We start from the raw sequence: 133,997 nt of genomic DNA on the forward strand, positions 1-133,997 counted from the left end.
CTCTCCCCTCTTCCCATCTTTTCTCTAATCGTTTCGTAAAATCATTTCTAATTTACCGAATCCTGTGTTCGGTCACTTCACGTCGCAAATAGCTTCGAATCGATCCGAACCATCTTTCTGATCAAGATCCAGTCTTTTATTTTGTTGTTGTTGTTGTTGCTGCTGCTGTTGTTGCTGTTGTTGTTGTTGTTGTTGCATAAATCGTTTCACGTCGCAAAAGTCCAATTAAATGGGAAGAGGAGAGAAGAGGAGAGAGAGAGAGAGAGAGTGAGAGTGAGAAAATGAAAGTGTGAAACGATACCAAAACGTGAACCAAACACATCTCTTTCCCTCTCTCTCTCTCTCTCTCTCTCTCACACACACACACACAGTTATTTCTGATTTCACGCAGTCACTACACTGCACACAGTGAGAAAAAAAAGACACGCGAGTTGAGACCTTCAGATGATGCGAAAAAGTGGTATATGTATTCATAAATAAATATGCGCTCTAAGAAGCGCTTTTGGGACGTCTCCGAAACGTCTCCAAAATAAAGGATTATTGTTGATATTAATGATATTATTATTATATACCAAAGAGTGATTGATTGATTGATTTATAGACTGTAAAACAAATCTTTATTTAACTTTACAGCTGAAATCAGACCCACCCCCCAAACCCCCCACTCCACCAAAAAAAGATTATATTTCAGTAAATAAAATCTGAATTCATATGATTCCATAGGGAAATGCTTCATTATGAAACCGACCCTAAAAAAATTTCTGTGCAGATAATCTATTTGACTTCACCAACACGTTATTGCTATAAATGATAATATTCCTCGTTTTCGCCCCGATTTGCGCCTTTCGTTTGATGCGAATATGGTCCCTCTCTCTCTCTCTCTCTCTCTCCTCTGTATTCTGCTGAATTCTGCAAAGGTTTGCGAAAGCAGAAGCTATTATGCGCACTGAACTCAAGGGTTTAGTGACATTTAGCGACGTGCATTCGCAATGGTCCCTGATTTCGAGTGAAGCGATTTAGTAGTGGTGCACTTCTTTTTTCTAAGAGGAAAAATATATCTTTTGAATTTCGGTGCATTATTGGCCAATCTTTCTGATTTTAAGGCTTTTTTTTTTTAGTTTGCAGATGTGAGATGCACTTCATTCGTAACGAGAGAGAGGGAGAGAGAGAGAGAGAGAGGGGATGGGGGGTGGGGGTGGGGGGGGCAGTGAATGAAAAGGTAGAGAGAGAGAGAGATAATGAAAAGATAGATAGAGAGAGGGATGAGAATTAGAAAGAGAAGGGGTAGAGAGAGAAAGAGAGGTGGAGGGGAAAGAATCCAAATGAAATCATCCTATAGGCAAACTTCACCTCCCAAATAATTGTACGAAAAACAAAACAGTGCTTTATTCATTATATTTTTGTACTTATTTATTAATAATAACATCAGTCAGATCACGAGGACAACTTCCAGTGTCCATGACCCTACAAAAGAGGTTTGGGGATGATTTTAATATATAACAACAACAATAATAATAATAATAATAATAATAATAATCCTTGCATTTGATATAGCGCCTTATCACATATGATGTTAAATTGGAGGGTTTTTTGTTTGCTGTTGTTGTTATTGTTGCATTTCACATCATTTTGTTATCATTTCAAAATCAGGGTTTGATAATAATAATAATAATATGTTGATTTAACTCCTGTGATGTTCGTGACAGCTGTGTTACACACCTGTACTTCCCACAGCTCTTTGGCCCCATATAATAATAAATAATAATCCTGGCATTTGATACAGCGCCTTATCACGTCTTCGAGACGTCTCAAAGCGCTTCACAGGATATACTGCAAAGTGAATTGACTGTATATTTTGTGGGCAATACAAGATCTCTACCCCCCCCACCCCACATCCCGCCCCGCCCCGCACCCCCCCCCCCCCCACAACACACACACCCCTTCAAAAATATCAATACATTCGTAACTTTCACTGATCTGTTTTCTGTAAACCCCTCTCTCCCCCTCTCTCTCTCTCTCTCTCTCTATCTCTAGTAATCAAAGAACCTTAATCCTAACATCAGTTGCACTGGATCTTTCTGTTGCGGATAAACTGCTTATTTTAGATTTGATGAGTAAATCAGCTTAGCTTTTTAGTAATTTGCTGTAGTTTAAAGAGGAGGGAGAGAGAGGAGGGGGGAGTCTTTGCTGGATTTCAATATCAAATTATCTGCTAGCGATTACGTTTGCTTGGCTGACTGCATGTATTAATATGTTAACTGCAGTCTCTCTCTTTCTCTCTCTTTCTCATCACCCCCTCCGCGCCCCCCCCACCTCCAAAATACCCTTTAAAGCTTGTATTTTATTCAGGATTTTTGATTTTTATTTATTTAAAAGAATTGATAGTCTTTTCGCCCACAAGAAACACAGTCAAACTACTTTGCAGTATATTCCGTGAAGCGCTTTGAGATGTCTCACCGACATGATGAGGCGCTATATCAAATGCAAGGATTATTATTATAATTACTACTATTATTATTATTATAATAGAGTCCCTTTTTCGGAAGATTGAGGGGTTTATGAATTGACAATTTCTCTAATTCAAAACACAGAGAAATGCAATACAAAATGAGATTTACACAGCACCTTTCACATCGGGTGGACATCCCAAGGCGTTGGACAGTCAGGGATTTGGACCCAAGCAAGGGGTTGGGATCAGGGAGGGTGGAGGTCAGGGAGGGTCGGTGTAGTAGGGGTGGCCGAAGGCCCGGCCGAAGAGGAGAGCCTTGAGACGTACCTTGAAGGATACAAGGGAGGAAGCGAGGCCAAGGGAGTGTGGGATGGAGTTTCAAAATAAACAGAAAGAGAGGAGGGGAGATAGAGACAATTTAAAAGAGAGAAAGAGAGAGAGAGAGAGAGATAAAAGGGAAGATAGAGACAATTTAAGAGAAATACAAGGAGAAACAAGAACACGTGGGGAAAGGAAGGAGTTTTGTATAATTATGTCGGATCGCAAGGATTAAACCCAATCTAGGAAATGCTCTGCTGGTTTTATATAATAACAGCAAAGCCACACTAATCAGCTATTACATTCTATTCTATTTCTCTCCTTTAAAAATTGTTACTGGATAATTGACGAAGGTCCCCAGTCTTTGGTGAATTAGTCAGATGGTTGATTAATGTGTGTGTGTGTGTGTGTGTGAGAGAGAGAGAGAGAGTGGTTGCATTTATTTGAGTAAAAAATAGCTAAAAGGGGATGTAGAGATAGCAACAGGACTGACATTGGGAAAGGAAGCAAATAACTACAACTTCAGCGCCCTTCACGTACGGAAGGTCTCGGAGCACTTAACAGTGGCAGCGCCCAACACTGAGTGCGGGGAGGGAGGAAGGAGGTGACTGTAAGCACGGTCAAAGAGGAAAGTCTTCAGGCGTGATCTAAAAGAGGGGAAGGAGGAGGAATTGAGGGAGAGAGTTCCACAGCTTCGGGGCGTAGTGGATGAAAACGTGCTTGTATGTGCTGTGTAAATTACACATTGTGGTGCGATAAGATGTTGGCAACAGTGATGATCAGAAATCCTGGCAACAAACCGCCTACATTAGGTATATAGCCTTACTGATATATAATATATATACTGATGGCCTTGTGTCATTAATAAGCGTGATTTCCTTTCACTTTCACTGTTATGCTGAAATGCTGATCAATGAGTTCTTAGCAATATTTAGAGAAGGGCAGCAAGACTGAACACCCATTTATAAGGTTAATGGAGACCCTTAAAAGAGGGTTACTAGGGTCTCAAAAAACATATCGGACCCAATGTGATCTGAACGTTTTACTGGTGAATTCAAGCACCTCGGCCCAACACTATCATAGAATCATAGAATTATACAGCACAGAAGGAGGCCATTCAGCCCATCGTGTCTGTGTTGGCTCTTGGAAAAGAGCTGTCCTAATCAATCCCACTCCTCCGCTCTCTCCCTGCAAACTTGTCCTCCCCAAATAATTATCTACTTCTCTCTTAAAAGTTGTTGTCGAATCGGCTTCCACCAGCCTTTCAGGCAATGCATTCCAGATCCGAACAACTCGCTGTGTGAAAACATTTCTCCTCACCTCCCCTCTGTTTCTTTTAACAACTATTTTAAATCGGTGTCCTCGGGTTACCGGCTCACCCGCCAGTGGAAATAATTTCTTCTTGTTCACCTATCAAATCCCCTCATAATTTTCTATTAAGTCTCCTCTTAACCTTCTCTGCTCCAAGGAGAATAATTGTAGCTTCTTTAGTCTCTCCTGGTAACTGAAGTCCCTCATTCCTGGTACCATTCTGGTCAATCTCCTTTGCAACCTCTCCAATGCCTTGACATCCTTCCTAAAGTGTGGGGCCCAGAACTGAACACAGTCTCTCGCTGAGGCCTAACCAGTGTTATATAAAGGTTGAACATAACTTTTGTATTTTATGCCCCTATTTATAAAGCCTAGTATCCCGTATGCTTTTTTAACAGCTTTATCTACCTGTCCCGCCACCTTCAAATATTTACTGATATGACCCCCCCTCCCAGGGTTCTCTGTTCCTTCACCTCTTTAAGATTGTACCATCAGCTTATATTAAATGTAAGGATTATTATTATTGTAACACAAAACTCACACACCCACATATTAAAATGACTTTGCCCTGATTTACATGCGTAAGGAGGATGTAATAATAACATAGGAGATTAAGTTAAGATTTAGTCCAGTGTTTTCTGCATGGAGTCTATCCTATTCAAGGCCAGATAGAACCATTAGAGATTAAAGAGCAAACAGCTGTTGCTTGATTTTGTTCTCTGTTCAGTGGCTTTTCAATATATATATATATTTGAGTCTCATTGCCTTCAATTCCCTCTACTCTTTAAGCCATTTCTTTATCCATTGCTAGGGAAAGTTCCGGGCTCCAAATTATTTACTGAATCAGCTAATAATAATAATAATAATCGTCATATTTGACATAGCGCCTTATCACAGCTTCGAGACGTCTCAAAGCGCTTCACATAATAAACGGTAAAGTGAATTGACTGTATATTTTGTGGGAAAATCGAGGCAGGCAATTGCACACAGCAGCGTCCCACACACAGTCATGGATTGAAGTGACCAGTTCATAATTATTATTTTTTTGAAGGAATTATTATCCCCGGAAAATGAGGCCGAGCTGAGGAAAGTGAGGTGACCGTAGGCAAGGTTGAAGAGGAAGGTCTTCAGGCGCGACCTGAAGATGGAGAAGGAAGGGCAAAGGAGGCGTGTTCCAGAGTTTCATGGCAAAAACTTACAGCAAAAACCTGTGAAGTATTTCGAGATGTCCACCCGTTGTGAAAGGCGCTGCATCAAATGTCAAGGATTGTTATCACCATAATATAATAACCAATAACCTTAATTGATAATTCATTACCTTAAGTTGATTCCCTCTATTTACTGACTTTTCTAAAACAATAAATGCTTAACAATCTTTCAAATTTACACTTTGCAATCTATTCCATGAAGCACTTTGAGACATCTCAACAATATGATAAGGCGCTGTATCAAATGCAAGGATTATTATTATTAATATTATTATTATTAACCTTTGAATCCCAGGTATAAAGAGAATAAGCATTGACTTCTGTTTGGGGATGATGGACAGTGAACAACAACTTGCATTTATATGGCGCCCTTCACACTGGAGCGCTTCACAGTGGTGGAGTCTGACAACGAGCCAGGGGGAGAGGGAGGGGGGAGGTGACTGTAAGCACGACCAAAAGGTGTTTAGGTGTTATTTGAAGGTAAGGAGGGAGGGCGAAAGGCAAAGGGATTTTGGATGAGAGCTCCAGAGTTTGGGGGCGTATTGGCTGAAGGCACTGCTACCGATGGTGGAACAGAGGGCACGAGGGATCAATAGGAGGCCGGAGCCAGCTGAGCGGAGGCAGCGGGTGGCAGGTTGGGGGTGGGTAAGCAGGTGGGAGAGGTAGGGAGGTGCGAGGGCACGAAGGGATTTGAAATCGAGTGAGACGATCTGGAGTGAGTGAAGTGCTGGAGTGAAACGCTTTACAGAAGGCACATTGGGTTGGGTACCAGCAATGGTCAATGGTCCGACAAGACCAAGAGTGAACCAGTTGGAGATTTAAAAGCGAGAGGTCAATGCTTCGCAAGTCCCGCTGAAAGTCTTGTCAGAGCTAACGAAATGTGGAGGAAGAGAGATATTCAGAAGGGACTTGGATATCAGATTCAACAGCTGAAGAATTCCAATATAAGGCGACTGCCACAAGGAATTGGTGGCGCAGTGGTTTAGCTGGACTGAAAATTGGCTGAATAATGTAAAGAAGGTGGTGATAAATGGATAGGAAGAGAGCGCGACTGATGGGGTTTGCAGAGATCTGTCCTCCCTCCCCTTGCTGTCAGCATTATTCATAACTAATATAAAGAGTTTTATGTGTGTGGGGGGTCGGGGGGGGGGGGGAGAGGCGTGTGTTGGTCATGGAACGTGGTATTTTAAACCTTCAGTGATTAGAGTTTCTCGAGTCGGGAGGACAAAACCAGGATCCCGTTTATATTAATAAAATTAAAAACACACACTTCACGAAATAACTCCAAAATATTTCATGGACACGAGGATATATTTTGACGACGCCCCAGAGCCTTAAGTTAAGTCGGAGTCATGATACGTAAAATGCTGGCTCTTACGGTTTTGAGCACAGGAGCGAGCCAACCCACTTGTTTGTTACGAGTCCCTTCCAAGGTGAGAACCTGCTGCCCGCTCAAACACCTAGTGTTTTATCCCCTTGTGAGCGTAATCTCACGCTCACACAACACACATTCATACAGAGGATACGTTTTTATATAAGTCAGACAACAATGTCACTTTAACAGTTCCTGCTACCGTTGGGGTGCAAAGGACTGAACCAATACCATGCAAAGAAGGAAGGCAAAGTTCCAACAGACTCCATTCTAGCAGGTTTGCAGGTTCCCTGGTCATGCCCCTAATAACATTACCCTGCAACTTTGTTTTTATTGATACCAAGCTCTGTGGCCAGGTGAACCAATGCTGGGTAGATTGACAACGCGTCCAAGGCATGCGGACACGTTATGCACTGAGGCACGGCCAAAAGGAAAAATGCGCATTGGATGCAAACCCATTGCCAAAGGTGGAAAAGGAGAACAGGGTCACTCAACTCCTGAGAAGCATCCTGTGGGCATTTCCTCCTGAACTTGTATTCATGTAGAGGGCTCTTCCCTGCACACCATCGGCGGTCGAGCCTTCAGACTTTTTGCCCCCACCCTCTGGAACGCCATCCCACAATGGGACATTGCTGTGCGCAATTGGCTGCTGCATTTCGCCCCAAAAATATACAGTCAATTGACTTTACAGTACATTCTGTGAAGCGCTTTGAGGCGTCTCAAAGACGTGATAGGGCGCTACATCAAATGCAAGGATTATTATTATTATAATCCTTCTGCCTTGCTCCCTTCCTTGCCTCCTTCAAGGCCTGTCTCAAGGCGAGCGCACTCACCGCTACACTAGGGGTCTCCAAATGATGGCACCTCGAACAATACGGCTCTCCCCTCCCAAGTAATAAATCCAAATCAAAAATCCAGCAACTTTATATAAGATATCACACAAATTGGGAAGGGGGAGTGGTAATAAATAATGGACATTATTGATAACACATTTTAAGAGGTTTGTAACTATCTTAAAATGCTGGCATTAGATTATTTTTCTGTAATGGCTCCCTGGGCACCTCAATAATAATGATAATAATAATAATAGTAATAATCCTTGCACTTGATATAGCGCCTGTCTCAAAGCGTTTTGCAGAACATACTGTAAAATGGATTGTCTGTTTGTGGGCAAAACGATATATATTCGTAACAGACTATTACATCTCATTTCACTTGGGACTTTCATTCAGTTTGGCTTTCTTTCTACCGGTTGAATTGTCTAAAACTGCCAATCCTAGCTCAATCCCTGCACACCATGTCACTGACACGTGCTGATACTAATACCTACCGTGGTGAAAATAACTCATGTAATTACTGCAGCAGATTGAGAAATCATTTACAGTCGACAACTGGGAAATTAGGAAGCTGATTTTTACCACCTGCAGAAGGTTGGATATCCAAACATGATTGCCCAGGAATAATCCCTGTGTTAAGGCCTGGGAGAGGAACATTTACAATAACCACTTGCTTCATCCTGTGACGGGATTAATTGGCTGCTGCATTTGCCTACAAAATACCCAGTTGTTACACTTTATAATAATAATAATAATAATAATCCTTGCATTTGATATAGCGCTTTTCACATCTTCGAGACGTCTCAAAGCGCTTCACAGAATATACTGTAAAGTGAATTGACTGCATTTTTGTGGGCGAAACGCAGCAGCCAATACCGCACAGCAGCGTCCCACAAACTGTCGTGGATTGAAGTGACCAGATTATTATTGTTTTTTTTTCTTGAGGGATTATTATCAAGTGTGTGGAGTAAGGAAATTTGCCCAAGGTTTCGCCCTGCCGGGAATCAAACCGAGTTCTCTCGCTTGTGAGGCGAGTGCTCTAACCACTGAGCTACAGGACTTAACCATTAAATTTTGAAAAAGAGAGAAAATGGTCTGGTGGACAAACTTAAAACTATCAACGCCAATGGAGGCGATATGTGTTAAAAACATAAATCACTATTCTACTGTGAAAAGAGGTTTAATTCTGCTCCACACACAGTGGATTCTAGCTTTAGAAAAAGCTTCGTAAGCGTCAAATATTTGGAATAGTCATCTTCAATTTAAGGTTTGTTCTCAGGTTTGTTCTCAACACTGGTCAACATAATAAGTACTAATGAAGCTCTCTGAGACATCACAACAGCATGATAAGACGTTGTATCAAATATTAGGTTTATTATGATGTTATTGCAGTTTAGATCATTCCTTGGGGGTTGTTTTTACGTGGCTTTCAGTCCTGGGTTAACCAGACCAATGCATTACGCATGATTGGATGTTAGGTAAGCAGGATGTGTCCCTCCAGGGAGAGAGAGCGCATTTCATTCCAACAATCTTATCTCTGGGATTTCCATGTGTTGGTGGGATGCCTGGAATTCTCCATTTGGTTTGGAGACTCTGAAGCGTGGTGATGGGTTTCCGCATGTGTCAGACACATGCCACGACGCTATTGGGAAAGCGAAGAGCATTTCTCCCAGTGCCCGGCCACCAAACCTCCAGGTTAGTCGTCTGTTCACCTCACGGTCGTTTGCGTGCGGGACCTTGCCACGTGCAGAAAGGCCGTCTGGTTTGCCTGCAAAAAAAAAACAGTCACTACAGTCCAACCAGCAAGAATAACTGAGAAGTGCGTTGAGACAACAATTTGGACATTACAAGTGCTGTACGGCACACAAGAAGCATTCTTCCAACAACAACAACAACAACTTGCATTTATACAGCGCCCGCTTCAGGCGGGGTAGTGTCCCGGAGCGCTTGACTGTGGCGGAGTCTGATACCACGCCAGGGGGAGTGGGGGGGGTGGGAAAGGTAACCGTAAGCACCATCAAAAAGAAAGGTCCGTAGGTGGGGTTTCTTCCTATTTCTTAAAGACGGGGTAATTGGAGTTGAGGTATAGATCAGCCGTGATCTCATAGCATAGCGGAACAGGCTCGAGGGGCTGAATGGCTTAGTCCCGGTCCTATAATCCTATGGTGCGGGTTTACAGCAGTCGCTGCTTTTTCCCCGGCCTTGTTTTGTCTCTCGAGTCTCCCGTGCTCGCTGAAGCAAAGCGATGTGTTGCTGATGGAAAGTGAGTTTGCCAACAAGTGCTTTCTCATGCGTCTTGCACAAAGGCCAGCTCCTCTGCCGCCTCTTGACATTGCTTAATTGGGCGAGGAGTTGATTAATTTGCCGTAATTGACAGCTAATTAATGCCCGAGGAGCCAGTGAATGCTTGGGACCCTGGGCTCTGGGTCCCTTTGCTCCGGAGGTCAGTCCGTGTGTTGGGGTTGACTGTTTCCGGGGCCCCTGCCGAGCCGATTCGGGGCAGGTTGCATTTTCCACCTGTTGCTCTCTCTCCCCCGAAATGACAGATTCTCCAGCAGCAAAGTCTCTGCACGTTTCTACCGTATTTCTAAAGCTGCCCTGTCAGCCCCTGTCTCGGAGCCAGGAAAAAGGGTATGGGAGGTGGGGTGAGGCTAGGAATAGGAGAGGAAGAGTTGTGAATGCAATGTACCTCCCTTCCTGGGGAGATTGTTTTGTAAATGCTTTTGTATCTGCACCAATTCTACTTTGGCTTAAACAACAACAACAACAACAACAACAGTAAATTACAATTGTGTAGCCCCTATCACATCAGGAGGACGTCCCAAGAGACTGGTAAACCTCAAGGAGATTTATTATAGTAAGTTACAATAATCTGTGTAGTAATAATAATAATAATAATATTCCTTGTATTTGATATAGCACCTTATCACGTTGTTGAGACGTCGCAAAGCGATTCACAGAATACACTGTAAAGCGTAGTGACTCCGTATTTTTGTGGGTGAAACATGGCAGCCAATTGTGCACAGTCCACAAACAGTCATGGATTGAGTGACCAAATTATTGTTATTTTCTGGGAAGGGATTTTTACCCCCAGAAAGCGATCTGGCAATCGACTAACAACCAGGTTCCTACTTATTGCAAGGTAAACAAAGGCGAGTGGAGTAAGGAAACTTGCCTAAGGTTTCGTCGATTGGCGGATCGCTTTCTGGGGATAATAATCCCTCCCCCAAAAATGTGGTCACTCAATCCACGACTCTTTGTGGGACACTGCAGTGCACAATTAACTGTCGGGGTTCGCCTACAAAATACACAGTCACTTTATAATATATTTCGTGAATGGCTTTGAGACCTCTGAAAGATGTGATAAGGCGCTATATCAAATGCAAGGATTATTATTATTAATATTATTATTAAGTGGCTGAGATGAAGACGTCTGTGTTTAAAAACAAAAGTAGCATTCTTACCTCCCACATATCTGGGTTTGAATCCAGAGTAGACTGATAAACAGGACAACCTCCTCTGTGATAAACATTAAGAATCCTAAGTCAAAGAGGTTTTGATCAGTCTCAATCCAGCTTCAATCAGAAATTCCTCCTGACATAAAGCACTTAAAATGCATGAAATTGACCCGAAGTTGACAGTTGGGTCGTTGGGGAATGATTACTGCTTCCTTTCACCTTGGGCTGTGCGGTCCATTCCATTTACGTAAATAGCTACTGATACCGAGACTTCTGCAAAGTAAAATAAAATAAAATAAAAATTGGATAAAATGTTTTAATATTTATAGCGCTCGTTCGTGTCACTACCCAAAATGTAGAAACAGACGATATGTTTCTCTCTCGTGCAGTCAGAGTGGCTCTGCGGAGTTTTTTTTGTGGTCAGCCGGGTGTCTGAAACACCCATCGCCGTGCTTAAGAGCATCCAAACCAAACCGAGATTTCCATGCATCCCACCTACACGTGGAAATCCCAGAGACAGATTGTTGGAATGGAATGCGCTCTCTCTCTCTCTCCCTGGAGGGACGCATTCCTAATTCCCTAATTTCAGAAAGTATTCAGCAAAGGTTGGCAAGAGCCAAGACTTATGGACCACAGAGTGTGCGTTGGGGTAACTGCTGGAGTCTAACCACCTAAAACCTGCATATAGTGCGCCGTTGATATTGTAAATTGTAAATAAAATTGTGACGTCAAAAAAAGAGGAGAGGGGGAACGCCATGAATGTGCTTCTGCTCCCTGTATTATCACTGTCATTAAGTCCACTTGACATCTCCCTCCCTGTGTCCCTCATGTCAGTCCTGGCGCAGTGATACTCTTGAGTCAGGAGGTTGTGGGTTAAAGCCTCATGTCAGGACTTGGAATCACACAGTCTAAGCTGACGCTCCAATGCAGTACTGGGCGTGTGCCCTGTTGTCGGAGGTGCCGTCCTTCGGATGAGACATTAATCCGTGCCGTCTGTCTATTCAGATGGACGTTAAAGATCCCGTGGCAGTATTTAAAGAGAGTTTCTCTCTCCCGGTGTCGTGGCCAACAATAAAAATTGGTCACTCAATCCACGGCTGTTTATGGGACGTCGCTGTGCGCAACTGACTGCCTCGTTTCGCCCGCAAAATACACAGTCACTGCGCTTTGCAGTACATTCTGTGAAGCCCTTTGACGACGTGATAAGGCGCTACATCAAATGCAAGGATTATTATTATTTATTATTATTAATTTGACATCTCGGTTGCTCATCCAGTTCCCGTTGGAAGGGTTCGAAACAATCTTTAAGCGAGGCTGAGGTGGCAAGGCGACCTCTCTCTCTCTCTCTCTCTCTCTCACACACACACACAGAGGACAGTCGGGAGGTCTCTTTCCGGAAAGCGTGTGAATCAGAGCAGCAATTAGGGCTTATTAGAGGGCCTGATGCGATGTGCAACTCGCGGTGGCAAGAGTTGCCAACGAGTTTCCACGACAACTCCGGCTGCAAATAGAGTCAGCCATTGTCTTGTCCAATTACCCTGAAAGGTCCCTGTGTTTGTTCTCCTTTGGCATGCTTGTCCGATCGCTTTTACCAGGCCTGCTCGCTGCATCGACACTGGAAGTGTGGTAATTAAAGGAGAAACGGCCGCAGTAATTATGTCAGCTCTTGTTAGAAGGGCAACAATGCCGAATATTATTTTTCATGCAACTTTCGTGTAAGGGCCCCGCGTTTTAAAATCTCATTAAAGAAGAAATGGCCTGTAGAGAGGGAAGCTCAGTGCATGTCATAGTTAGTTACTTACTTTGGTGATTTGAACAAGTGCGTCAAATAAAAGCAGGTTCCTGAATGGGGCTCACATGCTGTTACTATGCTAATTGCCATTCTTCATACAAACCTGCTCCACATCTATTGGTGAGCAGCTCCTTATGTCGGTCTTCTTTGGAGATATTATAATAATAATAAAAATAATAATAATAATCCTTGCATTTGATATAGCGCCTTCCCATAACTTCCAGACATCTCAAAGCGCTTGACAAAACATACTCTACAGTGAATTGACTGTATACTTTGTGGGCGAAACGCGGAGCCAATTGTCCCACTAACAGTCGTGGATTGAGTAACCAAATAATTATTCTTTTTAAATTATTTTTTTGAAGGAATTATTACCCCCGGAAAAGCGATCCGCCAATCGACTAACAATCGGGTTCCTACTTACTGTTAGATAAGCAGAGGAGTGTGGAGTAAGGAAAGATGCCTAACATTTCACCCTGTCCGGGAATCGAACCCAGGTCCTACTGCTTGCGAACTGGACCCAGGCTACACATCCTTTTGACCTATACATTGGAACGTGCCTAGGAAAGGGTTAACCTTTACAATTCGGGTTGGTAAGTCGCTAACTGCAAAAATGATTACAGCTGGCGCTTTAGAAGCCTGGATGTGATTTCCACTCCAGATTAAAGATCGGATAATTCTCAACAGACAGCGTAATCCCGATCTGGTATTTCAGGATTGGAAGGAGCGCGCAGCGCAAATGCAAGCGGGTTATCCTGGACTTTAACTAAGAGTCATTATGACATTCCTGGGCCATGTATGTTACATGCAGAACATTGTTTTAAAAAAATGTTTCGGGCAGAAATCTCAGCTTCCTCAACACAATTTACGGTATTTTTGCGATGGGGATTCCTCTTCCCCTCTTACGCTAAGTGGAGTCCCGTATCTTAGAGGTTAGCGCACTCACCTCGCAAGCAAGAGGACCCTGGTTTGATTCCCAGGTGGGGAGAAACCTTAGGCAAGTTTCCTTGCTCCAGAAGACTCTGTTTATCCAGCAGTAAGTGGGAACTCGATTGTTAGTTGATTGGCAGATCGCTTTCCGGGGTTAATAATTCCTCCCCCCGTCCAAAAAAAAATCGGCTATTCATTCCTTGACTGTTTGTGGGACACTGCTGTGCGCAATTGGCTACCACGTTTCACCCACAAAATAAAGTCAATCTACTTTACAATGTTGTCTGTGAAATGCTCAACAACGTGAAAAGGCGCTATATCAAATGCAAGTTTTCTTTTAATTATTACCCTTCCCTTCTCTCCCGAGTTCGATGTCAAACTCCGCCACTGTTAAGTGCTCCAAGTCGCTACCCGCGTAAATCCAAGTTGTTGAAGGTTCAAGCCCAGCTGTGGGACTTGTGCTCATGCTCCAGGCTCGCACTGCAGAGCAGTACTGGATGAGCCACTGTTTTGCTGGAGGTCCTATCCGCCTGATCTTCACGTGGATCCCAAGCCAATATTTGAAACACAAAGGAAGTTTTGTCTAGTGTCCTGGGCAACATTCCTCCAGAAAACTTCAGTTAGTCACCCTTCTACCTGCAAATTGGTTGCCACGTTTGGCTACAAATGCACAATCAGTACATTCAACAGAAACTCCCTTCTCTTTTCAAATGGTGTGATGGAATCTTTAACGTTCACCTCAACAGGTAGACGGGACGTTGGTTTAATGCCTCATCCAAAGGATGGCACCTCGGACAATGCAACACCCCCCCAGCACTGCACTGGAGTGTCAGTTAATGTGATTTCAAGCCCTGATATGGGGCTTGGACCCACAACCTTCTGACTCAAAGCGAGAATGCTACCACTGAGCCAGACTGACACAGTATAACCCATGTAATATGGGTTAAGGCTATGGGTAGGAGAGGAACGACCGAGGCCAGGGTGAGAGAAGCAGAGAGAAACGAGTACCCCATTGAGTTTTATGAGAGATTAATTCCATCTGAATACAGCAAAGATCAGTCGTTGATCAAGTCTTCTTGATAAATTGTCAAACCTTTCACCTTCTAATCCTTTGTATTAAGTAAGAATTACTCTCGGGAGAACACCAAATCCACAGTAAATTTATTTCCACCATAAAGACCAGCGATAGTCTCTTTAAAGTTATTGGACGACCAGTCGCTTAACCACATTGGCTGGAAAGCTCCACCTATACCGTTAAGAGTATTGAAACAAGAATTTATATTGTGTCAGGAGACATTTGTCATATTCTGCATCATTCTGCACATGTACACAGATGACACCCAACTCTCTCTCTGCCTCCACCCTCGACTCCAGAACCACTGCGGTCCTGACAGATTGTCTATCAGACATCAAGCCCTGGATGAGAGCTAACTTTCTACAGTTGAACAGACCTATTAATTGGCTCCCGACAGCGCCTCCACACCTCAGGCGCTGACAGCATCACCATCCAAGGATGCACACTCCACCTTACTGAGCCAGTCATGAATCTTGTTTGACCCTCAACAGTCCTTTCTGCTCCACATCTCTCCATCACCGCTCTGCCTTCCCCCACCTCCACAACATCACCCGGCTCCCTCACTGCCTCACTCCTCAGGCCACCGAAACCCTCATCCATGCATTTGTCACCTCAAGGCTCAACTACGCCAACTCCCTGCTTGTCGGCGTTCCCAACTCTTCCCTGTACAAGCTGCAGATCATCCAGAACTCTGCAGCTTGTGTCCTCTCCTGCACCAGGCTCCATGACCCCATCACCCACAATCTCGTCCAACTCCACTGGCTCCCTATTCCCCAGAGGATAGAGTCCAAAAATCTCGTCCTCTCCTTCTAGGTCCTCCACAGCCTTGCCTCTTCCTACCTCTGCAACCTGCTGACCCCATATCAACCTGTCCACTCCCTCCACTCAGGCCTACTCCACGTCCCCTGCCCGGCCTGCTCCACCATCGGTGGCCGGGCCGTCAGCCTTTCTGCCTCCACCCTATGGAACTCCATCCCATATTCCCTTCACCTCGTCCACTTTCTTGCCTCTTTCAAGGCACGTATCAAAACCCTCCTCTTCGACCACCCTCATACCCTCCCCAGCTCGGGTCCAAATCCCTGACTGTTCAGTGCCTTGGGACATCCTCCTGATGTGAAAAGCGCTGTACAAATGAAATTTGTATTGCATTTTGCTTTGAGCATTGATTAGCACCTCAAACTCTAGGTTTCACCCGAAAAATGCAGTCAACTCACTTTACAGTATATTCTGTGATGCTTTGAGACGTCTTAACAACGTGATGAGGCGCTGTATCAAATTTAAGGATTATTATTCAAATATATCCAGAATTTTAATGTGTGCTGTGTATTTACGAGTTCCTAATATTTATAATTAAGAAGATTGAAGTTGAATATAATTTTTTCTTTTAAAACAAACCTTTTTTTTAAAACCTTGCCCAGGTCAATGGGTGTGTGCCTGAACAACAACAACAACTTGCATCTATATATACGCCCTTCACAGAGGGTAGTTTTGGGACAGCAAACACTGGCAAAAGACATCCAACCGTGCAGGTGTCATCCTGATCAGACCCTCATCCTAGATGCGCAGACACTTTCCAACAGGGTTGACTGGATAGTGAACAAAAGGAATGGTCACAGATTTCCCCTATCCCCAGGGGAGCGTAGACTGATGCACTGCTGCCTGAGACCAGCAATGGACTGGGATTTTCTGGTCCTGGTTACAGTACAATACAAAATTACATTTGTGCAGTGCCTCTCTCATCGGGAGGACGTTCCAAGGTGCTGGAGTCGGGGATTTGAACCTGGGCAGAGAAGGTTGGGGTGAGGGAGGGTGGAGGGCAGGGAGGGTGGCCGAATGCACCATCGAAGAGGAGGGTCTTGGGACGTGCCTTGAAGGAGGCAAGGGAGCAAGCGAGCGAGCGAAGGGAATGTGGGATGGGGTTCTAAAGGGTGGGAGCAGAGAGGCTGAAGGCCTGACTGCCGACAGTGGGGCGGGCTGGGGACTTGGAGCAGGCCGGAGACTGCTGAGCGGACAGGTTGATAAGGGGTTAGCGAATCACGGAGGTAGGAAGCGGCAATGTCGTGGAGGGCTTGAAGACATACAACCACAAATTTAATAATAATAATAATAATCCTTGCATTTGATATAGCGCTTTTCACGTCGGGAGGACGTCCCAAAGCGCTTCACAGAACACACTGTAAAGTGAATTGACTGTATATTTGTGGGTGAACGCGGCAGCCAATTGCGCACAGCAATGTCCCACAAACAGTCGTGGATTGAAAATGACCAATTTATTATTGTTTTTGGTTTTGGAGGGATTATTATTAGGCTCTGTGTGGAGTAAGGAAACTTGCCCAAGGTTTCGCCCTGACCCCCCGGGGATTGATCTCAGGTCTCTCGCTTGCAAAGCGAGTGCTCTAACCACTGAGCTACAGGACTCCTGTCTAGGAACTGTATAAATTTACATTTATACAGCACTTATTTTTGATGTCAGAAGGATGGTCCAAGGCGTTGGACAGTCGAGGGTTTGCACTTTAACTGGGGGTTGGAATCCATTGGGTCGGAGGGTAGTGGGAGCGGGGGTGAGAGTGTAGCCGACAAGCACGCTCGCACATGTGAGGTATCGGATGACAAGAGAATGCTTTTAAAATAATGTGCGTTTATTCATTCAAAAATGTTACATAATAGAAAGAGCGTATTCATCTTCATACAAGTCTGTTTATGAAAGTAACTTGTTTTTTTTGTAACGCTTTAAGATTCTTTTCCCCTCCCAGTTCCATTAATTATTTCCTCAACCTCTCTCCTGAACACATTTGACGTGATGATCTTCCCCAAATAGCGGGGGTAGAATTCCACAGTGCACAATTCCACGAGTGCACCCCCAAGTGAGCATTCAGTGCATGAGCCTCGAGAGAGAGAGAGAGAGAGAGAGAGAGAGAGAGAGTGTTGTCAGGCTGCTCTACCCATAAGGGCATCACTGCTCGAGCCCCATCCTGTCCTCACCTGGCATCTAAACATCCAGCAGGTTTCCAGGATAGTGACGGTGAGAGGGAATCTCGGCTGCTTTTACCCCTCCCTAACCCAGGGGTGTTGGGGTCAAATATCGTGGCCCAAACGCTACACCAGCTGAGACCAGCTAACTTAGCAACAGCCTGTAAAATTCTGGTTTGTGTCTCCTTTGCCCACTTGACTGACAGGGAGCCAGCCATCAGCTCCCTTTTGTGCAGGGCAGCAGATATAATGGGAACAGGTTCTTAAAACTCAATTGTGGTACTTCAATTGAAGTGCTATTACAGAACCTAATTTCAGTTGCAGCCGTATCTAGTTTCACTGCAATGCACATTCTAAGGGAGTAGAGAACCGTGTATACAGTGTAGGGATTGTGGAATCCTGTAAGTCAATGTGGCTAACGTTTTGTTGAGCGCCCCAACCTCAGCACCTTTCACAAGGGCCATTCCCTGGAACGCAGGAAACCCCTGTAACACGGAGTGTTTAGTAGCTGGAAGAGCTCGACTCCGAATGGCATCCCTTCTTTTACGTGCAAAAGGAAAGAGAACTGAATGCCAGTTCGATCACCATCCCACAGCCAGGCGGGCTGTTAATGGAGCCATGAGGCACTTGCACCAGCAGCTGTACAAATGTAAAGGCCTGCAGATGACCCACACCATCTAACAATACCACTGCTCCTAAGAAATCCTGACATTCTGATATTACCAGTTGACTTGCATGGGACGTCCCAAATACTTTCACTTTTATGCCAACCAACTGTCAATTGCGGTCTCTGTTTATATAATAGCTGTTGCCTTATAGGGTGAGGAATATGTTTGCCACTACAGCCTGTTAAATGTGATGTTTTACTGCGTGGCACTGGCACTTTGAAAGGCGTGTGAAGGGTTGGCTAGCGAGGCATCTGTTGGTCCGTAACCCACAGTCGTGTTTCTGATCAACAATGGTCCAGTCTCCTTTTAAAGGCAGCAAAACTGCACGGTTACTTCTTGGGTCGCTCCAAGATGTTCAGAAACTTTCCTCTTGTCATTTCTCGTGCTGAAAAACATATGAAAAAGAGCGTAAGAATGTGGAAAGGTTTCAGCCCATCAAGCTTGCTTCTATGATGAGACCGTGTACAATATAAACTGCAGAAAACCTTCTTAAACTCAGGCCCAAGCTTTAGGGAAGTGAAGAACTATGAGTAACATTTCCAGGAGAAAATTCTGAGGGCTGAAATTCCATTGGGGTGAAAATACCTCAAAGCGCTTCATAGGTAATTGCTGTTTAGTCAGAGACTGTTTTTGTAGACAAATTTGGCAGCCAATTTATACCAGGATTGTCCTACAAACATCCATGAGGTATACGTTATACTGAATAAAGAACTTGCAGGCAGTGAGTATAGGTTTATACATAATCCTGGCACACTGGGTCAAATACATAAGCAGTTCCCTCTGTTACAACAACAAGAGCAACAAAACATTATATCTATTAGTCTATCATCGTAAGGGGCCAAATGATCCTAATTTAGAACACTCTGTGGAAAAACTGATTGCATACCCACCCTACAAGGACTTGTCATTTTCAGAACTGAGGGCATCTTCCATAAGCTGCTGAAAGCTCACGTGAAAGATGTCGAGAATGAAGAGGAATGTGATGAGAATCGTGCCTGCAGTCCTGTGTTCTGCTATGTAATCACTCACCAATTAAGGTATGTTTGGTGCATCCAAAATATTGCACTTCATGCCCAACATGCTAAGCACATACAACTGCTCTTTTAGGGACATGCTCTGTCCCTGTTACAACTGGTCACAAACTTGCAGAAGTGCCCCTGGTCATAGGTACTATGTTGGGAGTACAATTTTTATATTACTGGTTGCCATTGAACCTTTCATGTGCCTGTGAGGATTAAAATCCAACTTGCAACTACGCACACACACATTTGTGTGTGCTGCGTTCTCTTAATATATTGAGCTGTGTGCATGAAGCAATTTCTGCAGATCACTTGAATCTACCAAAAATGATAAAGCCTGAATTAATAACTGAAAATAACAATTCTAAAATTGAAGAGCCCCAGTGATCACAATAAGCAGCTTCTGATGTATTAATATATCAAATAGATTACTGGAATGTGCTGGTTACAATGCTCTCAGAATACAGATAGATAAACTCAGAACTACAGAATAACGGGGAAAATCAAACGGCTAAATTTTAATTCTACAAATGACCAAAATCAGAATTGATTTGTACGCACTGTTGCATTATTCTAGTTCTATTAAATCTGTTCTCAGACCTCAAGAGGGCATTTTCATTAACTAGTTATGGCCTCCCTCTCTTCTTAATGGGTCATGCCAGCTCCCCATCTCCATGGCAGATAGACTGAGACATGATCAGAGTCAGGGAAATGATGGCATCAGACTGTGTATTTTGTGGGAGAAACGCTCTTTTCAGTAAAGAACACCACTGAACATTTAATTATATTTTATCTTTTTTTTCTCCCCTGCCACATCTGAAGGACTTTCATTCCAATTGACTTCACTGGGGTACGGTTGCATGGAGCATCCAGTGTTTAGATGAACACATGGTTGATCAAGAGCAGGAACCTTGGCAGACTTTGCCCTTGTTAACCCAGGGACACTGAAACAATTCTGACACCCTCAGCCATGACACCCGAGAGCCTGGGATTGGTAATCTCCCTGGAACAGAGAACGTTAAAGCGGGGGAACGAATAAGGGCATTCATAATTTTGTTTCACAGGCGATATTGACAGTAAGTCTGCAACAAGAGAATTAGGCTGATAGAAATAAGGAATACTTTACAACAAATGGTGCTTGAAGGTCAAAGTCCATAACAGTATTTGAAAAGAGAATTTGCAGGGAAAATAGTAAAGTGTTACAAGGGAAAGAAGAAAGGTAAGGGACCCAGTAATAGCACAGATGGGAGGTTGAATAGCCTCCTTCTGTGCTGTAAACTATCTGATAATGTACAATGTAATAAGTCTGCACCCAAGGTTGCTGTCCAATCTTAAAGCAGTGTTATTGACGGGCAACTTTCAATTCCCCGGCACGCGGAGGGAAAGGTCAGCTTGTCTTCCAATCAGCTGTCAAGTGTTAGTCAATAATCAGAGTGCCGGTACTGGCACCTGTCAACACATGTAGGGCAGGACAGAGATGTATGTGTCAATAGCCGCCAACACCGATTGCATTGGTGAAGAGTTTATTCAGCGTACAGGACACAGGGCTCCGCGCTGGGCAGCACGTCTCTCAGCAGTTTTTGACACTTTTCAATTGAAAGCATTAAGTAAATAAGAGAACGGGAATCGCAGGCTTACATAATAAACCACAAGTGTGTAAGTAATAGACTGCAATTTGTTAGAACAATGTTTTGTATATTACTTGAAAAGAGGATAATGGCTGACAATGCATTACATAGCGAATAAAATCATCGCTGCTAGTAATCTGCATTATATTACACAGACATCAGCGACATTTTAACTTGTTAAAATGTTGAACTATTTTTCAGTACAAATTCCTTTTGACATTACATTTCGGCAACGTAAAACAGGAGGTAAGGGAACATTACACAACACTCAAATTGTGATTGAAGGGCCTCAAAAGATATTTTGGAATGTCAGCTATTAATATAAAAAACGACAGATAGTAACAAAGATTATTATAAGTTTCACTTGTTTTCTCTTCCCCCACTCCCTGCAACACGTCACTCACTTTGGGTGTTATTCTCCGCTTGGTGGGAAATGCACTGACCCTGGTGATGAGCGCAGTCTTGTTGACAAATTTATTGTACATGACAACGATGCGGTCATAAGGTCTTGTTAGTGCATCGACACTATGTGAAAAATTATACTTAAGCCAATACACTTCATTGTTGGCTGATGCACTTATTGTCTGAAGCTCCTAATTCATCACCTCAAACAGCTTCCACCACTGCCACCACCAGTGACAGCCATGTAACTACCAGCACTTAGTCGTAGTCTGACGCAGCTACAAATGCTCTCTCCACATACACATTTTGAATAGCAAAACCTACAATTGGTTTGCTAATTGTTTTCCACAATGGAGGTAAAGATAGAACAAAATGCTTCTCTCCGTATTATTGAAATCCTTAGACTAAAAAACATATTCAGTATAGTCAACTGAGTGACTACACACACTCGCGCAAACACAGTAAAGGGTAAGCAATTCGCAGCTCATTTCTCTCAATTCTTGTAAACTATCCGGGTTGTATATTTACTATATAGAGAGCTCGGAAGGCTCTGGGTTCCAGCCACATATTGGGACTTTATCTTATAATCCAGGCTGACACTCTACTGAAGGAGCGTCTATTGTTGGAGATGTTAAACCAAGGTTCCTGCTGCCTGTTCAGATGGATGTTGCCAAACCAATCCTAAACCCCTTCATGGTTGTTTGTGGAAACTTGTTGTAAGCAAATTCAGTGAGGTATTTGCCCGACAACTACGCAATATGCAATGTCTGCACTTCCTAGTAATTTCCTGTGACATCCTCCCGACATGAAAGGCGCTCTATAAATGGAATCTTGTTGTTGTTGTTGTTGTGAGGCACTTTGAGACTTTTCAACATTATAGGTGTGAAATCAAATACAAGGATGGTTAATTGTGTTGGTGGTAAGAGATTAATCAAAAAAAACCAAACAATTAGAAATAATTATCACCAAGTTTCAGTTTAATTTTGGAATATTTTTGAACACAAGTAGGTGAAGTTAATATCAAGCCACGTGAAAGAACTGAATTAACGATCAGTAAGAGCTACAGTTATTAACCCAGGGTGCAGCTGTAATTGTGGGATTTTGACTGTATCTATTAATTCAGCTTCCTTATGCTCTCAGGATCAGTAACTATTCAAAGTGAATTTTCCTCATGTTATTGTCAGCACTCGCTGATTAAAAAAAACTAAGCGATCAACAAAAACAGACAAAAAATAACAAAAGACAATCCTAATTCTTTGCAACTGTTTGAAGTAGGTACTGATGAATTCAGAGCACGATGGGAAAATATCGTTTAGCATCTTGCAGCCTTGGCTAACACTCCAGTACAACACCCAGAGAACGCTGCATTGTCTACAGAACCATCCTTCAGTTGTTAAACCACCCACGCCGTCCGCCAGTTTAGGTACACGATAAAGATCCCATGGCACTATTTGAAAGGAGAAGAGTTTCTCCTGGTGTTATGACAAACAGATGAATTGGTCATTTGCTTCATGTTGATTGTGGGACCTTGCTGAGTGCAAATTTGCTGCTGAATATGTCTGTGAAATAAATAGCACTTGATAGCAATTCCCTGTGAAGTGCTTTCAGATGTTTCAATGTTATAGGCACCATATTAAAGGCCAGGGCTATTATCATGCCTCATGGATCCACAAATACTATTTTCATCTAAGAAAAATAATCTGTACGGAAAATAAAAAGGACCTGGGAATCCTGATTGATAATAAATTGAAGCCATCCCAACAGTGCTGGGTAACAGTGAGCAAGGCAAACCAGATGTTTGGCTGTATTAAAAGGGAAATATTGAGCCTAAATAGTGGGGGAATCCTGTCACTTAATAAATCACTGGTGCTACCACACTTGGAATATACTGTGTGTAGTTCTGGTCATCGCAATATAAAACAGATATTGCAGTGATTGAGAGGATACAGAGGAGGCCAACCAACATGATTGAGGGGATGGAGGGACTGGACTACAAGGCGCAATTAGATAAATTGGGCTTGTTCACACTGGAGAAGAAAAGGATGAGGGGCGATATGATTACAGTCTTTAAGATTCTGAAGGGAATAGATAATGTAAGCTGTTTTATCTTGTACTGAACAGTCGAATCAGAGGACACAGCCAGCGATTGAAGGAGGGGTAAATCTGCAGAAACACCACTTCAGTGAGCTAGTAATAAACTTACGGAATAGGCTCTCTAGGGAGACGGCGGAAGCAGAAAATGTTATTTGTTTCAAGAACAAATTAGAAAATAATATCTGGGGATACAGTATATAGTTTGGGACACGACATGTCAAGCGACGGCCAGGATGGTGGAGGGCAAACTAGATGGACCTCGGGCTTCTTTTGTCTAGAAAATTCTTATTCTTATATCTCATTCCTGTTTTGGTGCTAACCGGTGTCCCTCCACTAATCAGGAGATAGGCTATCTTTGTATGAATATTTCAGTTGAGTCCACATTTAACTGTCCCAGTATTCAGGCTATTATATAAATCAATAAGCAAGTGCAGGAAAGCAATGAGGCTGGTCACCAGTGTGAATGAGTGAGAGCTAAGAGGAACAGGGCTCCTCAACCTTGAAAAGAGATATTTCAGACCTTAGAGCAGATGCTTAAGGAGTTGGACTATTAAAGGACAATTAAAACAGTGTAACACATCAGATAATATTAAATACCAAAGGTACTTAATAGGGGTCATCACTTTGAAATGTAATCTACTCCGGTAATCTACCGGAGACTGTGCTACACAATATTTATTAAACTTTAACCTGGTCAGAAATGGACCTTTCACTAGTTATAATCTGTCTCTAATTCAATCAATCTTCACCCCACCCTCCGCCAGAGAAAATCTTCAACTGAATGGCAGATTAAGTGCAGGTCTAGAACTTGGATTAGCTGGGCATCTGTTTGAAATGCACGATAAACCTAGTTTTGCTCAGACACGGAATGTGTCATCGCCCCGTGGATGCCCCTGAGAAGGCTGGAGGCTCAAGGAGAAAAGTTTAATTAAAAAAACGAAATGATAATTCAATCACAGGGGCTGAGGAGCAATCCAGACCCGAAAGAGGATAATGAGACTCTGCAACATAAGGCAGAACATCAACCAATCACTCTCTTAAGCATGTTCCAAGTTACTGGTTGAGCTGCCCAGGCGGAGAGCAGCTAACGCATCACAGGCTGAATTCCTTTCTAGTCTGGTGCCTTTACCCTCTGAAGTATCGGAGGAGTTTATATGGATTATTAAAAAATGTATTTTAGCTGTTATTATTGTATTGCTATTTTAATGTCATCCACAAAATACAGAGTCAATTCACTTTACAATATATTCTGTGAAACGCTTTGAAATGTCTCAGTGATGTGATAACAACAAGATTACATTTGTATAGCGCCTTTCCTTTCACGTAAGGCGGTATGTCAAATGCAAGGATTATTATTACTATTATTAGCCTCTTGAACTGTGTTTTGCATTCCAATAATTAAAAGTGCGTCAGGCTGTCCAAAAGGTCAATTGAGTAAAGGTGTGGAGTTGCACCAAGTTACGCAGACCTGATGTTCACAGGTTTAATTCCTGATCAGATCTGAATAGTAACAGCATGTTTGGAGCAGGTGTAACACTTCTGAGACGAGTGGAAATATTAGCCAGGGTTCCTCCTCTTTCTGATCGCTATCCACTGAACTCGACTGAAAAGTCGACATCAGGTGAGAGCAGGAACTGGCTTGACCCTGTCTTGAAGAGGGGAGATAAGGCGAGAAAATTGGCAAAGAAAATTACGTGTGCACATCGAAGAAACTATTTTTCTTAGTTTCAAATGATCTTCTGAGGCATATCTTTTAAGGCGGTGAGACATCAGCCGGTGAAGAGGTTAAGATAGAAGGCCTTTAATTATAAGTTAGTCGAGAGAAACTGGATTGACTAATGGCAATCTAAAAAGCTTTATGAATACTTCACCTTGGGGTGTCCATCACTGGGTTAAACATGATGCTAATTGGATGCAGGCTGATTAATAACTCTCTATCCTGTCTACTCAAATAACACTTAACAAAATAATCAGAGTAGTGGCTAGCCACCAATTTCCCTAAAAGGAACTAAGCCATCAGAATTAACTGATATGAAACAAATGAAGATGACCTGTAATTACTAAGCTGGTGAGTAATTATCATATTATGGAAAATTATGCATGATGAAAATCCTGTAAGACTGCAGTACTCTTTTTCTGAGCCTCATCAGACCAATTTTAGTCCTACCACTCCTTATACCTCTGCAAGACTTAAGCTATTTCTTTCCTTTTTGTCTGATGTGCCAGCCGAGCTATCAGGGTATTTTTTTCAGACAGACCAATCAATATAATTGCTAATTATAAGACATATTTAAAAGCTTATCCTTGGGTTTTTCATGTTTAAATAAATGATAGACGACAGAACTGCATCTTATGCTTCATTTATGTCAGAGTGATACTGACGATGTAATACAAGAGTGTAAACCCTTGTCTGGTTTACTTTTCTGTAAATCCCCTTGTCTCATTGTTATCCTGTTTACCCCTTAAGTTTGTTGAATTTAAGGCAAAATAATGGCTCAGTTCTGTTTAACATGAAGCAGACGTTTGCTGGATGCTCACGGAGTAAGATTTTTTTTCTGTTAGAATCATTGGAATGTTACAGCTAAAAATACACACCACTTGGCCAATCGAGTCTGCTTTGATGGTTTTCTCCACTGCACCCGTTTTCTATTAAAATCAAGATTTATCATGGTGTCTCCTACTCTTAATTCAATATTTCCCAGGACTTTTAAGACTCTGGAACATTTTGCTTCTCTCAGTCTTCCTCCTACAGTCTACACACCTTAAAACATGGCAATGCTGGGTTTGAATCCAAGGGGGAACAAGAGCAGTCAGTAATCTCTGTGGATAACATCTTTGTGGAGCAGGAAGAAATGTTGTCCTTTGGATCATTTTGTAAATGGGACACTTCCACCCATGAGTTGGGGGGGATTTTGAACAGGATTTGTGGAACAGGTCAGCAAAATGGCTAAAAATACTCTTTTGTCCTCCTATGCTTTCTTAACTTTTGTGTTGCGATAACATAGCTAACATTTCAGTAATATAATGTTGTGACATCCCAAACACACAATTTGGAGGGCCAATGGACTACTGATTGCAATTCTATATCTGTTCCCTCCTTCGTACAAAAGGAAGTTGGATTCCCAGGAGATACATGCACAAATAGCAAGTTTATACCAAGACATTATCTATTTGCAATTTTAATGGCATAAATCACTTCAACCTAATACTGAAGTAAAACGATCTTGGAAGGTGCAGTACAATTCAAGACTATATTTGCTGCTAATACACACCTAGCTCATGTCTTCTTTCTAAGTCCTTAAGTAACATTTCCACCTAAGGTTGCAGAGAAGCTGAAATATAGCGTGAAAAGCGCTATATCAAATGCAAGGATTATTATTATTATTATTATCATAAATACATTTACCATTAGAGCTAATATGAATTATTGGCCAGTCAAGGACACCAACAGGCATCAGAGATTGCAGATACCACCAAGTAACTTTGGTTTTTACGTCTTTATGTTAATCAAAGGGGGCACCTGACACTAGCATCCACTACTTCCTTATTTTACCCAAATCCCTGCCTTGGGACTTCCTCCGATGAAGTTTGCTACTTGGAAATAAATAAAAATTAATGGGCAAACCGGATATGTGATGTTTATGAAGCGCTCTGGGACACTTCCCAGCATGAGAGGCACAATATAAATACAAGTTATATGCGTCTTTGTGCTGTGTCCCACTGTTCAATAGAAACCAGGTCGGGAAGCCCAAAGCTCATTACACATAGGATCTTTAGAGCCATCAGACAAAGAAATTAATTCAATCAATCTGGACTGGATTAGAACTCAGGTCTTATAGGTGAAAGGACAACATGAAAGTAAACTCTGTTATTCAGTCTCCTGAATGAAACTAGAATAAACTATTACATTTTCAAGAAATTCTGGAACTTCATGGTTTCCAGTGAGAATGGTTTCAACCCCATTCAAGGGGGAAATGTTAAGAAAATCAAAGTGGAGACTTGGTATTGGGCTACACGAGGCTGAATTTCTAATGAAAATGGCAGGATTAATGAAATCCTGTAATGTCTTGTAGGTCAGTAACGAGAATTCAAGTATCATCAATTAAACATTTCAATCAACAGAAAATTAAACAGCTACTAAGCCTCTTGTCCTCAAGCCAGCTGGTATTTTACAGCCCTTATACATATATCTCATCTGGTTCTTCTAAAGAAGGCTGCTAGCATTGGCTTGATAATAAACTCTGAGCTGTACTTAATCTCTACAAGTTGGGGGCTCGATCAACAAGATCGCTGAATCGGCATTTAAGCACCAATTTAATGGTTGTTAAGTGTACCGGAATACTCAATTGTGTCCTTGAATCAATAAGGTATTCATTGACAAAAATAAATGTCATAGTACAGCCATAATAATTTTGAACACTTGACTTTTGATTCTTTGATACAACTGTCAGAAAAAATGTTTTAACACTCCGTGAACATTTTTATTGCCCACCGAATGGGTACTTAATATGAACTAGACATGGGTTAGAGCAAAACTAGAGGAAATGGTTACTTGAGCTTTGCTGTGGTTGAACAAATTGATGTTCTGATGCACAATATCAAAATATTATGACATGGTTTAGTGCCTCTCAAAATGGTGCTATGCTGTCAAAGGTGGCATCCTTCAGATGGGATGATAAACTAAGGTCCCACCTGTCTGTTCAGGCAGACATTAAAGATCTCATGTACTGCTCTGAACAAGAAGGGCATTTCTCCTGATGTCCTAAGCAACAAATCCCCCAAATTAAAAAAATGGCCATTCACTTCAAGGATGTTTGTGAGATATTGCTGTGTGCAAATTGGCTTCTGCGTTCATTGAAGCGCTTTGAGACGTCTAGAAGACGTGATAAGGCGCTATATCAAATGCAAAGATTATTATTATTATTATTTGCAAATACACAGTTCCTAATCTTTCCAGAAAACCTTTGGGAAGCATTTTTAGACATTTTGACTATATCAAGTGCCAGGATTATTTTATGAGTAATGCACTGTGTGTCATGCATTTTTAACTTGGTTTCAATACAGAAGAAAATAGAATTAGTGCATTTAAACATTATATACATAATAACAGTTATATAGAAGTGACTACAAGATGGCAATTTAATCAAGTTATTCAGATCACTCGTGTACAGTGCAAACTATATGTGGAGTCCTGTAGCTCAGTGGTTAGAGCACTCGCCTTGCAAGCGAGACACCTGTGTTCAATTCCAGGCAGAGGGCGAAACCTTGGGCAAGTTTCCTTACTCCACACAGAGCCTAATAATAATCCCTCCAAAGCAAAAAAAATTGGTCATTTTCAATCCACGACTGTTTGTGGGACACTGCTGTGCGCAATTGGCTGCCGCGTTCGTCCACAAATATACGGTCAATTCACTTTACAACATATTCTGTGAAGCGCTTTGAGACGTCTAGAAGATGTGAAAAGCGCAATATCAAATGCAAGGATAATTATTATTACTATGTAATCACTCCCACGGAACCAAGGTACTAATCTAATTGAGAACAGAGGTTCACAATAGTCTACGAGTTAATATAGAATAATGGGTATCTGGGGTTTAACTATTGAAATTCACAGAGTTTACAATTACAATGTTGGATACTTGGGTGCTGTAATAATCTAGTGATCTAATTCAAATGGTCGAATGGTGGCACAGTTTAAGCACAAAACTGCAATACTCTGCGCATTATGTTTCAGAAACAATAAAGCATCCAGACCATCAAGAACGGCACCTCTAACTGCACTTCTCCAGCACCATTTTGGAGTGCCAGCTAACATTATCAGTTCAAAGTGTTGAACCCACATTCTTCGAGGCGAGAATTGTACCAATGATCTTAGCTGTTACATAAAACCTAATTGATCAGGAACCCACTATCTCCTGGTGGCATCAAGTAAACAAGAATCTTGTTTACATCAAGCTTGGCATTGAGCTTCAACTGTTTCCCTAGGGAGCCGATTCCACAGGTTCACTATTCGCTCACTGAAATAGTGTTTGCTTAGAATCGTTCTGAATTTACCCCCCTTCAATCGATTTTACTATTCTGGACAAGTTGAAGCAGCCTATATTGTTTTGCCCCTTTAGAATCTTAAAGACTGCAATCATGCCACCTCTCAATCTTCTCTTTTCCAGTGTGAACATGGCCAATTTACTTAGTCGCACCTCATAGTCCAGTCCCTCTGTTTCCTCAATCATTCTGGCTGCCCTCCTCTGTATCTTCTCGATTTCTCCAATATCCTTTTTGTACAGCTGCGACCAGAACTATACATGTACACTAAGTGTGGACTCACCAATGATTTATATGGAGTAGTTTTCATTTTTTAAAAATTGTACGCTGTGGTAAATCTGTAAATCAACATTCGTTTTCTGTTGTGTCACAAGGTGGAGGAAACATAAAATAAAAATCACTAGCTAATAGTTGCTGCTTGACTACCAATCGACACATACATCAGCCCACCGCAGGTTAAGCAGCAATACAGCAAAAGGCAGCAACTGCACGCAGTTAAAATGCCATTTTGAGATATTACAGCGCGTAATCTTTACTTAATGGATTTAGAACCCATTCTCTCTTGGCTGCTCCCGTGGGCCTGCACAGTAGAGACGAGAAGACAGCCCAGTTCTCTCCCTCGCCACCTGATTCTGATGTTTGTGTTCAGGATTCAATTACACTGTTATTGATACCTCACAACGATATTTAAAATGCAGACGTGAAGCCTGATTTCCCTAGGGCCTGGCTCCTCTTTATTTCAATGCTCGCTTCCCTGAGCGAATTCCTAAGGCGTCCATATTAATGGGCTTTCAGTCTGGATTCATTCATTAAACACTCTGCAAGGTTTATGATACTATGATTATTAGCCAACAAGCTTGTGAATCTCAATTTCCTTATGTAAATGTGAGTCGTCTCCTTGAATTGCCTCTTAAAAAAAAGCACAACAGAATGGTCCAATAACCTCACTCCAACTGTAAGAACTACGGGGTTTCAATTCACGTTGTTTCCAAATGGCTTTAAGATAACTTTGCTATTTGCTACAATTGAATTTTTTCTCACAGGGTTACAATGTCATAAGGATTTTAAAAGAAACATTAACCCCTTCACAACTAAAGTGGCTTTTCCACACCAAAGGAGAAATGACACCAAGATAACTTTTATTGGAAAAAAAATTGTTTTATTCCCCAACAGAGCGTTCAATTTACACAAGTGAGAAGCGGGATACATGGGAGTGGTTACATGGCAGTAATTTAATCAAGGGGTTTCAATGGTTTATGTGCAGAATAATGGATACCAGGGAGTGATTACGGGCACTAACCAAGTGAAGAGGTTAATATGAGGTCATAAACTGCTATTGCACCCAGAGATGAGATTATGGACTGGAAATCACTCCAGCTGAGGACTTCATGCCACTGGTGTTATTCAGTAATTGGCATCTCTAAGGCCAGAAGTGCTTCTTCACATGCTCCATTCCACTGGTGTGTGAGGATGCCCACACTCTCTGAAGCACTGGCATAATCACAGAGATAACTAAGGGAAAATCAACAGAAGATACTATAATGCGCATTAGTTTGGAATAATATAAATGTCTGAATGATTGACTTTGGTCAAATCATTGTCTGCAGATTTCTAGTTGTGTGTAGGGTGGGCTTTGCTAAAATGGCATTGGTTAGCTAATCTACACATTCTGCTACTAGTGATTTGCCAAACAAGTTCCTTGTTTGAAATTTACACAGTTACATTTTGTTCACACTAGTTCATTATGCACTAGTGAAAATCAAAAGAAATCTGGTGTACAATTGTGCAAATGTAATGAAACTCGGACAATCTAGAAGCCAGTTTTCCTGACTTATTTGTACTGCACTGCAGACAGCTCCCTCAGTGTTTTGGGAGACCTTTATATTTAATCTGCCTCTTCAGAAATTCCTTTTGATAAAAATAATTTATATGAAAAATAATCAAAAACAGTCTCGGTTTAGTTGACTTTTGCTGAAGAAACCACATAAAAAGATGAGCCTATGCAGAGCTCTGCACAAGAAACCCCCCCCCCCAAAAAAAAAATCAAATCAGCTAACTGCAATTTCAGATGCGAAGAGATTTTCCCAGTTGGACACAAAGTAAAATTCAATGATGAGCGAGTGACCTTGGCTTATCCACGATCGTGATTAATGTAGGTCGAAGTTGTCCTTTAAATAAACTCAAAAAGTAGTGCTGATTGTAGCTGGTCTAGACTGTAGTGATCTCTCAAGACATATACATTGCTCTGCATCCTTATAGCAACACCAAGAACTTGTATTTATATAGCACCCATCATAGGATAGTGCCTCGGATCGCTTGATTACCAGACTGCGTACAGATTTTTGGACTTTGTTCTTTCCTAGCACTATTAATTGTCAAATTAGATGAGTTCAGATCCCCATAGCTCATACTCAAGCTGTGTAGTGCTCTGGTCAGGCCACACTAGAGTATACCGTGTACAGTTCTGGTCGTCACAAAATAAGAGAGCTTCTCAGACCCTCGATGAAGTGCAGAAGAGAGCCATGAGGACGATCACCAGAGTTCAAAGAGTGAGCCATGAACAACAATTAAACAAGCTTGGGCTTGAACCCCTGACTTGTTAAACTCAGTGCTTGTCCACTGTTCTTTCATGCCAAACCAATATGATGAAACGCTATTTCTCTCTGATGGCTATAATGGTTCCTAGGTAAAATAACCTAGTCTCACCCTTGTCCTCAGTGGAACACCCTACAATCTGGCACTGAATAAGCAATCCCCCTCAAAAATGTTCAGCAGATCAGTTTGGCACATGGCAAGTTAACACTACAGTACAGGATGCGCTTTCGAAGCTGAAGGTCAAAGAACACTGTGGGGACAGAGTGCAGGAAAATTTAATCTGCAGTACCACTCTTCTTCCTTGATGGTCATAAAATAAAATGTACCACTTTTGTTTAAAATCACTGAACACTCACAATTGCTTTAATTTTTGCCTAAATTAATCTCTGTGTAGACACAAACAAACAGCAATACAAATAAAAATCAGTTGGTTCCAACTGCAAATTAATTCAGCAAATTTTGCTATTATCCACACCTTCATGCACTTGTCACCAATACACTGTGTAGCATTTTGAGACATTCATCCTTCATGAAAGATGCAATACAAGTGCAGGTTGTTGCTAACAACAACAAATTACATTTGTGAAGTGCCTTTCACATCAGGAGGACGTCCCAAGGCTCTGAATTGCAAGTGCTATTAGGTACTCTTGATTTGGGTGGCATGGGTATGTTAATCAAATATTTTTTTTCAGATTGTGACCGTATTGAGATTGTTACAGTAAATAACATTTCCGACAGGAGCTAAACACAGAAAGGGTTGCAGTTTAAAAGCGATCAGCTGTGTGTTCAGGAGAATAGGTAATTCAGGCACCTCCTATGATCTGAGGCACAAAGTAAGTTCTTAGAGCAAATTATGGTATAAATCAGATGGCCTGACCAAACACCGGACTACACTAATATAACAGCACTGCAATCCCTCCAATCTCATAATGCCTAGCAGGCTGGTGGACATTCGAATGGGTGATTTATTTCTAAAGAGCTTCATTAGGAAGCCCGCAACACAAATTCACCAAACGACAACAAGGACCTAATGAACCCATTTCAGATCAAACCTCGTTCATTCCTCTGCTAATCCTCTTATCCATCAGCTTTTTTTTCCTAATCTGATTCTCTGCTGAAATATAAAAAGGATTTTTTTATATATACAGAGTAGGGCAAACTGTTAAATGCTTGTGGAGGAAAAGTTAAGCAGAGTGGATGAAAATCCACCACAGATATTTGATCCTCTTTCCCATTTCATTTGCATGCCGGGTGGTTTTAGAATCCATGAAATCTTATCATTGTCCATGATTTTAGTTTGGCATTACCTTCAAATGAAGGTCAGATGTAGAAAACTAGGGCAACGCTGAAATTGCATGAAATGTACAAACAGACCTCTGAACAAGTGTAGACTCGGACCAGGTTCACACCTTCAAGGAGGCAGGATATTTATGAATTGATATTCACTGTCTGTGGGGGTCCCAGCTGTGTGCATTTGGCTGCCGCGCTTCACCCACAAAATAGTCAATTCACTCTCCAATATTATACCCTTTGAGATGTCTCAACGATGTGATAAGGCACTATATCAAATGGAAGAATTAGTATTATATTGTAGGGAAGGGAAACATTCCACAGAACAATACTCCCCTGTATCCCCCATTTCTCATCGCTGTTTAAGTATCAGCACATTCACTTTCTGTGTGATTTACTCAGAGCCTCCTCCAGTCTTATCAACCTCCTATAGATCTGGCTGAAAATGAAAACTGGAGATTCCAAGTACAGACTTTCTCCAATCATCACATTATGCACCACATTGAAAAGCTAATCTCGGCACCAGATGATCTTAAATCAGACACAGTTTAGATGCGATGCATAATATAATATGAAAGGTACCTACATTTCACCCCAACAATGCTTTCTAATGCAACCTCAGAAACGCAATTGGCATATGCAAGAAGCCAGTGGGAGATACCACTCTCCACAAGAGGTCATTTAGTGCTAAACACCAAACAATCACAAATTCTGTCCTTGTGACAATAGGTGCCAGTGATCACAAAAGAATAAGAATAATAATCCTTGCATTTGATATAGCGCTTTTCACGTCAGGAGGATGTCCCAAAGCGCTTCACAGAACACACTGTAAAGTGAATTGACTGTATATTTCTGAGCAAACGCGGCAGCCAATTGCGCACAGCAATGTCCCACAAACAGTTGTAGATTGAAAATGACCAATTTATTATTAACAGAGAAGAAGTGTTACACCAATTATTCGGCAAATTTCACTTTGTTCGTACTTTATAAGGTAAGTCTTGTATAAAGAACACCGTTTGAAATATATGTTTCAAGGATGTCCCACTACATAAGGTTCACCTTTGTGGTTCATTATCTAATTTCATTCGTTTGTTGTATTATTAAATCTTAACGTACGCCCAGGCTATCTTCCATGAAACACACTATATCCTCATTAGCATAAGTCTAACTTGTGTGTTATCCTCCATGTAATATACTCTAGCCTGTGTTATTCTGCTAGGTAACAGCAATCTATTTAGCGCACTCCAGTCTGCCTTATCCCACACAGTTTGTAACACTGCAGCTTCTGGGTTATCCTATAATAGTATCCAGCATGTGAAGCAGTGAGGTGACATATTTTCTCTTGAGAATCTTTCTATTTGTGTCTTCCCATTTCCTAGTGTTAAATTGTTGGCACAGACAACTTTGACCTCTTCCCCAGCTCCGGCACAGTATCGACAGAGGATAATTGTTTTTGAAAGAACTTTCAATTACAAGAATAATTTGTTGGCATTTCATAATCCAGCCAATTAGCAAATTCAGCCCGTGCAAGCCATGGGTGAAGCATTCAGGCCCATTGTCAGCGCTTGTTACAGAGCTTCACGTGTACAGATGGACAGGAGTGTTGTGTAGCATCAAATCTCGACAGCTCAACATAAAGCAGACGGGTTGGAGGCTGCTCATTAGGTGCTTAGTGAGTCCTTTCATTGGCACTAATGTGTGCTTCAAGTGCTCTTATTGTGCCTGATGCAACGCTAACTACGCTTAAACTTTAGTTCTGCCTCTCCATTTGAACGGAATCCATTTCATGCAGTTTAATAATGCCTCGTTTGCCCCGAACATCTCCAGATATGACATTTTCATTTCAACCAAAAAGAGGATTTGCAGCTGTTGCTATCGTGATGCTACTTTAATCAAGCCTGCGTGGTAGACTATTTTATTAAAGTATCCTCTGATGCTTAACTATAACTTTTTTTAAAAATTCAGCATATCAGAGATTCCCAATCTTTCACATGAGGCGAGGGAAAGTATCATTTTACAACATTATTAATAATAAATGGGTGGTAACATCCATCACTAACACAGACCTTTGGATCTCAAATGAAGGCTGCAATTATGATCTAAACATTCAATCTGATCGAAAGCTTCAATTTTTAAAAAAAATTAAGTTCTCCAGATCAAAAGGATCCACAAATAACATTGCTCATCCCTTAGGCACACTTGCCAACCATGTCACTTTATTCTTACAACCACCACTCCCTGCCCCTACCCACAGACCCACAGAATGAAGCTTTAAAAAAAATCAACAAGTGTTTAACTATCAATGGACTGCCAGTCCCAGGAGGCTAATCTGAATTCAATTACTATAAATAACATTAGTTGGAAAACAAGCAGAGAGATCCTTGAGGGACCAGAAGCTGTGATGACAAGCTGCAGCCCCTTGCTGCAGAACAATTCATTAGACAGAGCGTAACAGATGTGCCACGTGTTCACTGAAACCCATCAATCCCACTGGGGATTCATGCAATTATTTGTGTTTCGAGTGGCAGAAGCCACCGGCGGCACGGCAGCTGCACTGGCGCAGGGGACACTAGTCTTTTAATCAGCGTCACTTAGATGGGCTCTCGGCACGCTTGCCGCTTGCTTAATATCCAGTCAAGTGCAAATCTGAGCTAATAACCTAAGTAACTGCCTTCGTCTTTTTTTTTTAAGTGACATCTGTAAGAATTTGGTGGCGAAATGCTCACCTCCATCTGCTTGTACGGCTCTCTGTTCATGAGGCTTTATAAAAGCCTAAATAGCTCAGCTACTTGGATGCAATGACTAACAAGAGTTCAAATCAACATTTCAGCTCAATCGGGTTGAAAAAACTTTTTAGGAAAATAAAACAACTTAATTCTCTGTAAATTCCAGTGGGTGATGCATGTTTAGTACCCAAGGTTGGAAAGTACGACTCCCTTCTGCAGGCCTATTTTACTCTCTACCCTCAGGCAAAAAGAGCTTGGAATCAACAGATGAAGAGGGAGGGTTATTTCCATTGCTTCCGTGAGCCTGGGACCACCATTTCTTCCTCAAATATAGGCTTCACTTTGTGTAAATTGCAAATTAATGCAAATACTATCAGCGGAATTAGACAAACAGTCCGATCCATTGGCTCATTTCTCCGTTTGCATTTTTCTTGGATTTATATTACAATGAGATTTTCCAAACTCCAGCCTTACAGAAGCTCCTCTCTACCATACAGCCAATGGAGGGTCCATTCATGCCATCAGCACAGAACAAAATAAACAACCTTTCATTAACTATCTCAATAAAGATCTTAAATGTATAGATAGGCACAAGTTCAACACCTCACATTTCACGAGGCAGTTACTTATGGTTAACCTTTCTGTATTTATTAATCATCAATGAGTATACCTTGGAGCAGGTGAATTAACATGGTCTGATCCTAGATATCAGTAAATGACCTACTTAAACCCACTGCTAGAAATGTGTGTGAGAATAGCCCAGTTTTCTCTCCCTGTGAACAAGTAACATTCTTCACTCAGCAACTTTCCCCAAAAGCAGGATTGAGATTTACTTTCACTCCCAGCTTTACAGTATTCAACATGTGATATTTAAAACAGATAACAGATGTGCCACGTACAGTATTTCACTATATTTAAATATGCCTTTGATGCTTGGGAATATTGATGACAAAATTATGTTTGATGGATCATAGGATCCAGTGGCACAGTTTGATAGAACATTGTTCTTTCATCTGTGGGACCTGAATTTGAGTCCAGCACTGACAAATGTCTTTTCACTCTGACGGTTTTTGAGGGTCAAAATTGAAATGAATTTGGCCAGCTTTGATCACTGGTTTCCGGAGGAGTTAATAATCAGACTCAAATTGGAAATCCCATTCAGCGAGGTTGTAAAAATGACTGGTTGGGGAAACAGAGAAGGTAGTTACTATAATGGTACCTTGTTTGGGTAATTCAAAGGGTGTGCTGATCTGACAGATGCACTTGACAGAGATTAAATTTGCCATAAAATGTGCTCAATATTGAATGTGACCACACACAAACAAGCCATTCAGTTTGTCAAGTGCTGGTGTTCACCTCCACATGAGCCATCTAATCGAACTTTATTTCACACTACGGTTTATGGCAGAGAATTCCACTCAAGCATTCATTAAGAAAATATCTCTCTACTTAGAGTTCGGTTTAATATAAACTAAAGACACATGTCCACATTGCACAGTGGTGGGTTCAAACTCACAATCAAGACTATGAACTCAGCATTGTCGGAGCTGCTGATCTTTGAATATGATCACACACAAGGTCATGTTTCTCCTGGTATCCTGGCCAACAATCCTCCAGATGAAGCAGTCATCCACTTCTTGGCTGATTGTAGGACATTACTCGTCTAAATGACTGTTGGGTTTGACTACAAAAGAAACAGTCATTACACTTGACAATAATTTCCTGTGAAGTGTCGTTTGAGACGATTCAACATGATGAGGCACTATAAAAATACAGATTATTTTCCCCCTTTCTTTCTATGTACCCAATCTGATAGGAATAGTGAATAAACCATAGAACACACTCCTGGATTCAGCAATAAAGTGACAATACAGGAGATACTTTTTCAGCGAATATGCTGATCCAACACTTTGCTGTTGTCAAAAATATCTTGGCTAACAAGAAAGAACTAACAGGAAACCCAAATTGATGTTCAGTAAGTACTGGAAGACAGTGAGCCACTGCTGAAATATTTGAGCAAATTTTGGCAACTGACGCTTATAATTGCAGCACTAATCTTCCACTCTGACAGCCCTGAGCTCGAATGACGCCCACATGTCCACCACATCATGGCCTGCTGTCATGCATTTGACTTTTACCAATGACCTATGTAAAGCACCATCTCGTGGCAGAAACGGAGTATTGCAACACAATTTCCGAGGGCTTTGCAAAATCAGTTCCAGGGACTGCTAAATTTCCGTCGATTCCCAGTCCTTGTAAAGTAACCACAGGACAAGTGGAATATGCTTTTCTACTTGTTCTAATTCTCTCTCTGTAGGTGCTTCTCTTTCACCTAACTTTCCCGGGGATGAAAAAGTTACAGGCCCCTTGCAATGCCACCCCCCTACCTTACCCCAACCCTCCCGTGCCTTGGGACATCCTCCCAAAGTGAAGGACACTATTCAAATGTAATTTTGTATTGGGTACAAGATCAATTTAAACAGCGAAGTCTCTAAAATAATCAGTTGGAAACTGGAATACAATGAGTTACCATACTCTCGTTTTCACCTCTGCAACCAAGGTATGAATCCAGTTCAAACAGACAGAAAAAAATCTTCCCTCTCTGCATCTTGTAAGGATCATAAGTGAAATTAGTTTGGGGGAAGTTCTCATCACAATTCCCCAAAGTGTCAAGAGCCCACAGCTTAAAACTGCTTATAATTCAGCACCAATTGCCAATCTCCCTCAGAAGGGTACAAGATGGTGTGGGGAAACGGGAATGTTTTAATCAGTGGTTAAGGTCTGTTGTTAGGGCAAAACACATCATTGTTCAGCATTCAAAAACGTTTCGAAATGTTTTTGATGATTCCAAGAGCTGTTATTGTTTGAAGCTGCTCTCTGACGGCTTAATGGGTAAAGGCTACCAATGTACGTCTCCAATGGACGTTCCAGAACTGTGCTATAAATTCAAGACAGTGGTGCCATCATGTGGCAAAATTATGATTCTGCAGCAGTCAACTGTTACCAAGTGATACTTCAGTTAACAAACTTTTAAAGTGCACGAAACTAAAATAGAATAGATAATAGTCACTAACTTCCTATCATCAAGTGTTCAAACTGCAAAATAATTCTCTTATTATTCAATCTATACCTTCTCTGTAATCCAAAAGAGATTTAGTTCTGCTAAAGTTGATTACATCACAAACTTAAATTGGTAATTGCGCCTTTATTATCTGCTGCACTTCACCCACAAAATATAGTCAATTCACTTTACAATATATGCTATAAAGCCCTTTGGGCCATCTAGAAGATGTGATAAGGTGCTATATCTATATCTATATCTCATATATATATATGAGATGTGATAAGGCCTAGAAGACGTGAAAAGCTCTATATCAAATGCAAGGATTATTATTATGCATCAATTACAGAAAACATAATCCTAATCAAATCTGGCAAATAGAAAATGCAGAAATATTTTCTAGACATGTTTGCTGCTTTTGTCTACAAATATATAGTCATTTTACAGAAATTTTGTGAAGTGGTCTGAACCTTTCTTGACATTATAACTGCTGTATCAAATTGAAGCAACATTATTAATAATAATTTATTATTATAATTTCATCCACAAAATATACAGTGAATTCAATGCACAGTATATTCTGTGAAGTGCTTTGAGACGTCTTGGAGACGTGATAAGGCGCTATATCAAATGCAAGGATTAATATTATTATAACATGGCTTTACAGGTTAAGACTAGCTGCATTTCGGGCTCTAAAGCTCTAACTACATAGAAAGATTTCTAAAGGGAGAAAAAAATGACACTCACATTCATCCAGTCCTAATTGGTAGGCAAGATTCTGTAAACCTCTGACCTTCTCCATTAAGTTAGCTGTAGTTAGACTTCCCAGCTCTGAAACAAACAGCAACATTTAGTCATTCAATGCACGACTGTTTGTGGGACACTGCTGTAGCGTAAATGGCTGCCGCGTTTCGGCCACATTATATACAGCCGATTCACTTTACAGCATATTCTGTGAAGCGCTTTGAGACGTCTCAAAGATGTGATAAGGCGCTATATCAAATGCAAGGATTATTATTATTACTGGAACATACAATATAGAAGATGGTCGTTGCCTATATTTTACAGTGGACACAATCTCAATAATACCTCCAACTTGATCGCGTAGCACACAACTCAGAGCAAACGTTTGTATAGGTTTGTCATGCCCTGCCAGCAAAAATCATCAAGTTACCCAAGGGTAATAGACTTCTGCTGAAGGAAAATTGAGTCATAACAGTTTCAGGAGAGGACAGCGTAGAAAAGGGAGGAAATATAAAAATGTATCTTAAAAAGACATTAAATACCTTTCAGCATGTCAATGTCATCTTTCTCTAGTTCTGCCATCCACTTTGGAGGAGAGCTGGTAATAGGCTACAAAAAGAAAATGCAAGTGAGCGTGAGTTTGCAAAATCACTTCACAGAACGTACTCATCTATTGTAAAATTAAAGCAGTTTGTTTGAGGGAGTATACTGGCACATTGCATTTCCACTTATGGAACTGGGATTCATAACCAGCACTAACCCAGACAATACAATTTTTAAGAAAGCTTAAAAACGTAACAGGGAGGGAATAGGGTTAATTTAGTGGAACATTTGATGGGATAAATATCAAACGTACTCGTGTCCACGTAAAGAATCTCACAGATTTCTTTTTAAAAGAAAGTGTATTCATTTCACGGAGACTTGCTGTGTGCAAATTAGCTGCTGTTTTCACCTACAAAAACATAGTTACCAACTTCTGTGAAGTGCTTTGAAATATGATAAGACACTATTTCTAATTCATGGTATTGCAACAACACAACAAGATTACATTTGTATAGCGCCTTTCACATCAGGAGGACGTCCCAAGGCGCTGGACATTGTACAGCATTTCAGACCCGAGCTCGAGACAGGGGGGGGAAGAAGGGAGGGTAAGGGGGATGGTCGAAGAGGAGGGTCTTGAGGTGGGACTTGACGTCATGGTCGAAGAGGAGGGTCTTGAGACGGGACTTGAAGGAGGCTAAGGAGGGGGCGAGGCAGAGTGATTGGGGGGTGGAATTCCAGAAGTTGGGGGCAGAGGGGCTGAAGGCTCTCCCGCCAATGGTGGGGCGAGTGGAGCAGGCCAGAGTCGGCTGAGCGGAAGGAGTGGGTGGGTTGGGTAGGGGGTTAGGAGGTCGCAGAGCTAGGGTGGGGCGAGGCCATGGAGGGCTTTGTAGGTGAGGACCAGGAACTGGATCCCCTGAAGGATAGGGAGCCAATGGAGTCGGGCAAGAAATGGGGAGATTAATAACAATAACTATAGTATTAATAACTATTAATATAAATAATTAGATACTTACACTTTTAAAAGATGCTGCAAATTCAGCAACACCAGGCACTGAAAGAGAAAATAAGAATAAAATATCTTTTAGCAAATATATATATTTAGTTAATATGTAGAACTGTACTTATCACAGTAAGCAATGTTAGTACTGTAGCAGGAAACTGGTTCTTTTTATGAACTGAAAGAAACTGGCTTCCAAATTAAAAGTAAGAACTTTCTACAAGAATTTACTGCATGATGTTAGATTTATAAAACAAAATGGTAAAGACTTGGTGAAAAATATGGCCGGAAGCGTTTTATTGTTTACAACTTATTGTAGTTATTTGTTGAGATTTTCAATCCAGATTTATTTTGGAAAAGAATTTGGGACCCCAAAAAGACAGTCTTTTCCACCATCAATAACATGACTTTTGTATTACAATATTTTATGATTTATACCAAAAGATAGGCACATTTCATTACGGAAGGAATAGTCCACATACCTTCCCTGCAACTCTTCAATTCTATACAGTTTCTTCCTTCAGCACTATGCCCCAAACCTCTGGAACTCCCAACATCTATCCCTCAATTTCATCTCCTCTCTATCAGTCTTCAAAGCCCACTTCAAAAACTATTTCTTCAACCTTACCTATGCTCACCTCTCCCTTACCCCTTGCCTGGCATCCAACCCCAACCATGTCAAGTACTCAGGTTCATTCCCTGGTGGGCTGAATTTGAAGCTACAAACATCCCAAAAGGATTTACATATTTCAGACTACAAAAAGAATCTTACTTTGTTCTGGCCAAAGATCTGGTGATGCTCGATCTAGCTTCTCAAAGCTCAGCAAAGACTGCTCCAAATCGGCACCTGTTGGCATGGAAATAGAAAATAAATGGAAGGATAGAATACCAGTTATATTTAAAATCCATTTTGATGACAGATATATTTCTAGCCCTTGATGTTTCTAACATGCTTTGCAAATATATTGATCGTTCAGAATAAATTCTTAACCTTGGCTCCAAAGCAAGAATAACATTGAACGACGAGTTCAAAACCCACTGTTAACTCAAAGACTGGGAAAGTACTGAATCCTATCAGAATCCCAAATCTAATTTTTAGGAATCCAATATTGGATTCATGTGAAAAAAAAGTGTTGCAATACTCTCACACTTGAGATCTTTAGAAAATCCTATAACTGTATTGAAAATGACATATCTCTACAAAATAGTCACTAGTTTACAGCATATCCTGTGAAGCACTTGGAGATGTCTTCCCAATATGAAAGGAGCTGTATCAAACGTAAGGAATCATGCAGTTGTTTTGACAGCACAACATAAACATCCCCAGGAAGGAGCCAGTAGAGCAATCGACAGATACCTCGACCTAAATCATTTACCATCCCACATCTAGGTGCAAATACACAACAACAAGATTCCATTTATTGAGCGCCTTTCACGTCGGGAGGACGTCCCAAGGTGCTGTACAGTTGGGTCAGGACCCGAGCATTGGGGGGAAATGGTCAGGGTGAGGGGAGGGAAGGGAGGGAGCGAGGAGGGGGTAGAGAGTCGAGAGGGGAGCTGAAGGCTCGGTCAAAGAGAAAGGTCTTGAGACCGGCCTTGAAGGAGGAAAGGGAGGAAGCGGCGAAGGCACTGGGGATAGAGTTCCAGAGCCTCGGGGCTGAGAGGCTGAAGGCCCGGCCACCGATAGTAGGGCGGTTGGGGCGGGGGATGTGGAGCAGACCGGAGCCAGAGGAACGGAGGGTACGGGCAGGTAGGTAGGGGGATAGTAGGTTGGAGAGGTAGGAGGGAGCAAGGCCGTGAATGGTCTTGTAGGTGAGGATGAGGATTTTGAAATCGATCCTCTGGGGGATGGGGAGCCAGTGGAGGCGAGCGAGGGCGAGGGTGGGAGTGATGTGGTCGCGGTGTCTGGTGCGGGACAGTACACGAGCTGCAGAGTTCTGAATGACCTGCAGTGTGGAGGGAGGGCCGGGAAGGCCGGCGAGGAGAGAGTTCCCATAGTCCAGCCTTGAGGTGATAAAGGCGTGGACCAGAGTTTCAGCCGCGTGAGGGGTGAGGTAGTGCCGTAGTTTGGCGACATTCCGGAGGCAACCACAGCAATACAGTGCCCTTCACACCAGGGAATGATAAAAATCCGTGCACTTGATATAGCGCTTCATCACATCATTGAGAGGCAGCTCAAAGAGCTTCACAGAACATACCATAAAGTGAACCGACTGAACTTTGTGGGCAAAACGCGGCAGCCAATTGCGCACAGCAGTGTCCCGCAAACAGCTGTGGATTGAGCGACCATTTTTTGGGGGGGAGGGAGAGAGGGGGTGGGTGGGGGGGGAGAGAGGAGGGGGGGGAGAGAGGGGGGAGGGAGAGAGAAGGGGGGAGGGGGTGGGGGGGAGAGAGGGTGTGGGGGGGGGAGAGAGAGGGGATGGGGGAGGGAGAGGGGGTGGGGGGGAGGGAGAGGGGGGGTGGGGGGAGGGAGAGAGGGGGTGGGGGGGAGGGAGAGAGGGGTGGGGGGGGAGAAGGGGGTGGGTGGGGGTAGGGAGAGAGGGGGTGGGGGGAGGGAGAGAGGGTGGGTGGGGGGGAGAAGGGGGTGGGTGGGGGGGAGGGAGAGAGGGGTGGGGGGGGGGGAGAGAGGGGTGGGGGGGGGGGGGGTGGGGGAGGGAGAGAGGGATTATTACCCCCAGAAAGCGATCCGCGTACCGACTAACAACCGGGTTCCTCCGTATTGCTCGGGTAGCGTCTCGGAGCACTCAAAAACATTGCCCGTTGCCGCTCCCTCTCTCTCTGCCCACTTTTTGTTTTGAAAGGAGAAAGAACGGGGCGAGAAAGAAGAAGACGGCTGTGAGCAGGAACTGGACGGGGCCTGAGGGCGGGTGGACGGGGCCTGAGGGCGGGCGGGCGGGAGGGAGGAGGGCGACGGTTGCTGTGGCAACCGACAGAACCAGCGACCCAGCGAGACCCGCGCGGCCGGAGCCAAAACATCGCAGCGTAAAGTCACGGGAAAGGCGGCGGCGGCGGCGGCGGAGTGACTTCTCTCCCCATTCCCTCCCTCCCTCCCTCCTCTGCCCGACACCCGGCGGTGGCAGTTGACAGAAACTTTTACCCGCAGTCGGCGACGCCATCTTGTCACCGCCGCCGCCGCCGCCTCCTCCGCCCGTCACCACCACCACCACAACAACCGCCACCGCTCGCGCTCTTTCGCTCTTTCTTTCTTTCTCTCTTTCTCTCTCTCTCCTCCTCCTCGGGAATTATATTTTTTTTATGCGTCAAATAACAAGTCGGACGTCAACCTGACGGGATGGAGAGGGCGTTTGTGTTCTGATGTAGTTCTCTCGATGGAGATGACGACGACGACAACGACGACGACGGCGGCGGCGGCGGCCCGTCAGAGGGGAGGGGGAGGGGGGTCTCGCGAGACCCGGCGCCTCAGCCCCGGATCTGGAGCCTCTCGGAGATGGAGCGGGAGAGAGAGGCGGACGCGATGGCAATGATTGACGTCCTCCCCGACCAATCCGAACGATCCGACGGAACCGCCCTCCTTCTCTCTCCCCCACTAACCTGCCAGCGGAGCCAATCAGTGCAGAGCCTGCCCAGTCATGGTTGATTGACACCCAGGCAAACCAATGGAATGCTTGGGCGTGCGTGCGACGGGTGCGTATCCGATCGGTAGGCGGGTGTTGCGCGCCAATCAGCGCGGAGAGGGTGGGAAGGAAGGCGGGGCTTGCAGGCGGGCGTGACACGTGCCCCTCTTGCGGACGGGCCAATGGGACGCGGAGAAAGTGATCGACGGGTAAACTGACCAATAAAAAAAAAATCCAGCGAGGTGATGATTGACGCCGAAAATGACCATTAGCCGAAGGGGCATCCCGCTGGACCAATGGAAAGCCTCGTCGGTGTTGCGGGATGCGCCAATCAGCGCCGCGGAGGAGGAGGGGGCGGGGATTGTGGGGAGGGTGTTGTGGTCTTGTGGCAGAGTGGGGTCTGGTCTCTGTGTGTGTGTGTGTGTGTGTGTCCTCACTGTAACATGGCAGCGCTCCTCAGAACAGCTCTCAAGTGCAAGGTAAACAGACACAGTCTAACTGACAAGTGGTAGAGATGCACAAACCCCCCAACTCATCAAATGCCAAAGTTTGGTTTGCAAATGCAAGTGGTGGTGGGGGGTGAGTGGGGGAGGGGGTGGGGGGGGAGTGGGGGGTGAGTGGGGGGAGTGGGGGGTGGGGGTGAGTTGGGGGGGTGAGTGGGGGGAGGGGGTGGTGGTGAGTTGGGGGGTGAGTGGGGGGAGGGGGTGGGGGGAGTTGGGGGGTGAGTGGGGGGAGGGGGTGGTGGTGAGTTGAGAGGTGAGTGGGGGAGGGGGTGAGGTGGGGGGGGGGGTGAGTTGGGGGGAGGGGGTGAGTTGGGGGGAGGGGGGTGAGTTGGGGGGAGGGGGTGAGTTGGGGGGAGGGGGTGGTGGTGAGTTGGGGGGGGAGGGGGTGGTGGTGAGTTGGGGGGTGAGTGGGGGAGGGGTGGTGGTGAGTTGGGGGTGAGTGGGGGGAGGGGGTGGTGGTGAGTTGGGGGGTGAGTGGGGGGAGGGATGGTGGTGAGTTGGGGGGGGAGGGGGTGGGGGGAGTGTGGGGGGGGAGTGGGATTGATGTTAATGTTCTCAGCAAACGGTACCAAGTAATAATAGTCTCTGATCCAACCGGGAAGAACCTCTCCTCTTCGCTCCCGAGTCAGAGCGGCGACAAATATCGCGTCCAAAGCGATTTATCTTTGACCTTCGCGGTACGGCGGCGACGACAACTTGCATTTGCGCAGCGGCCCCCCCCCCCCCCCCCCCTCCTGCACACCGACCGGGCAGGGTCTCGGGAGAGTTCAGCAGTGGCGGACCCCTGACTCCGAGCCGGTGGGAGGGGGGGGGCGGTTGGTGGTGGTGGGAGGGGAAGGGAGCAGCTGATCGTAAGCGCGTCAAATTTTTAAACTCAGCAATATCACGTGGGCAGCGAGGACTGAGGTTAAGGGCTCCAAGATGGCACTGTATAAATAAATGCAAGTTATTGCTGCCGAGGAGTCAAGATACAGTGTAACCGCAAGTTCCAAACCTGCTCTGGTTTCTTCAGTCGTCCCTGTTTGGACAATAGCAAAAGAAACCTTTTTAAGATGTCAACAGGTTTGCAACTCTCCTCCTTCTTCTCCTCCTCCTCCTCCCCTTTCCTCCCAAACTTTAATCGTTTGGCCGTACTGAATCTTGGTTCCTTGAGGGAGATGGGACGCTCGTTCGTTTGCAAAGCGTTGAAAGTTTTTTTTATCGGATTTAGATTGCGGGAACCTAAGAAATCTGTCCGAGAGCTGTGAAGTAATAATATTAATCCTTGCAGTTGATGTAGCGCCTCATCATGTCGTTGAGACGTCTCAAAGCGCTTCACAAAATATACTGTAAAGTGAATTGACCGTGCACTTTGTGGGCGAAATGGGGCAGCCAATTGCACGCAGAACGTCCTACAAACCGCCGTGGATTGAGTGAGCAAATGATTATTATTTATTAACGTTTAACGTCTGCAGATTCTTTTAACCCTGTGTCTTGTTCCGGGGATTGCACGTGTATATATACACACAGTCAAACCACTTTACAGTGTATCCTGTGAAGTACTTTGAGACGTCTCAATGACGTGCAAAGGCCCAGCGTCAAAAGCAAGGATTATTATCGTGTCGAGTATTGGCACAAGGAGCTTGTGCTGTCCTCCTTGTCGAGGCTGTCAAACACTGTGTAGGTCGGCTGCAGTGGGTGGTTTCCACACCTCTGTCCTCCAATTGGTTCAGACGGCAAGAATCACCCTTTTGATCTGTGCCCTCAGAATTATTTAGCGATTAGCATTTTTGTGGATCTTGCTCCCAAATGTTAAGTGTGGAGGTTATTTTTTTTTAGATTAACTGATGGGGGGAGGAGGAGTCTGTTTTTATGATGTTTGAATCCTTCGAATGATTCAGTTCCTAATTTTTTTTTGAATACACAGTGACTTCGAAGCCTGGGCAACGTCTACTGTATCAGGTTATTATTGCACAGTGTAATTTGACCTCCGCAAGAAGGAGAATTTTACTGTTAGCTGCTGGGAGTATCTTACCTAGATTTCCTCCAATTAGCAATAGGGAGCATCATTTTAAAGTTGGAGCTTGGCTATTTAGGAGTGAAATCAAGTGGCGGTTTTCCACCGAAACGCTAGTGGAACTCTCTCCCCCAAATGTCTGTGAATGCCGGATCCAATCACATCTTCAAGACTGAGGTGGATAGATATTTGTTAGGTCAGGGTATTGAGGGATACGGGGCAACGGCGAGGGATTGGAGTTGAGGTGCAGATCAGCCTTGATCTTATTGAATGGCGGAACAGGCTCAAGGGGCTGAATGGCCTCATCCTGTTTCTAAATGTTATGTTTCTAGAAGGGAAGTGTGAAAATGTTGCTTTTGTGGGACGTTTCTCAAATGGGACATCCGGCGGCACTCGGCGGCCAAAAGTTTTGAGCGCCGTGCCCATGAAGGACGCTATAACAACAGCAGCAAATTGCATTTGTATAACGCCTTTCACTTCAGGAGGTCGCCCAGGTCGCTATATAAATGCAAGTTGTCGTCGTAACCATATTCAGTTGCTTCTAATTAACCTCCTCCTGTGAAGCGTTACCAGACTTTCTTTGATGTGAAGACCGTTAAGGTATAAACGTTAAACTTGGGGAGTTTGCTGGGGGAGTTTTCAGAGAAATGGCTGTTCTGATTGGAAGAACTCGCTACACCCATTAGAACAAGAAAGTATCCAAAGATTTATCTTCGACCTTCGCCGTACTTGGTAATATATTTATTGCTTATCAGCCTATGATGTGATAGTTCAAGAAGAGGATTCACTTTTGCTCAAGAAATAAAACATTCACTTATTCCAAATTAGCCCCAGGTCAGGACTTTGAGTTCAAGTTAATTTAATTTTGAGTTCAAGTTAATTTAACTCGAAAAGAATTCTCCGGATAAATTGGTCACTCATTTCAGGGCTGGTTGTGGGACAATGCTGTGCGCTATTGACTGCTGTGTCTGACTACAAAATCGTTGATAACAATTATCTGAAGCGTTTTGAGCCATTTGATATGGCTGGACAGTCGACAGTCAAGGATCCGCACCCGAGCTGGTGGTTGGCATCTGGAGGGCGGGGAGGGTAGGGGTAGGAGGATGCCCGAAGGCACGCTCGAAGAAGATGGTCTTGAGACGGGCCTTGAGGGAGGCAAGGGAGGGGGCGAGGCGGAGGGACTGCAGGATGGAGTTCCAGAGGGTGGGGGCAGAGAGGCTGAAGGTTACTGGGAAGTGTCAGGGGTAATCTTTGACCCTTTTCTTGTTGCAGACCTTTCCTCCCGCTGGACGTCTGTGCTATTCAACATCCGTGGTAAGACTGGCCGAGCTCACCGGGCAGTTGCTGCCGTTTAGCGTCACCTCGGAGTGACGGAGAGAAAACGGGTAGAAAATTGGTGCTCAATGTTACCAAAAATGGTGCCAAACCTTTCTGTAATACAGGAGACGTGAAGACTGAAGTCACTTTCAGAGAGAGCTGGGAACACTGTAATTGTCACTCTGCTCGCCTCCTTCCAGGGGAATAGACACAGATGGCTTTTCTGTGTTTCAAAGCATTATTATTTTTATTATTAATACTCTCAGGAATTAGGAAAGCATTGTGGGTCCCTCCGGGTGGGAGTGGGGTGGTGGGGGGGAACGCATTCCGTTCCAGACAATCTCCATGTGTAAGTTGAATACATATAAGACTCTTCCTCCATCCCTCCACCTTGCCCCTTCCCCACCTTCATGTCGTGTCTGAAGACCTTCCTATTCACCTCAACCACTGTCAAGCGCTCTGGGACGCTACCCTGTGTGTGGGGGGGGGGTGTATAAATGCAAGTCCATGTTACAAACAGAGCTCTCAGTTTGGTTTGGATACCTTTAAGCACGGCGGTGTGTCTGACATCCATCCAACTGACCAAAAATAAAAGTTGCTCAATAAAAGGAATCTTAAAGGGAATGTGAGGAGCAAACAAGAGAGGAGAGTGAAACTGGGTTCCTCATAAGAAGGAAAAAAAAACACACTTGGAAGTTTTTAGCGAGTCGTTTTTGTGCTGTAACGTTCCATGGCAGAGTGGTCCCAACTGACGGCCCCCTCCCCCTACTCCCCATTTCATCTGACACAAAAGGATGATCTGATTGAGGTATTGAAAATAACGAAGGGAATTACGAAGGTAGATAGTGGGCAAATCTTCTCTCTGATCTTAAAATTTTAAGCTAGGATCTTTAGGAGTGAGATCGAAATAACCGGAGGGGGTGGTGGGGGAGAATTAAATTTTAATCCTCTAACCCAAAAGCATTTTATTCTGTTGTTTTTCGATTCACAGCCGACAACCAAATTATTTATCGATGGGAAGTTTATTGATTCAAAGACGTCTGAGTGGATTGATGTTCACAACCCTGTGAGTATCTTTTTCGGGAGTTGACTGGCAAATCGTGGAGTAATATTAGAGTAACAATAATAAATACTAATAATAACCCTTGCCCTTTATCATGTCTTTGAGACGTCTCAAAGCACTTCACAGAAGATACTGTAAAGTGGATTGACTGTATTTTGTGGACGTAAATGTGGCAGCCAATTGTGTAGTGGTCAACACGCTCGCCTCACAAGTGAGAGGATCCAGGTTCGATTCCCGGGGTGGGTGGGGGGTTGGGGCGAAACCTTAGGCAAGTTCTCTTACTCCTTACTCCACGCGCTTCAGTTTGCCGAGCAGTAAGTAGGAGCCCAGTTGTTAGTCGATTGATGGATCGCTTTCGCTCACAAAATACACAAGTCAGTTCACGTTACAGTAAATCCTGTGAAGCTCTTTTGAGAAATCTCACAGACGTGATGAGGACCTTTATCAAAGGCAAGAAATGTTATTATATGATATAAGTTGTTATTGTCTGGCTCAACCACTTTGTTCTGTGTTAATGTTTCCAGGCCACCAACGAGGTCATCACCAAAGTGCCCAAGGCCACCCATGAGGAGATGACGGCGGCTGTGAACAGCAGCCAGAGGGCATTCGCAGCTTGGTCGGACACCTCCATACTGAGTCGTCAGCAAATCTTCTTAAAGTACCAACAGCTGATCAAAGACAACATGGTGAGCCAGGCTGCTCAGGCGCAGGTTTTGCTCGGGTAGAAAGTTTCAGGGTGACCCGAGGAATGATCTGCCCTCACGCACAGGAAGAGGAGTCACCGGAACACAGACAGAGCTCGCTTGAGCACCTGGTCAGAGGCTGGGCTTGCCCTGCTAGAGAGGTCATCGATCATCAACAACAACAACAAGATTTCATTTATAGAGCGCCTTTCACGTCGGGAGGACGTCCCAAAGCGCTGGACAGTTGGGTCAGGACCCGAGCAAGGGGGAAATGGTCAGGGTGAGGGTAGGGAAGGGAGGGAGTGGCAACTAGTCGTGATGTTGTGGTTGAGGTCCGCATTGTCCCTTGACAATTTGGGCCTAGAAGAGTTTGGGAGGACGGAGATTGTCTGCGGTGTCAATCCTCTTTCCCTAGTGGAACATATTCGATCTAATAATTTGGTCACACAATCCACAAAATTCACCCAAATAATTTTTAAAAAAATAAACTTCTCCTTGTCAGAGTGGAGTCCTGTAGCTCAGTGGTTAGAGCACTCGCTTTGCAAGTGAGAGACCTGAGTTCAATTCCAGACAGGGTGAAACCTTGGGCAAGTTTCCTTACTCCACACAGAGCCTAATAATAATCCTTCCAAAAAAAAAACAATAATAAATTGGTCATTTTCAATCTACGACTGTTTGTGGGACGCTGCTGTGCGCAATTGGCTGCCGCGTTCGCCCACAAATATACAGTCAATTCACTTTACAGTATATTCTGTGAAGCACTTTAGAACGTCTAAAAGACGTGAAAAGCACTATATCAAATGCAAGGATTATTATTATTATTAATGTATCAAATGCAAAGAATAATAAATTATTATTATTAAATATTATTATTATTATTATCTCTTCTTTAAATCCACAGAAAGAAATCGCCAAAATCATTACACTGGAGCAAGGCAAGACCCTGGCAGATGCTGAGGGAGATGTTTTCAGAGGCCTGCGTGAGTCACAAGCTCATTTCTCTATAATAATTATCCTCACGTTTGATACGTTAAATGCAAATTTTAGTCCTATAGCTTTGTGGTTAGAGCACTTGCCTTGCAAGTGAGAGGACATGGGTTTGATTGTCGACAGGGCGAAACCTTAGGCAAGTTTCCTTACTCCACACGCTTCTGTTAGGTGATAGCAGTAAGTAGGAACCTGGTTGTTAGTCGATTGGTGGATCGCTTTTCTGGGGATACTAATCCCTTTTTTAAAAAAAAAAGTATTTGGTCACGACTTGTTTGTGGGATGCTGCTGTGCGCAATTGGCTGCTACTTTTTGCCCACAAAACATACAGTCAATTCACTTAACAGTATACTCTGTGAAGCGCTTTGAGACGTCTGAATGACGTGATAAGTTGCTCTATCGAAGGCAAATGCAGTTATTATTAATGTGAGTTGTTGTTGCTGGATGTCTGTGATCAGTGACTCTCTTTGCTCTTTAATGCAGAGGTTGTGGAGCATTCCTGCAGCGTAACCTCCCTGATGATGGGCGAGACGCTGCCGTCCATCACCAAGGATATGGACACCTACACGTACCGGCTGCCCCTGGGAGTCTGCGCTGGCATCACTCCCTTCAACTTCCCAGCCATGATCCCACTCTGGATGTTCCCCATGGCCATGGTGTGTGGCAACACCTACCTCCTCAAGCCTTCAGAGCGGGTGCCAGGGGCCGCTATGCTGCTGGTCAAGCTGCTGCAGGACGCAGGCATCCCGGACGGAACCATCAATGTTATCCACGGGGAGCACCAAGGTCAGTGTGCGGACCCCACCTCAAACCCCCGACCAGCTCAGTGTGTGTGTGTGTGCGCGTGCGAGTGCGCGCGCACGCGTACGTCAGCCGGGCTCAGTGTTTGTGTGCGTCAGTCCAGCTCGGTGTTTGTGTGCGTTAGTCCAGCTCAGTGTGTGTGTCAGCCCAGCCTAGTGTAACACTGTGTATGTGTGTGGGTGTGTATTTGCCCATCTACCACAAGTTGCTGCCCACCAATTTCCATTCCTAGTTCTGCCACTGAAGTGCATAAATGAAGACATGCACACACACCCACATTTGAATCTGTGTATCAGACTGGCTCAGTCGGTAGCACCTTCGCCTCTGAGTCAGAATTTGTGGGTTTAAGCCCCACGCCTGGACTTCGAATCATTAAGTCCAAGCTGATGCTCCAGTGCAGTACTGGGTGGGTGGGGGTTGTATTGTCGGAGGTGCCATCCTTCGGATGAGACGTTAAATCAAGGTCCCACGATCAGTCGTGAAGTGAATGACCAATTTTACTTGGGGGATTGTTGGCCAGAAGATTGTTGGTGAGAAAACTCCCTTCTCTTTTCGAGCGGTGCCATGGGATCATTGTTGGCACTTCCGACAATGCGGAGCTCCCCGCCAGCACTGCATTCCAGTCTCAACCTCGACCGTGTGAGTTCAAGGTCTTGACACAGCGCGCTGACTCTGAGATGAGAGTGTTGCCAGCTGAGCCAGTCTGGCAGCTAAACGAGTAACAGAGTGGGGTAGACAGCGGAGGGTGGGAGATAACGGTCAGCAGCATGTGGCCGAAGACGCAGTCAAACAGACGATTTGTTTGCACAGGTTTTGAAACTCAAAGTGCACAGCAATGTCCCAGCTTATTGCAGTTTCCTCATGCTAAACCCGGCAGTCCCATGGAATAATGTGTCATTTTCTTCACATATTGAGTTAGCTGTGAACTTCATCTGCGACCACCCTTTCATCAAGGCCATCAGCTTTGTGGGGTCCAACCAGGCGGGAGAGTATATCTACACCAGAGGCTCCCAAAATGGCAAGAGGGTGCAGTCTAACATGGTGAGTCCTTTCCAGCCATCGTCCTGAGGGAATGTTGCTCCCCTCACACATGTTTAAACGTCTCAACTGTGATCTCGTGTACAGGTGGAGATGGGAATGGAGGGATATGGCTGGGTGGAGGATAAAGTCGGCACAGGCTGGTTGGGCCGAATATCCCACCATATCCCACTATGTAAACTCCGAAAACTCTATGTAATTCTATGTAAATTATCATGGAGTCCTGTAGCGTACTGGTTAGCATGCTCGACTCGCAAGCAAAACGAGTAAGCAAGCAACCCGGGCAAAACCTTAGGCCACTTTCCTTATTCCACACACCTCTGTTTACCTAGCAGTAAGTAGGAACCCAGTTGTTAGCCGATTGGAGGATCGCTTTCCGGGGATAATGATCCCTCCCACCAAAAATAATAATAATAATTTGGTCACTCAATCCACGACTGTTTGTGGGAAGCTGCTGTGCGCAATTGACTGCTGCGTTTGTGCCTGATGCCATTCTTTGAAAGAGCTACCCAACAACAGCAGCCCTCACGCAGCACAGCGTCCCAGAGCGCGTGACAGTGGTGGAGCACGACGTCGAGGGGAGTGGGAGGTGACCGTAGGCACGGTCAAAGAGGAAGGTCTTCAGGTGCGGCCTGAAGATGGGGAAGGAATGGGGGGGGAAGGCGCAGGGATAGAGGAAGAGTGTTCCAGAGATTCGGGGCGTAGTGGCTGAAAGCGTGGCCACCGTGTCACTTGTCACTGTGTCACTCATCGCAGGGTGCAAAGAACCACGGAGTGGTGATGCCCGATGCCAACAAGGAGAACACCCTGAACCAGCTGGTGGGGGCAGCATTTGGTGCAGCCGGGCAGCGCTGCATGGCTCTCTCCACTGCTGTGCTGGTGGGAGAGGCCAAGAAATGGCTCCCACAACTAGTGGAGAGAGCAAATAAACTCAAGGTCACCGCAGGTTAGAACCTGGTCGATGTTCAACCCCCCCCCCCACTTCCCTGCTGTCTCCCCCGCCCCCCCAACAAGTGATAAGGATCAGGTTGGTGGGGGGGGTAAAGGAATTAGATAATAGAGAGGGGAGGGAGTGAGTAAGTGAGAGGTGGGTGGGTCGGAGGGAAGGGGTGGTGGGGGGAGAGAGAAGAGAGGGGGGGAGAGAGAAGAGAGGTGGGGAGAGAGAAGAGAGGAGGGGAGAGAGAGAAAAGACGGGGTGGGTGGGGAGAGAGAGGGGGGGAGAGAGAGAGAGAGGGAGAAGACGGGGGGAGAGAGAAGAGGGGGAGGGAGAGAGAGAAGAGAGGGGGAGAGAGAAGAGAGGGGGGGGGAGAGAGAAGGGAGGGAGTGGGAGAGGGGGGAGAGAGGAGGGAGGGGGGAGAGAGAAGGGAGGGAGTGGGAGAGAGGTGAGTTCGAGTGGCAAGTCTCACATGAGTGGTATCAGTTGGGACCATACATTTAATACGACATATATAATATATAGTTATGTGAAACTCATAAGTAATAGGAAATTCAACGACTTGGGCGATTATATGTACAGATCAGTCTTATTGTGAGTTTCTCTGTAATTATGTTGACTCTATTCTCTCTCTCTTTCCACCCCCCCCCCCCCACACACACACACACCCACGCGCACGCAGGTGACCAGGCTGGGTCAGATATCGGGCCCCTCATCTCCCCCAAAGCCAAGGCTCGGGTGTGCGAGCTGGTGCAGAGCGGGGTGGAGCAGGGGGCCACCCTGTTACTGGACGGGAGGAATGTCCAGGTGAAAGGCTACGAAAACGGCAACTTTGTCGGCCCCACCATCCTGTCCGGCGTCAGGGTAGGTCAGGCTAGATCTGCTGGGCCACACGCCACTGCGATGGGTGGGGAGGGGAGGGGTGGTGGGGGGAGGAGAGAAAGATAAGTTACATGATTATTCACACACACACACTCTATCTCACGCACACACACACCCACGCATTCTCACACTCTCGTGCATGCACTCACACACACTCACAAACACATGCATTCTCACAAGCTCTCGTTCACACACTCACACCCGCGCACTCTCACACACACATACACGTACATTCTCACACTCTCACATACGCACGCACTCTCGCACCCACACACGCTCACTGTTTCTCTCACACACATGCTCTCACACACACCTCTCACACACACACATTCTCTCTCACTCACATACACACTCATTCTCACACTCATACACACTCACTCGCTCTCACATCCCCTCTATATATCTCACAGACATTCTGTATTTCTCTTTCACCCACACACAATCTTTCTCACACACTGTGTGTCTCACACATTCTCACACTCATTCTTTCGCGCTCTCCCTTGCTCAAACCCCCCCCTCACACTCTCGCTCTGTTTCTCCCTCGCTCACACTCTCTCTCACACTCACTCACACACACACACTCACACTCTCTCTCGCTCACACACAGCCTGACATGAAGTGCTACACGGAGGAGATCTTTGGGCCGGTGCTGTTGGTGCTGGAAGCAGAAACACTCGACGATGCCATTGACATGATTAACAAGAACCCGTACGGGAACGGCACTGCCATCTTCACCACTAACGGTGCCACCGCCCGCAAGTACACCCACCAGGTTGACGTGGGCCAGGTCAGTGACAGCAGCTGGACAGATGTGAAGAATTTGGGTGTGGGGGGGGGTTACAAAAAAAATTGCTCGCTCACTCACTCTGTTTGTGGGGACGCTGCTGTGCACAATTGACTGCTGCGTTGCACCCACAAAAAACACAGTCAATCCACTTTACAGTATGTCCTGTGAGGCGCTTTGAGACGTCTCGACGACGAGATAAGGCAAGGATTATAATGAATATAAAGCAATCGTGAATGTATTGTTAGGGATATTTGCAAAGGCTGCAAATCCGATTCAATCCCAGTCTTTGTTGAGTTAAGGTGGTGGGAATTGCAAGCTGTGGTGCCTCATTACACTCAACTCGCATCCTGTCCCCGTTGAGTGTAAGAGAGAGAGAGAGAAGCTCTTTTGCCGACTTTGGTAATACAATAATAACAATAATAATCCTTGAATGTGACGAAGCATCTTTCAAGAGAGAGGGAGAGAGAGTCCAGAGGGTAATTACTATTTACCATTGCTCCTCAGGTTGGCGTGAATGTGCCCATTCCTGTCCCACTGCCCATGTTTTCATTCACTGGATCCAGAGGTTCCTTCAGAGGAGACACTAACTTCTATGGCAAGCAGGTACGTGTGTGTTTGTGGTAACATCTTCGCGGTAAAGTATTAATGGAACCCCAACTAATTCGTAGGTCCCCTCCTCTTCAACATGTACATGCTCCCTCTTGGTGACATCATCCGCAGACATGGGGTCAACTTCCACATGTACGCAGATAACACCCAACTCTATCTCTCCGTCTCCACCCTCAACTCCAGGACCCACTGCTGTCCTGACAGAATGTCTGTCTGGCCTTAAGCCATGGCAGCATCACCATCCATGGTTGCACACTCCACCTTTCTAAGCCAGTCCGGAACCTTGGCGTCGTGTTTGACCTTCAACTGTCCTTTCTACCCTACATCTGTGCCATGACCGCTCTGCCTTCCCCCACCTCCGCAACATTGCCCGGCTCCGACACTGTCTCACACCTCAGGCCACCGAAACCCACATCCACGCATTCATCACATCTAGTCTCGACTACGCCAACTCGCTGCTTGTTGGCCTCCCCAACTCATCCCTCCACAAGCTGCAGATCTTCCAGAACTCTGCAGCTTGTGTTCTCTCCCTCACTAGGCTCCATGACCCCATCACCCTCACACTCGCCCGGCTCCACTGGTTCCCAATGCCCCAGAGGATAGAGTTAAAAATCATCGTCCTCGCCTTCAATGCTCTCCACGGCCTTGCCCCCTCCCTATCTCTGAGACCTGCTAACTCCTTATCAACCTGTCCGCTCCATCCGCTTAGGCTCCGGCCTGCTCCACGACTCCTGCCCGGCCTCCCCTGTCCCACCATCGGTGGTCGGGCCTTCAGCCTCTCCACCCCCACCCTTTGGAACTCCATCCCACATTCCCTTCGCCTCACTCCCTCCCTCCCTCCCTTGCCTCCTTCAAGGAACATCTCAAGACCGTCCTCTTCCACCGTGCCTTCAGCCACCCTCCCTGCCCTCCACCCTCCCTTACCTCAACCCCTGCCCCCTGCTCGGGTCCAAATCCCTGACTGTCCAGGGGCTTGGGATGTCCTCCCGACGTGAAAGGAAGTGTGTAAATGTAATATTTTATTGTATTATCAAATGCACGGATTATTATAAATTGCTTTCTTCGAAAACTTGTCTCCCCTCCTCAGGGCATTTACTTCTACACTCAAGTGAAGACTGTCACATCCCAGTGGAAGGAAGAAGACTCCACTTTAACGAGTCCTGCGGTTGTCATGCCAACCATGGGACGCTAGACTCACAACCCCCACCCCCCGGTGGTGATTTGTTTTAGATTTGACCTGAGATGAAGACGGACAATGATTTAATCATGTACAAAACAATAATAGTGTTTAAAGTCCGCCCAGACCTGGTTTTGGAGGGAGCACCGTGGGCGAGAGACCTGGGCCCAGGCAAAGAACTTTGATTTGTCGCAGTTCATTGATCTGTTCGGTTCGAGATTGAGCCTTGCAATAATAATAATAATAATAATAATCCTTGAATTTGTTACAGCGCTTTATCACGTTGTTGAGGGAATATACTGCAAAGTGAATTGACTGTATTTTGTGGGCGATATTCAGCAGCCAGTTGCGCACAGCAGCGTCACACAGACAGTCGTGAATTGAGTGACCAAACTATTATTTTCTATATTAGTTTCACAGCATTGACAACTACACCTTAATAAACAGGTTTGTTCTTATAAAGTATCTTGGGACGTCCTCCCGACCTGAAAGGCACTATATAAACGCAATTTGTATAAATTGTAATTGGTAACACTATTTAATAACCCTTAAATCCCAATATATGCACTCAAATGTACGCTTTCACCTACAGAGTACACAGTCACTACACTTTTCAGTAAATCCTGGGAAGAGCTTTGAGATGTCATCATGATGTGACAGGCACTGTATCAAATTCAAGGATTATTATTACTTTCCTTATTGTTCCTCTTTTCTGGACTAAGCTAATTTCCCCAGTGAGTTTTTTCTCTTGTCTCAGACTCTGGGCTCACGTGGAGATGCTATTCAGTTTGCTCCAACTCCATCTCCTTCTGAGAGTCACGATCGGTGTCTGGGTTTGTGTATCAACAATGAAACTGGTAACAAAATGCACTACTTCACTACTTGGCGCTTCAATCCTAAACTGTGGAGTTTATTGGTATCCCCAGTCATGATGTGTGTCCAAGACACAAGACAAAAGATTTACAGACCGCTGCTATTAATAAAAAGCGCACCAAGCGAGCCTTTGTCATCACCGTGTGTGTGTGTGTGTGTGTGCGCGCGCGGTGTGTGTGTAAACATGTATATGATACAGTTGTCATGATCTGAAAGGGAATTGAGAGCACTCGTCGTCTCCACGTAACCGACATTTGACTGTTCAGCGTGACTGACTGACTGACTGAGGCACTTAAAGCTACTTTGATCTGCGGGTGATGAGCTTGTACGTAACGATGTTATAACATATTCCTTTTCCCCCAGTTTCGACTAAAACAAAATAATGTATCGCTTGGTAATACACGAAACCTATTTTGCTCTGTGTAACTCGGACACCACGGTGTACCTGTTTCAACCACGTAGAACACTGCAGCTGCAAATTAAAGCGAACAAATTAAAATTTCTTTCTAAAATGGTCTTTCCTCACTGTTTGACACGCACCGAAACACAACGAGTCGACAAAACCATCTTGTGTCTGCAAATGCTCGAGGTTAAAAGTCACCTCGAATTCAACTGTATTCAATGCAGGGAGAGAAAACAATCAGAAATCAATTGATAGTTTTGTTGAGTGGTTTGGGAAGCCCTCCCAACACTGAACTTTGTAATCAAAGACAAACCTTGGACCTCACTAGGTTTTTTCTCTTGCCGGCCTGTCTCTAGTTCGCTTTCCTACCCTTTTTAAGGGTTCACGTCCTGGATGGAATATTGAGCTTATGGTCTGGGCTGAAATTCTGTGCAATGCAACAACAACTTGCATTTATATCACATCTCTCGTACAGGGCAGCGTCCCAGAGCGCTTGACAATGGCAGAACGACGTCGAGCCAGAGGGGGAGATGACCACAGACACAGTTGAAAAGAAAGGTCTTCAGGTGCGACCCTGAAGATGGGGCAGTGTTTCTGGAAGTGTTCCAGGGTTTCAACAACAAAATTCCATTTGTAGAGCGCCTTTCACGTCGGGAGGACGTCCCAAGGCGCTGGACAGTTGGGTCAGGACCCGAGCATTGGGGGGAAATGGTTAGGGTGAGGGGAGGGAAGGGAGGGAGCGAGGAGGGGGTAGAGAGTCGAGAGGGGAGCTGAAGGCACAGTCAAAGAGAAAGGTCTTGAGACCGGCCTTGAAGGAAGAAAGGGAGGAAGCGGCGAAGGCACTGGGGGATGGAGTTCCAGAGCCTCGGGGCTGAGAGGCTGAAGGCCCGGCCACCGATGGTAGGGCGGTTGGGGCGGGGGTGTGGAGCAGACCGGAGCCAGAGGAACGGAGGGTACGGGCAGGTAAGTAGGGGGATAGTAGGTCGGAGAGGTAGGAGGGAGCAAGGCCATGAATGGCCTTGTAGGTGAGGATGAAGATCTTGAATTTCGGGGCTTAGTGGCTAAAAGCGCAGCCACCAACGGTGGAACGGATGGCGCAAGGACATGCAGGAGGCCGGAGCCAGTCGAGCGGAGGGAGGCAGCTGGTTTTGGGGTTGGGGGGGTGAGGGGAGAGGAACGGGGGTGTCAGGACATGAAGGGATTTGAAAACGAGTGCGAGGATCTTGAAATCGATCCGTACGGCGATAGGGAGCCAGTGGAGCCTGGCTAGAACCGGTGTGATGGGGGAGGGATGGGTGGGTAGTAAATTCAGGACAATAGAATTACTTTCTCTTAAATAATTTTCAGCTTTGAAACTCTTAGCACTCCAGGCATATATTAAAAAAAAAATCCCACGGAACAGTATTTTGTTCCTAAGATTGCTTTTATACTTTTTTTTTCTTTTTAAAAAAAAATATAGCACGACTTGTCATGATTTTCTCCGACGGTGCCGTTGTGGTGTGGTGCGGTGTGTCGTGCTGGTGCGTTTACGAGGCTGCCGTCTCGTCTGTCATCTGTTTTGCTGATGGAATACTCGGGAACATGCATCCATCGGTTGGTACTTCTGTGTCAGGAGCCTCTGTGATAAAGACTTTCTGAAACGAGGCATTTTCGTTTCTGTAAAGGAAAGGAAACTGTGAGCCTTTCCTTGCGGATTCTGACATGAAACAGGAAGGAGTCACGGAAAAGGCCGTCATTGAGCCACAAAACATTATAATTATAAATCCCATTATAATCTTCGCATTTGATGTAACGTCTTATCACGTCTTCTGGACATCTCAAAGCACTTCACAGCATATACTGTAACGTGAATTGACTATGTTTTGTGGGCGAAAAGCAGAAGCCAATTGCGCACAGCAGCGTCCCACAAACAGTCATGGATTAAGTGACCAAATTAACATTATTAGTAGTTTTTGAGAAGGGAGTAATACCCTCGGAAAGGCGATCTGCCAATCGACTTAACAACTGGGTTCCTACTTTACTGCTAAGTAAACAGAGACGTGGAGTAAGGAAACTTGCCCAAAGTTTTGCCCTGACTGGAATCGAACCCATGCCCTCTCGCCACTAGAGATACTGGCTCCCTCTGCTCGGTGGACTCTGGCTTGCTCCATGTCCCCTCCCTGCCCTCCACCTTCAATCTATATAATTATTATAATTATATAGATTGTAATTTATGGATCATAGCATGCAGTACTACCAATTTTCTTACAAAACCCCAGCGTTTTAGCTGGGACATCCAGAGCTCCAGCATCATTTTTGCTATGCAGAAGATACATAAATTATACGTAAATGTGTGTATGTGTGCGCGTGTGTGTGTATCAACTCATCCACAGTGTGTAGCAAATCCAGACTATGACCCTATTCCCGAGATGTAACAAAACCAGATTATGGTTCTGGCAAAACTGTTAAACTTGATGATAATAATTGCTATTGTCATGAATAAATAGGAACTCCGAGCACTCAAAATAACAAATGTGCTACAGAAACCCTGATTTCTAAATGCGTGAAATATTTTGTTGGAACTGTTTTAAAAATGACAGATCATCTCAGCAGACTGATGAGATCAATAACTTAAAGGTCTACACGCACCCAGATGCTACCCCATGCGAAAATGAAAGTTGCTCGGAGCAAATCCTTGACTGTCCAGCGCTTTGAGACATCCTCCCAACGTGAAAGGCACTATACAAATGTAATTTGTTTTGGTTGTTGGCTGGAGTTACGAAGAAAGATGTGATCAAACAGATTCAGAAATAATTCATGAAATATCTTGGAAAAATTGACGTGTCTTGTATAGATTGTACAGCATGGAAACAGGCCATTCTGCCCAATCAGTCCATGCTGGTGTTGTAACTGCACACAAGTCTCCACTCGCTCCCATATCCTTCTATTCGCTTCTCCCTCCATCCCTTGTACTGACCTTTATAACTCGCACATATTGTCAGAGGTTGAATTGCATTGTTATAAGCGCTCTGAGGCGCTATCATGAGTGAGGGGTGCTGTGTAAATACAACTTCTTGTTGTTGCTGTACTGAAAGACCATCACTTTGTATTCAGACTTACATGTTTCCTGCCAAACGATTCATCCTTGCAAACAACAGGCGTAGAACTTTCTCCTTCTGCTCCCAAGTCAGGTCACCGATATCTATTTTGTTACCCTTGATGTTAATCCTGAAACACAAGCACTCTGGGTTTGCACACCACACTCTGTTTCATGCGCTCTTATTTCTAAATCACTTTACATTTTATACTTCTGTAATATTTATATTATATATTTTATATTTATATTATTTTTACTTCAGATTACACGACTGTTTGTGGGACGCTGCTGTGTGCAATTGGCTGCCATGTTTCGCCCACAAAATATACAGTCAATCCAGTTGATATATTCTGTGAAATGCTTTGGGACTTCCCAACGATGTGAATAGCGCTCTATCAAATGCAAGGATGATCGTTGCATTTGATATAGCGCTTTTCACGTCTTCTCGACATCTCAAAGCGCTTCACAGAATATATTGTAAAGTGAATTGACCGTATATTTGTGGGCGAACGCGGCAGCCAATTGCGCACAGCAATGTCCCACAAACAGTCGTGGATTGAAAATGACCAATTTATTATTGTGTTTTGTTTTGGAGGGATTATTATCAGGCTCTGTGTGGAGTAAGGAAACTTGCCCAAGGTTTCACCCTGCCGGGAATTGAACCCAGGTGTCTCGCTTGCAAGGGGAGTGCTCTAACCACTGAGCTACAGGACTCCTCTTATTATCATTGTCCTCCGGACGTGATGTACCTGAAAGTATTGTTCTGGGATTTAGGTTCTGAATCTGACTCAGCATCTTGTATATTTCTATATAATATTAGAAATGTTCCTTTGCAAGGCTGATGAGCCTAGTTGATCTAGGCATCCAGGAAGGAACATCGGTAAACACACCTGTAATAACTCTAACTCTAACCACGAGGATACACAAAAGGACAATGAATATTCAGAGCAAATTCAACAACAACGACCTACCATTTTTCAGCTTCTTCCATATCCTGATACACGTTGTTTGTGCTGTGATGGTCTTTAGAAAAGGTCCTGATTTTGGGGTACTCCTCCTTGCCCTCGTAGGCTTTCTTCATCTTTTTGTTAAAGGCGATCTCGGCTGCTTTCTTGTAGTGAAGCCGGCTGCAGATAATTTTCTTCTTTACTTCTTCCAGAGACTCCAAGAAGAATATCTCTACGTCAGTGCGCTGGTCCAGGATGCTCCTGGCCAGCGTCTTCACCCTATTCATCTCCTTGTCCTTCATTTTGATGACTGTCTCCAGTCTGGTGATCTCCACCTGGTTGGTCTGTGTTTTGATCTGGGATTGATGCTGGACGTTCCATTTTGCTGTCTCGAATTCCCTGGCCATGTGGCCCAGGGCTTTCTCCAGGTTCTGCATGTTCTTCTGAAGCTGTTGGATCTGGTCCTTCAGTTGTTTCACTTCCAGCAGTTTTTCTTTCACCAAAACCTCACTGGTTTCCTGAAAAGAAACACACATGCTGGGGGTCTTAAGTCCGAATGATAGTAAATGCTTGTCATTTGCTGCGTTGAATTTGCACAGTAAAATGTCTTTTGCATAGTTAGAAACATAAGTTGGCCATTCAGGCCCTCAAGACTGTTCCGCCAGTCTATTAGATCATAGCTGATCTGTACCTCAAGTCCATTTACCAATCTAAATACCCTGACCTAACAAATATCCATCCACCTCAGTCTTGAAAATGTATTCGATCCAGCATCCACAGCCTTTTGGGGGAGAAAGCTCCAGATGTCCACTAGTCTTTGCGTTAAAAAGCGCTTCCTGATTTCACTCCTAAATTAAATGGCCCAGCTCTAATTTTAAGATGATGTTCTGGGATTCCTCCACCACCAGAGGAAATAGTTTCTCTGCAGCAACTCTATCGAATCCCTTTATAATTTTAAACACCTCAATCAGATCAGCCCTGAACCTTCTAAACTCAAGGGAATACAGTCCAACTAGTCTGTGTAATTTAACCCTTTAAGTCCTTGTATCATTTTGGTTGATATGGGGATACTGAGCAAAGAGGGAAGGGGTAAGGGGGGAGCAGGGAGAAGGACCATGAGCACCGTCAAAGCCTCCAACATACAACACCTTTTGACTGAAGAGCTGCATGTTTTGGTCTTTCAGATGCTGGTTAATTTTCTTCAGATATTCAGCCTCTTTGATGTAGACCTTCACTGTCCCGGTTAGCCTCACGTTTTCCTTAAAGACACAACGAGTCTTGTTCTCGAGATTCCTGCGGAATTAGGAATTGGAAAAGGTTCTTAACACTACTGAATCAACTCATAATTAGACAGCTTTGGTGTGACACCAACACTGCTTCCAAAAAAAATGTTCTCACCAAGTTTTCTTCCCTAGTATCCTATCCCATGCCCTCCTCTCCTGTAAGTGTTGCTACATCACTCTCTATATAAAGTAGTAGTATATAAAGTACTCCCTGTTCCCCCAAGTACTTGAGATCGAGTTTGTTCCCCTTTTATTGCTTGGCCTGTGTTAAACGCATTAAGTTCAGTCTATCGATGTTCTTTGAGATCTTGAGTACGAGACATGCCCTTTCTCATCTTCTCATTTTTAAAATAATAAACAGATTTGATAGGGTAGATACTGAGAAACTATTTCCTCTGGTAGGAGAATCCAGAACAAGGGGGCATCAAGGCCAATTAAGGAGTGAAATCAGGAGGCAGTTTTTGACCCAAAGGGTAGTGGAAATCTGGAACTCTCCCTCAAAAGGCTGTAGATGATGGATCCATTCACATCTTCAAGACTGAGGTGGATAGATATTTGATGACCATATTTGATGAACACTAACCCTAGTTAGATCAGGGTATTAAGGGATACGGGGAAAGGGCAGGTAACTGGACTTGAGATACAGATAACCCATGATCTTTTAGAATGGGGGAACAGGCTTGAGGGGCTGAATGGCTTATTCCTATATTACTCCTATATTTCTCATGTTCTCTCTTTCATGGGACAGAGTGCCCAAGCTCTTCAAGGCTTCTCCTCCCAAAGGCCCAAACACTTACACAATCGCTTCAGTGTGCGCTTGTTCTGTCAGCTGAACTAATTTCTGTTCTGCCTCTTTCTCCAGACGAACCTGAAAACCAATGAAGCAATACGGATGGTTACACAAACTGTTCAACTCAATCAGGTAGAACTTCTCATTAGTAATGCCTTATGAGTCCTGTAGTGTAGTGGTTCACGTGCTCGCCTCGCAAGTGAAGGGACCCGGGTTCAATTTCGGGCGAGGGTGAAACCTTAGGCAAGTTTCCTTGCTCCACGCGCCTCTGTTTACCTAGCAGTATGTGGGAACCTGGTTGTTATTCGATTAGCAGATCATCCCTTCAAAAATAAATCAATAAATAAATGAAAATAATAATAATCCCTCCAATTCATTTTACAGTATATTCTGTGAAGCGCTTTGAGACACCTCGAAGACGTGATGAGGCGCTATATCAAATGGAAGGATTATTATTATTATTTTACATCAGAATTCATTCAACACACACACACACATGCATATAAACATTTATAACTGCAATGCATTCTAGATGAACCTCATGGCTGTTTCACATACCTTCTCTTCAAAAAATCTCCCTTCCATTAATCTCAGTGTGTCGGTGTGCTCCTTGATAGTTGTGCTCATTGTATCCTTTATCTGGTGTTTAAAAAACAGGATTATTCTCATGTCTCCCCCTCTCTCTCCCCATCACCTCCCAACCCCCTCGCTTCCCCCCCACATATCCCATTGTTGCTGAAAGGCATTTCCTGAAGACATCCCATGCAATGGTGGAAGTGAAATGATCGATTTATTTAGGCTGTGTTGTTTTCAAGTCTAAATTAGTTCCAACTGATCTATTTTATGTAGGTTGTTGCTCTGATAGCTGCCATTATTCATTTATTTAGTTGCACAAACTGTCTCTCGCATACGTAGCCCTCACTCACCTGGACAAGTGGACTGGTCCAGCCTCCTGCTTGTCTCTCGTGGCCTCCGTTCCACCATTGATGGCTGGGCTTTCAGCCACTACACCCCGAAACTCTGCAACCCTCTCCCTCTATCCATCCGCCTTGCCCCCTGCTTCCCCATCTTCAGGTCACGTCTGAGGAACCTTCCGCTTTGACTGTGCCTAAGATCATCTCCCCCGGCCCCCACTCCCCCCCGGCTCGGCGTCATGCTCTGCCACTGTCAAGTGCTCTGGGACGCTACTCTGCGTGAAGGGGGCTATATAAATGCAAGTTGTTGTTGTTAACAGGAGACCCAGAGTGAACTCACTGCATCTAGTTCTTTCTTCATGTAGATCTGTTTCCTCCTGAACTCCTTGACCCTGTTCAGCTCCCCTTGAATCAGCTGGATTTCGTTCGCCTTTTTGGACACCTTTTCTTCCAGTTCATTGATTTGCCCCGTGTAGTTTTCAATCTGAGATTAAAGAGGAAAATATCTCATAAGAAAACTGAAGGGAGAAGAGGGGGCCCGAGTATCTATAGCTGCAATGCGGGGTTCTGGTGATGAATGGGTTGAAATTTTCGCTCGCAAAATACACAGTGAATTCACTTTGTCTGTGAAGCGCTTTGAGACATCTCAAAGTCATTATATCAAATGCAAGGATTATTATTAAAATTGTATTCCTAAACACATTCCATTCCTTATTTAAGGAGTGTTGTTACAATGTGTTTGGAAACATCCTACAACTTTTGAATAACAGGAACACTCTGGAGTATTTGCTGGGAGCATTTGCCCAAGAGATACGCCTGTAATTCTCAGCATTTGCCTACACACACAGTCACTACAGTTTACTGTGGATCGCTTTGAGATGTACTCCCAATTGTGAAAGGAGCTGCGTCAAATGCAACGATTATTGGTATCACAATGATCTTAGAACATAATATTTTGGGATACAGTAATGTATATGAGTAATTTGAAACGTGACATATAGTAAGGGTAGGATGCTTGAAAGAACCAGGCAAAGGTTTCCAAAGCTTTCCACTCTGTTCAACACAGAATGAATTGTTTTTAACATCTCCATTATTATCCTCAGTATTAACATGCGGCCACCACAACAACAACAACAACGAAAATTACATTTGTACAGTGCCTTTCACGTCGAGAGGACGTCTCAAAGCGCTGGGCAGTCCGTGTTTCAGATCCAACCTGGGGGTCAGGATGAGGGAGGGTGGAGGGCAGGGGGGGGAAGCAGGGTGATCGAAAGCACAGTCGAAGAGGAGGATCTTGAGATGGGTCTTGAAGGAGACAAGGGAGGGGACGAGGTGGAGGGACTGTGGAATGGAGTACCAAAAGGGACAGAGTGGCAGAAAGTCCGCCCGCAAATGGTGGGGCAAGTGAGGCAGGGGACGTGAAGCAGGCCGGAGCCCATTGAGCGGAGGGAGCGGGCAGCATTTGTAGGGGGTTAGGAGGTTGCAGAGGTAGGGGAGAGCAAGGCCATGGAGGGCTTTGAAGGTGAGGACCAGGATCTTTAACTGTATCCTCTGTTTGATGGAAAGCCAATGGGGTCGGGTGAGGATGGGGGTGATAAGGTCACAGAGCTGGAGAGGACAAGGGCAGTAGAGTTCTGGATGATCTGCAGCCTATGGAGGGAGGAGTTGGGGAGGCCAAGTTTGCATAGTCAAGCTTCGATGTTATGAATGCGTGTATGAGGGTTTCGGCGGCCTGCGGTGTGAGTCAGTGGCAGAGCCGGGTGATGTTGTAGAGGTGGGGGAAGGCAGGGCGGGTCATGGCACGGATGGTAGAAAGTGAACTAAATGGATCGTTTATCGTATAGCAATTCGTATGTTAAAAACTTCGGTAACTTACAATGTTTTGATGCTGCTCGTGCGCTTCTTTTTTCTGGTCAGATAACTGTAGCTGAAGTTTACTGATCTGCAAAGCAATAGACACCTTCAACTCCATTGATAAAACTCATCTTTCTTCTTACACCACTGACACATTTCAAATCCATCCGTTTGTTCCCTTAGCTGTAATGAAGTGCATGGCTGTCTGCACGATGGCATTCAAACTCAAGCACCTGCAAACTTATTGTACTGGTGCTGCCAATGCACCACCTCTCATTAGGTCTAGGAATTATGCAAATATAATTAAATATGCTTAGCGGGGAATAAATTAATAAGAGGGTAACCTGAATCTGAGGATATTAGCTTGGCAGTGATATAGCTGTCTCAATATGTGATACAATTCCCCCTTACCCCAGGCTCGGCACCGTGCTCCACCACTTTCAAGCACTTTGGGATGCTACCCTGCGTGAGGGGCGTTATATAAATGCAAGTTGTTGTTAATGTTGTCTAGCTCTAGGCTCATCTCTTCCCAGCTAAAACTTGACAGGTCCATTTGCAGCTCAACCAGTCCCAGTGTTCGAGTTGTCTATTAGTGTCACCCGTTGAGAAGTGCACAGAGAGAATTTGCACTGTAGGATGTCCACTTTACTGGCTTGAAGGGGCAATAAGGCAGAGCAGTGGGATTGAATAGGAACACCTTGCTCTGTGAGCTAGCGCTGACGCGATGGGCAGAATGGCCCCCTTCTACGCCATAAAAATTCCATGAGAAGCGGTAACAAAAAATTGAAGGAAAACATTGGAGGTCATTACCTGGTCGTTTTTCTGCATGTCCTGTTTCTTTAAGTAGGAGATCACCTCCACGGTATCTCTCTCTATTTGGACTCGTTGGTTTATTAAGCTCTCATTTGCTCTAGCAAGCATGCGAGCTGTTTCCCGGTATTCCATTCGGGATTTCTCCGTCACATCCAGCCTCGATTCCCATAATGTGGCATTTACCCTTGCCCTCTCAGCGTCTGATTCTCTGTTGGCTTTGGGCTCTTGCTTTTTGCCTTTCTTTCCCTTTCCCCTTGACAAACAAACAGACATCATTAATGCAGCTAAATCGACTGAGCAATGGACCAGGGCTGGATAATAAAAAATAATAACTGAATTTGATACAACGCCTCATCACGTCTTCGAGACGTCTCAAAGCGCTTCACAGAATATACTGCAAAGTGAATTGACTGCGTATTTTGTGGGCGAAACGCAGCAGCCAATGGCGCACAGCGGCGTCCACACACACACACAGTCGTGGATCGAGTGGCCAATGGATCGCACAGTAATAAACGATTATCATTCTTAATAACGATAAGAATAATAAATATTTGTTCAGAAGAATAACAATAATCCTCGCGTTTGGAAGACAACGCCTTGTAAGACGGCCGAGACGTCTCCAAGCGCTTTTTTTCGTTGGAAGGCGTCGCTTGCAGAGGCGCAGTTGGTGACCGTGTATTTTGTGGGTGAGACGCAGCAGTTTTTTTTTTGCACAAAGAAAAAGCAGATTCACCCTTTCTTCCTTCCTTTGCCCTTCTTCTTAACCATAGCGACGGGATGCGATGGATCAAAGCGATGCTCGCGGAGTGACTTGTTGTTATTTCCTCCAGGTGTGGTCTGTGCCCCTCCCTCCCTCCCTCCCTCACCCACTCCCTCCCTCACTCCCTCACCCCTCACCCACTCACTCCCTCACCCACCCACTCCCTCCCTCACCCCTCACTCCCTCACCCACTCCCTCCCTCACTCCCTCACTCCCTCACCCACTCACTCCCTCACCCACTCACTCACTCCCTCACAGTGCTGGAGGGCAGGGGAGGAGAGCGGCGTCCTCGCCGTTGCCATGGACACGGGATGACCACATACTTTCCGTGACGTAGAGCGCTAAAACGTCACCACGCCTTGTCGCGCGCGCGCGCGTGTGTGTGTGTGGGGGTGTGGGGGAAAGGCGGCGCCCAAAGTTGGGCGGATTCACGCCTAATTGGGCGGGATTTTACCGGTCATTGCGCGGGTGGGCGGGAGCTTGGGGGGGGCGGGTGGCTTAATTTTTTTAAATGCGCATCGGTCGGTTGCTATAGAAACCCGAGCTGCTCCCCCCCCCCCCCCCGGCGGCGTCTGCGCGCGGGGTGCGATCGGGCTCCGTGACGTTGACGTCGGTGGAGGTGGTGGAGGAGGAGGGCGGGGCTGTGGTGACGCACGCACGCACGCACTCACGCAGGCAGGCAGGCAGCAGGAGGCGGTTGACGTGCGTGCCGGTGCCGGTGCGTGCGTCGAGAAAAGAATTCTGTGAGTGGAGAGCGCTTCCTCGGCGCTCGCGCGGCGGCGGCGGCGGCGGTGGGCGGGGCGCGGACGGAGGCGTGTGCGCATGCGTGCCAACGGTTTTCCTTCCACCCCCCCCGCCCGCCCCTCCCCGGCAAACCCCGCCTCGCGCTCGGAAGTCTGTCAAGTCAGTCAGTCATCATGTGTGGGTCGCTATAAGGACTACAGGTAACTACATGAAGCGTTTTACTCCGCTTTATTTACCGGAGGGGGCGGGAGGAGGAGGAGGAGACGGAATCATTTATTTTTCTCCTCCTCCTCTTCCTCCTTCTTCCCACTCTCCTGTCACTGGGGGTGTGAGGGTTGTCGTCGAGCTGTGAAAGGGCGGGAAGGAGTGAGGGGCCTCGGCTGTCAGCACCGGTCGGTGTCGGAGCGGCAGGTGTGTGTGTATGTGTGTGTGTGTGTGTGTGTGAGGGGGAGAGGGGCACCGGCGGCTCACACCCTGGACTTGTCTTGATTTTCTTTTTTCTGTTTCTCTCGTCTCTCACCTCCTGCGCGTCCTCCTGCGACAAAGAATGCTCCGTTTCGAAAGCTGTGCGGCGATGATGATAATAATAATAATAATAATAATAATAATAATCCTTGTGTTTCTCAAGACCTTCCCCTTCGAGCGCTCGTCTTCAGTCTCCTGCCCTCGTCTCCCGCCCTCTCTACCCTTCCTGATCCCGACCTCCAGCTCGGGACCGAACCCCGGACTGTCCAGCGGCTTCGGACGTCCTCGCGACCCGAAAGGCGCCGCGCGAATCTAACGTGTTGTTGTTGTTTTTTGTTGTCGCGTTCGGCACAGCGCCTCAATCACACCGTTGATGCGCCGCGCCGTCAAGCCACCGCGCCCCCGAGGCTCTGGAACTGCCTTCCTCACTCCCTTCGCCTCCTCGCTCCCTCCCTCCCTCCCTTCCCACTTTCAGGGCTCTGCTGAAGACCTTTCTTTTCGACCGCATCTTTGGTCACCTTTCCCCTCCCCCCTCCCCCTCCCCCCCCCGGCTCGCTCCCGGGATCCGTTACCGTGAAGCGCTCTGAGACGCCGTCCGGCGTGGAGGGCGCTATATAGATAGATCCAAGTTGTTGTTGTTGTTGTTGAGGTCTCAAAGCACTTCACAGAATATACTGTAAATTTTGCATTGATTTGTATAGTTTATGGGTAAAACAATATATAAGAAAAGCTATTCGTTGAGAGTTTGATTCAGTATAGTTTGAGAGCTGATTTCATCACAAAATACACAGTCACTCCACTTTACAATATATCCTGTGAAGCGCTTTGAGATGTCTCGATGAATCGCCATCGATTATTATTATTATTATCTTCCCATCTCTCTTTTTCTCTCTTTGTTTCTTTTTCTCTATCACCACACTTTTTCAGTGTGATTTTATTGTCTGGGGGTGGGGGGTAGGGGAGAGGAAGAGAGGAGTAAACGTTTAGTCTTATGGAAAGTGTTTTGGATTGTTTCACAGTGTATCAATGCTTTAAGCGTTAGTTCTAGTATAAGGAAAATAATTTCTCTTCCCTGTATTTAAGTGCTTACTTTCTCCCTATCCACACTGGGGATATTTTTCACAAGGCAGTTCTCCTTCCTCTTTTTGTCTCTGATTTTTTGTGCTGCTGCTATTTCTGGTCGGAAGGGTGTTTCTCCGGGACGTTACCCCACATCAAGGGCACTATATAAATGCAAGTTGTTGGTCGTTCTACTACGCGTGGTATTTTGATCGTAAATACTATCATTGCTTTGTGTTTACAAACAGGGAAAAGCTTACGTAGTTGGCAGTGACTGTCATACAATCGAGGGGTCACAAGAATAAGGCCAGGGTTGATTAGCTGATTTTATTTTCCCCCAACATGGGATGAAGGACTTATTTCAGTTGTGGGTTTTCCTCCCTTTGCTTTAACTAGATTAGCTAACGCAACACAGACCAGGTATCACACTGAGCATATAATCAAAGTTGAGGTACAGATCAGCCAGCTGATATAATGGTGGAACAGGCTTGAGAGGCTGATTGACCTGTTCTTATGATCCTATATATGGTCTGAACCCCATTGTGAGTTTGCCAACCTTTGAGGAACGATACCTTTGATCCCTGTCTAATAATACTTCTTATATTTTCTTAACTTTTGTTAAAATCAGAACCTAGGAAAGACAGCAGGTAAGAGTGCAGTATTTCCTAGTCAATATCGCATTTAAAAAAGCTTGCTCCTTTTAAATGTCCTATTCATGGAGATGCACAGTAGTGTAAGGATTAAATAAATTCATGACCGGTAAGAACCGATACAAATTCTTCAATCAACTAATACTTATTAATACAAATTAGTTAAGTAATGCATATCAAAGCTTATATGTTTATCAAATTAATGCTTATGACAGGTTAGTAAAGTTCACTGCAATGAATTGATCAGACTAAATAAGTGGCTTTGATGAGGACTTGCCTTGTTAATCCATGTTGATTGTAGTCTATCCCTCTTTTTCTCGATATTATTCACTGGTACTCCATTTCCAAAACTCAGCTCTGCTCCTTTTCAAACTCAGCTCTGTGCCTTTCCTTCAAGCACATTGACCTTGTAAAGGCCATCAGCTCTATAAAATCATCCTTTTGTTAACTGTTTCCTCCTGTTACCAATATCCAATAATCATCAACATCTCCTCGCCTTTATCAAGATACCAGCAGTTTGTTTAAAACAAGTCTGAAAATGTCTGAGTAAGTCCATTTTGAAACCAACAACAATGTCTTATCAGCGATGATGTTAACTTTGTGTTCTGTACACATGCTTTCACGGTTCACAGCTGCATTTTTTCTGAAGAAAACAGGTTTATGAACCTTTGTGATTTTCCTCTGGTCAACACTTTGGTCAGCTCAGGCAACCTAAAATTCTAGATTGCTTATACTAGGCAATGCATTTTACAAATCTGCTGCCGCATCTTTCTCTCTGAGCAAGCTGTGGGAATTAGCTGCTATGTAAATACACTGGGGATCAACTGCTGTATCTGCTAGTGACTCCAATTTATGTTGTGTGTGTGAGAGATATTAATTTGTTTCTCTGCTCATACCTACCCCCCTCCTTTCTTCCCAATTGGGTATATTACTGCTAAGAGGCAATAGCTCTTAAAAGTGGTCGAGTCATATCAGAACACAGGCTTAGTTATGTTCTTAGTTACAAAGAAAGCTGTACAAATGTTAACCTTATTTTACTGGAGAAGTGAGAGGTTTTGTAAAAACGCAGAGGTAATATAGGTTTCAGTGTGAGCAGGGCAGAGAAGTAGAGAGTATGAGTTAAACATTAATAAAGAGTAGAGATTAGAATGAGAAAATGACTATTCAACCCATTCCTTCAATGAGCCATTTAGAAACAATTCATAATAGTTATCTCTATCCAACATTTGTATTCACCTGAAGGGAAACAAATCACCTTATCATTTGCTTCAGCATCGGATCTGAGATTAGAAGGTTCTGGTTCTGAATCTTGATGGGTGTACTTTACAATGTCAAATGATAATATTTCTAAAATTGTCGAAAAATATCTTGGGGTGTGGGGTGTAAAGTGGATCTCTGAGCAGTTGAGGTGAAGATACCTTACCTAATTATCATAGCTCGATAGGTGTGCAGTAATCCAGGGCACTGTTTACGAGTGAGGTATAGACATAGCCTCAACCCTGTAAGCCAATGTTTTAAGAGGTAGGACTTGTACAATGAACACAATGCAGAGTCCTGTAGCTCAGTGGTTAGAGCACTTGCCTTGCAAGCGAGACACCTGGGTTCAATTCCCGGTAGGGCGAAACCTTGGGCAAGTTTCCTTACTCCACACAGAGCCTAATAATAATCCCTCCAAAACAAAACACAATAATAAATTGGTCATTTTCAATCCACGACTGTTTGTGGGACACTGCTGTGTGCAATTGGCTGCCGCGTTCGCCCACACAATATACAGTCAATTCACTTGAGAAGTCTAGAAGACGTGAAAAGTACTATATCAAATGCAAGGATTATTATTATAGCGTATTGATAAATTTATGCGTATATAATAATAATCCTTGCATTTGATATAGCGCCTTATCAAGTCTTTGAGACGTCTCAAAACGCTTCACAGAATATACTATAAATTGAATTGACTATATTTCGTGGGCGAAACGTGGTAGCCAAATGTGCACAGCAGTGTCCCACAAACAATCGTGGATTGAGTGACCAAATTATTATTATTTTACTTTTTGAAGGACTTATTAGCCCTGGAAAGCGACCGCCAATCGACTAACAACCAGTAGGTAAACAGAGGCGTGTGGAGCAAAGAAACTTGCCTCACATTTCACTCTGCCAAAGTATATCAATACTTCTAAATAACCACAGGCGAAGTAATGCAAATCAAAGCGATTGTGTTGATTATAACTTTTTGTGTTTGAATCACTTCCTCGTTAAGAGTGAGGGTGAACGGTATGGAGGGTAAGAATTGACATATTGACAGAAAGGATTAAATTGTCATTGGAATGTAATCGTGCGCTGGCAGAAACAGAAATGTCGAATCTGCAGATTAATAATGATGAAATAAGTCGAGCTTTATTTTAAAAATGTTAGCGGGGTGGTATTTATTTATTTCTCATTGGGAGATTGCGCAAGTTGGACAGAGTCCATAATTGTGTACCTATGTACATGGTCTGTGCAAGGAATGGACTCAACTGTCTTTCCCGTTTGACGTGTTTTATTCTGATGATGTGATTTGGAATGTGCACAGACCATCATCTTAAGCAAGAGTTTCGAATATTGATGAATTGCAGGTGACATTACTGATTACTGCTGCTATCTTCCCCTCACAGTAACTAATATTTTTATTTCCATTATAATGTTTGATTGGCAGATTGCTTTCCAGGAGTAATAATCCCTTCCCCCCAAAATTAATAATGGTAATTTGGCCACTAAATCCCTGACTGTTTATGGGACATTGCTCTGTGCAATTGGCTGCCACGTTTCGCCCACAAAATATACAGTCAATTCACTTGATAGTAAAATCTGTGAAGCGCTTTGAGACGTTTCGACGATTTGATAGGGCGCTATATCAAATGCAAGGATTATTATTATCAATGCTTGTTCTACTTCATGGTTGGCCATGAAGCCCTTGCAACAGCCTTTGAACTTTTTAATGTTAAGTTACATCATCAACAACAACAAGTTGCATTTATATAGTGCCCCTCATGCAGGGTAGTGCCCCAGAGCGTTTGACAATGGCGGAGCACAATCCCAAGCCAGGGGGAAGTGACCGTAGATATGGTCGATTAGGAAGGACTTCAGACTTGACCTGAAGATGGGGAAGGGAACAGCAAGGCGGAGGGATAGACGAAGAGTATTCCAAAGTTTCCGTGGCTGAAAGCGCAGCCACCAATGGTGGAACGGTATTCTAAAAAACAGCTCTGGGTTCCCACTGGGAGGCAGGTTCAAAGGCAATGAGTGACTAGTTTGGTGACTGTCACAAGCAGTTTTGGGCCCAACTATTTGCACAAGTGGGGGGTGGAGGGGGGGGTTTGAGGTTGTTCACCTGTGGCCGGGTATCAACTATGATGTCACCAGAAGTGGAAAGAATGACACTTTTATCATTATTACCAGTGATAATTGTGACATTGAATGTGGCATTTATCACCCGTATATAAAAGGCGACCTATTAAATCATATGGTTATTTAGGAAACCACTTGTTGGCTATCGTATTTCAATGACGCATAGTACTTACATAGTATATACATATGAGTACTTGTAAATTTCAATTTAGTTTTCAACGGACCAAAGGCAAAACAGAATTAAAGCTAAACCGATATTCTCAGCTGTGTCTGCAAGATCTATAAGGTACAATGTGATCTCGTTATTTACATATGTGTATATATATATACAGCTTTGGTGGTAAGAGAGTTAAGAGGTCTAAGTATTAGATTAGATTTTTCCATTAAGGTGGAAAGTCAATGACACAATCCCCCGTGTTAGAGCTTGTTGGAGATTCAAAGGAGAAATGGGTACACTTGCTTAAGTTATCCATTTCTTTCTCTTCCTTCTCTGTGTTTGATGTTACTCATGTTATCTTTGCACTTGTATCCCAACAGTAGAAGCACTGTGTTACTACCAGCTGGCTGCTCAGCTGTGTAATGTGGAATAATCAATGTTATACTTGAGAGTGGCCTTGAATAACACGAGCTACCAGAACAGTTTGATTTTAAGACCCGTTTCTTATTCCTATAGTGGAACTGTGAGTACATTATGGGACAGTGGGAACTTGCTTTTATCTTAACTCATCTCTCACAGTGCTCTGTACCGGCTGCGGGAATGGTTTATGGTTGCATTAGATAAGACTTCTTGCTATGCGAGCATTCAAAACAAATTGCAACTGGATTGCAACTTCAGTTGGCATTGAAAAAGTGATATTATTCATTAGCTTATTGGTGGTAGGTGATGACAAGTTGCACAATTGATTGCTGTGTTTCGTCCACGAAATGCAGTCAATTCACTTTACAGTATATTCTGTGAAGCGTTTTGAGATGTTTCAAAGATGTGATAAGACGCTGTATCAAATGCAAGGATTATCATCATTATGTCTTTCATTCTGACTCATTCTGATGTTTAACTATCAGTGTGAATAGTTTGCCACTTAATCATGCAGTTATTTCATTTCCAACTATTTGTTTATTGAACAAGAAAGATTATTGAAAAGGGAAAGATTATTGGGAACAAAAGTTAATTTAACTATCGATGTAAAAAACAATCAAGTGAAAGTGAACACACTGCAGTGTTACTGTAATTGTACAAGTTACTGTTCTGTACTTTTGAATATATTAAAAACAGAAGGGGCAATGTCAGGTCAATGTCAATGTCAAAAATAATAGGGTCAATGCCACTGAAACTCTGGAATACTCTTCGTCTATGCCACAAATTAATCAGTATAGTACAGCAAACTGGGATCAATGTTTTTCTGGAGCATTAGTTGGTTTAAGTTAGCCTTCCAAAAAAAAATCTTGTTTCATAAATGAATGTTGCTTGCATAAACAGTACAGAAATTCATATTGGCCTTTTTAAAACATAATTTTGTACTTGATGTGGGAAGGTAAATTGACCCGTGGAAGTAATTATAATCCTTATTTGTTACCGTGCCTTTCATGTTGGGAGGACGTCTCAAGTGCTTCACAAGATATGTAATGACTGTGTATGTTGTAGACAAATTGTGGGAAATTGTACGGAAAGATTGCTTAGATGGTCTATTCCAGTTTCCCTTATTATTCCTGTGGTTAATACTGTATTGATCCATGTCTGACAATGAAATGTCGGAATCGAGCCAGCCCTCTGTGGTGGTTTTGCTAGTCTGGTTCCGGAGACAGGTGGATCCGCAGTATTCTGGGACACTGCTGATGACAGCAAGCCAGCCTGGCTTATCGGCAGGACCTGGAAGGCAGACTGGGGTCAGGGAGTCATCCCACTCAACTCCTGTTAACCCTACAAACCAAAGCCCTATGGGTAGGGTGGTCCGAGCTGGACAAACAGCGGGATTTTTTTATTCCTCGTCTGCATTGTTTAGATAATGTCCATTGGCCCCATTCAAAAGTACCATCTGATGGGCCGGACAGCAATATAGATGGCAGTCTATGCGGTTTTAGCTGGTAAGACTCCAGCAGTACCCCAAAGCACACTGTGGGGTCCCCAAGCCTTGGCTCTTGTCAACCTGCACCTAGTACTTTCCGGAATTAGGTAAGCAGGATATGTCCCTCCAGGGAGAGTGTGCATATTCCATTCCAACAATTTATGGGATTTCCATGTGGAGGTGGGATGCATGGAAATCTCAGCTTTTTTTAGTTTGAATACTGTTAAGCATGGTGATGGGTTTCTACATGTGTCAGACACCCATCTGACTAAACAAAATTGAGCTTGTGAGCATTCATTAGTACGTGGTTTACAAAAAAAAATTTGCAGCTGTTGATTGCGTGTGTGGTTCACAATGAATACACACTCAGTTCTTAAAGGAATTGTACAGCAGTTTGAACTTTGCCCTCTAAATAAGATGGAGATATTGCATAGACAGTGGGACCATTGAGGGGTTTATGTTCACTGTGTTCAGCACCAGTTTGAACCTGAGAGTTCAGTCCGCGTAGTCAGATTCTTCTCCGGTGGGCAGACTGCCAACTAGACCTTGAGCCAAACCAAGAAAAGTTTAACTCAGCTTTAACCCTTATTCAGCAGATATATTGAATAAAACTATGGAGGGAGCCTGGACTGTGGAGCGGTGGGAGGGAGAAGAGCTCCAGCACTGTGTGATGAGGGGACGGGGGACGACAACGGGGGGAAGAAAAGCTAATATTAAGCGGGTGGAGCGCAAAAGGCTGATATTGTCTGGCAGCGACAGTGGAATATCTAAGGGGAGTGGTGACCTGATGTCCTCAATCCTCAATAGGAACAGTCAAACTCCCCACTGTATGACAAACAGCTGGTGCGAATTTAAGACTGTAATTCAATAGGTAGATTATGTAGGTATTTGGAACCACACGATTTGAACTGCAGCTTGTAACTCAATACCAGCTTTCCCAAATGCAATATTAGATGGATTTACGCAAAGATTAAGTTGCACTGCACACTGAGGTCCAACTGAATCTCTGACTTCATCGGCTAACTCTACCTTTTAAGTAAAACTCACTGGAGTGAATTTACAGTTGATAGACATAAAAGTTGAACTTTTAAACTATAATGATAAACTATATATAATAATGATAAACCAATCTGGGTTTAAACATGCTGTTGATTCAGAATAACAGTTATTCATTACAATATGCATTACTTTTTTGTGAAGCCAAATTCCTCAAAACATCCTTCAGATATGTGTCTACTTTCAATGTTGTTGGCATGTTCTCTGTGAAGCGCTTTGAGACATCTAGAAGACATGCCGGTCTCCCATCCACTACCATCCATGAAATCCAAATCATTCAAAACTCTGCCGCCCGCATTCTCACCCGCACAAAACTCCGCTCCCTGATCCCCCCAGTCCTGGCCAGACTGCACTGGCTGCCTATCCCAGAGAGGATCGATTTCAAGATCCTCATCCTTGTATTCAAGTCCTTGCGCTCCTCTGCACCCCCCGACCTCTCTGACCTCCTCTCTCCTCAAAACAGTACCCGTTGCCTTCATTCCTCCGGGTCTGGCCTCCTCCTCGTCCCGAGTCCTCCACTCCACCCTCGGTAGTCGTGCCTTTAGCCACTATGCCCCGAGGCTCTGGAACTCCCTTCCTCACTCCCTTCGTCTCGCTCCCTCCCTTCCTATTTTCAGGTCTCTGCTGAAGACCTTTCTTTTCGACCGCGCCTTTGGTCACCTTCCTTCCCCCCGCCGGCTCGGTCCCGGGATCCATTACTGTAAAGCGCTCTGAGACGCCGTCCGGCGTGGAGGGCACTATATAAATCCAAGTTGTTGTATCAAATGCAAGGATTATTATACATTTGTGTGGAACCGGCTAAGATGTATTTTGCAAGTGTTACTTAACTCCTTTTGCCTCCCACGTAAATTTTGTTCTGCTTCATTTATTTGATTTTAATCTGCTTGTCTCTACCTTCAAGTTCTTGGAAATATTATGCTCATGGAAGTGCGAGACTAAGGACATGTCACCTGCAGACAGATTGTGAGCACTACTGTGTGGGAAGAAATTCCTATTTTGTTAATTGTATTATCTGAAGAGATCCAGCTTGTGTTTGGATCTTTCATTTATGTTCAAATTGATCTCAGCCACAAAAGCAGTCAGTTTGCTTAATAACGATTTAGATTTAGTTTGCGAGTTTTCTGCACGGCAAGGCTCTGCATGTAATCCACACTGTAGAATGTGAACTGAATAAACAGCTGGAACTGTAAACCTTCTGCGATCATCATCAACAAATCATATTTGCATAGTGCCTTTCACGTTGGGAGGACAGGACAAGTTGTTATTTCATTACATTCCACTGCATGAGCTGAAAATGTGAAAAAGGCAGATTTAAACTTGACTTTAACGCCTCACTGGACACGGCAAAAAATTATGATATAGCCAGAATCTTTTGTTTGGGTGCATTGGAGCGGATGTTCAAACTCGAATAATCCTTTTCATAGCACGCAATACAGTATTTTGTTTGCAGAAAATATCTATATGTTCTATCCCGTGGATGTGGTTTGTACATTTTCTAATGTTTATTCTGGCACTTTATTTTAGGATTCAAAGTAGCAATTTCATGGGTAGAGGGATCCGAAACAAGGGATCATCATGTTAAGACTAGAGCTAGGATAATTGGAAGTGAGATCAGAAAACGTTTCTTCACAAAGTCGGTTATATCATCTGCTCCAGAAGGTTTAAGAATCAGAATCGATTATTTTAATGTTACTTCCCTACTTCAGTTCAAATTTTAGCGCAGTCATTGCCATCCTGATTTCAAACATTCTTCACCTCTGGCCTAATAGCAAAGTTAGGCAAGTTTACTGATATAATCCTGTGTCAGTGAATTTCAGCATTCCATCTACCCTCATTATGTCAGTATGTATCTAGACCTGACCTTTCTCCCTTTCTTATTTACTTTTCAACCACACATTTTCCTCCATTATTGTACTTTCTTCGTTTTCTAGACTTTTATTTTACGTTGGAATTTAAACTTATAGACTTTTCAACTGACTTCACAGGCAAACAAATAACTACGTTATCTCGGCATGTTTTATATTTTGGCTGGTTGAGCCTCACAAGGACATGTATTTTGGATCTGCAATGCTTATCTTTTTGGACTGTATAAAATTGTGATCTTACCTCTCTCTCGATTTAGTAGAAATAATTATTTAATATAGTAGTAATCTTGATGGTGGACTGACTAAGATACAGGGCTAGACGCAATCTGAGATGAACAAAATATTTCATGATGATTTCAGCTGGAGTGGGGAAAGTGTTGTCCTGAAGGGAAGGAGGTTTACTTTGAATAACGGGGATAGTTTGAATCTTCTGGAGGTTTTGCTGAAGATCATGGAGTATCTGTCTCCAAAGTTGTCTTGAGTCAGTCGGTTTAACTTTACGCTAGTGTAGGTTTTGAGCTTGATGGCCGAATGGCCTTTTCTCATTGCACCCCTTTGTGGGTATGATTGTTTTCTGTATTTTTACTGCATTCTGTAACACTATTATTTAAGTGTTTGGAATGAGCCAAATGGACTGCAATGCTCTTTTCCAGCTGTACTTTCCTGATGTCACAACAAAACCATTTCCAAAACTTTTTTTCTCAGGTGCATCAAATTCCATGAGAGGCACTTGCATGCAATCATTTCCTCTTCCTTAAAAAGATGGAGTCTTTAAGGAGCCTGATCCTGGCCTCCCTGGTTTGCAGCACAGTGTCGGAAGTCGACGTTTTCAGCCCACAGTATGGAATTGGAAATGAAGAGCTCTTGCCTTCAAGATCAACATCACTAAATATATCCAATATTTTTTATGGGATTATGTTCGATGCTGGAAGCACCGGGACACGCATCCACATTTATACTTTCATGCAAAAATCTTCTGGTGAGTCTGATCTGCTTGTATTTGTGCATCAGGCCTCGTTGCTTCTTTTGTGTTGTTGTATCCTGCAGCTCAATTGCGTGTCTCTGTACCAATCACCATGTGGAATAGATATGCCGCTTGCCTTTTGTGCAGGTTGTGGAGCTGGGTCCCATTTCTTTCACATCTGTCATGTAAATGTTTAAATTAAATTAGTCATTCATTTCATAACTGTTTGTGGAACATCACTGTGTGCAAGTCTCCTGTCACATTTGCCTACAAATGCAAAGGCACTACACTAAACAGTAAAATCCTATGAAGCAACTTTGACACAATTTGACGATATGATAAGGAGCGATATCAAATGCGATTATCATTAATTATTCTTATAATGGACACTAAGAAGACTTGTGGGAAATGTCAGTGACTGGCTCCATGTCAATTGCAAATTAATTTTGCTTTCTCTTGCTTTCCCCCATTCTCTTCACTTCATACCTTTTGATACTTTAACCGGTTCGAAAGCTCTTATCAGCTTTATAAAGAACAAGTAGTATTTTTGTCACCTAATGAGGAGTTGTGATTGAGCCGGGTATCTGTTGCCATAATGATGTCTTTCCACTGCCAAAGTGGCACCCTGAGGAATTTAGCTCGGTGGTTAGATCACTCGCCTCTAAAACGAGAGACCTGGGTTCGATTCCCGGCAGGGCGGAACCTTGGGCAAAGTTTCCTTACTCTGCACGCATAATAATAATCCCTCAAGAAAAAAAAACAATAATAAATTGGTCACTTCAATCCACGACTGTTTTTGGGACACTGCTGTGTGCAATTGGCTGCCGGGTTTCGCCCACAAATATACAGCCAACTCACTTTACACTATATTCTGTGAAGCGCTTTGAGACGTCTAGAAGACGTGAAAAGCCCTCTATCAAATGCAAGGGTTATTATTATTATTAGGTTTATAAGTGTAGCTCCTATACTCATTTTCTGCAAATGCTGTCTGTCCAGCCAATGACTGCAAAATTGTTGTCAATGATGAGCTGTGAAGTGTGTGGTGTTTTCAAGTAATTAAATAACATAGTTTTAATTATTTTTAAAAACAGCAGAGCCCCCTCATTTGGACAATGAAATCTTTGAGTCTGTTAAGCCTGGTCTGTCTGCTTATGTAGATCAACCTGAGCAGGTGAGTACAACATTTCTTCTTGGGTGAATTGTATTATGCAGCGAAAGAAACTTGTCAGAGAGATTCTTACTGTTTAAAGAGAAGTGTTGCTGCTCTTTTTTTTAAAAAAAATAGGCTGTGGATTGCTGGATCCATTTAAATTTTTAAGACTGAGGTGGATAGATATTTGTTAAGTAAAGGTATGAAGGGATATGGTGGTAATTGTAGTTGAGGTACAGATCAGCTATGATCTTCTAGAATGCCAGAACAGGCTTGAGGGGCTGAATGGCCTACTCCTGTTTCCATGTTCTTAACGTGTTGTGGTACAGTGCATTAGAATATTGGTTTGCACCCAATAAAACCCACATGGTAAATTCAGTCTCTTCTGTGTAGTTTGAGGCATCACAAGGACTTAAAGTGTTTTTTGAGCTGAAGTCTGTAATTTATGCTGTAGGGTGCTGAGACTGTACGTGGACTATTGGATATGGCAAAGCAGACGATACCTTCAACTCACTGGAGTTCTACACCTGTGGTGTTAAAAGCCACCGCAGGACTGCGGCTGCTCCCTGAGCAGAAAGCACAAGCTTTGCTGTCGGAGGTACAGACTTTCAACCTCCTTAAAACACTCGAGTAGAATTGTTGCTGTGTTACTGTACTTATTAATGATTAAAGCAAACTAGATACATTCTGGATCATCCACATACAGAACTGGAGTTCAATAAGTAGATTTTTTAAATATATAAATTTAAATATATAAATTCACTTTACAGCATATTCTGTAAAGAATATTCTTTGAGACATCTCAATCCGACGTGATAAGGCGCTGTGTCAAATTAATGTATTATTATATACCCTCTTTGAGCATTTGTGAGTTAAATTACTTATCATGGAAGATTCTTTTTATAATCTCTGCACACCTCTGTCAGTTCAATGACACCTAGGACTGTTCATTCATCAGCTTCAGCTGATTTGGCATCCTGATTGATTCATTCTTTGGGTGAATATATTTGTTTTCTCAATATAGGTCCAAGAACTATTTGAGGAATCCCCTTTCCTAGTACCAGATGAATGTGTCAGTATAATGAATGGGACATATGAAGGTTAGTCCTGATATCACTTCTGTCTTTCAGGTCTTGATGAGTTTGAGAGTACTTGGTGATGGTACAAGCCATTTCGTTCTGCATTGTATGATACTTTGAATTCTGTAGCCGGCGCATATCGGTCTGATAATAACACAGGGTATTGGACAAACAGCCAGGTAATCCTTCTGAGTATCGTGGAGGACAGTAATCCAGAGACTCTAATTACACTTAGTAGAATGTATAAAATGGGAAATAATAATAATAAATTGGTCACTTCAATCCACGACTGTTTGTGGGACATTGCTGTGCGCAATTGGCTGCCGCGTTCACCCACAAATATGCAGTCAATTCACTTTACAGTGTCTTCTGTGAAGCGCTTTGGGACATCCTCCCGACGTGAAAAGCGCTATATCAAATGCAAGGATTATTATTATTATTATTATTATTATTTTGTCCTGCACTAGCCTCTCCCATCTCTGCGGAAAGGTTTATATAGGTTATAGTGACGTGAAAATAGCATTGCTGACATGTAAGGATGTCTGAGAGCTTGCCTAAAGCAGACAAAAAAAGGGCTGGTTGCTGGCAACCAAGGCACTGTGTGTGTGTGTGTGTGTGCTTTTAGGCACAGACGCTGACAGATTTTTATCTCTCAGAGACTTGGAAGTAAATAGTACACTGTGGTTATTGTGACCTTGAGATGCTGTATCTCTGGGATCACAGAAATCCTTCAGTTGTCTCAATGTCTGTTCTTTCCTGAACTCACTCCCTACCTTTCAAAGCCAAAGTATTTCCAGATTCAGAACAGCAGGTTGTCAGAAGAAGTCATAGGATTTAAATTTGTCCTTAATGAAGGGAAAGAACTTATGTTTGAAGGAGGAAGGTATGATCCAAGTGTTATTTTAGTAAGAGTAATCGGTGGGTTGAGTATAGAGAGGAGAACCAGGAAGCACAAGCTAAATGAAAGCTAGCTAATGTGGGGCCTGAAGGAAAACCTAAACAATGGGTCAAGCACGGTGGGAGAGAAGCCTCTTGTGCTAGAGCTGTATTGCACAATTTACATGAATTCAATGCTAAAGCTGTGTAACTGAAGTTTGAGATCAAGGATTGCAATGGCCACATGCCTAACAAATGAACAGTCAAGACAGTCATCCATCTTTGCTCCAATTCTTTCAAGTTGGCAGCACATTGAACTGGTACTTTTACTCTTGGGTTTCATTTAACATCTCTGTATAGTCCATTAATCCACGGTTGCATTTTGTCTGCAGGAATTTTAGCCTGGGTCACAATAAACTTCTTGACAGGTATGTGATTGTATGTGTACATATGATTCTTCATTCACCTTTATCCTGTCCCTTTACTCCTGCTTTGGCTGCTATACATGTTTAGCTATATATTTTAATTCCTTACAAAACTCAAAAGTACATTCAATTTCTATTCCCCGACCTGATTGTGTTTAGGGTAGCTTGCTGTACAGAAAGTCATGTTCCCTGAAGCTACACCAATCAATACCTCGTTTGTGTTGCTAGTTAAAACTGAAAACTTTTAATAAAACTTCAGTGATTTAGTCACACTACATGTGCAGGCAGTCGAGTATCTTATTACAAGTAAAATAGACTTGCCACTGGTTTGACATTGGTTCATAATCTATTGCTTGTTGTTCATCCAATGTCCTCAGTCAGACCCAAAAAGCAGTAATAGCGCATTGACTTCACTCCTCTCGCACTCCCAGTTCTAATTCACTTTACAGTATATTCTGTGAAGTGCTTTGAGATGTCTCGAAGATGTGATAAGGCGCTACATCAAATGCAAGGATTATTATTATAATATATTATTACTGCTATTAATTGTAGTTATTCATGGCAAACCTGAAAGATCTATTACAAAGAAGTGGAAAATTGAGCAGTGTCAGGGCACTATAGAAGGTTTACAAAATTGGGTGATTCGGATGAATTTGGCCGTTATTTCTTTATTAAGTCCATCAGACAGGAGTGGGTTCTTTGGGCTTTGTATTCAGGGGAGGTATATTGCAAGACCGATTTTTAGCAGTATGAGACCATCCATTTGACTTTTTGTTTTAATGTGATTTCCAGGTCAGTTGTATGATCAAAATCAGCGCACTGTGGGAATCCTTGACCTAGGGGGAGCTTCCACACAGATCACATTCCTTCCGCAGGCTGAGGTAAGAAAATAAATGGGATAAGAAATAATGGCAGAGAATAAGTCTGATTTTATTTCAATCTTTCTCTTCTCTCGCCATTCGATTGTGAAGGTGTTGAGTTGGCACATTGCTTCTTGAATCGTTCGCCCACCAACGACAGTATATTCTGTGAAGCGCTTTGAGGCGTCTCGAAGACGTAATAAGGCGCTATAACAAATGCTATTATTATTACTGTCTTACAGAGTACACTTAAAGCTGCATCTGAAAAATACATCAGTCCCTTTGAGATGTTCAATCGTTCTTACAAATTGTACACCCATAGGTACGTTTTACAAATGGTCGCCTTCTGATAACCATGTGGCAATTACGGTACTAACTGATATTTACCAATTAATAGTAGAAAGCTTTGCAGTTTGTTCTAGCTATTGCTGTGTAAATGAACTGTCAAAAACCCTTCTCTTTGACTGTGCCTTCGCCTCTCTGCCCTCCAACCCTCCTGATCCCCACCCCCAGCTCAGGTCCAAATCCCTGACTGTCCAGTGCCTTGGGACGTCCTCCCGACAAGAATTGTGCTGTGTAAATGTAATTTGTCATTGTATCTTGAGATCTAGATGTATAAACGGTTTCCTAAATCAACCCCTTCAACATTTTCTAAATATCCAAACGCTGGGACTATAATTTGTTCTTGTAACTGTTTTTGTCCCAGTCACAAAGCTTAGTTCATGTAGTTCCATTTACTCTTTGGAAATTGTGTAAATAAAAGCTTCTTTGACAAATGTTATCGAATGGCCAGTTACTCCCACGCCAGAAGAAAAAGGCCTATCTATTAAATAGGAAAGAAATCCCTTCAGCAGCACATACAGACTTTGATCGAAGTGAAATGTTGCCAAAGTAATAAATTTCACCTCTTCTTAACCCCAAATTGGTAGCAATCCTTGAACTCATATAATCTAGGCTGACACTCCAGATCAGTGCTGGGGTGCGCTGTATTGTTGGAAGAGCCTTCTTTGGATGAAATGTTAAACTAAGAGCCTGACTACCTGTTCAAGTGGAGTTTCTTGAACTCCGTGCCCTGGCTAACAATACCCAAAATAAAACTGGTCATTCGCTCGATACCTTTTTGTGGGACCTTGCCATGCAGTAAAATTGGCTGCTGTGTTTGCATACGGAATATAGTCATTAAACTTTACTGAAAATCCGGTGAAGCACTTTCCCGGTGTGAAAGACGCTATAACAAATGCAAATATTATTATTAATGTGATCTTGAATGGGAGCCTTACAGTCTGAGTACAGATAAATCTTTCGATGGTACAACTTGATCCTGTGGTTTCAATTGTTATTTCAGGAATTATCCAAAGGATTTTGTGTGTCTCACTTTTTTGTTTTTATTACAAGTAGAATAATCCTTGCATTTGATTCTTGTGGCAGCCAATTGCAATTATACCAATTACAATTCTATCCAGGGTTATAAACTTTATCAATGGGATATTGTGGATCTAACTCTATCCAAGCTAATCAGTGAAACAACTTGTTTTAGTTACCTAGGTTTCGGACTGAAAGCTGCACGGCTGGCTATACTTGGAGCCTTGGGAGGGAAAGGTAAAGTGATCATGTTTTTGTGTACAGCTTAGGTTTTGTCTTGAGTTGTAGTTCAAGCTGCTCCAGCTTTCAGCTCCACTAGTCTCACCTACATCATTCTTTCTGATATTTACTGCTCAATCAGTTCAGAATCCAGATAAAGTGGGCAAGTTGTGTCCCACTATTGAAAAGGCTTCAGGAAGAAGCCAGTAGTTTGTACTGATTTTAAATCGCTGAGTTTAGAAAACTTTAATACTCTATTTATACTCGGATTTTACTGTTGATGGTGTTGGCAGTGTTGGCATCGCCAGTGTAGGTGTTTTCAACTCAGCCACTACAGTGCATGCTGTACAAATGCCACTGAAAACTGAGACAGCGAAACTTGGTTTTGAATCGTTGACAAATAATTATAATAATCCTTGCAATATCAAAGCAAGTATTATTATTACTATATCACATCTTCACAGAATATACTGGTAAGTGAATTAACTGTATATTTTGTGGGCGAAACACGGCAGCCAATTGCACACAGCAGTGACCCACAACCAGTCCTGGATTGAGTGACCACACTTTTTAAAAAAAAATAATTTTAAGAATTTATTACCCCCTGAAAAGCAATCTGCCAATCGACTAACAACCGGGTTCCTACTTTCTGCTAGGTAGACAGGCGTGTGAAGTAAGGAAACTTGTTCAACTGGTGCTCAAAAGAGCAGGCAAATGAGAGATCTGAAGATGTTGACAAAAGACACCTCTTGTAATGAATTCCCCAGAGCCTTGCAACTGTGCCACATGTGAACATGGCTCTGGGCAATAGCTGGTATCGCTGACTTGCCTTAAGATTGTTTTCCCTGAGCCTGTGAAAACTACAATCACTTTTTGTTTTTTAAATGTGATCATAGAACAAAATAATTTGATCTCCGACTGCATATTTGGGTTAAAAGTCTGGTCTGTAATATAAATCTAAGATTTAGTTATTGATGAGTTTACGTCTTTTGTTGCATCCTATGTATTTTGCCCTCTTTGGTTCCAGCAGATGAAAGCAGGATGTACAGGAGCTCATGTTTACCACCATCTTTGAAGGCTGAATGGAAATTTGGTGGTATCAACTATAAGTATGGCGGAATGGCAGAAGGTAGGGAAACATTAGTATTCTGCTTGGTTGCCAGCATTGTCCACATTGTGAAAATGTGTTTCATGGCAAATAGTTCAAATGAAGCTCACTGACTGAGCAAGATCTGTGTGGCAATAATAACCAATTGTGGCTATTCATTAACTGGATTTCTTCATAGAGACCCTGAGTCACAAAGGGCAACTCCTTTTAGGTAACCAGGACTATGTCACACAGGAACGCTGATCATATATGTCTACGTCAGCTTGACTCAGTCTGCAGCATGTTTGCCTCGGGGTCAGAACATATTAAATACAGGAGCTCAAAGTCTAGGCTGACACTGCAGTGTGGTACTGAGGGAGGGCTGCAAATCCATAAGTGCCATTCATCAGATGAGACATTGAACCAAGATTGTGTTTGCGTTTTCTTTATATTGCAGTTAAAGATCCCATAGCACAATTTGAAAAGATGGAATTTTCCACTTGGTTAAGAGTATATTACACTAATCAAAGCTGCCCCCTTTCTGGTCTGTAGAACCTAGTACTAGACAAGCTAGTGCATTTACTCAATGAACTATTGGAGGAGCTCAGATTACTATCTGCTAATTCTCATTAGTGTGGCTCTATTTATATACAGTGTCTGTTGGGCTCTCAGCCACGGAACAGAGGCCAGTGTGAATCATGAGCGGTGGGGGAAAGAGAATGCAGCAATAAAATGAACTCTATCCTCTTGACAAATGCATTATAATAAATAATAATTATAATCCTTGCTTTTGATATAGTGCCTTATCATGTTGTTGACGTCTCAAAACGCTTCACAGATTATACTGTAAAGTGAATCGACTGTATATTTTGTGGGTGAAAATTATATCAATGTGCTTTGCGATCGCAGAAGTTACTGGGTTCCAGTCCTGCTATGCTGAAGTACTTAAGGTGATCAGAGAAAAGCTTGATCAACCTGCTGAAATCAGAAGCAGGACTTTCTACGCCTTTTCCTATTACTACGATCGAGCGGTCGACACAGGAATGATTGGCGAGTACAATTTAAGACACTTGGATTTTTATTTCCTGCCTTTAGTCTCGATGTTGTTGTGTTAAATAAAGCCAGAGGTTTCAATCTCTTTTGCTCTTTTAGACGGTGATCAAGGTGGCATTATACTCGTGAAAGATTTTGAAATGAAAGCCAACAAAGGTATTTTTTTAACCTAATGCTTCATGAGTTATGTATAATGTTCTACCTCTCTCCCACCAAAACTCTGATAAAACTTCACCAGCAAGCAAACTGGGCCTTTTCCTGTGCTTAACTCTGTCCTCTATCAAGAGAGTCATCTGGAGACCTGTAGCGTAGTGGTTAGAGTACACCCCTCGCGAGCGAGAGGACTCGGATTCGATTCCCGGGCAGGGCATAACCTTAAGCAAATTTCCTTATCCACACGGCCTCTGTTTACTGAGCAGTAAATAGAGGAACAAAGTTGTTAGCCAATTCAGCACAAATATAATTAAACTTGGCTGTAATAGCCCCAGAGTCTAAAAATGGCAAATGAAGCAATAAAACTTCATAATAATCCTGTAAACTAGTGACAGTGCCGTCGCTGCAAGGCTCAATACTGCCACTTTGTGCTCTCACAACAGGAGAACTATCTATGTGAAGTCCAAGCTTCTCTTCTGGATTTGAAACCTGCAGCAAAACCATACAACCTGGACACAGATATGTTTTGTTATATTCTAGTATGCAAGTCATTTTAAAGAATTTAGTTTCCAACAGCACCTGCAGTGTTTAGATTTTTTGCATTCAAATACTTTACAAAGTGGAACTATAATTCTAATTTCTGCACACAGGTCCCAGCACTTTGGAACGTCCTCCTGACGTGAAGGGCGCTATACAAATGTAATTTGTTTTTAATCATTTTAATCTGAGGAAAACAAAATTCAACTTTTTTTCTCTCTCTCTCCTAATAATGAACTCTTCAGTGTGCGAAGCCTTGACGGAGACAAACACAGGGAGTCCCTTTCTATGCATGGATCTAACCTACATCACTGCATTACTCAAGGAGGGATTTGGCTTCTACGACCACACCGAGTTACAGGTAAGGGTATGATCGCTCTGGCTTTTGTGCCAGAAGTTGCAGGGAACTACATAAACTTGCAAATAACTGTAGATCACCATTGGTCAGTCATCAGCGTCCCATTTCCTAGTTCCTTCGCCTCATACCTCCTTCAAGGCCAGTCTCAAGACCTTCCTCTTTGACCGCGCCTTCAGTCACCCTTCTACCCCCACACTCCCTGCCCTCCACCTGTCCCGACGTGGAAAGCGCTTTACAAGTGTAAGTTGTTGGTGGTGTTCACACTGCTTGTCCAGCCTGGGGCATCCGAGCAGCTCTGGTTTGGGCTTGCAGGATTAACAAGTGCTGAGTTTGAAGAATCCCGACCCACATTGACGTGTCTGATACACCCAAGATTAGAGCAGGACATGGTGCCTTGGTCCTAATAATTGGAATTGTAAAAGGCTCACATTGTGCTTGGGAGATCTTGAATTATCAGGAGAGAAAAATTGCCAATATCTTGCTAAATATAGAACCTAGCCCTTTCGGAGGGCACACTTAATACTAGAAGGCAACAGCAGCAACTTGCATTTATAGAGCACCCCTCACGCGGGCAGTGTCTGGGAGCGCTTGACAGCGGTGAAGTAATGAATTCCACTTAGAATACATTATTTCTATCTATCAATTAGCTCAGCTTTGATTTTATACAGGGTGGTTAAAAAGTGTTTTCTAAGTGAAAGCATTAACACATGCTAGGATTTACATTTTGTGGCAGTATTTCTCAATCCTCACAGTTCTCATTTGTTTCACAGCTAAAGAAGAAAGTCAATAATATAGAAACCAGTTGGACATTAGGAGCAGCATTCCACCTCATCCAGTCACTGAGGACTGCTCCAGAATGAAACCTGAACTAAAAGCCAATTACTTTAAAGGGTAACAACACTCTTGATTGTGACACAATGAAAGATGGATTAGTGCAACTCTACCTGCTGAGAGTTCCCAGCTCCAGTGCAAACAGGTTGATTGTACTCGAGGACATTAGAGAACCATTAAATGCAATAATTTGTCCAGTAGCAATCTTCCATCTTGAATCATAGAATATTACAGCATAGAAGAAGGCCATTCAGCCCATCACGCGTGTGCCGGTCTTTGAAAGAGCTATCAACTAGTGCCACTCCCCCGCTCTTTCCCCATAGCCTTGTAATTTTTCCGTTTCAAGTATCTATCCAATTCCCTTTGGAAAGTTGTTATGGACTCTGCTTTCACCACCCTTTCAAGCAGTGGGATGGAGAAATTGGGGGAAAACAATCCACTAATACTATCAATGGCTCTAATTAAGGAAACTTCTGCTGGACTTCTGAACTAACTGCTCTTTATCTTGTCACTAATAGCGTTATCTTTTGAGACATAATAGACTGCATTTCTGACTTAAAATGACCTCTATAGTCCTGAGTTGCACAGTGAGGAATATCACTCAAATAATTGCCCACATTTTTCGATTTGGCAGCAATTCATGTTTTGGACACCTGTGGAAAATAAACCACACCATGACTGCACCACACATCCCTGCTCCCTGGAGCCCCTGCTGGTGAAACACTCTGATTTGGATGTCCACCACCATGATTTAGTCCAGTCCAGCTCAAATATTGACACAACCTGGATTGATGACAATTGGCATTGTATTCCAGAAATGAAACCATTCTATGCATGGATTCCTCAATGGTGGAACCACACTTATGCACACATGCAAAAACTGGTACTCTATAAGTGTAATATTATTTTGGACATTGGCATGTCCAAAGGAACCCAGAGTTGTCATATTGATTTATCCATATCAATGCCAAAGATTGACTGGATGAATCTGGCTGCTTCCACTTCCTAGCTCATCAGGAAAATCCTCAGGATCAATTAGATCCATCAGGGAATAATCTTATTCCTGGAATTACTCAGCTAAACTAAAATTCTGATCCACGCGCCTTAGACTTTGACAGTTTATATCCGAGTATATTCGAGATGGTCACCGCCTCAACACAAAGCAGCGTGTTGGTAGCCTGAATGTTCTGATCATTGCCATTAGCACTACAATGTGATTGTGATGCTGAACCAGCAGGGATCCATTATCCTCCCACTGCTTTTCCTTTCTGATTTGCACATCAAATGATTTTAGTTGTTCAGTTTTTTTTTTACCAAAGCTGCTATACAATCAACATGATTTTTCTGTTCAGCTCATATGAGTTTTTCTTAAGCTGTGGAATAGGTGAGTGGTCTTCCAGGAGGTGTGTAGTGATATTAAATGACTTCACAAACTCCCGACTATAGCCCAGGCTTCAGCGACTTGTATTTCTGGACTCCTAAGTTGCCTGTAGACTTGAGATCAGACTGCAGATAAACAAACCATGGTGGTGTGATATATATTGTTGAACCTTGTAACTTTTTTTTTTAAAAAATGCACATTTTGAAAGCTTCATGTAAAACGAAAATTGGATGTGGTTTCAGACTTGGTGCTGACTGTTACCAGATCCAAAAAGTTTCATTTTCATTTCACATCTGAAGTGAAGATCGATCCTTGGCTGAAATACAGTGAAACTCACAGAAGCCTTATCTTTATAAATCATTTAATCACCCAAACCTTACACACACCCAAGTCCCATTCAGTTTCCTGGCAAAACCACTTAGATTTCTTTGCACTAGTCATATTTCTATAAAACAAATTATCTCCTAGTACCACTCCCCTTACCCTCCAATTACTCCTGCACTTACCGGCTGCATTGAATCACGGGCAATGTTGTCGTAACCTGTCGACGCAATACACTTACCAGCCGTCTGCATTGAACGTAGTCTTGGCCCATCACCACGTCGGTTGCATTGAACTACAGAAGTGCAGTGTAGATTATTGATTAAATCTAAATTTATACAGCTTACTGTTTGTAATTCAACCTTCATGTAAATCATATTAAATGTTATAGTCCTGACTGATTTGAAGGTTTGCGCACTGTTAAAGGCAGTGCACAAATGATCTGATGGCAGACAAATCCCACAGCAGCTGCACGGAAGCTAATTTTTCTAAACAGTACCTAGAGTCTTGTTCAGTAACTTATCTTGGGATATAGTGGAGAGCTTACTCAGGAACAACTGTCTGGCTCTTCAGAAGTCATTACAAAACAGTGCCCAACTCCAGAGTAGAGTACAACAAAGATCACATCATGCTGCTTGGGTAACAACTAATTCTATGTTGCACATCACCCACACAACAACTTGTAATTAATGATCATTTGTATAAACGTTCACTTAATATTTGGAGGATTTCAGGAAAGTGAAACACACACTTCAATGTTCCAAATGTTCTTGTATCATGCCTGTAATGTAAATTCAATTGTATATGTTTGGAGACATTTTTAAACAGATTTATATTTAATAACCTGTGAATTCTACTTATGTTAATAAAAATAGGATATATCGTCTATTCGATCTTTTTTTAACCTACATTCAACTCGTGTGATGGAAGAAGAGAATTGTTATCATTCAGACCCAATTCTAGTACTAAATGGAAACTTTGATGTAACTGATGCATTCAAATATCGAACAACCGTCAACACCCAATCTATGCAATTTTCTCTCTCGCTCTGTATTTTTTTAAAATTCCTCCGTGGGAAAGAAAGGTGATGCGGGGTCTCCTTGGAGATGAACGGACTGGCAACGGAATGTCAGAATCGAGCCAGCCCTCTGGCGGTCTCGACAGTCCGGTTCCTGAGCCAGGAGCGTTCCCAATACTCCAAGGCACTGCTGATAGCACAGCCCGGCTCATCGGCAAGACTTGGAAGGGCAGACCAGTCACTGGGGGAAGGGAATCATCCCACTCAGCTCCCGTTAAGTCTGCAAGCCTAACAGGTAGGATGGTCCCAGCGGGAAAGCTTGCCAGACAGTGACGGATGTTTTAAAATTTGTACAGATTCACAGATGTTTTAAGGAAGCGGGTAGAGCACAATGCTGGGAGCGGGAGTGCCATCACTTGATGCAACGTGATCCCCATCCAGACATCTACGCAACGTTGGAAGGTTCGTGGGTGGAAGTTTATTCCTCCCGTTTCCACTTGGTCGCTGGTTCCAGCGAAGCAGTTAAAGGGCTGGGAAACACCCTCTGCTGGAGATACGGTGAAGCTCAACAGTACAAGGAGAGCAGCAAAATGTTAAGCCTCCCTTTGTAAACACCTTAATGGACTGAGAAACTACTGAACTATGAAAGGGGAGAGTATTAAAACGACTGAAATTGATCAGTAACAAATCGTGACACGCTGTGTTATAAGCAATTTCCCCAAAAGTTAGTCACTTGTCAGCCCAGGGAATGAATCGCCTTCGACAGGTTGCAGGACATTCCTGTGTGCAAATTGGGTGCTGTGATTTGTCTACAAAATATACAGTAAATCCTGTGAAGTGCTTTGACCCATTTTAATACGTATTACAATCATCCACAATTGAAGTGTCCATATACATCTGTATAATTCAATTTTAATACATTTACCAAAATTTTATACAAATTACCAGTTTCCTTGTTCATACGAGTTTCTAGATTAAAAAAACTAGAAGGAATCAGCACTGAAACTTGCTGAATCGCCCTGAAAAATAAGGGTTTTGTTTTTGGCTAAACCAGTTCATTGCTAGGATTCAGGGGACATAACAGCTGAAGCAAACAGCGAGTGTAATCATGTACAAGAGGAAGACAGATGCAGTGTGAATTCAACATCACATCTCAGAACTGCAGCCTTGAGGCACTTTCAGTGTGGAGTTCACGATTGCTGAAGAACTCGTTTAAATGGACTCAAATATCCAGCACAACAAACAGTAGTGAGGTTACAGATCATTTAAAAACTTTACTTTTGTTTGTATTTTCTTAAATAAATTGACAAACAGTTTACCGAGCAGATCTTTCATAGAAAGCCAGACCCTACCTAACTCAGACCTTTGTGAGAGCAGACCGACTGTGTGGCACTCTTATCTGGTCGGTGGTGACGTGTGCAGTGGAATCCTAATGTACTGTCGAAGTAGTTCGATTCAATTCACTTACTTGCAAATGTCATAATTTGTTCCTGTAAAACAATGAAAAGTTCACGGTGAGGACTTTTGCAATACAACTTACGTTCATATTGCTCCTGTCACATGGGAAGGACACCTCAAAGTGCTCAACGCTGCATTTACTCAGTTCAGCTTTCATCCTCTTTGAAATAATAATTTATCGCGCATTGCCATGTGGTCAAGACGTCTCAAAGCGCTTCAAAGAATATATTGTCAAGTGGAGTGACTGTATATTTTGTGGGCGAAACCCGGCAGCCAATTGCACACAGCAGCGTCTCACAAACAGTTGTGGATTGAGTAACCACATTTTTAAAAAAAACATACATTTGCATCACTCGGGGTAAAGGTCTGACATAATGGCAAATATAATTTACCTTAATAGGTGGGAGAGCATTTGTCGCCTGTAGGCCGAGACTCCTGAGCAGCACCAACGGTGGGCTTTTGGTTGAGTACAACCTCTTCAGCAATCTATGGCAGCCATGATGGGTATGTTGTGTCTCTGACGCTCAGTTTCAAAAGCATTGAGGTATGTTGTGGAGCCTGGGTTAAACAGCAAAGGCAAGACTAGGCTGTCAAAAGCAATTCTGACAAATATAACTATAATATAACTTTCCTCTTTAAGACTTGTGCTCTCCATATAATAATAATAATCCTTACGTTTGATGTAGCACCTCATCACTTCTTCGAGGCTTCTCACAGTGCTTCGAATTGACTGTATATTTTGTGGGCGAAACGTGGCAGCCTATTGCACCCAGCAGCGTCCCCCAAACAACCGTGGATTCAGTGACCAAATTATTATTATTTTATTGATTTTGAAGGGATTATTACCCCCAGAAAAGCGACCCGCCAATCGAATAACAACCAGGTTCCTACTTACCGCCAGGTAAGCAGAGACGTGTGGAGTAAGGAAACTTGCCCATGGTTTTGCCTGCCCGGGAACCAAACCCAGGTCCTCTCGCTTGTGAGGCGAGCGCTCTTTAACCACTAAACTACACCTCTGTGCGCTTTTGCTGTGCTGCGTTTTGCCCACAGAATATAGTCGATTCATTTTACAATATATCCCGTGAAGCGCTTTGAGGCGTCTCAACGAGATGCTATTTCAGAAAGGCAGCAGCTCCCTGGACCTCATCCACGCGGCTACATTCGAAATACTAGACAACGCTTGCCCGGCCTTTCTCCCTAATTCAGCTGCACGGAGCCACGTGATGATTCTCCTACCTAGATCTTTGCCACTGAAAGCAGCCTCGCTGAGGTGCTGCGAGAGACTGGCTACGTCACCGAAACCCAGGTTCACTCCCTGCCCTGCCAGAGGGTGAACTCTGTGCGCAGCATCACTGCAGAAAGAGAAGAGGATAAGAGGGCGAAAATGAAGTTTGTGGCATGTCATCACTACCACCACTACCAACAAATGATATTTACACAGCTTTCGGTTCAGGAGGACGTCCCAAGGCGCTGGACAGTCAAGGATTTACCCGAGCTGGGGTTTGCTATCAGGAGGGGTGGAGGGCACGGAGTGTGGGGGTAGGAGGGTGACCAAAGGCACGGTCAAAGAGGAGGCTCTTGAGACTTGCTTTGAAGGAGGCAAGGGAGTGGGTGAGACGAAGGGTCGTGTGGAATGGGGTTCCACAGGGTAGGGGCAGAGAGGCTGAAGGCGGGGGGCATGGGGCAGGGCACATGGAGCAGGCCAGAGCCCGCTGAGCGGAGGGAGCAGACAGGCCCGTATGGAGTCAGCAGGTCAGGGAGGTAGGGAGGAGCAAGGCTGTGGAGGGCTTACCATTAAGGGCTTACGTAAGGTTACGTGCTTTGCCAACGATACACAGTAAAAGAAACGATGAGGTTGTGTGCAACAAAACCTGCATCAAATACCTTAATTTCATGCAGTCCACAATATCCCTCACTAGAAGTTGTGCGATGTAGGCTGGCAGCACCAGCCCATGATAACAGTAATCCTTACCCAATGAGTGCGACTCGATGCCCGACATACTTGGTGGCGTGGCCCAGCCCGAGCGGGAACATGGCTCTGCTCTGGGGGTCGATGTGAGCCACGCTCGGGGGCAGCTGTCTGACCGAGGTCCCGGTCGGGTTGAGGAAAGAGAGGGCGCTCCGGAACATGGAACTGGCAGTGTCCACCAACTCAGAGTGATTCTCATTGCTCCACTGCAACACGAGGAGAAACAGGAGATGCAAAGGGTCGGCCAGGGTTCCTGTGGGTTTGTTTTTCTACCTTGAAGCCTCCACACATCGCAATTCCATAACATGCATATAATAATAATAATCCTTGTATTTGATGTAGCGTCTTTTGCCCACAAAATACACAGAATGGTCTGTGAAGCACTCGAAGACTCTCGGAGGCGTGATAATGCAAGGATTATTATTATTATTATTATTACGTCGTTGAGACGTCTCAAGCACATCACAGGTCATACCGTAAAGTGTAGTGACTGTGCGGTTTTGCAGGGGAAACCTGGCAGCCAATTGTACACAGCAGAGTCCCACAAACAGTCGTGGAGTGAGTGACCGATTTTGTTTGGGGTCAGGACACCGGAAGAGAATGAAACTCCCTTCTCTTTTCGAATGATGCCATGCAATCTTTAATGTCAGGCGGGACCTCGGGTTAACATCTCATCGGAAGGACGGATGAGATCTCAACAGTAGGAGCCCGAAGCCACAGACCGGAGCCACGGTCACCAATCTCCGGTCTGGACCGAGGAAATGGAGCGCAGTGAAAATAGCAGTTGGGGCAAATGGCATCTTGTCCCGTGTGTAAAATTCTTCAGAACCTATCACGTGGAATGGAAGCCTTGAGGCATGATCAAAATTAACCTTCCTTCTAGTTAACAAGATGGGAGAAGTAACATAAGGAACACAGGGGGAAGGAATCCCTCCCACTCCCTTCTCCCCACTTGCAGGTTCCACTCACAAAAGCTGAATTGATGGAATCCACAAATGTCTCCTGGTCCATGCTGACCAGGTCGGAGGCGTGCTGGTGCGAGGTGGACCACACCAAGGAGCTGAGGGTATCCGAGAGCTGCCGGCAAGAGGAACACCGTCTGATTAATAATAGATTTGCAGGTCTATAATATAAACCTTGCATTTGATACATCGCTTTATCACGTCTTCGAGACGTCTCAAAGCGCTTCACAGGATATACTGTAAACTGAATTGGCTGTATATTTTGTGGGCGAAACACGGCGGGCAATTGCGCACACCAGCGTCCCACACATAGTCGTGGATTGAGTGATCAAATTATTATTTTTTTGGGGAAGGGATTATTACTTCTGGAAAAGCGATCCGCCGATCAACTAACAACCGGGTTCCCACTTACTAATGTGAATTTACATGGGGAAAGAATATTGACCAAGAAACCAGAATAAAAGTCGGTCACTAGAGTCTTAATATCTCCCCAAATCACCTGACGAGACCTTGGTTGGAGTCTTACTAGCCAGAGGCAAATTACTGCTAACTTACAAAAGGCAAGCATGCTCTTAAAGACTAGCTAAATAGCTAAAACTCAACAACAACAACAAATTACATTTGTTATAGCGCCTTTCACATCGGGAGGATGCCCCAAAGGTGCTGGACAGTCAGGGCTTTGGCCCCGAGCTGGGGGGGGTGGAGGAAATGGGTAAGCTCATAAGTAAAAATAAACTCACGAATAAACTAAACAAAAAGATAAACTGACCGGAAGCATCGCAATAGGTCCAGTCACAAGGAAGCGCTGCCAGGCTACGTTATTGTCTGTGGGCTAAGGATACAAAAGGCAATTCATTAGAGGCGAATCTCACAATCTTCCATTTGTTTTCCCTTCCCCACCTCACCCCAGCACATCAGCACTGGGCTTCGCTGAAACTCTGCACATCAGGGCACTGCTGTTGCCTCAACGCCTGTGATCAAAAACAAGAATAACCTGCATTTACACAGCGCCCCTCATGCAGGGTAGTGTCCCAGAGCGCTTGGCAGTGGTTGAGCACGACCCCGAGCCGGGTGGGGGGGTGGGGGGAGGCGGTGAATGTAGGCGCGGTCGAAGAGGAAGGTCTTCAGGCACGACCTGAAGATGAGGAAAGAGGGGGTAAGTGGAGGAGCTGAGGGAGAGTGATCCAGAGCGCAGTGGCTGAAAGTGCAGCCAACGATGGTAGAACGGAGGGCACTTGGGACAAGCAGGAGGCTGGAGAGTCACACCATCTCCTACCTCAGCGAGATGAAGGGTAGCGACCACAGCAGACTGGTCGTACTGCCACCGCACTGTCTGAATGCCGGCAGACTCTCGCACGGTAGACTTCTGCCCATCCGCCCCGATCTATTTCGAAAGGAGATTTTAGGCCCTTTAAATTGTGAGACAATTTTTTTTGCTACAGCTGCTACATTTCAAGAGTCTTGTGGACACTCACCAGCAGCTTAGTCTGCAGTGTCTTCCCATCATCCAGCGCCACTTGTACCCAGGGATTGGCCTCAGGAGACTGGTAAGCCTCTGGCCAGGTATACTTCACCACACGACTCCTGTACAATACCTCCACCCTGTCTGAGAGCAACACCAACAAGTTACCTTGTCCCAAAGTAACAGTCTATTAAAAATAAACTTTCGCCTCCCCCTTTACTTTCCCCCTAGTGGAGTCCTGTAGCATAGTGATCGGCACAAATGCCTCGCAAGCGAGAGGATCTGGGTTCGACCCCCAGGTGGGGGCGAAATCTTAGGCAAGTTTCCTTACTCAACACGCCTCTGTTTGTCTAGCAGTAAGTAGGAACCCGGTTGTTAATCGATTGACGGATCACTTTTCTGGGGGTAATAAATCCTTAATAAATAAATAATAATAATACGGTCACTTCAATCCAATTCTGTATTGACTGTACAGTCAGCCTAGAAGATGTGATAAGCCGCTATATCAAAGAAGAAGCCAAGACCTACCAGCAGCCGCCTCCAATTGTTTGGATAAAGCTGACAGAACCACATCATTCTCCACCACAAAACCCATGTCCTCCATTAGGTCGCCCTTGTCAAACGTGATCAGGGCATCTGAGCAATCATCCCAGACCTGGCGGGGGAACAGACAGGTTCAGAGACCTGGTGTTACATCACATGTGATATAAATGAAACCAAGCGTTCGATTTAGATAATCCCCATTTATCCGGGTATTTTTTTCGATCAGTCGAGTGGCTGCCTGAGACGCGCGGAAATCCATTACCGGCTTAAAGAGTATCCAAACCAAACTGAGATTTCCACACATCCCACCTCCACATGGAAATCACAAGAGATTTTTGGAATGGAATGCGCTCTCTTTCCCTGGACGGACACATCCTGCTTAACTAATACCGGAGAGTCTTAGGCACAGGTTAGCAGGAGCCAAGGCTCAGAGACCGCAGTGTGATTTGGGGTAAATGCTGGAGACTAACTGGGTATCAATAAGGAAGGCAGTGACAAAAAAATCAGCATTAAGAACAAATTGTATTGAAGGAGAAACATTATAAATTGAAAGACATATCAATACTATAACAAATTACCTGCATTCTTTTAAATGGCTTATATCTCATGCTGCTGATATGATCCCAGGCGCCAACACCTAAAGGAAAGGGAAGTGGAAGAAACATCAGGCTGAAACAATCATCGGCAAAGGGAGAGAAAGCAATTCTCCAGCTCACTCCTCTACCCCTCAGTTGTGCTCCTCCACCATTAAGATCTCTGAGACAATACCCTGTGTGAAGAGCACTATATAAATGCAAGTTGTGCTTGTTACATTCTTCATTCTTGTTACATTCTGAGTGGGGATGAGTTTGTGATATTTCTTCTTAAGCAATCAAAGCTTCACAAAGGCCACTCCGTAACAGTAACAGGGAGTGACGGTAAAAGCCCATTATAATGCTGGATTCGTTTACAAAGCTGAGGACTTATGGATGGCTTCCGTGTGCTAAAAACTGGCCAACGTTCATGTCAAAGCCGATCTGGGAATAGAAAGAGGGAATGAGGGATGGATGAAGACTGGTGTGGAGTATAAACATGGACGTAGACTGGTTGGGCCAAGCAAGCTGTATAATCTGGGTGATCAGGATGCCAAGAAAACATCACTTCCTAGTAATGAGATTTGCATTTCAAAACGTCTCAAATCGTTTCACAGGTTTACTGTAAACTACTACATTAACTGTATATTTATAGGTAAATGTTGCAACCCATTTGCACACAGCAATGTCCTAAAAATAGCCATGAAGCAAAGGACCAATTTTATTTGAAGGATTGTTGGCCAGGACGCAGGGAGAAACTCCCTTCTCTTTTGCAAGAGTGCCACGGGATGTTTGAAGTCCACCTAAATAGTCACACACGACAACACAGCCTAGATAAACTATGAGCTCAAGTTAATTCCCTGCCCCCTTCAGTGATCCACACTGCTGCAACAAAGCACTTTGTTCATCCTATGGTGAAAGGCACGATGCAAGTGCAAGCGGTTTTTAAATTTTTTAAAAACGTAACAACTATTGTTTTGCAAATGAATGAATGCCCCAGTTGGGCAGGTGAACAAAATGCATAGAAAGTAAATGTACATGATCAAAAAGGCAAAGTCAGTCAGGCTGTGAGACGTCTCGACGATGTGATATTGCACTGTATCAAATGCGACGTAAGGGAAGTTTAGTGACATTTCAGATCACGAGACACAATTATTTTACACCACTATGTACGAGAACATTGAGTAGAAGAGAAACATGTATTAAAGACCATCTACAAACATACTGTTCAAGAGGAGCAGAGAGCCTGGAGTGAGCGCACTCACTCTGTTGCTGTATGTTTTGGGCAGTTGTGTGACAGTTTTCTTATTTCCAGTCTCCAGCAGTAAGATCCTTTTTCCAGCTAAATTGTGGTCTTGCGCTGCAAGGAAACAAGACAGCACGTGTCATGCAAACAATCTCTTCTCTGCTTAAAAATTTAAATAATGATAATAAACTTTGCATTTTTTCATGCTTCGAGATGTCTCAAAGCGCTTCACAGAATATACTGTAAAGTGAATTGACTATATTTTGTGGCCAAAGCGCGTCAGCCGATTGCGCACAGCGGCGTCCCACAACAGTCGTGGATTGTGTGACCAAATTATTATTATTTATGTGTCCCCTGATTTGGTTTACAAAATGGGGTCATCCTTACTCAGGGTGCCTGTGTTTATGTCTCTCTCTCTCTGTGCCTGGCCTGTGTTTATGTCTCTCTCTCTGTACCTGGCCTGTGTTTATGTCTCTCTCTCTGTGCCTGGCCTGTGTTTATGTCTCTCTCTCTCTCTCTCTCTCTCTCTGTGTGTGTGTGTGTCTCTCTCTTTGTGCCTGGCCTGTGTTTATGTGTGTGTGTGTGTCTCTGTGCCTGGCCTGTGTTTATGTGTGTGTCTCTGTGCCTGGCCTGTGTTTGTGTGTGTCTCTCTCTCTCTGTGCCTGGCCTGTGTTTATGTGTGTGTCTCTGTGCCTGGCCTGTGTTTGTGTGTGTGTGTGCCTCTCTCTCTCTGTGCCTGGCCTGTGTTTATGTGTGTCTCTCTCTCTCTGTGCCTGGCCTGTGTTTATGTGTGTGTGTCTCTCTCTCTGAGGTCTGGCCTGTGTTTATGTGTGTGTCTCTCTGTCTCTCTGTGCCTGGCCTGTGTTTATGTGTGTGTCTCTCTCTCTGTGCCTGGCCTGTGTTTATGTGTGTGTCTCTCTGTCTCTCTGTGCCTGGCCTGTGTTTATGTGTGTGTCTCTCTGTCTCTCTGTGCCTGGCCTGTGTTTATGTGTGTGTCTCTCTCTCTCTGTGCCTGGCCTGTGTTTATGTGTGTGTCTCTCTGTGCCTGGCCTGTGTTTATGTGTGTGTCTCTCTCTCTGTGCCTGGCCTATGTTTATGTGTGTGTCTCTGTGCCTGGCCTGTGTTTGTGTGTGTGTCTCTCTCTCTGTGCCTGGCCTGTGTTTATGTGTGTGTCTCTGAGGCCTGGCCTGTGTTTATGTGTGTGTCTCTGTGCCTGGCCTGTGTTTATGTGTGTGTGTCTCTCTCTCTGAGGTCTGGCCTGTGTTTATGTGTGTGTCTCTCTGAGGTCTGGCCTGTGTTTATGTGTGTGTGTGTCTCTCACCCAGAGCGCAGGCCATGGCGGTGCCCACCATCCCTCCTCCTGAAATGATCACGTCGTAAAGCTCCGGGGCAGAGCCGGCGGCGGAGCAGCTCCGGCGGCAGGTGCCCAAGGCCCGGAGGCCCATCCCCAGCCTCGCTGCTCTCCACAGCCCCATGACGCGGCCTCTCACAGCGGCAGCCCGGGAGCCATGGGAGCCGGTGACCTTCCCTGCCACAGTGCGGGGCGGAAGTGCGGCTACTGCTTCCGGTCTCACCCTCGCACTCTCAGCCAATCGGTGCGCAGCCTGCGCGCATGAACTTCCGGTTCAGTGACCTGACCTGGGCAGCTTGACCAGTCATCCCTGCAGCAGCTCGTGTTTGATGGATTATAATAACAATAATAATAATAATAATAATCCTTGCCTTTGATACAGCGCCTTATCACGTCTTCCGGAGACGTCTCAAAGCGCTTCGTAGAATATACTGTAAAGTGTAGTGACTGTATTTTTTTGTGGGCGAAACACGGCAGCCAATTGGACGCAGCGGCGTCCCACAAACAGTCCTGGATCACGGGGCACGGCTGATGACGGCCCGGCCCGGCTCACCGGCAGGACCTGGGAGGGTAGACCAGTCACTGGGGGCAGGGAGTCATCATCCCACTCGGCTCCTGTTAACTCTTGCCAAGTCATAAAGTCCTAACGTGGTCCTAGTTGGACAAGCAGCGGGAAAGCTTGCCAGACAGCGATATCAATGGCAAGCGATGTGGTGCTTTGCGACGTCTCAACGACGTGGTAAGGCGTTATGTCAAGTGCAAGGATCCTGCATTTTATTATTATTATGATGAAGTAAAAGATTTTTACTGTAAAATGCAGCGACTTGTGTGTAATAATAATGATGCTGCAATAAGGTGCTATATATATATATAAAATGCAAAGATGTGGATATTATAAATCAACTCCAATAATTCCAACAAGTGAGTAGGATTTGTGTGTCAGCTCAGTGGTCGTTAGGCTCAGTGGTACCGTTCCCTCTCCCCCAGACTCTGCCACTGTCAAGCCCTCTGGGAAGCTATCCCGCTTGAAGGGCGTGATATAAATACAAGTTTATTTATTACCCTCCCTCGTCACCTTCAAGACCCTCCTCTTGGACCGTGCTTTCGATCTCCCTGCTTCCACCCCTGCCCTCCCTCCTCCCCCACCGGGACCCTCAGGTCGGGTCCAAAACTCTGTCTGTCCATCGCCTTGGGACGTCCTCCTGACGTGAAAGGCTCTATACAAATGCAATGCTGTTGTTGTTGTGGTAGCAACCTGGTCGCTGTGAATGGGTGAGTGACAGTGAAGGGAACCAGTAGGTGGCTGGTGGGTGGGGACTTGTCTGTGACGGACAGACTAGTGAACCAATGGGTGACAGGCAGGCTGAATGGGTGGGATGTCGGTGTGATTGACAGTTACGCGAGCTAATGGGGGCGGGAGCTGCTGGACGTCGGTGCGCCTGACTCATCACGTCCGCGGGACTCATCACGTGTTGGAAGGCGGGAGCTGCGTGTGATCGACAGCGCGGAGAACCAATCGACAGTCGGGGGGTGAGTCGGCGCTTTGATTGACGGCTCCTTTGGGCCAATCGGCGGCCGCTAACGCGCCAATCGGCAAGAAGCGGGAGGGCGGGAGGAGGGAGGGACGGAAAGGAAGTGGCGCGGTTTCCTCTCTCGGTTCGAGGCGGCGAACGGAGACCCCAATTAAATAATATATAAATAATTTATCTGTCATATTCCGGACCGGGAGGGGGGGGAAGAGAAAAAAAAATATGCTCTTTTCTCACAGTTCGTCCGTCTTCACCAACTCTTGCGTCAGGCAGCCTGTGGAGCCGGAGTGGGAGGCGGCGGGCGGCGGCCTGTGGGAGGTCAGCGGCCCCGGGGCGCGGCCTCGCAGTTTGTGTTTACATCTCTCTCTTAAAAGACAAAACAGCCTCAAAGTCACCCGAATACTTTACTCCCCCTTCGTCCTCTCCTCCTCCTCCATTCCCCCCCTCTCGTTTCTGTTCGTTTTTGTTTAAAAAAAAAGAAATATAACGCCCGGGGCCTGTGTGGAGCGGCGGTTGCCATGGCAACCGGCCCAGGCCCCGCCCCTTCCCCCCCCCCCACCGCACAGGACACACATGTGCAGATGATCAGAGCTGCAAAGCTTCTATTTTTTTCCCCCTCTCTCCTTTCTGACCTCTCTTTCGCTCTTTTCGGTCTCTTTCTTTTTTTCATCCAAAGTTGTTTGCAATGCAGTCCAGTCCCCACCCCCCCACCCCCCCCACCCGGATACATCCCCGACCAGAGCGAATGTGCAGCGCGATCCGTGTCGTCTGGTGGTCTGAAGTCACTTGACTTGGCGATGTGGCCCAGATTCCTGTTTGCCTTGTCCATTTGCTGCCTCACAGTATCGGTATATAGCGAGAGACCACATTCAGTATCCGGTGTGCACGTTGAGGTTGTAGCACAATTCCTTGGTGCCAGTTGCCCTGTAAGGTGCCAGTTCTTTAGGCTTCAGTTTAGAACTCTGCAGCTCGTGAACTCCATCCCCAGTGCCTTCGCTGTTTCTTCCCTTTCCTCCTTCAAGGCCGGTCTCAAGACCTTTCTCTTTGACCGTCCGTGCCTTCAGCTCCCCTCTCGACTCTCTACCCCCTCCTCGTTCCCTCCCTTCCCTCCTCTCACACTGACCATTTCCCCCCAATGCTCGGGTCCTGACCCAACTGTACAGAGTCTTGGGACGTCCTCCCGATGTGAAAGGCGCTCTATAAATGGAATCTTGTTGTTGTTGTAGACAGTGATTGTCATTGTCTGAACAAGACTACTCCCCAGGGTTTACTGAAACCAGTATTACATTTCTCATTTTAATATATATCCTATATGTATATATTCTGAAGTCCATTTAATATATAATATTAAATGGACTTCATTTGGGGTTTTCCAAAGTAACTAATGTGCTTATGTTTCCTCATACTGACTCTAATGTCTTCTAAGCAGTGGTTATTGTTATATGGTGTTTCAGGATCTGTTTGAGAATGCCTCTAACTACAGCAACGAACCTACAGCTGAGCTTAATGGGAGCAACACTGAAAAATTCCTGGAGTTTCTGAGACAAGAGCAAACAGCGAACGCTGATGATCAGAACTGTGATCAGCTTCTGACCCTCAGCAATGTGTTTAGGCAGAGGCTACTGGAGCTAGGAACGCTGTACGATCAGCACAAGAGTTTATCTAACCTGAAAAATCAGGGCAATATGAGAAAGTCGAGGGTGAGCGAAGAGCAGGACAGGTTCTTCTCAGTGAGTGGGAGAAGAATTCTTGCTGATAATAGAATCTCCAAGCTTATTACATCAGGGTGAGGCTGTTGTTGTTATTCATAAATCCTTCCAGATATAGAAAACTGCCCCTTCTATTCCTGATAATTTAGTACCATTCATGGACTCCTACCACCCACAGTGTCAAAGTGCTTCCTAAAACATACTTCTCAAATAGATTACTAGCTCCCAAACACAGGACAAAGGAGTAAAGGTATCAAGCCATGAGCTCTACCATTTCTCTCCGTGTTTAATTCTCCTGTGAACATTGCTTTTCTGATACAAATATATGCTCTTTCTCCTCCCTGCATCGATCCAGAGTGTTGAAATTAAAAACTCATTTAATTTTTTTCCAAATCTCACCCTCTCTGAATTAGCTAGACCCGATTTAAACATCAAATTTGTGCATTATTTATCTGACCCTCGGCTATTTTTCTTCTTTCTCAGATGGGCAAAAGTGAGAAAACCCTACCCTGTGAATGAGCTCAAAGGTTTGATCGAATCTCAGACAATGGTGGCAAAGATCTGCACACTACTGAAGAAGCCACATAAGAGTTCTACATCAGACTGGATGTCGCAAATTACAGGTAAGATCCATCTATACATCTATTATCTCCCCTGCTCCAGACCCTCCAAACCACACAAAAACATTTCACATCTTCAAGCAAAATCTGATGGAAGTTACAAAAATGAAGTGAATAACTATCTGCCCAGCATTCCCTAACCAAGAATTGCCTAGCATTGTACTACCTTTTTTTTTGCCAGTTTATATTCAGGGAAAGCAAAAAGAATTATACGGTCTCACTCCACAGGTCCAATTGACTGACTATGTAAAATAGCTTTGATATAGGTAAAGTTACCTGTCTCCGTTAGTTAATGATCGCATATCTGGGAACTCGCTGTCACAGTCTTTCATGTGCCACCGGGCTTCAGCACTTCACTGCAATATTCCAAGAACTGTAAACCAATCTATTTTAATGAGAGTAGCGGTACTAAATGTTCCCCAGGAGAAAGATTGAGTATGTGAATCACAAAGTGGGGTAGGCTTTGTGTGAGCTGTAGAAGAAGCAAGGTCATTCCATACTTGCTTGAATCCTTATGGAAACCATTAATTTCTACACTGGAATTAAGAACTTTTTAATTAATAGATGGTGGATCACCACATTGTGTAAGGTAATGTTGCTGGACCTATGGTCTTTTATCATTAATTATCCCCTAGGTTAGAGCACTCGCCTCGCAAGTGAGAGGACCTGGGTTCGCTTCCCAGACAGGGCGAAACTTTCGGCAAGTTTCCTTACTCCACTTGCCTCTGTTTACCTAGCAGAAAGTAGGAACATGATTGTTAGTCAATTTGTGGATCGCTTTTCCAGGGGTAATAATCCCTTCAAAAAAAATGATAATAATTTGGTTACTCAATCCACGACTGTTTGTGGGACACTGTTGTGCGCAATTGGCTGCCACATTTCACCCACAAAATATGCAGTCAATTCACTTTACAGTATATTCTGTGAAGCGCTTTGAGACATCTCGAAGACGTGATAAGGTGCTATATCAAATGCAAGGGTTATTATTATTAACCCTTAAAAGAATGATCCATTGTTGTGTTGACTAGGTAAGAATTTCCTGCTTATTCAGCAGTACAAGGGCAAAGTGCCTTTTACAAGACAGCTTCAATCTGGTTCCCACTGCAGATTTACAGCTGTTTTGAATCAAAGTTCACTGTTCACATCGGTGCTCATTAACTTTACTTTGTTATTGCATCAATAGTTAAGAGGAGAATTCAAGCTCTTTGTGATTCTGTTACTGAATAAACCATGTTTTCCACACAACCGTTGGTTATTTTCTTCTAAGGGCATCATGATGAAATATCCCCTGCAGATTTCTTGCATACTTTCGGTTCTACATGGTCATTTCAATATCCTTACCTGTTTCAAATAGCTGTTGTTGCATTATCTTGCCACAATCTATATCCATTAGATAACCCACAGTCACATAACATACACATATGAGGGACCAATTTTTTTAAGGGATTTATTATTAAGTCCGGAAAGCAATCCGCCAATCAACTAACAACCGGGTTCCTACTTACTGCTTGGCAAACGGAAGGGTGTGGTGTAAGGAAGCTTGCCCAAGGTTTTGTCCATCCGGGAATCAAACCCGGGTTTGTCTCCTTGCTTGTGAGAAGAGTGCTCTAACTAATCAATGTAATCTAAAGTACGAACCAATTTAACTTTCCTTGGGATATCCTCCCGACATGTAAGGCGCTATACAAATGTAATTTTTATTGTTGTTGTTTATATATTCAGACCCCAAGCCATTCCACATGACCATTCGGGAAGATCATAAAAAAAACAATCTGCTCAAGTCCAAGGTATTACTGGAGTTGCAGAGGGAGCTAATAGAAAGGCAGAAGAAAGAAGATGTAGAATTCCAAAGAAAATTCCATGCGCACCCCATTCCTGCTCACGTTTACCTGTCGCTCTTCAACGAAATGAATGAGTACAATAAGAAAAGGAGAAGGAAGGAGATCGAGACACGGAAAGAGCTCCTGAAGGCCATGCAGAAACCGTTCAGTTTTACTGACCGGCAGGACAAGAGGAAGGAGGAACTGAGCCAACAGGCCAACATAGCAGAGCTGGATGCGGAGAAGAAGAAATTGAAAAAGAAAATTCCAAAGTCTGTTCAGGACGCAACAGTCAGTGAGAAGCTGAAAGGTGAGCTGAACAATGAACTAAGCAGTGAAAGTACACTGTATTTCAGCCCGTTATGAAAAACCGTCACTACACTTGAATTTCACCCACAAAGTACGCAATCCATTCACTTTAAAGTATGTTCTGTGAAATGCTTTGAGATGCCTTGAAGACATGACCGGTGTTATATCCAATGCAAGGATTATTATTATCATAATTACTGTGAAGTGCTTTCAGATATTTTGACGTATAAAACGGAAGAAACTCTTTTTTTCTTCTGAATTTCTCCAGAAATCCTGTGACCCACTGATCTGATACCATAACCACTAGAAACACCAACACAAGTCCATAGCTGACTCTGCATTTAACATTTCTATTTCTGCTTCTCACTTGTTGGGAGACATTTGGCTTTCACTTAGTGACTCCATGTATTGTTAGCATGCTCCCTTCGCAAGCGAGAGGACCTGTGTTTGATTCCTGAGTGGGAAGAAACCTTAGGAAGGTTTTCTTACTCCACATGCCTCTGTTCACCTAGCAGTAAGTAAAACCCGGTCGTTAGTCGATTGGCAGATCGATTTCCAAGAGTAATAATTCCTTCTAAAAAATATATAACAATAATAATAATGTGGTCACTCAATCCACACTTGTGGGACACTGCTGTGGTGGCGACCTTTGTCCACAAAATATACAGTCAATTCCCTTTACTATTATTATTATTCCTCGTAGTGGCAGCTCTAATGCCTGGCACATGCAGCTTTGAGCATGTGCTCCCCTTGGGAACCTGTTGCTGTATATTAGTTCTCCAAGCCACTTAGCCTCCATGTTACTTGCGAGATTTTCTGGGTTAACAATCTTGTTTTTCTACCTCTCTTAAAGAAGAGGAGCTCTTGAGAAAGATAAGGATACAGATGAGAGCGGCAGATTTGATGAAAAGTGCCGCTGCACCTATCAATACTGAGCCCTACAAGAAGTCCCTGGCCGCAAGTTCCTTGAAGGCCAAAGATGAAAGGCTGGGATTTTTGCAGGAGGAACCCAAGTTCAAGCCCAGAATAAATATGGAAGTTCCTGACTTTGACAAACTGTATGAAGCATTTCAGAGGGACGTGGGGAGTAAGCACAAGCCCAAGGAAGCAACAAAATGTGAGCCGTTTGAATTTCTTACAGCCAAATTACGGGCACAGAGAAATAGAGGAACCGAAGTTGTATTGAAGGTGACGTACAAGTTTAATATCACTTCTTCTTTGACACTATAATACAATCAATGTCCCAGACTGGGTATGTGTGATAAGTCGAGCCTGTGTTAATAATTATAATAGTAATTTTTGCATTTGATATCGCGTCTTATCACTTCGTCGAGACATCTCAAAGTGCTTCACAGATGATATTGTAAAGACTATTTTTGTGGGTGAAATTCAGCACCCAATTGAGCACAACAGTCATGGATTGAGAGACCAATTTGTTTTAAGGGATTTATTATTACACCTGCAAAGCGATCCACCGATCGACTAACAACTAGGTTCTTACTTACTGCTAGGTAAATAGGTGCGCGGAGTAAGGAAACTTGCCTAAGGTTTCGTCCTGCCTGGGAATCAAAACCAAGTCCTCTCACTTTCGTGGCGAGCGAGCTAACCACTACGTTACTGGATTCCAGTGTTACACTGTGTGACAGACCTCACTTGGGCTGTATGTGTATTGCCCTCATTGCAGCATGTCCCAGCATGTATCATACAGAAGAATAATCATTTTCACACATTTGCCAAATAAAAGAAAAATGTCAATCTTAAGAATAACAAAAATAAAATATTGTTTTTTCTTTTTAAAAAACAAATATTATGGTGTAACAACAACAAAATTACATTTATATAGCGCCTTTCACATCGGGAGGACGTCCCAAGGCACTGAACCGTAACATCATTGTTTTTTCTTTTCCTCTTTAAAGGATTCTACTAAAAATGGGAAGCCCCATCTGACGAGAGATAAATCCTACAGTGCAATTGCATCGCTGTCTTCTGAGATATTGCCCATGTACATTTCAGACACCACAAGGAAAAGGCAGGCGGCTATTAGGTAAAGAGAGCTCAAAGGTGAAAAGACCCTAAGCACCACCACATAAACTCTTAATTCTGACTGACCCACCTTCTAATTTTCAGGAAGAAAGACTCCTGGACATTAAATGTTGCTACAGGCATCTTGTCGAATCATAGAAAGTTTCGTAGAGGCCATTTTGCCTCTACGCCATTTTGCATAAGTCATATTAAATGTGTGGTCCCAACTGATTTATATGAGGTTTATTGTAGAAACATTTATTTTAAAAAAATCTTGTCCACACATTGTTTTTGTGCCAATCTATTTTCCACCTGCCAGTTTTTATATATAATGTGTATATATATATTTATATTTTATTCCGTAGAAAATCTTTAGAGGAACAAGATGTGGAGGAGCAAGTGAGAGCTCGATGGATGGAGAGCTACAACTTAAATAGTCAACTAATGAGCAAAGGAGTACTGTCACGAGCAAAAGCTATGGATCCCCATCAGAGTCTCGAGGAGACCTACAAAGAGAAATTGCAGAAACACAGGTTTGTAATCTGGGTCTCCCAGCTGGAACGGTGAACAGACAAACTCCCAAGCCTCTGCTTTTGGAATTCTAACTTACTGCTATGAAACAAGTCTCTTTCCTCTGCTTATTGTAATAGTGTCTGGGAGGTAGGCCAGAAATTTTAATGAGAGTCAGAAAGCAAAGCCCAGGGACTACGGTGACCCAGTTAGTAGCACTCTCGCTTCTGAGTTGATAGATTGTGGATTGAAGTTCCAGCTCGAGACTTTGAGCTCAATAGGCTGGGATGATGCTCAAATGTGGTGCTGGGGAAATGCTATTATTATTATCGTTGAGCCCAATCCTACCTTTACCAGATTTCTATTGATGTCACTGTGAACTGATTGTCTCCACTCCCAGTGCAGGCATATTGAGGCTAACAGGCACATTACTGCCAACACCCTGGCTGAGATCAGATGGTGACATAGACCAAGGATTGATTTTCCTAGTGAGTTTCTTCTGTTTGCCCACAGCTTTCGTGTACAGGGTGTTCACAAAGTGCTGTACCGCCACTTACCACACCTTTCCCCCTCCCCTCTTACCTTTACAACACAGCGTTATGAGACTACAGAGGAGCTGAAACAAGATGTCAGAGATGCATCCACTCCTCCTCACTCCATTTAGGTTACGGAAGATGTCACTGGCGATGGATCATTATCTGCCGTGAAAATCACGGCGCACACTCAGACACACTGATCCTCTGGGTGTCGAAATACAGTTAAACACTTGTATTGATACAATTAAGTACTTCTCAATACAATCATCATTCATCCACATGGTATACAAATGTAATTTTTTTGTTGTTGTTTCAACTGTTAGTCAGTGCACTATAAAAAAAAGCTGGGAGTAACAGAACTTTGTGGACACCCTGTAGAAACTAGACAGCAATGTGATGACCCTAAACTGTGACATCAACTCAACTCAACTCTGTCTGTTTTCACTGTCACGGTTTCAGGAAGAAAGACTCCAAGAGGAAGAAGGAATACAAGAAAGAACTGGAAGAGATGAAGAGACGAGTGCTTCGGAGACCATACCTCTTTGAACAGGTTACTCAGGTACAAAGACTGTGTGCATTCAATCGCACATTGAATAAGCATGCGCTAAACATGTTCCTGGTCGTTTGAGCAACCAAATGACCAGGAACATGCTTAACACATGCTTGTTCAATTTACATTGCAATCACAGGCACCCATGAAGTTTACTGGAATTAAATGATGGGTTTGCCAGGACTTCTGGTACATATGAATAGCCCAAATCAATCAGAAGGCCAGCTTGTAATGATCTCTTTTCATATTAGTCAAATGGCCTACTACCAACACTCATTCTCTGGGCAGAAACATGAAGGATGGGCAGTGTGCTGGAGGGTGCCTTGTGCCTTTGTAACTGAGCTAGCATTTTCAGGAGAGCGCGTTCAATATTTGTCTGTAGGTGGAAAAATCTACTGCTTTTCCGGCCTTTCTGTGGAGTCCCGTAGAGTAGTTGTTAGAGCACAACAACAACAAAATTCCATTGTATGGCGCCTTTCACATTGGGAGGGCATCCCAAGCACTCGCCTTGCAAGCAGAGGACCTGCGTTCGATTCCCGGTGGGGCGAAACCTGAGCCAAGTTTCCTTACTCCACACGCCTCTATACCTAGGAACCCAGTTATTAGTCGATTGGTGGATCGATTTTTTGGAGGTAATAAACAAAAATATGCTCACTCAATCAACGACTGTTTGTGGGACACTGCTGTGCGCAATTGGCTGCCACGTTTCGCCCACAAAATACACGGTCAATCCACTTCACATTATATTCTGTGAAGCGCTTTGAGACGACTCAACGACATGCAGATTATTATGATTTCTTGACAAAGCTATATTCCTTTTAAAGAAAAACGCAACAAAGGAGGCTGAGAGGCGATACCGTGATACGTTGCATAAAGCTGGCGTGGATGAAGAGTTTGTCTGGGATAAAGGGAGATGCACGGAGCACCTTCCTCTCACAATCTCTGACGAGGAGGATGGCAGCGAGCCTGAAGATAGGTAGTTTCTTTCCACTACGACAACCTTTTAATAATAATAATAATAATCTTTTAGCATTTTAATAAAGAAAAATGTTATACAAGATTGATTTACATACTACTTTTGGTTCTAACACAATATAGATTATGTTGCAAATCAGATGCATGACCCTGACACTTGTATATGCGACCTGTAACTAATAACCATAGGCCTTCACCTGCTGCCCGAGGAACAACTAGTCTGTAACCTGTGTCATGTTCCTAACCTCTCCCAAGGCTAAGACCTTCCAACGTAGAGACATGTACAGTTAATAGCAATGTTAGAATATGGTAATGTCTCAGAGCTATTCTCAGGGACAGGTATACAATGTAATAGGTTGGTTTCCATACTGACTTGTCCACACCCTCCACTCAGCGGGCTCCTGTCTGCTCCATCAGTGGTCAGGCCTTCAGTCTTTCTATCCCTATCCTTTGTAACACCAACCCCAGTCCCTTTGCTCGCCCCCGCCATTGCCTCCTTCAAGGCCCTTCTCAAGACCCTCCTCTTCGACCACGCCTTTGGTCCTCCTACCCCTACCTCAGGTCCAAATTCTTGACTGTCCAGCGCCTTGGGACGTGCTCCCGATGTGAAAGGCCCTAAACAATTATAATTTATTGATGTTGTAATACGATACAAATTTACATATATATAGTGCCTTTCAGGTCCCGAGGCACTTAGAATAAAATAATCTCACTGAGTGCACCAAACGAAAATTTTGAATTACAGGCTGGAGTCTGAAGGAGATGGTTTTAAAAGAGAACAATAGAGTATGTGGGAGTGTTACTGGCTGGAGTCCAAATGGATTCTGGGGAGTGAGTTTAGTGCAATAATTAGTGGTTAGAGCACTCGCTTCACAAGCAAGACGACCAGTGTTCAATTCTCGGATAGGACTAAACGTTGGGCAAGTTTCCGTAGGCCACACGCCTCTGTTTACCTAGTAATAAGTAGGAGCCCTGTCGTTAGTCACTTGGCGGATCGCTTTTCCGCTTTTATTTTAAAAAAAATTATAACCAGTAATTGGTCACTCAATCCCCGAATGTTTGTGGGACGCTGCTGTGCGCAATTGGCTGCAACGTTTCACCCACAAAATACACAGTCAATCCATTTTACAGTATATCCTGTGAAGCACTTGAGACGTCTCAAAGATGTGATGAGGCGCTTATATCGAATGCAAGGATTATTATTGTTACTATTATTACCTTTACTTACCATTATGCCTCGAGAGTTTGTATAACAGATTCTAATCAAGGAGAGAATTTTTCCCCTCTTCCGCAGGACAGCACAGACCAGGAGCTGCAGCAGCAGCATACCTGTAGAGAAAACCAAACCAGGGCAGGAGAAAGGTGAAGAGATCGGAGAGCACGAGGAGAGAGCAAACTCTGAGACTTCCCAAGATTAGTCTCGGCTCAAAGGAAAAGGTTTACATCTCATGTTCCTCTTTTTAAAAATTACGATAACATTTTAATTAAAAATATTATCATTGCAATTTCAAATTCAAAACCATTGATATCAACCCAGTCAGTCTCAACTCACTCGCACGTTCTCTCCAGAGTGTTCACAAAGTTACCCCCACGTGTTTATCTCTACAGTGCACTGACCAACAACTGAAACTGGAAGAATGATGATCATTGTATTTAGACTGCTTAGTTGTATTCAGTACAAGTGTTTAATTGTATTTAGAGGACCCGTGTGTGAGCGCCAGCATTTTCATGGCAGATAATGATCCGTCACTACATTTGGTGCCACATCTTCCATAGCATGGATGGAGTGAGGAGGTGAAATACATCTCTGACATCTTGTTTCATCTCCTCTGAAGTTTTGTATCTCTGTTTTGTGATGGGGTGGGGGGGGTGTAAATAGGACTTTGTGGACACCCTGTACATACATCAACTGATGAACCTCTCACTATGCGTCTCCCAAGACACCTCGGAAACCAATACGGACCTCTAGCAAGAAAATGCATCCTGTGTCCTCATTTTAGACCTTAGAAAAAGTTAGTACCAGATTACCATTGTGAAATTGCTTTTATTCCGTTTCTTCCACCCCCTTCCCCCCCCCTGTAATGCATTCTACAGAACTGTAAATTGGAAATATTACTTTGGGCTGCTAACTGCACAAATGAAGCTAAATACACACTGTAGATGTTACTCATCAGCTCAGAGCAAGTTTCAGCCTATCTACCACACACCCTCAGAGTTAGCAGGTTTATCAAACTTTCCCCACTGTTTCCCTAGAACTGTGCCTTGATTAAAAATAAATGCAATTTGATATTGAACATCCCCTTCCTTGCTGTGAAATTCTATTGCATCATACCAAATCACATTGGTAACACACACCCCACTCTTACAATATTAACATTGTGCATTTAGATCTCTTAAGTGCACTGAATTCACTGTCCATTAGATCTGCAGCAAAGCCACATTTTTATTTAAAGTGAAATGTAGGAAAAGCTCAATTCCATAGATATTACAGTACCATCGCTTTACCGTTCATTGTACGCGCGTAACCAAGTGATACTGAATCGGAAGCAGATCAGTCTGTTATCGGCGAAAGAAAAACAAAAGTTTGGAAGACATTTTAGTGACAAAATCTTGCTGTGAGCCAGCACCTCAACTGAGAGCTCATCAGGAATACAATAGTCCCAGCAAGATCTGGAGCTGAAGACCATGACTCCCATGTGTATTACAAAATCCCCCCGTGGGGTCCCAGGGTTGGGATTCAAGCTTGATGGAAAAGAGTTTCACACTGCAATGTTCAATGAAGATAGGGTGAGGAGCTTTTCTAGTTATTTGGAGTCCTATAGCGTAGTGGTTAGAGCACTCGCCTCGCAAACGAGAGGACCTGGATTCAATTCTCGGGCAGGGCGAAACCTTAGGCACGTTTCCTTACTTCACGTGCCTTAAATATTAAATGTTTCCCATCTTTCAATAAAACAGTTAATGATTCAGGTTTGGCTGTTTTTCATTCTGTGGGAAGTTAGGAACACTATTATCCTATGAACTCACATCTGTTGCTGAATGGATCAAGTTTAATATTAATAATAAGCCTTGTATTTGATATTGCGCCTTATCACGTCAATGAGACGTCTCAAAGTGCTTCACAGAATATATTGTAAAGTGGATCGATGAAACGCGGCAGCCAAATGCGTCCAGCTTTCCAAACACAGTGGTGGTGAGATAAGCAGGGACCAGGAGGTGAAAGGGCAATATATGTGGCCCACCGTGCAACCCAGCTCTCAAACTAGGACCCTATGATATTCAGCAGATATTCCACTGGCATTTGTGCAGCCAAAGAATTCAGGAATTCAGCAATTCACAAATGAAAGATCTGAAGAAAAGGTGGGTGGGGGGGTAGTTTCTGCAGGTTAATTGGCAGTTGATCATCAAACGTTTCCTGGCTTATTATTTTGACCGTTTGAAACTTTTCTGGCTGCTTCCCCTGCAGATCTTTTGGGCTGATGGACATCCTCGAGTTCTTGAGCACCGACGCCACTCTGCAGCTGGCTAAACAGGAAACGTCACCACTTTGGTGTAATACTTGTTCGTCTGTTACTGCCATTGTTTTTTTTTCCTTCACCGTTCGCTGGCCCAAACCCAGAAACTGTGGTTGACTTTCTGCACAGTGTCACTATAACGGCAGGGTGGTCCAGGGTGCTCGATTACATCCGCCTTCCCCCCACTCAGCCCCCCACTCCATTGCATCTGGCCCATCCGCTCTCGCCATAACCCGTAAATGTTATGTTTCTGGAAGCAAAACACAAATATATTGCTTGTGTGGCCTGTGGTTTCTCGAATAGGGCATCCGGCCCTCGGCAGCCAAATGGTTGGGACCACCCTACCAGGTAGACAATGTCATGTTAGGGTCCACCCCCTCCTCCAAGTCAGTAATACCTTGTAAATCTGCACCTATATTCTCCAGGAGACCTTGTACGCACCACCTACAGGGAGACAGTGTGCACTTCACTGTCTGACAAACACAAATCGTGCACATGTGGAACTCTCAGTAGTTTGGCGCGGAGTCTCTTAAGCATGGCAATGGGTTTCTGTGTGTGTGTGTGCCAGGATTTGTGGATGACTAAAAAAAAGTTAAATCATGTAACACTGCAATGGACGCGAAGATCTTGCATAGAGAGCAAACCTGATGCTAAAGAGACAAAGACCTCAATCGCTGAGTAGACTGATTCGTTGCTTGTTTTGTCCATAAGGAGGTTGGTCTGATCGTTCGATTAAACCTCTTCGAGACGAATCTCCGACATCTGATTGGGGTGTGGAGGAAGGAAAGGAGGGAGGGAGGGTAGCGGAGAGATGACTGGTCGAGCGTTCCACGTGGGGCTATTCTGTCTTCCGTTGTTCCGGTGGAAGAGGCGTCAAACGGAAGAGATAAGTGCGTCTCCGATCACTGCAGCAGCACAGTGACCACTTCCTCGTACGAGTGACCCGCGGTGGATATGGTGACGAGGTGATGTGGCTGCGGGACGACTACCACCGAGGCTGTAGCTGTCGTGTTGGAGACCGAGGGCAAATTCTCCGGTAATACCTCTGGGGCGGGAGAGGGGGAGGGAGGGAGGGGAGAGAGGAAAATAGAACGTAACCAGTTTTTAATTCAAACATATGCCGTGGGGCAAACAATCAATATATCTGAGGGATTGTTGGCCAGGAATCTGGAGAAACTCCGTTCTCTTTTTCCAGTTGTGTTAACGTTTGACCAGTCACTGGGGGCAGGGAGTCATCCCACTCAGCTCCTGTTTTGCAAGCCAAACCCCTAACGGGTAGGATGGTCCTAGCTGGACAAGCTGCGGAAAAGCTTGCCAGACAGCGATATCTGTGGCAAGCTGCGGTTTTAGCTGGTTAGACTCCAGCAGTTACCCCAATGCACACTCTGGGATCCCCAACCCCTGGCTCTTACCAACCTGCGCATAATACTTTCTGAAATTAGGGAAGCAGGATGTGTCCCTCCAGGGAGAGAGAGAGAGAGAGCGCGAGTTCCATTCCAACAATCTGTCTCTGGGATTTCCATGTGCAGGTGGGATTCATGGAGCTCTTGGTTTGGTTTGGATACTCTTAAGCACAGTGATGGGTTTCCGCCTGTGTTAGACGCCCACCAGCATCGTGGATTGAGGATCATTACGCACAATACAAATAGGTCAGTCAGGTTTGAGCTGGACACTCACCCTGCTCTGCTCCCAGGATACCAGGCGGCAACACTAGAGGCTGGAGCTCCAGTCTAGCTTGTTCTGCTACAGGCCCTGGAGCCTCTGAAAGACCAGCTACTGTCACAGCCTCGCTTAATGCCCCGGCCTCAGGAAACAGGTTGGCTTCGAGATACAAGAGAGATAGGTCAACAGAGAAAGAACTTGCGTTCTTAAAAAGGCCTCAACCATTGTTAACTGACTCAAAGCAATTAAATGTCAAGTACATTGATTTTTTTGCAGGAGTCAAATGATCATTTTACCGGGATGACAGCGGGAGGGGATTGTGAGACAGACAGGAGTAACTGCCTGCCCTTGGGATCTTTAATGTCCATCAGACAGACGGGACCTCGGTTTAACGTCTCATCTGCAGGATGGCACCTCCGAGAATGCAGCGCCTCCCTCAGCGCTGCGTTGGAGCATCAGCCAAGACGATACGATTCCAAGTCCTGACACGGGGCTTGAACCCACAACCTTCTTTGGAGTTGTGAGTTGGAATTGGAGTTGAGGTACAGATCAGCAATGATCTAATAGAATGGCAGAACAGGCTCGAAGGGCTGAATGATTCCCATGTTCCTTCCGACTCAAAGGCGAGGTGTGCCACCACTGTGCCAGGCTGGTGCTCGGTTATACCCGTGGTTGGGAATCAATTCCCCCCGCACTCTCCCCCGCCAACACCACAACCGTTGTGTTACAATGAAGCGCCACTGCCCGTCAAGACACATACCTGGAGCGTCCTCCTGGTCTCCAAAGGCCAACAAGATATTGTGATATTTTCGCAGATGTACGTTCCTGCTCCCGCTCTGAGAGAAAGTCTTTTCGCAAATGTTACACCGATAAGGTTTCTCCCCTTCAATCAAAACAGGTCAATGGTCTTAGTCACGGGATGGGTATAATGATAATAATAATGATAATAATCCTAGCATTTGATATATTGCGTTGAGACGTCTCAAAGTGCTTCGCGGAATATACTGTAATGTAGATTGACTGTGTATTTTGTGGGCGAAACGCAGCAGCCAATTGCGCACAGCAGTGTCTCACACACAGTCAGACGAAGAACCAGACATGCGCCCGACGTGAAAGGCGCCATAGCGATGCAATCTGTTGTTGTTGTTGAAGGCACGCCTCATTACCTGAGTGCACCACCATGTGCTTGCGGAGACTGGAGTACTCTGTGAAGGAGCGTCGGCAGTTTCGAGCCTCACAAACGAATGGCTTTTCTCCTGAAGATAAAATGAGGGGAGGCACGTTAGGTCAGACAGGACAAAGCACGGAGGATTGATTCATTGTCGAGGGCGTCCACAAAGTCCTGTTACTCCCCCACCCACCTGTGTATTTTTTTCCTTGCAGTGAATTTTTATTTTCTGTTGCAGGTCGAGTGTAACAATGTCTTCTACAGTGACGTCCTCCTCACTCCATCCATGTTACGGAAAATGTTTCACCGAACATGGCGAGGGATTATCATCTATCACGAAAATGATGGCGCTCACTCACTCACACACGCCAATCCTCTGGACCTCTAAATATAGTTAAACACTTGTACTGAATACAATTAAGTAATGGTTAGATCACTCGTCTCACAAGTGAGAGGACCCGGGTTCGATAGGCAAGTTTCCTTACTCCACGCACCTCTGTTTACCTAGCATTAAGTAGGAACCCGGTTGTTAGTTGATTAGCAGATCGCTTTCCGGGGGTAATAATCCCTCCAAAATTAAATTAAAATGTGGTCAGGAAATCCACGACTGTTTGTGGGGACGCTGCTGTGTGCAATTGGCTGCCGCGTTTCGTCCAGAAAAAAACACAGTCCATTCACTTTACAACATATTCTGTGAAGTGCTTTGAGACGTCTCAGTGAGATGATAAGGCGTTATGTCAAATGCAAGGATTATTATTATTAGTATTATCTTTACCAGAATGTATCCGGATGTGGTTCTTCAGATTCCCGGCTGTGGTGAATTTCTTTCCACACTCATCCTCAGGGCAGATGAAAGGTTTCTCCCCGTTGTGTGTTCTCATGTGGACCTTCAGCCTCTGCAGCACATAAAAACTCTTCCCGCACCCTTCCTTTGGGCAGGTGTAAGATCGGTCGTTCCTTAGTGACCAGCGAGACACAGGGATTCACTCAACAGCAACAACAGCAACAAATGACATTTACACAGCGCCTTTCATGTCGGGAGGACGTCCCAAGGCGCTGGAAAGTCAGGGATTTGCACCCGAGCTTGGGATTGGGATCAGGAGGGGTGGAGAGCAGGGAGGGAGGGGGTAGAAGGGTGATCGAAGGTCTGATCGAAGAGGAGGGTCTTGAGATGGGCCTTGGAGGAGGCGAGGGAGGGAGGGGACAGGGTGAAGGGACTGCGGGATGGAGTTCCAAAGGGTAGGGGCAGAGAGGCTGAATGTCCGACCGCCGATGGTGGGGCGGGCTGGGCTGGGCGTGGGGGACATGAAGCAGGCTGGAGCGCGCTGAGTGGAGGGAGCGGACAGGACAAACGTTTCTCTCTCCCGGTGTCCTGGCCAACAATCCCTCACATAAAATTAAGTCATTCGCTCCACGGCTGTTTGTGGGACACTGCTGTGCTCAAACCGGCTGCTGTGTTTCGCTCACAAAAAATACAGTCGATCCACTTTACAGTGTGAGTGCTTTGAGATGTCTCAACGACACGATAAGGCGCTATATCCTCTTATTGGATCCTTCTACTGGAGGGAGATTCCTATTACCTTGTCAATCCCCCAGGTGACTCTTAAAATCCCTGTGGCACTGACCTGTGTGTTTTGAGGTGGTATTTGAGGTGAGCGTGCCACAGGAAAGTCCGGCTGCAGCCCTCGTAGCTGCATCTCAGGGTTTTCTCGTTGCGCTGAGGGCCAGGACTTGGCTCAGGTTTGCCCTCCTTCCTGCAGCAGCTGTGCAGAGGTTCCCCTGCGAACAACGTAGCAATAAGAAGTCCATAATAATGTTACTGTCGGAGCCCCGTATCGTAGTGGTCAGTGCGCTCGCCTCGCAAGAGAGAGAGGACGTGGGTTCTTTATCCTGAGGGGGCGGCACTTAGCAGCCAAACACAAGGGGGGCACTTCACAAATTTTCCTATGTGTGTGTGTGGAATGTGCGTGTGCGTGTGTGGGAATGTGTGTGTGCGCGGGGTGAGGATATGTGTGTGCGGTGGGGGGCAACTGAGCTGTGTGTGTGGGGGCGTGGGTGGGGATGTGTGTGGGGGCAGAAGTGAGGATGTATGTGTGTGGAGGGGGGGTGAGGACGTGTGTGTGTTGGGGGGGTTGTGGGTGGGAGGAATGGGGATGTGTGCGTGTGTGGGTGGGGGATGCGTGTGTGTGGGTGGTTGGAGGATGGGCGTGTGTGTGTGTGTGTGTGGGTGGGGGATGCGTGTGTGTGGGTGGTTGGAGGATGGGCGTGTGTGTGTGTGTGTGGGGGGGGGGGGAGTGGGGGCAGAGCTGTACCGTTACCCGGTTCCCCCACGTCCCTTGCCAGCTGGGCTCTGGTAGCGGCCACCAGGCTGTCGTGAGCCAGTTCCTGAATCCGCAGGTACAGCGGGGCTGCTCCTTCCCTGCGCTCGGCGTTCCCAGCTCCGGCATTCCCACCCCCATCCCTGTGTTCAGCGTTCCCAGCCCCATCCCTGGGTTCGTCATTCCCAGCCCCATCCTTGACCTCGGTGTTCCCTGTCCCGTCACTGGGCTCGGCATTCCCAGCTCCGTAATCCCCTGTCCCATCGCTGGGCTCGGCGTTCCCGGTATCCTGCACCACCAACTGGCTAGCCGGTGCCGAGGGCTTGGATGCCGGGCTCCCACCTAAGTAGACATAAGAACATGAGAATTTACTTGGTAAAAGAAGCCCGAGGTTTCAACCAGTTTCCGGTCAATGACTTTTCGTCAGAACTCAAACGTCATCGACCTGAAACGGTAACTCACTGTCCTCTCTCTATAGGTGCTGCCTGACCCGCTGAGTGTTCCCAGCGACTCCTGAGCTTATTACAGATTTCCAGCATCTGCAGTATGTTGTTGCCTTTTGGCACCCGGCAACTGCAAGGCTTCTTATTCAACCTCCATCACTCCCCCACCCCCATTCACCCGACTGTGAGCTGCGCAGTACAATACTGAGCCTGTCAATGGTTATTGCGTGCGTGGGCGCGAGGCTTCGAGGCTGACGATCTTAACAATGCGGCATTATAGTCGCGGGAGGAGAGAGGGCTCGGCATTAGATCTCACTCAATCAAGCTGGGGACAACTGACTCAACGCAGAGGCTGAATTCCACCGATAAGGCCCCCAAGTTCAGATTGATTCTGACGCTACAACACAGCAGATGTCTCAGGAACACAATCCAACAACAACGACGACGACGATCTACGTAGCGCCCCTCACGCAGGGAGGCGCCCCACACCACTTAATGTATCCATTTAATACGCGACGCGTGCAGTGACAGTTGTCAGCGCTCCGAGACGCCATCCAGCGAGATGGTTGCTATATAAAAGCAAGTTGTTGTTGCTTTTGTTGTCAGTTAACGTGAAGAATTTTACCCCGCAGACACAGGGCAAACTTCCACGTGTATGTGGATGACAAACAAATCTACTTTGCCTCCTCCAGTACCAACTCCATGTCCACCGATGTTCTATCATCTTGTCTGGCAGACATCAGGGCCTGGATGACCGTAAACTTCCCTATAGCTGAATGCGGACAAGACAGAAGCCATCCTCCTTGGCTCCCGTCAACATCTTCATTCCTGCGGATCTGACCTCCTCAACTTCCTCAGCCTTTCCCTCACACTCACCAAACCAGAGCGCAATCTAGACGAGTTTGAGGGAGAGCCAGGGAGGCTGAGGAGTTCGGACCCACAGGAAAGAAGACATTGACAGGAGCCGAAGAGTTTGAACGTTCAGCTGCAGGAAATTTATGCCCATCCAGACATTGATGTCCGTCAGACAAGCTGACAGCTGGAGGAGAAGCAGAAGTAGATGTCCTTCCTCCCCCACATTCAGTCCCTGTCCTGGACCGCCTTCTTCAACCTCCGCCACATTGCCCGCCTCCGATTGTACCTTACCCCAAATGCAGCCGAAACCCTTGTGCATGTGTTTGTCACCTCCTGCCTGGATTATTCAAACGCACTCCTCGCCGGTCTCCCCAGCTCCGCCATTCAAAACTTCCAGCTCATTCAGAACTCTGCCGCCCGCACACTGACCCGGAACAAACTCCGTACCCATATCTCACCAGTTCTGGCCCAGGCTCCACTGGCTCCACATCACCAAACAGATCGACTTCAAGATCCTTACACTCGTGTTCAAATCCATGCACTCTGTGGCACCTCCCTACCTCTCCGACCTCCTCACTGCCCAATCCAACACCCAGCGCCTTCGCTTGACTGGCACCGGCCTCCTGCTCGTCCCTCGCACCCTCCGCCCCATCATCGGAGATGGGATTTTCAGCTACTACGCCCCGAAACTCTGGAACACTCTCCCTCAATTCCCCTCTCTCCCCCTTTTCCAATCGTGCTTACGGTCACCTCTCCCACCCCGGCTCGGAGTCAAACTCCCCCACTGTTAAGCGTTCTGAGACGCTACACTGCGGGGAGGGCGCTATATAAATGCAAGTTGTTGTTGTTGTGTCACATTTCTCACTCTGAATTTGTGTGTTTTATACAAACATTTTGTATTAATAATAATCCTTGTGTTTGATATTATCACGTCGTTGAGATGTCTTGAAGCACTTTGCAAAATATACTGTGAAGTGAATTGACTATTCCGTGGGCAAAAGGCGACAGCCAATTGCGCACAGCAGTGTTGCGGTTTGATTGACCTAATTGTTATTATTATTATTAAATAGTTTATTACCCCCGGAAAGTGATCTGCGTAGCGTCTAACAACCGGGTTCCTACTTATTAGGTAAACAGGCGTGTGGAGTAAGGAAACTTGGCTAGGGTTTCTCCTCGCCCGGGAATCGAACCCAGGTCCTCTCGCTTGCAAGGCAAGTGTGCTAACCACTACCGCTCTCAACAACATGGAAGGAGGGGGCAGGAGGCCTGAGATTGCAAGTGGGGGGAGGGAGTTGTGGTCACACAAGTCACAAATATAGTATATTTTTTAAACACACAGTTTACACATGGCACCATGCAAATCACGTAAGAGAAATAACTGTGTGTGTGTCTCCCCCCCAACCCCACCACCACCACCTTCTCTCCCTGCCCAGTTTCTGAGTAAGTTACGTTCTCCTTACCTGAGGCTGGTGCTTGGTTGCGGAATGCACTGCGACTGGGCAGAGGGAGAGATTGTGGGGCTATGGAGACCGGCTCCTCCAGTCCTTCTCCCAAGGGTATGAAGGTGTTCTGGACAAACTGGACCAGGAGCTGGGGATAGAAACCGGACCCGTGAAGAGAGCAACAACTTCAACAAGTTACACTTGCATAGCGCCCTTCACCTCGGAAAGACTGTCCGGGGTTTTTTGACCCGAACTGGGAGTTAGGGTCAGGAGGAGTGTAGGCCAGGGGCGGGTGGGGGTGGGAGGGTGGCCGAAGGCTCGTTCGAAGAGGAAGGTGTTTAGATGGGACTTGAAGGTGGCAAGAGAGCGGGTGAAAGTTCCATGCATCCCACCTAATATGCTATTGGGTCAGAGTATTAATCGATACGGGGCAATGTCAGGTAATCGGAGTTGAGGTACGGATCAGTCATGATCTTACAGAATGGCAGAACAGGCTCGAGGGGCTGAATGGCCTAGTCCTGTTCCTATATTCCTATGCAGTATTTCTTGTGTATTGGAATGGAATGCACACACTCTATCCCTGGAGGGATGTATCCTACTTACCTAATTCCGGAGAGTGTTAGGCACAGGTTGGCAAGAGTCAAGGCTTGGGGATCCCAGAGTGTGCGTTGGGGTAACTGCTGGAGTCTAACCACCTAAAACCACATCGCTTGCCATTGGACCACCGTGTATTAATAATAATAACCCTTGCATGTAGTGCCTTCCCTTTATCTTGTAAAGTGGAGTGACTGTGTATTTTGTGGGTGAAATGCGGGAGCCAATTGCGCACATCAGTGTCCCACAAACAGTCGTGGATTGAGTGATCAAATTTTCTTTTCGTTGAAGGGACTATTACCCTCGGAAAGCAATCCACCAATCGACTAACAACCGGGTTCCTACTTACTGTAGGTAAACAGAGGTGTGTGGAGTTAAGAAAACTTGCCTAAGGTTTCCCTCCAGCAATCGAACACGTTAGGATTTGACAAACGCTAGGTGTTGGGGCTCACAGATGAAATATGACTACTTTGTGGGAGGTGGGGGGAAGCGGGGGGGGGCGGGGGGGTGCGGCGACAGGAGGATATAGAAGGTTCCACCCTTCTCTCAGCACCACATCAATATGAACTGCACAGCAGGGAGAGAGAGAACACAGTGAAGCCTTCATAGCAAACCGGAAACTCTGACACAAGCTGACACAAATGGCTCTTCCTACCTCAGGCCTGGACTGCAACTCATCCGACAACATAGATTCAGCCACTGACGTCTGTAAAGAAATGTCCTGCATTTTTATAGGGTTGTCACAGGTCAAAGGATCGCAGTAATAATAATAATTCTTGCACGTGACATGGCGTCTCATCACGTCTCGAGAAGTCTCAAAGCGCTTCACACAATATACTGTCAAGTGAGTTGACTGTATTTTGTGGGCGAAACGTGGCAGCCAATTACGCACAGCAGCGTCCCACAAACAGTCGTTAATTGAGTGACCACACGATTATTATTTGTGAAGGGACTATTACCCTCAGTAAAGTGTTCTGTCAATCAACTAACAACCGGATTCATAGTCACTGCTCGGTAAAGAGAGGCGTGTGGAATAAGGAAACTTGCCCAACATTTCGCGCTGCCCGGGAAACAAACCCGGGTCCTCTCGCTTGCGAGGCAAGTGCTCTAACCACTAAGCTACAGGAGTAATAATTGGCACGTGTGGTCTGGTGAAGTGTAGGTGATCGAGGGAGCTAATAATAGTAACAATAATAATCGTTGCATTTGATATAGCACCTCATCATGTCGTCGAGACATCTCAAAGCGCTTTACAGGATATATTGTAGAGTGGAGTGACTGTATATTTTGTACCTTGTTCATACGAGGAAACCTTTTTTCTCTCTCTGCTTTTACTTGACAAGACGTCTCCACACGAACAAGCTCTCCTGGTATTCCACCTCCCCCCGGTGCATCATTGCTAGAGTAAAAAAAAAGGACAAGTTATCAGGAAAATGTGGCCACATAGACGGCAGAAAGAGACAGGTGCCACCGCACAGATAATAATAATTTTAATAATAATCCTTACATTTGATACAGCGCCTTACCTCGTCATTGAGGTGTCCCAAAGCGCCTTCACAAGATATACTGTAAAGCGGATTGACTGGTTATTTTGTGGGCGAAACACGGCACTTAAATCACCATTTACTGATGTATTTATACATATGCCTAACTCGCCATTCCTGATAACTCGTCACTGAGCTCTTTCCTCTTGGATTGACGAGCTATCAGGAGTTTCCTGCATAGCAATCATAACTTTCACAGAGCTATCCACCTGTCGGGACACTTCTCACTGTGTTGCTGGGTAAATAATAAATTATAGGCACTATGTCAAGTGCACTTAACGCAATGCCTATAACTTCAAAAATGTCTCGAAGCTCTTCACAAGTAATTGCTGTGAATGGCTGTGAATTTATAGACACACTTGGGATGGTCCCCAAACATGTGTGCGCGTGCGCGTGGTTAAAATCTCGAAAGACCCTAAAGAGGGAAAATTTGTCAAAATAAAGATTTAAAATAAAAAAAGAATCCTTGCATTTGATATAGCGCTTTTCACGTCTTCTCGCCGTCTCAGAGCGCTTCACAGAATAGACTGTAAAGTGAACTGACTGTATGTTTGTGGGCGAAACGCGGCAGCCAATTGCGCGCAGCAACTGTCCCACAAACAGTCGTGGATTGAAAATGACCAATTTATTATTGTTTTCTTGAGGGATTATTATCCGGCGTGTGGAGTAAGGAAACTTCCCAAGGTTTTGCCCTGCTGGGAATCGATCCGAGGTCTCTTGCTTGCGAGGCGAGTCCTCGAGCCACTGGACTCCTTGATTTGCCAAATGCCTTTTCCCCCTTCCCCCCCCCCAAAAAAAAGGGGAAGAACTCTCCTCTTCCTGGAAGCTCACAATCAGATCATTGCACTCTCTCTATTGTACGGCATCTCTGCGCGTACCTTAAAAACACACTCACTCACACTCACTCACACACACACAGCTGGGACTTTGCCATTAGCTCTCCCCCCACCCCACTCCCCCCAAAAAAACACACGAAAACAAAGTGGATTTGGAGCGAAAAAAAAAGTTTCAACTACAAGTCACATTTGAGAGCCACAACAAAATAATCCCCAAACTCTTCTCTACCCACACAATACTTGAGGCATGTTGAACACTGCAGCGGGTAAGGGTCAAGGGGTGGGTGGGGGGGGGGGGGGGGGAGGGGTGAAGTTGGGGCAGATAACCAACATATTAATAATAATAATCATAATAACACATGCTACATTGGCAGCTCTGGGGGGGAGGGGGACTCACAGCTGCAGTGGAAAGTGGGCAGTTCCTCCTGACCCCACGGCCTCCTGTGTGAGGGAGTGAGTGAGGGTGTGAGGGAGTGAGGGTATGAGTGAGTGTGTGAGTGAGGGTATGAGTGTGTGAGGGAGGGTATGAGTTAATGAGTGAGTGTATGAGTGAGTGTATGAGTGTGTGAGGGAGGGTATGAGTGTGTGAGTGAGTGTATGAGTGTGTGAGTGAGTGTATGAGTGAGTGTGTGAGTGTATGAGTGTGTGTGTGAGTGTATGAGTGAATGAGTGTGTGTGTGAGTGAATGAGTGTGTGAGTGTATGAGTGAGTGTATGAATGAGTGAGTGTGTGAGTGAGTGTATGAATGAGTGAGTGTGTGAGTCTTTGTCTATGAGGGTGTGAGTGAGTGTGTGAGTGACTGAGTGAGTATGTGAGTGACTGAGGGTGTGAGTGAGTGTGTGAGTGACTGAGTGAGTATGTGAGTGACTGAGGGTGTGAGTGAGTGTGTGAGTGACTGAGTGAGTATGTGAGTGACTGAGGGTGTGAGTGAGTGTGTGAGTGACTGAGTGAGTATGTGAGTGATTGAGGGTGTGAGTGAGTGTGTGAGTGACTGAGTGAGTGTGTGAGTGACTGAGGGTGTGAGTTAGTGAGCGAGTGAGCGCTGTGCCCGGGTGGGGGTGTGTGTGTGTATGTGTGGGGGGGGTGTGTGTGGGGGTGTGTGTGTGTGTGTGTGTGGGGGGTGTGTGTGTGGGGGTGTGTGTGTCTGTGTGTGTGTGTGTGTGTGTGTGGGGGGGGGGTGTGTGTGTCTGTGGGTGTGTGTGTGTGTGTGTGTGGGGGGGGGGGTGTGTGGGGGGGGGTGTGTGTCTGTGGGTGTGTGTGTGTGTGTGTGTGTGGGTGTGTGTGTGGGGGGGGGGGTGTGTGGGTGTGGGGGTGTGGGGGTGTGTGTGTCTGTGGGTGTGTGTGTGTGTGTGTGGGTGTGTGTGTGGGTGGTTGTGTGTGTGTGTGTGTGGGGGGTGTGTGTGGGGGTGTGTGTGTGTCTGTGTGTGGGGGGGGTGTGTGTGTGTGTATGTGTGAGGGTGTGTGTGGGGGGGTGTGTGTGTCTGTGTGTGTGTGTGTGTGGGTGTGTGTGTATGTGTGGGGGTGTGTGTGGGGGGGTGTGTGTGTCTGTGTGTGTGTGTGTGTGGGTGTGTGTGTATGTGTGGGGGTGTGTGTGGGGGGGTGTGTGTGTGTGTGTGTGTGTGTGTGGGGGTGTGTGTGTGTGTGAGTGTGTGTGGGGGTGTGTGTGGGTGTGTGTGTGTGTGTGGTTGTGTGTGTGTGTGTGTGGGGGGGGGTGTGTGTGGGGGTGTGTGTGTGTCTGTGTGTGTGTGTGGGGGGGGGGTGTGTGTGTGTATGTGTGGGGGTGTGTGTGGGGGGTGTGTGTGTCTGTGTGTGTGTGTGTGTGGGGGTGTGTGTGGGGGTGTGTGTGGGTGTGTGTGTTGTGTGTGTGTGTGTGTGTCTGTGTGTGTGGGTGTCTGTGTGTGTGTGTGTGTGTGTGTGTGTGTGTGAGTGTGTGTGTGTGGGGGTGTGTGAGTGTGTGTGTGTGGGGGTGTGTGTGTGTGTGTGGGGTGTGTGTGTGTGTGTGTGGGGGGGTGTGTGTGTGTGTGTGGGGGTGTGTGTGTGTGTGTGTGGGGGGTGTGTGTGGGTGTGTGTGTGTGTCTGTGGGTGTGTGTGGGGGTGTGTGTCTGTGGGTGTGTGTGTGGGGGTGTGTGTGTGTGAGTGTGTGGGTGTGGGGGTGTGTGTGTGGGGGTGTGTGTGTGTGTGTGGGGGGGGGTGTGTGTGGGTGTGTGTGTGTGTCTGTGGGTGTGTGTGGGGGTGTGTGTCTGTGGGTGTGTGTGTGGGGGTGTGTGTGTGTGAGTGTGTGGGTGTGGGGGTGTGTGTGTGTGTGAGTGTGGACGGTCGGGACGGCCGGTGGTGGTGGTGGTGGCGGCGGTGACGCGGTGAAGGGGGCGGGTCCGGGGCCGCGGACACACACGTCACAGAGCCCTGTACCCCCCCCCGCCCCTCCCCCCCCCCCCCTCCCCCCCCAACGGCGGCCCTGAGGGAACCTCCGCACAAACCGCTCTCAAAACGCGTTCTCAGCTTCAGGGCGAGTGTGTGTGTGTATATGTCTGTATGTGTGTGTGTTTGTGTGTATGTGTATGTATGTGTGTATGTATGTGTATTTGTGTGTGTGTATGTTTGTGTGTGGGTGTTGTGTGTATGTGTGTGTATCTGTGTGTATATGTGTGTGTATTTGTGTGTGTGTGTGTATTTGTGTTGTGTATGTGTGTGTATGTGTGTGTTTTGGAATAAATCACTTTCTGGCTTAAAAAAAGGACAGATAACTTAAATGCACTGACTGTGTAAGTACGTAACTGTAATAATAATAATAATAATCCTTGCATTTGATACAGCGCCTCATCACGTCTTCCAGACGTCCCAAAGCGCTTCACAGAATAGACTGTAAAGTGAAGTGACTGTATATTTGTGGGCGAACGCGGCAGCCAATTGCGCACAGCAATGTCCCACAAACAGTCGTAGATTGAAAATGACCAATTTATTATTGGTTTTGGTTTTGGAGAGACCTGAGATCAATCCCCGGGGGGTCAGGGCCAAACCTTGGGCAAGTTTCCTTACTCTACACAGAGCCTAATAATAATCCCTCCAAAACCAAAACCACAACTATACAGTCAATTCACTTTACAGTGTGTTCTGTGAAGCGCTTTGGGACGTCCTCCCGACGTGAAAAGCGCTATATCAAATGCAAGGATTATTATTATTATTTATTATTAGTTAATTGGCAGATCGCTTTCCAGATCACTCCCAAAGCAAATTGGTCGTTCAATCCACAACTGGTTGCGGGATACTGCCGTGAGCAAACCGGCTGCCGCGATTCGCCCACGAAAATACAGAGTCACTCCGCTTTTCAATGTGTCCTGCGAAGAAGCGCTTCGAGACGTTTCGACGGCGTCATAAGGCGCCGTGTCGAACGCAACGATCATTATTACAGTCATTATAATTATCGAACCCAGAAACCTTCCTGACTCAGAGGCTATATAATAATAATAATAATAATAGTATAATCCTTGCATTTGATGCAGCGCTTTTCACGTCTTCTCGACGTCTCAAAGCGCTTCACAGAATATGCTGTAAAGTGAACTGACTGTATATTTGTGGGCGAGAGGGATTGCTTACCCGCTGAGCCAGGGGATGATGAGGAATTCAGGCTGGTTGAGTTGGGCAGGCAGGCGGGCGTCACAGTGTATCAGCGATAAACACACTCACACACACACAGGGTAACGAAACCCCCAGGACAGAGGCGACTCTATCTGTTGCAGCCAAACACATGATGGGGAGCGGATTCTTAGCAAAGGAGGAAGGGAAAACAACAACAACAAGATTCCATTTATAGAGCGCCTTTCACGTCGGGAGGACGTCCCAAGGCGCTGGTCAGTTGGGTCGGGAGCCGAGCATTGGGGGGGGAAATGGTCAGGGTGAGGGGAGGGAAGGGAGGGAGCGAGGAGGGGGTAGAGAGTCGAGAGGGGAGCTGAAGGCTCGGTCAAAGAGAAAGGTCTTGAGACCGGCCTTGAAGGAGGAGAGGGAGGAAGCGGCGAAGGCACTGGGGGATGGAGTTTAATTTGAAAAGCATTCAAAACCCGAGCCCCCATGGAAGTAAAAGCCATGGGGCTCTGCTCGTTTTTCTATAAAAAAAGAAAGACTGAGAGGGTGGAAAAAAATCTCTAGGTGCATTTTGTGGGGGGGGGGGGTGGGGGGGGATCCAGATATTTGTATTTATTACTCTCCGGATTGAGTGAAAAGGAATGAATGGGATGGGTTTAATTTATTCAAAAGGAAAAGGATGCGAGCTTGAACGCAACTCCAGAGGGTTTTTTTTAAAAATGGAATGGGATCAGGAGAAGGCGAGCAGGGATAAAAAAAATATGTAGTTTGTAGCCCGAATCCCACCAAACATTAGCCTCAAAAAGTAGCCCAATGTATGATGTCGGTCTTAAAATGCGCTTAACAATCTGAATTTTATGCAAATAAAGCCATTTTTAAGTGCAGATGGGGTGCAGAAGGGCGGCCGATCAGAAGCGTTGGTGCTTTTGAAACTGTGTAAGAAAAAGTACGGGAGAAAAATAATGCGTTGCGGGTTTTAAATTAATAAATATTAAAAATTGCAACTCCCCCCCCGCCCCCCCCCCCGCCTCTCCCCAAAAGCAAAGCAGGGTTTCCCATGTGCATTGCAACCAAAACCCGCTCAACTGGGCATGAAATAACACTAAATGATTATAATAATCCGTACATCTAGATCTTAATTTGTTTTCTAATTGAGCTCAAACCAAACCGAACGTCTTCGTGCGCAAACGTAACCAACACACACCCAATTGGGCGCGAAACAATTACAACGCTTGACTGACTGTGACCGACAGTGTGGCTCTTCAAAAAAAACGACGCGAACTTCCGATTTTTAAGAACGAAAAGGCGGAGTCGCTCCTCCTGACGCGCAACGGCTACGACAACAACT

The 133,997-nt window shown here is 44.7% G+C and overlaps 7 protein-coding genes across 14 annotated transcripts; 3 read left to right on the forward strand and 4 right to left on the reverse strand.

Moving 5' to 3' along the window:
• Positions 1-17,367: 17,367 nt before the first annotated feature.
• On the reverse strand, positions 17,368-44,716 carry lin52 (lin-52 DREAM MuvB core complex component). Its single transcript, XM_007906033.2, has 6 exons — positions 44,626-44,716; positions 42,301-42,375; positions 41,545-41,582; positions 40,531-40,597; positions 39,992-40,075; positions 17,368-18,772 (listed from the first exon to the last, which is right to left on the reverse strand). Exons 1-6 carry the CDS (start codon positions 44,642-44,644, stop codon positions 18,717-18,719), a joined length of 339 nt encoding a protein of 112 aa, XP_007904224.1. The 5' UTR covers positions 44,645-44,716; the 3' UTR covers positions 17,368-18,716.
• A 743-nt stretch (positions 44,717-45,459) lies between these two features.
• On the forward strand, positions 45,460-59,265 carry aldh6a1 (aldehyde dehydrogenase 6 family, member A1). The gene is made up of 12 exons (XM_042338067.1): positions 45,460-45,582; positions 48,875-48,916; positions 49,911-49,985; positions 50,507-50,668; positions 51,567-51,645; positions 52,136-52,438; positions 53,373-53,494; positions 54,248-54,437; positions 55,108-55,289; positions 55,915-56,094; positions 56,599-56,697; positions 57,791-59,265. Exons 1-12 carry the CDS (start codon positions 45,547-45,549, stop codon positions 57,893-57,895), a joined length of 1,575 nt encoding a protein of 524 aa, XP_042194001.1. The 5' UTR covers positions 45,460-45,546; the 3' UTR covers positions 57,896-59,265.
• A 1,189-nt stretch (positions 59,266-60,454) lies between these two features.
• LOC103186793 (basal body-orientation factor 1) lies at positions 60,455-69,703 on the reverse strand. Its single transcript, XM_007906026.2, has 10 exons — positions 69,567-69,703; positions 68,831-69,086; positions 68,043-68,108; positions 66,507-66,650; positions 65,811-65,891; positions 65,260-65,330; positions 64,328-64,472; positions 63,204-63,697; positions 62,256-62,363; positions 60,455-60,812 (listed from the first exon to the last, which is right to left on the reverse strand). Exons 1-10 carry the CDS (start codon positions 69,599-69,601, stop codon positions 60,683-60,685), a joined length of 1,530 nt encoding a protein of 509 aa, XP_007904217.1. The 5' UTR covers positions 69,602-69,703; the 3' UTR covers positions 60,455-60,682.
• Positions 69,704-70,274: 571 nt separating this feature from the next.
• entpd5a (ectonucleoside triphosphate diphosphohydrolase 5a) lies at positions 70,275-92,098 on the forward strand. Of its 4 annotated transcripts, none has more exons than XM_007906029.2 (14): positions 70,275-70,336; positions 81,585-81,858; positions 82,935-83,014; positions 83,448-83,591; positions 84,018-84,093; positions 85,341-85,376; positions 86,166-86,254; positions 86,476-86,555; positions 87,771-87,832; positions 88,842-88,943; positions 89,811-89,951; positions 90,054-90,110; positions 90,890-91,005; positions 91,773-92,098. In XM_007906029.2, exons 2-14 carry the CDS (start codon positions 81,642-81,644, stop codon positions 91,860-91,862), a joined length of 1,290 nt encoding a protein of 429 aa, XP_007904220.1. In that variant the 5' UTR covers positions 70,275-70,336; positions 81,585-81,641; the 3' UTR covers positions 91,863-92,098. The 4 variants fall into 4 exon arrangements, with proteins under 4 accessions (XP_007904220.1, XP_007904218.1, XP_007904221.1 ...); XM_007906027.2 differs by lacking the exon at positions 70,275-70,336 and adding an exon at positions 70,477-70,537; XM_007906030.2 differs by lacking the exon at positions 70,275-70,336 and adding an exon at positions 70,477-70,537 and having other exon boundaries at positions 88,845-88,943.
• Positions 92,099-95,386: 3,288 nt separating this feature from the next.
• Positions 95,387-104,309, reverse strand: coq6 (coenzyme Q6 monooxygenase). The gene is given in 13 exon segments (XM_007906025.2): positions 95,387-96,043; positions 96,404-96,495; positions 96,498-96,569; positions 97,248-97,363; positions 97,984-98,186; positions 98,950-99,057; positions 99,712-99,774; positions 100,219-100,326; positions 100,418-100,548; positions 100,933-101,059; positions 101,526-101,584; positions 102,745-102,879; positions 104,087-104,309. Coding segments are annotated over 13 exon segments (1,398 nt in total). The 5' UTR covers positions 104,241-104,309; the 3' UTR covers positions 95,387-96,013.
• Positions 104,310-105,724: 1,415 nt separating this feature from the next.
• fam161b (FAM161 centrosomal protein B) lies at positions 105,725-116,990 on the forward strand. 4 transcript variants are annotated; one of them, XM_042338032.1, is made up of 11 exons: positions 105,725-105,963; positions 107,100-107,431; positions 107,838-107,977; positions 109,697-110,104; positions 110,957-111,291; positions 112,020-112,147; positions 112,491-112,658; positions 113,631-113,730; positions 114,546-114,697; positions 115,991-116,133; positions 116,305-116,990. In XM_042338032.1, the coding sequence occupies exons 1-10, from the start codon at positions 105,868-105,870 to the stop codon at positions 116,112-116,114; spliced, it is 1,983 nt and encodes a 660-aa protein (XP_042193966.1). In that variant the 5' UTR covers positions 105,725-105,867; the 3' UTR covers positions 116,115-116,133; positions 116,305-116,990. The 4 variants fall into 4 exon arrangements, with proteins under 4 accessions (XP_042193966.1, XP_042193965.1, XP_042193967.1 ...); XM_042338031.1 differs by having other exon boundaries at positions 115,991-116,990; XM_042338033.1 differs by having other exon boundaries at positions 110,960-111,291; positions 115,991-116,990.
• A 1,766-nt stretch (positions 116,991-118,756) lies between these two features.
• znf410 (zinc finger protein 410) lies at positions 118,757-129,553 on the reverse strand. Of its 2 annotated transcripts, none has more exons than XM_042338036.1 (11): positions 129,468-129,553; positions 127,984-128,089; positions 127,346-127,396; positions 126,115-126,244; positions 123,357-123,698; positions 122,664-122,817; positions 121,814-121,995; positions 121,037-121,126; positions 120,631-120,753; positions 119,886-120,029; positions 118,757-119,253 (listed from the first exon to the last, which is right to left on the reverse strand). In XM_042338036.1, exons 2-11 carry the CDS (start codon positions 127,990-127,992, stop codon positions 119,111-119,113), a joined length of 1,368 nt encoding a protein of 455 aa, XP_042193970.1. In that variant the 5' UTR covers positions 127,993-128,089; positions 129,468-129,553; the 3' UTR covers positions 118,757-119,110. The 2 variants fall into 2 exon arrangements, with proteins under 2 accessions (XP_042193970.1, XP_042193969.1); XM_042338035.1 differs by having other exon boundaries at positions 123,351-123,698.
• Positions 129,554-133,997: the final 4,444 nt, after the last annotated feature.

Source organism: Callorhinchus milii, unplaced genomic scaffold (assembly GCF_018977255.1).
Source record: "Callorhinchus milii isolate IMCB2004 unplaced genomic scaffold, IMCB_Cmil_1.0 Scaffold9, whole genome shotgun sequence".
Lineage (NCBI taxonomy): Eukaryota > Metazoa > Chordata > Chondrichthyes > Chimaeriformes > Callorhinchidae > Callorhinchus > Callorhinchus milii.

Excerpts from the sequence above, each read along its gene's own strand:
- lin52 (XM_007906033.2), bottom strand. Across the intron at positions 41,583-42,300 it reads AGATCTTTGGCCAGAACAAA|TGCCTGGTGTTGCTGAATTT; the intron begins GTAAGATTCTTT and ends TTTCTCTTTCAG. Across the intron at positions 40,598-41,544 it reads TTGCAGCATCTTTTAAAAGT|CCTATTACCAGCTCTCCTCC; the intron begins GTAAGTATCTAA and ends TTCTTTTTGTAG.
- aldh6a1 (XM_042338067.1), top strand. The coding sequence starts at position 45,547 with ATGGCAGCGCTCCTCAGAACAGCTCTCAAGTGCAAG. Across the intron at positions 54,438-55,107 it reads TAAACTCAAGGTCACCGCAG|GTGACCAGGCTGGGTCAGAT; the intron begins GTTAGAACCTGG and ends ACGCGCACGCAG. Across the intron at positions 55,290-55,914 it reads CCATCCTGTCCGGCGTCAGG|CCTGACATGAAGTGCTACAC; the intron begins GTAGGTCAGGCT and ends GCTCACACACAG.
- LOC103186793 (XM_007906026.2), bottom strand. The coding sequence starts at position 69,601 with ATGGTTAAGAAGAAGGGCAAAGGAAGGAAGAAAGG. Across the intron at positions 65,331-65,810 it reads GGAGATTTTTTGAAGAGAAG|GTTCGTCTGGAGAAAGAGGC; the intron begins GTATGTGAAACA and ends ATTGGTTTTCAG. Across the intron at positions 62,364-63,203 it reads ATGGAAGAAGCTGAAAAATG|GATTAACATCAAGGGTAACA; the intron begins GTAGGTCGTTGT and ends CTTGTGTTTCAG.
- entpd5a (XM_007906029.2), top strand. The coding sequence starts at position 81,642 with ATGGAGTCTTTAAGGAGCCTGATCCTGGCCTCCCTGGTTTGCAGCACA. Across the intron at positions 88,944-89,810 it reads GTATGGCGGAATGGCAGAAG|AAGTTACTGGGTTCCAGTCC; the intron begins GTAGGGAAACAT and ends TTGCGATCGCAG. Across the intron at positions 90,111-90,889 it reads TGAAATGAAAGCCAACAAAG|TGTGCGAAGCCTTGACGGAG; the intron begins GTATTTTTTTAA and ends TGAACTCTTCAG.
- fam161b (XM_042338031.1), top strand. The coding sequence starts at position 105,868 with ATGCTCTTTTCTCACAGTTCGTCCGTCTTCACCAACTCTTGCGTCAGG. Across the intron at positions 111,292-112,019 it reads GAACCGAAGTTGTATTGAAG|GATTCTACTAAAAATGGGAA; the intron begins GTGACGTACAAG and ends TCCTCTTTAAAG. Across the intron at positions 112,148-112,490 it reads AAAAGGCAGGCGGCTATTAG|AAAATCTTTAGAGGAACAAG; the intron begins GTAAAGAGAGCT and ends TTTATTCCGTAG.
- znf410 (XM_042338035.1), bottom strand. Across the intron at positions 121,127-121,813 it reads CCACATCCGGATACATTCTG|GAGAAAAGCCATTCGTTTGT; the intron begins GTAAAGATAATA and ends TTTTATCTTCAG. Across the intron at positions 120,754-121,036 it reads GCACATGGTGGTGCACTCAG|GGGAGAAACCTTATCGGTGT; the intron begins GTAATGAGGCGT and ends TTTTGATTGAAG.